Source organism: Mytilus trossulus, chromosome 3, assembly GCF_036588685.1.
Source record: "Mytilus trossulus isolate FHL-02 chromosome 3, PNRI_Mtr1.1.1.hap1, whole genome shotgun sequence".
In the NCBI taxonomy this organism is placed as follows: Eukaryota; Metazoa; Mollusca; class Bivalvia; order Mytilida; family Mytilidae; genus Mytilus; species Mytilus trossulus.
Window position 1 is genome coordinate 54,899,838 of NC_086375.1, and position 144,179 is coordinate 55,044,016.

The 144,179-nt window shown below is 33.0% G+C and overlaps 7 protein-coding genes across 13 annotated transcripts in view; 2 read left to right on the forward strand and 5 right to left on the reverse strand.

The window, feature by feature from the left end:
* Positions 1-2,243: 2,243 nt before the first annotated feature.
* On the reverse strand, positions 2,244-11,109 carry LOC134711868 (uncharacterized). Its single transcript, XM_063572816.1, has 5 exons — positions 10,774-11,109; positions 9,374-9,445; positions 7,337-7,463; positions 2,924-3,074; positions 2,244-2,407 (listed from the first exon to the last, which is right to left on the reverse strand). The coding sequence occupies exons 1-5, from the start codon at positions 11,077-11,079 to the stop codon at positions 2,302-2,304; spliced, it is 762 nt and encodes a 253-aa protein (XP_063428886.1). The 5' UTR covers positions 11,080-11,109; the 3' UTR covers positions 2,244-2,301.
* An 8,486-nt stretch (positions 11,110-19,595) lies between these two features.
* On the reverse strand, positions 19,596-46,404 carry LOC134709556 (uncharacterized). The gene is made up of 8 exons (XM_063569715.1): positions 46,381-46,404; positions 44,189-44,243; positions 43,056-43,391; positions 39,836-40,045; positions 22,966-23,017; positions 22,203-22,299; positions 20,862-20,937; positions 19,596-19,704 (listed from the first exon to the last, which is right to left on the reverse strand). Exons 2-8 carry the CDS (start codon positions 44,226-44,228, stop codon positions 19,685-19,687), a joined length of 831 nt encoding a protein of 276 aa, XP_063425785.1. The 5' UTR covers positions 44,229-44,243; positions 46,381-46,404; the 3' UTR covers positions 19,596-19,684.
* Positions 46,405-49,176: 2,772 nt separating this feature from the next.
* Positions 49,177-52,673, reverse strand: LOC134709557 (uncharacterized). 2 transcript variants are annotated; one of them, XM_063569716.1, is made up of 3 exons: positions 52,542-52,673; positions 51,216-51,451; positions 49,177-49,814 (listed from the first exon to the last, which is right to left on the reverse strand). In XM_063569716.1, the coding sequence occupies exons 2-3, from the start codon at positions 51,433-51,435 to the stop codon at positions 49,336-49,338; spliced, it is 699 nt and encodes a 232-aa protein (XP_063425786.1). In that variant the 5' UTR covers positions 51,436-51,451; positions 52,542-52,673; the 3' UTR covers positions 49,177-49,335. The 2 variants fall into 2 exon arrangements, with proteins under 2 accessions (XP_063425786.1, XP_063425787.1); XM_063569717.1 differs by lacking the exon at positions 52,542-52,673 and adding an exon at positions 51,838-51,987.
* A 2,528-nt stretch (positions 52,674-55,201) lies between these two features.
* Positions 55,202-61,690, forward strand: LOC134709558 (hemagglutinin/amebocyte aggregation factor-like). Of its 2 annotated transcripts, none has more exons than XM_063569718.1 (5): positions 55,202-55,231; positions 55,657-55,888; positions 58,412-58,543; positions 61,051-61,171; positions 61,634-61,690. In XM_063569718.1, exons 2-5 carry the CDS (start codon positions 55,678-55,680, stop codon positions 61,671-61,673), a joined length of 504 nt encoding a protein of 167 aa, XP_063425788.1. In that variant the 5' UTR covers positions 55,202-55,231; positions 55,657-55,677; the 3' UTR covers positions 61,674-61,690. The 2 variants fall into 2 exon arrangements, with proteins under 2 accessions (XP_063425788.1, XP_063425789.1); XM_063569719.1 differs by having other exon boundaries at positions 61,054-61,171.
* A 6,559-nt stretch (positions 61,691-68,249) lies between these two features.
* Positions 68,250-83,684, forward strand: LOC134711866 (hydroxyproline dehydrogenase-like). The gene is made up of 9 exons (XM_063572815.1): positions 68,250-68,514; positions 70,091-70,287; positions 70,785-70,914; positions 73,523-73,612; positions 74,409-74,486; positions 76,569-76,715; positions 77,226-77,503; positions 78,671-78,759; positions 83,506-83,684. The coding sequence occupies exons 1-9, from the start codon at positions 68,263-68,265 to the stop codon at positions 83,682-83,684; spliced, it is 1,440 nt and encodes a 479-aa protein (XP_063428885.1). The 5' UTR covers positions 68,250-68,262.
* Positions 83,685-84,912: 1,228 nt separating this feature from the next.
* Positions 84,913-109,848, reverse strand: LOC134711869 (uncharacterized). Of its 5 annotated transcripts, none has more exons than XM_063572821.1 (2): positions 109,774-109,848; positions 84,913-85,551 (listed from the first exon to the last, which is right to left on the reverse strand). In XM_063572821.1, exon 2 carries the CDS (start codon positions 85,546-85,548, stop codon positions 84,913-84,915), a length of 636 nt encoding a protein of 211 aa, XP_063428891.1. In that variant the 5' UTR covers positions 85,549-85,551; positions 109,774-109,848. The 5 variants fall into 5 exon arrangements, with proteins under 5 accessions (XP_063428891.1, XP_063428888.1, XP_063428892.1 ...); XM_063572818.1 differs by lacking the exon at positions 109,774-109,848 and adding an exon at positions 109,490-109,767; XM_063572822.1 differs by lacking the exon at positions 109,774-109,848 and adding an exon at positions 106,594-106,614.
* Positions 109,849-141,095: 31,247 nt separating this feature from the next.
* Positions 141,096-144,179, reverse strand: part of LOC134711875 (calmodulin-A-like) — a 23,835-nt gene continuing 20,751 nt past the window's right edge. The window contains exon 5 of the mRNA XM_063572831.1: positions 141,096-141,475. Coding sequence (XP_063428901.1) covers positions 141,444-141,475 — 32 coding nt within the window. The 3' untranslated portion in view covers positions 141,096-141,443. The remainder of the gene's footprint in view (positions 141,476-144,179) is intronic.

Genomic DNA, 144,179 nt, shown 5'->3' on the forward strand with positions numbered 1-144,179 from the left:
AAAATATATGTAGTTTTCGATGGCGTAAGATGAACAACTCTCGCTTTCTGATCAAAGTTATTGTATGAAATCAATCAGCATACCCAATACAATCTCAAAATGTCCTTTAAAATAATAACGGTAATCATTCAAATGGACGCAAGCTAAAATAACATGTCATATTTAAAATTTGATTCATTCATGAACTGTGCTGTAAAATGGCCTTGCACATAGCCATACATTTTATTATCCTGGTTATAAGTCGTCAAAATTGAGCTTAAGATTTACTACAAAACTATATTCCAATATTCCTTCCTTTCAATCTTAATATAAAAAAGAAGAGGTGGTATGATTGCCAGTGAGACAACTTTCCACAAAAGACCAAAATGACACAGTCATTAACAATTATAGGTCACTGTACGGCCTTCAACAATGAGCAAAGCCCATACCGCATAGTCAGCTATAAAAGGCCCCGATAAGACAATGTAAAAAAAAACTAAAGAGAAAAACTGGAAAGCATAGTTTAGCTTCTAGTCATTGCAACCTATTTGCTTAAATGTACAAATGGCCCGATAATTGCAGTATTCTTGGTACCCAAAGATTTTTACAATATTTTGTAAATAAGCTCACTTATTATTTGCACCTTAATCATAGGTAGCCTAGATTTCGTTTGTGTTGTATCAACAATAAATTCATCAATATTTTAAACAGGAAGCAGGCCTTTAATCTTATGTTTTGCTAATGGTAAAATTTTCCGTTTCAAATTTGTCATATAACTATAAAATAGTTTTCTTAAAACATGTTACATTGCAAAGAAAAACATTAATGGGATAATCTAATAAATGAAAAAGAGTGTTGACCTTATAGAAATTTTTGCAATGTAACATACAGCCTTAAAATAGCCAAAAATATGTAATGACTAGGTCGACAGTATCAAATTTTAATCATATATGAACAGTCTGAATTATCCAACATGTAAAGTACCAATTCACCCACACAAGAATTCTGAGCTATTAAATTATTAATATTCTCACTATTTTCATCATCATAAAATGTTGCACTTTTTATTTGCATATCATATAGTTGCTTCAAACAAACACAAACAAAACACTTTTCACCTTCATTGTCAATTAAATCAAACACAATATATAGGGTTGTAACCTTGCAAAAAATCTACTATGTTTACAACAATTTCTTCACTCAATAAAAACCTGTTTGTAAACCATTATCTCTTTCTCTCTCTTAAAAAAGAAATAGGCAATTTTGCTAAAATCCGTATTAGTAATAGTGTTCTTAGAATTGAACAAGGGCGTCACACTAAAACCCCTGTAGAAGAAAGAATTTGTCCTTTGTGTCTCTTAGAAGTAGAAGATGAATTTCATTTTACATTAAAATGTACAAAACTAAATATAATTAGAGACCAACTGTTTTCCAGAATTAGTGAAATAGTTCCTTCTTTTTTCAATATGACTAATGAAGCAAGATTTAAATTTTTGTATACGTGTGTTGAGACTGATATAATTAGAATTATTGTTAAATTTATAAGCGGCATGTACATTTATATAAATGCTCTATTAAGCACTAAATAACTTTGTGGTACCACCTCCGCATATAATGTTTATAAATTTGGTATGATATATATATGTTTGTATGTTTGTGTATAACAAATTTGTATTGTCTTGGTATCAATCCTGTGATTTTGGATTTTAAACCAATAAAAATTACTTACTTACTTACTTACTCTTAAAATTATCCTCTAAAAAATTTGAAGGTTTTGTTGTATAATTTGAATATGATGACAAAAACACCTGTTTTTTAGGACATGACAAAAAAAATATTCTTTTCAACAAAATATCATGAAACACTTTGTATAATTTTTCTTGTTTGGTGGTTATATACTTTGCATGTTTATTACTTTTAAACAGCTTAGACACTGCATGTTTTTAATTGTTTTCCTTCTTTAATTTGCATATCTATCATGGTTCTCTCTTTTTTATTTTGCTATCCTCATATAATACCTTTAACCTGAACAAACCTTTTTCCTAGTTCATTAAGTAGAAGATAAGTGGTTGTCTTCCTCATATTGCTTTTTACTTGCTTTATTTAGTCAGTATTTTTTTCCTTCTTAACTGTGATATATGAGGATTTTTTGGTTGCAGCAATCATTAAATTACTGTTACAAATATAAACATCTTTTGTGTAATTGTTTAAATGTATTTTCAGTATTTATTACATGTTGTTGTCAAATGAATATCTAATGCATATCAAATTTTTATATTTTATAAACAAAGATACATTTCATTTAGAAAATAAAATCAAATTTCAGTTTTCTTCTTCTTCTTCTTCTTCTTTTCTAAATATAGAAAAATGGTTCACTCCATTAATAATCCAGTCACTCTCTGAACCCTTTGTACACTCTTTAATAAATCTACAAAGAGAATATAAGACATATAAAAATAAAATTTGGCATGTGTGAAATGTAACATTTATCTATGAAATACAGAAATTATAAAATAGTTTTTTAAATCAAAAATATTCTTCTGGAGTTATTTTTTGATCTTAAAGAAAATTCTGACAGGTTTCATATCATTGCATGAAGGTTTAACAAATTAATTGATGTCAAAACCATTGATTTCAATACTGTATGTAACATTTAGTCCATCTATTTGTAAAATGCTGAAAATTGTAAACAAATAATTTCAAAATTTTCATTCAGATATTATCTCTTAATCATAAAAAAGCTTCTGTCTAAGTTTTACAACCTCAAAAGCAGGCTTAACAAAATTATTGATGTCTACCCAGGGGCATAAAAAATTAACCACAGACTATATCTAACAGCAAGAAAACTCTTTCTATTATTAATCCTTTAATGTGTTTGGCGAAGTGCACAGGCAACAAGTCCAGCTGTTGATACTTTAATATAACATTGAAAAGAACTTTTTACCTGTAATTAGCATTGACAACTTTCTTTGTTATTTCCAAGGCAGCTTTTATGATATCCTCTGCTGTTTTGATTTGATGAGTGGTTTCCTTGAGTGACTTATCATCAGGAGAATTATAATGAAGCACAACAGTAATTTCAACAAATACATTCCCTGTATGGCAAAAAAGAAAATATCTGAATAACAAAAAATAATATCATGCCTTGTACAACAATACATTATAGTACAAAAACAGACACTTCTTCTCTACGTTTTTGTAGTGATTGTTGTATTGTTTGTTTGTACATTTCTCTGTGCTGGAAGTTCTAAGTTTGTTTGTGCTGTATTTCTGTTACATATTGGTGTCATTTTAGTGATATTTTTTAACATTGCCATAAAAGCAGGAGGTTTGGCTAGCTATAAAACCAAGTTTAAACCACCATTTTTATTAAATGTCCTGTATCAAGTCAGAGGGCATTTATTATCAAATCCTTAAGTGTGTTTATATGTATGTTGCCTTCGTTTTTCTTTTTGTTGCTCTTCAGTGTTTCTGTTGTGTTGTTTTGCCTCTTATAGTTGATTTGTTTCCCTTGGTTTTAGTTTGTAATCAGGATTTGTTTTCTCTCAATTTATTTATGACTTTTAAACAGCCCATATGCTACTGTTGAATTTATTTACTCATTATCAACAGATTACATCAATATAAATATAAAGATATGTGGAGTGGAGTATATATGTAAAATAAAAAAAGGCTGACACTGAGTGCAGCTGGATTATGACAGCAGAGGTCCAACCCTGGTCGTATAATCAAAGAGCTTAAAGCTCTGAGGAAAAAAGATGCCACTGTCTCTAATATTGGGATAGTTTTTATGCAAGTCTTGATTTTCACATACCTTAATTAGTTTAACAATGCAACATGTCTCGTAAGCATATAATTGATATTTGTATATGTGTGTGTGTGAAGTGAAGGTGACAACTGGCTGTTTTTTTTTAAGACAAATGAATAGGTCAAGACTGCCTGAATTGTACAAATAAATATCATAGAAAGGCTTGTATATTTCTCACTGGTACATAGTGTGAATCCGGGTCCGTTCGCGCCCATTCATGTTTGCGCCCACTCATGTTCGCCCCCTTTCACTTTCACACCCTACATGTTCTTAATTGGTTTTGTGTTTGATAACTCTGTAAGCAAGTGTTTTCTTATATTAGTATAATTGTTGTCATTGTCTCAAAATAGTGTTGAATAAATCTTAATCATGTTTTGGATAGGGTATTGTTAAAAATAATAATAATCCTTTCTAAATAAAGTGGTATTTTGTCAACGTTTTATTTTGTGTTGAATAACTCTTAATCATGTTTTGGTTAGTGTATTGCTATAACTTTGTTTCATTGACTTGTTTCAAAATGAAGTGAGATTCTGACTATGTTTTTTTCTGTGTGTTGAATAAATTTTATCATGTTTTGGTTATAATAGTGGATTGCTATATTTTGGTTCCTATATTTTATTGCTTCGTTGTTTCAGATCAAAGGGACCAAGCTGTTAAAAACAATTATCTTTTATGTTTTTCCTTTTAAATCTTCAATTTTTTACTCATACCAAGCTAAAAATACATTCAGTATTTACACCAAAGCAATTTAAAACAACAATCATGATTTTCCAATTATTCAACTTGAATTTGAATTAAAATTGGGCGCGAATGAGTAGAGTGCGAACGGACCTTGGGTGCGAACGTGTAGGGTGCGAAAGTGTATTGGGCGCGAACAGACCTGATACCACAGTCTGAACCCCCTTCTCCCACAAAATATTAAGTAAATAATCTTTTTGTTACTGTTATCAAAGGTCTAAATTAAAATGAAACTCAGATAATTTCAAACATTTGTCAAAGAATTCTAGTCAAACCGGCACCTGGTTAAATTGGCACCTGGACAAATCAGCACCTGGTTAAATCGACACCTGATATAGTCAATTCATCACCCATGTTAAATATATATTTTAAACAGCATTTTAAGCAAAATGAGTAAAAATAAGAAAGGGATTGCCAGAATTGTTTTCGGTATTTAAGCAAAAAGAGTTAAATACTAACTTTCACATTTTTGGGTGTTCATGTACATTTTGTATATATTTATTTTTCTCACCTAAATGACTTTTTTGGTGTATTTTTAATGATATATATATATGAGTAGTCCAAATAATTATTACGTCTGGCAAGGCTTTTTAAATTTTATTCTGGAACACCTTCCTATGAGCGCAAGGCTATGTTAATTTTTTTCTGGGACGCCTTCCTACGAACGTTGTAAGAAGGCGTCCCAGAAAAAAAATAAAATATCCTTGCCAGACGTCATAATTATTTGGACTAATACATGAGATATTGGATATTTTTATGCATTATTTTAACCAGTTGTGCATTTAACAGGATTGTTGGTTTAATGCTGTTTAAACTTTACTGAAAAAAACACCTTATATTTGCTAATTATTTGGCATGAAAGTTTGATTTATTGAAAGGGACTCATAGTTTTCCATTTTATTGTAATAATTGTCTAATTGTTAAAACAACAGTTGGGTAAGGGCTTCGTTGTTTACCTTTGAACACAACAACATATTCACTTTGGTTTCCTTGTTTACCTAAATACACAACAACTATTCACTATGTACTTGGTAACAGTTATTAATGAATTGAATAGAAAATATTATAACAAATATTATTGGAGGCCGAATTGACGTCAAATAGGTGCCGATTTGACTAGATGCCAATTTAACCAGGTGCCGACTTGTCTTGTACGTTTCAATTCCTCTGCGATCGTTTGCGGTATTTTCTAGAGAAAACCTATTTTCTTGAGAAAACCTATTTTCTTGAGAAAACCTATTTTCTTGAGAAAACCTATTTTCCATCATCAAAGAGAAGAAGAAACTGCTTGAAAATGATTCTGGAACGCTTCATGATTGTAAAAATAAGTTTAATTCACTCAAATAGCAATTTTGAAACTTGCGATGTTTAAACAGGAAGTTTTAAAAGCACGTGTAAAAGAAGAAATTAACCGGTGAGAGTGGAAATCCGTACATGACAGATATCACTATAGTACGACTTTGAAAGTAAAACAGTTCCATCCTTTTGTAAAACAGTCTTTAATATACCTATCACATTAATGTTTGAAGGGTCTTAAGATTATTCAAACCATATAAGTCGGTATGAAACACCAAAACGGAATGAACAATAACCGATTACGTTTTGTAGTTTAAAAACTCTAAACTGGTTCCCGTCAAACTACAACACTTTGTTCGAGTGTAGTGGAATACAAGCAGAAACCAGTTAGATTGTATAGTAAATATGAAACCGAGTGTAAACAGGTTCCTGGCTGATATCTACACAATGATCATGCATAATGATAACAAACGCAGATTCCAGTTTGTATGGAAAATAGTAAATACAAAACCAAGCGCGGTAGGCAGAGAAATGTAATGGAGTTCAGGTCGGCAGTAATGGAACAATGACTGCGTCATTTTCCAAAAATCAGCAATGTGATGAATGACACACAAATAACCAAATGGTAATCTATAGGTAAAAATTCAGTCTTCAACAATAGACTGGTCCTTACAATATATAAATCTAAACATTCATCTCCAGTTTAAAAAAAAATAGTCTCTAAATAGCCTGTGTCTCTTACCTTGGTCTAAATGTGAATATTAAACAGAGGAAGCAGATGGATTCATGACAAAATTGTGTTTTGATGATGGTGATGTGTTTGTACATCTTACTTTACTGAACAATATTGCTGCTTACAATTATCTCTATCTATAATGAACTTTGCCCAGTAGTTTCAGTGGGAAATGTTAGTAAAAATTTACAAATTTTATGAAAATTGTTAAAAATTTACTTTAAAGGACAATAAGTCAATTTCGATCATGTTGACTTATTTGTGAATCTTACTTTGCTAAACATTTTTGCTGTTTACAGTTTATCTCTATCTATAATAATATTCAAGATAAACAAAAACAGTAAAATTTCCTTAAAATTACCAGTTTAGGGACAGCAACCCACCAATAGCAGGGCAGACAGATCTTGACCTGATAAACAATTTAACCTACTGTCAGAGTTGCTCTAAATGCTTTGGTTTTTGAGTTATTAGCCAAAAACTGCATTTTACCCCTATGTTCTATTTTTAGCCATGGCGGCCATCTTGGTTGGTTGGCCTTGTCACTGGACACATTTTTTAAACTAGATACCCCAATGATGAGTGTGGCCGAGTCAAGTTTAATTTGGTCCAGTAGTTTCAGAGAGGAAGATTTTTGTAAAAGTTAACGACGACAGACGCAAAGTGATGGGAAAAGCTCACTTGGCCCTTTGGGCCAGGTGAGCTGAAAATGAATTTAGTGTTTGGTTTCTCCAACTCCAAGCATTCTATTTTCATGCACAATCAATATTTTTGTTGATAAATACCTGAGTTCCCAAACATCATACCAATTTGATGGACAAACATTTTAATAATATGGTCTTCCATTATTTTCAAGTCTCTGTGTTGCTTCTCACTTAAGCGATTGTAATTTCTCTTTATTTCTTCAATAGACTACAAGTAAAAATTATTAAGTGCACCTCTAAGTTAAATCATAAGCATCATCCATGCAACAACTTTTTTGTATTGCTGTTCTTCACCTTAAAATTAAAGTGAGGGCATTTACTAGGATCTCCCAGCATATTTCTACAGTATAAAAATAAGGAGATGTGGTTTGATTGCAAATGAGACAAATATCCACCAGAGTTCAAATAAGTGGATATAAGCAATTATAAGCCTATTTAATATTAATTTAAAATTAGTATTATTTAACTTCATTAGACTTTTCCTAAGGGGGAGGGGGCGCTGACTGACCTAAGGGGGGGACCCTCTCTGGTCATGCTTCAATGATTCCCTATATAATCAACCAAATTTTTCCCACAAAAGGGATCCGCCTATGTTAGTATGTTTCTTGTGTATAAAATCTACAACAGTATGTTAAACAAGAGGCTCTCAAGAGCAGGAATCGCTCACTTTAAATTTTTTGGTTAAATCTCTAATCAATGATTATTTTGGCTTTTTTATTTATTTAAATGTTCTTTGAAACGTCCTATTTTCTTAAAAAGCAAAAAAAAAAATCATTTTCTCCTATGTTCTATTTTAGCCATAGGAGCTATGTTTCTTGACATACAAGGAAATAAAATATAAAATTTATACTAGATACTCTGAAACTCATTTAGCCTAAGTTTGGCTGAAATTGATACAGCATGCAGTTTCAAAGGAGAAGATTTTTTAAAGTAAGTCAACATGATGAACAAATTGTGAAAAAAGTCTTTAAAGGGCAATATAAACTCCTTAAGGGGTCAATTGACAATTTTGGTCATATTAACTTATTTGTAGATCTTACTTTGCTCATCATTTTTGCTGTTTACAGTTTATCTTTATCTATAATAATATTCAAGATAATGATCAAAAACTGCAAAATTTCCTTAAAATTACCAATTGAGTGGCAGCAACCCGTTGTTTGATTCATCTGAAAATTTCAGGGCTGATAGATCTTGACCTAATGAACATTTATACCTCATGTCAGATTTGCTCTAAATGCTTTTGTTTTTGAGATATATGCCAAAAACTGCATTTTACCCCCATGTTCTATTTTTAGCCATGGTGGCCATGTTTTTTCACAAAATAGAGAATAAAACACAAAACACAAGCTTTATTCTAGATACCCTAAGGATCATTCAGCTAAAGTTTGGTTGTAATTGGTTCAGTAGTTTCAGAGGAGAAGATCTTTGAAAGAGTTTACGACGAAGACGACGACGGAAGCCAAGTGATGGCAAAAGCTCACATTTCCTTTTAGGAAAGGTGAGCTAAAATTGGATAAATTTCTTAATTGGAATATACACTTATAATTTCAATATTTTTACTTTAACAAATGTGGTAAATGTGATAAAATTAAAATGTTTCTGTAGGTGGTGTTCAATGTACACATGAAACATGTTCTTGCAATTTTAAGCAACCAAAATGATTTGCTCAGTTAAAAAATAAGAGGGATTCAGTTGGCCTAATATGTACACGAATTGATGGAAAAAAAATCGATGGAAAGTATAGTTTTTCTGGCTATTTAAAAGAAATAAGCATACACAATGTATATAAGAGGATACATTTTAATGCATTATGAGATAGCCCTCTTTTTAGCTAGGTTTTTCATCCATATTTTGGCTATGATTTAAATAAAAAATTAACTAGAAATTAAATAAGAATTCCATACTTAACTTATTTCAGAAAATTAAGATAAAAAGTTAGTAAGATTTTGTTCTTGATTCAGTATAAATCTCTATCACTTTGCACAGTGCTGTTTACAATATTATAAATGCTTTGTTAGATTTGATTATGACCCTCAAATATCTCCTACATTGGTATCAATGAAATCCCAAAACATGTTATGATAAAGAGCAATTTTTCTACAGAGTTGTTAAACTTACATCAGGATCAACTAACTCTTCTAAATCTTCAAACTGTCCCCTTGAAATCAGACTAGACACATGAGTGATAGCCTAAAATTAAAATAATACACCAGTGTCTTGTAACATGTCTAATGATCGAAAGATGGTATGTTATTATCAAACCTTGGGTAAAACAGTGAGGATGTGATCGGTTTATCCCTGTCACTCTGTGTACAACTATATACATGTATACATTTGTAGCTATGAATCTGTAAGAAGTCAGTAGATTTAATAATGGTATTGTAACATCATGTTTCTATCATTGTTATTACATTTAAATGTTTATCTTAAATATTTTATAAAGAAAACTTGCCTGTAGTGTATGCCCATATATTTTTTAGTAATTGGTTGTTTGCCTGTGACAGAGCTTTCACATGTTTAAATCTTTATTGTTTATTCAATATTACGACGTTTGGATGTATTGAAACTCATCCACGCCTGCTATTTTTTATTATAAATTGTTATTTGGATGGAGAGTTGTCTCATTGGAACTCACACCACATCTTCCTATATCTACCCTCTGTAATATCTTCATGCCCAAAGACTGATCTCACTCTTTCGCACCCTATTTATTGGTTGCGTGTTTAATAATTTTGTAATCAAGAATATTTCTAGAAACATTTTTTTTTTCGTTGTTTCAAAATAAAGTGAGATTCTGACAACAAATTTATATATTAATTTTTGTTTTCATTGTTTCAATATACATAATATAAAGTGTGATCACTCTAAGTTCCAAGCTGTTATTAATAACAATTATCATTTGTGTTTTTCAATAAAAATCTTCATAGATTTACTCATACTGAGCTAAATACATGCAGTATTTACAAATAAGCAAGTTAATTTAACAATTAGAATTTTCTGATAATTCAACCATAGCTGCCAACTGTCACTAATTGCTGGGGGTTTCCCCCATGCATGGAGGCTCCCAAATTGAAATTTTAAAAGACAGTTTTGTCCACAATTTAAACAAAACAATTAATTTTCCATTGAATTTAGGCTTATAAAAGTATGTAGAAGCAAAAAAACGACATTAAAATGTATTTGCAGACCCCCTAGAAGGTTTTTAAGGACTATGACAGCCATCTTGCAAGCAAAACCCCATGGGCATTTTGAAAAATAGGCAGGTACAATGTATGTTCAACTGGAATTTGATTTAATATTGGCTGCAAAGTGACCTCAGGTGTAAACATGTGAATGTGAACATGGTGAAGAGAAAGTGTATTCTGTGTGAACATACCTGATACCTGTAAATATAAACACATTGATATACATACATGATACATGTATGTATATAGATAAGTTTACTTTTACAAATGTACATGTAATTAAATTAGAAAATATTACATAATAATAAATTAAAACAGATTATATAAACTTACTTGTGTTGCTCCTGCCAGGAATTCTGACTGTGAAAACGTTGCATCATAGTAGTTCCTTATTAAAAATTCAAAATATTTATTTTTCAGCCATAATATAAAATTAGGTTGAACTATTTTTGGCAATTTCATTAATTTTAAAGGTCGTTCATTGGACATCAATAGAGATTTGTTTGTAGAAAATGCACGAAATTTCTCTGAAATGTGTGAAGGACATTTTTTAAATGAAGAGCAGATTGGAATTACTGATTTGAAAGACGGCTTTGCCAACAGCAGCCTCAACATGCTCAATGGCAATGTTAGTTTCATTTTGTAACTTCGGCCAAGTTCAAGGAGACATTTTGGAAATAGGAGAGAAACTAGTATACGTATTCTATTTTCTTCTTTTGATTGTTCCCTCCAGTATTTGGAGTACCACTACTTTTGTGTCATAGTACGGTATATCAACTGTGCTGTAAAATTAAAGTAAAAAAAGGTTTACTAACAATGATCAGTGCCAAATTATGAAAACTTAGCATTCTGTCTATAAAACACATTTCCTACTTTTTAAAACACGAAGCATCATAGGGACATCATATAGTCCTCAGCTGAGACTTCTTATAGTAGTCTCAATCCTCAGTCATCCCAAAAAGGAACACATGTATATTGGCTGTTCCAAGCCCCAAAACAGTCACCAAAAAGAATCCAAAATAGCTAAGAAGTACTGAGCTATTCTATAAAATTATCGAAAATACAATTTTTACCCTCCCAGCACAAGAAAAATCAAAGTACTGGGGTAATGAACATCGGATGACCGCAAGTCAGTCTGGTGGTGAATAGTGACGTCAATTGGCTAGGGGTAACATATATCTCTATACCTGAAAGTAAGGTTAATAAGGTATAAAGAGATACACTTTTTTTCTGAGTAAAGTTCCAGTGTAGATGATGAATAAATGACATGGAATTCAACGTATTATACCTTACCTTATATCTGTACCTTTAACCTCCTACATAGGAGAACCACACCAGTGTCTTCATAGGCACCAGTATGTCTAACAGTAATATCCTCCACCTGCGTGCTTTATTTATAGTGCATTAACAGTCCAATACCATTGAATTTTTGTTTTATATACAATTCAGTCTTTACACAGTGTTCATTTTCCGTATCATAGTTGGGTTATTAAACCTTTACGTTTTTCTTGTCCCTTTTCAATCCTTTTGACAGGCAACTATATGTGGTAATGTGTAACAAAAAGAGGAGTCGGCGGCTACAGTATTCCATTTTAGCCATTATTTTTGTGTTTAGTTTCAGATTTTCCCGTAGCATTGTAATGTCCAGAAGAATTTGCATCTTTGTATTTTGCATTAAATTTTGATGTCGTTTGCTCATGAAAGTCTATATTTTGCATTAAATTTTGATGTCGTTTGCTCATGAAAGTCTACATTTAATGAACCCTTCAGAATGGCACTAACTTCATCCAGAATTGAATTCCTGGTATCGGATAATCCTTCACATTCTAGGATGAAATGTTCCCGAGCGTTCCTTGGTGACATATAAGACACATCGGGTCTGTTTCATTTTCATACATTTTGATTCTGTGCGACTGCAGAATGTAATATGTGCCGGTTAGCATTTTTAGCTTTGAAGGAATTATAATGAATGTCTAGTGCAAGTGCTTAGTGGACATTCTTCTTTAATAATTCGTATTTCTAATAGGTTTGATTTGAGGTTTCATATTTCTCACATTTTTGCTATTCATGATTTGGTACTCACTGTTATTCAGTAAACATTTAATTTTCACCCCTTTTTTCTCTAATCTTAAAAAAATAAGTCTATTCTTTAAAAGTGATTTTTTACGCATTACTCTAATTTTCCCCCCAGTTTTCTTTAATCTTTAAAAAAAAAAGAAGTAAAAATATTCTTTTAAATGAATGAGTACCGTGATTTCCAAACAACAGCAAGGCTTTCATTTGTTTCTCAACAATGACGTGTTGATGTGTATTTTTCTTCATGATTAAAGTCCAAGTCCAAAAAAAAAAAGTCCGAGCAAAGGAGGGGCGGGGCCTATGCCCTCTACGCCCCCCTCTGGATCCGCCACTGAATTAAAAGTCCGAGTAGAAGTATCGGAGAAACCAGTTCACACTGACTGAATAATATAGTCTGTTATCACGAAACCAAAATAGGTTTACCAAGTTTGTTTTCACTTCTATCATATTTTTACAATGATAATTTTGATAATTTTCTTTAAATTTTAAGAAGGGAAAATTCTGTTAAAACAGTTAATTTTTAGCGTTTTCTTATATTAATCATTCAATATTCATTATATTTGAAGACCGCGCATTTCTCTAATCTTTATTTGTTTTGCCCGTTATTCTCTAATCTTCATTTTTTAAGGGCATTATTCTCTAATCATTTATATTTAGTTTATTGTGTTATATTTTGTATATTATATAATTGTTACGCCCCGGTGATTTGAAAGCTAACATAGTTTTTACCGTGTTCTCCGTTCCACACTTGATACACGCAGATGTCCGTTGTTGTTTTCTGATTTGTGTTTTACAGAAGATATAGCTTACTTTGACCTTATATTATATACTGACTTCTTTAAATCTATATATCGACGTTATTTCTATGTGTTATTGTTCATTTTGTATTTGGTTATACTTAGTTTCAGTATAGCGCGCCAAATGTAACGTTACGTGTTCTTGTTTATGAAGAACTTGTGTATTACGTCACACATGGTATAAAATAAGGAACGCATGTTCCTACGTTGAGCTTCTCTCCAAAACCTCCATGCAGTCAGCAGTCTCTTAAATGCAGAACACCAAGTAGATTTGCTGCACCAAGTAAAGTTGCTTGGTGAAAGTATATAAATGCAGTGCACCAAGTAATGTAGTGCACCGAGTAGATTTGCTGCACCAAGTAAAGTTGCTTGGTGAAAGTATATAAATACAGTGCACCAAGTAGATTTTCCTGCACCAAGTAATGCAGTGCACCAAGTAGATTTGCTGCACCGAGTACGCTGAGTATTTGAATGCCGTGCACCAAGTAAATCTTTTTGCACCGAGCAATTGTTTTATTAATCTTAGTGCAAGTAATGCACCTTGCCGTATTACTTATTGTATATAATTATTAACGTATTTTGTTTCTTGAACCGCTGTATTTGATGTATTGTTTAAATAGAAATAATACAATTTATGAACTTCCATTATGATTTTTATTATTACTTCCTTCACCGGAGGCCCACATTAAAAGTAACTACGGGTGTATATCCTGACAAGAAAACCCCGGAACGTTACACTGGTGTCAGAAGTGGGATTTTAAATTTTTATTCATAAAATAAATTATCTGGTGAAGTTTGAAAACTAAAGTCTTTTTAAAATGGATGATTCTTTACAATCTGATATAATTCAATTTAATCCAACTGATAGATCATCAATTGCTAGTGATGATACAGTGGAGAATATTACACATGCAGAGAGAACAAGTTCGCAGAGTTCTTTTGAATCTATTCATGCAGAAGATTTATCTTATAGTGTACCAGCTATTTCACCTGCAGTAGGAGACATATTTGAATCACTCACAAATCAAATAAGAGATACATTTCACATGTTGACACAACAAAATGCAGCAAATCTTTCAATGATGGAAGACAGATTTCAAAATGAAATCACGCATTTGAAAATTTATTACGAAGAACAAATATGTAATTTAAGAGCAGAATTTAATAAACAAAAGTCTAAATCTGATCAAATTCAATCTGAAAGATCAGAAATCATTGTTCCAGAAGCTAAAATTATAAAAACACATGCAGTACCTTCAAATTCTGAAACATGCAGTTATCAAAATTACAATAATACTAGGGATATGCAGTCTAATCCAAGTTATTATGCTGACGTTTCACAAAAACACAAAGTAAATATGAAGCCGCAACCCTATGATGGTACTGATGATATTGAAGAATATCTCAGTCAGTTTCAAATTTTAGCTGAAGTTAATGGTTGGGATTATAATACAATGTCACTCTGTCTGGCTAGCAGTTTGAAAGGTGGTGCTAGAGCCATTTTAAATGAATTAGATGAGTTTAAAAGGCGAGATTTTGATAGCCTAGTTGAAGCCCTTCATAATAGATTTGGTTCAGTTCATAGGTCTGAGATATTCCGAGCTCAGTTAAAAACTAGAGTAAGGAAAGATAATGAATCCATATCTGCCCTCAGTCAAGAAATTAAAAGAATGACTCGCTGTGCTTATCCTGGTGCTCCTTCCTCTGTAACAGATATACTTTCTTTGGACCGGTTTATAGATGCATTACATCACCCTGAAATGCGTCTTAAAATAAGAGAAACACGGCCTAAAAATATAAATGATGCTGAAGTTTTAGCAATTAGATATGATACTTTTAACCAAGCTGATAAAATAAGGTATCATAGCTTAAATAATGCTGTCACTGGAATTTCTGTCGAGTCAAAGAATAAATGCTTTCGCTGTGGTGAAAAAGGGCATGTTAGAAAAGATTGTCCTTATAGAGAAAAACTTATCAAGTTATAAATATTGTTTTCGTTTGATTTGTTTGATTTATTATGTTTAAAACTGTTTAAAATGTGTATTCTTGAATGTAATGCAGAAGTATCCTTAAAAGTAGAAAAAAGAGCTTGTTGAATCGTTCAATTTAGTTGCTGGTGTCTTCCTGTCGTTGATATAATGCTGTTGAATTAAAATTAGCGAGAACTAGTAGTGATCCAAACTACTACTACATAAAAATGATAATAACACATGCTGAAATAAAAAAAAATATCTGTGTAATTATACCCGATGCGGAAATAATAGCATAAGTCACACTCCATGAGTAAAAATGAAGCCATGGAACCGGACAAATTGTATGCTATTGTGTCGGATGTAAGTTACATGGACTAAATACAAGTCAATGAATGGTTTGTTAGTAATTCTTGTCGCTGATACATTCATGTTATCATGAATTAGAAGAATGGTTTGCTGTTGTATTTTGTAAGTTATCCTGTGACAGAAAATGTCTGTGGAAAACTTATATATCTTAAGGGTTTTACTTGTACGTCCTGTGATGAATATCTGTGGAGTACCGGTGATTTTGTATGTGTATATTCTGTGATCGAGTATCTGTGAAATACCATATTTTAGGAGCAGTATAGTCCTGTGACTGGTATATTGTCTGTGGAATACTGTTGCTAATGTGTTTTTGAAGTCGGTTCCTGTGACGAAAGAATGTCTGTGGAAACCTTATTTATATATTTTAAGGGTGTTACCCGTACGTCCTGTGAAAAGATTTCTGTGGAGTATTGGGGGATTTTTAGTATGGTCCTGTGACTGGTATATTGTCTGTGGAATACTGTTGTTTATTTGGATATCAAATTGTGATATTAGCGACTGGACATAAGTATATATGTTTGTGTCAACATAACAAGAATTGTATATGAACTGATTTTACCTAGACTTGAAGCGGCGAACTAACCATTCATTGAATACCCCGTAAAGACATTTGTACAGCCTGCTATAACATTTTATCTAACTTTAATATTGATGGAAGAACTGTTTATCTCACCACAATATCGAATTGTAATGATCATACATTTTACAGAAGACGATGTACAGGAAGAAGAAGACGATCTGAAAAGTGGAAATATCTGCATGATTGAATGATGGATTGTTATATTTAATACTAATATGATGTGTTACCTACTAAATATTATTTGTTGTAATCTTACAACAAGAGGCTACTTTTACCAAATGGCTCACAAAGTGAGACATTTCTGTTTTGATTCTATATAACATTATGAAATGACATCTGCATGACATACATACTCTCATATTTGAGGACAAATCCTTTTTTTTATAAGGTAGGGGGTAGTGTTACGCCCCGGTGATTTGAAAGCTAACATAGTTTTTACCGTGTTCTCCGTTCCACACTTGATACACGCAGATGTCCGTTGTTGTTTTCTGATTTGTGTTTTACAGAAGATATAGCTTACTTTGACCTTATATTATATACTGACTTCTTTAAATCTATATATCGACGTTATTTCTATGTGTAATTGTTCATTTTGTATTTGGTTATACTTAGTTTCAGTATAGCGCGCCAAATGTAACGTTACGTGTTCTTGTTTATGAAGAACTTGTGTATTACGTCACACATGGTATAAAATAAGGAACGCATGTTCCTACGTTGAGCTTCTCTCCAAAACCTCCATGCAGTCAGCAGTCTCTTAAATGCAGTACACCAAGTAGATTTGCTGCACCAAGTAAAGTTGCTTGGTGAAAGTATATAAATGCAGTGCACCAAGTAATGTAGTGCACCGAGTAGATTTGCTGCACCAAGTAAAGTTGCTTGGTGAAAGTATATAAATACAGTGCACCAAGTAGATTTTCCTGCACCAAGTAATGCAGTGCACCAAGTAGATTTGCTGCACCGAGTACGCTGAGTATTTGAATGCCGTGCACCAAGTAAATCTTTTTGCACCGAGCAATTGTTTTATTAATCTTAGTGCAAGTAATGCACCTTGCCGTATTACTTATTGTATATAATTATTAACGTATTTTGTTTCTTGAACCGCTGTATTTGATGTATTGTTTAAATAGAAATAATACAATTTATGAACTTCCATTATGATTTTTATTATTACTTCCTTCACCGGAGGCCCACATTAAAAGTAACTACGGGTGTATATCCTGACAAGAAAACCCCGGAACGTTACATAATTATATGACTTATATTGGGTAATTATCATAATACATGGATAGAAACCTATGTTACAGATTATTTATTTGATAAACGGTCAGAATCTTACCATTCAATGAGTATAGTTTTTGTTTTTGTTTACCATCATATTCACTGGCTCTCTAGTCTTTGCTGTATCGTGGCTTCAAGGTTTTTTTTTTATTGGAAGACGATGCCGTGTTGACAGGATAGAACCAGTGACATTAGTCGAACGCACCTGCCACATGTGACTTTTGAACTACACAATAAGACTATAGTTAACGAGTTTAGGTTAAATTTTCAAAGCCTGTTTGTGAGATATTTTTTTCTGGAAAAGTTTGTAATTTATAACATTTTAGAAGCACAGCATCGATAGGTCACCGATAAGGGGAAAAATGGCTTTAAAAACCAAATTTTGGCGGGAAAAAGGGTGAAATGGGTGAAATATCAATTTGGTCCTTTCACAGATACACATAATAGCAATAATATTCTTTTAGTGAAATAACTACAATGATTAAACATTTCTAATCAATCAAAATATTAAAAAAAATAATATCGAATTTACAACAATTACTTTTCGTGTGCATTGTAATAAAATTAACGGTACCAATTTTCTTGCACCAGATGCGGATTTCGACAATAAATGTCTCTTCAGTGATGCTCGTGTCCAAAATATTTGAAATCCAAAAGCTTATATAAAAGATGAAGAGCTTTAATTCAAAAGGTTCAAAAAGTGTAGCCAAATCCGTGAAAGGAATCAGAGCTTTGTATGAGGGAGATACATTCCTTAATTTATGATAATTTCTAATATTTTGTAACAGCAAATTTTAATAACACAAAAAATCCGTATTTTCTGGTGATACCCTAGGGGACTAATAGTCCACCAGTAGAGGCATCGACCCAGTGGTAGTAATGAAATTAACGGTACCAATTTTCTTGCACCAGATGCGGATTTCGACAATAAATGTCTCTTCAGTGATGCTCTTGGCCAAAATATTTGAAATCCAAAAGCTTATATAAAAGATGAAGAGCTATAATTCAAAAGGTCCAAAAAGTGTAACCAAATCCGTGAAAGGAATCAGAGCTTTGTATGAAGGAGATACATTCCTTAATTTATGATAATTTCTAATATTTTATAACAGCAAATTTTAATAACACAAAAAATCCGTATTTTCTGGTGGTACCCTAGGGGACTAATAGTCCACCAGCAGAGGCATCGACCCAGTGGTAGTAATGAAATTAACGGTACCAATTGTCTTGCACCAGATGCGCATTTCGACAATAAATGTCTCTTCAGTGATGCTCGTGGCCAAAATATTCGAAATCCAAAGCTTATATAAAAGATGAAGAGCTATAATCTATAATCCAAAAGGTCAAAAAAGTAGAGCCAAATCCGTGTAAGGAATCAGAGCTTTAAAAGTAATTCATGTGTGAAATTATGCGTAGTCGAATAGTCTCGATCCAGATAGGTTCTTATACCGTAAACACCGGACTCAATATTGTAACATCGCTATATTCTTGTTGGATCGTTTATCAAATTGTTAAACTTTATACCGAGTTGAATCTTCATTTGATACCCAGCAAATAGTCTGGCTATAGGAGTACGTAAAGTTTTTAATTTATTGCATGATGCTTCAGACCTAGACCATCTTCGAACTGATGGTTACAAAATGTTGTATACCACCATTTTTTGTTTAAATCTTACACTAGCAGACACAACTGCAGTATTTTAAAGCTGAATCAAGTTCTTGTGTGTCTGTAAAAGTGTTTCAGGTCATATATAGAAGGTCGCCAAATTCCTGACTGGAAAAAGTTTCTTTGAGTCATTGAGAACCAGCAGGCCTTAATCAGCTTTCTTGGCGAATCGGTTGTTCAGCATCATGGTAAATCAACAGTTACTATGATACATGAGGAAGTCATATTCTAGCTATCACTTCCAAGGACTCTAAATCAGCTCAGAAGGAGTATTCAGATTTTAAAAAAAATAAAAAAATATTTGTACGCCCGATGAAGTAGTACTCGCTTGATTTTACATGCTGTAGACAAGAGTTCGGTGTAAAAGGAATCAAAGGTAGGATAATAATAAAGTCACAAGATACAGATGAGTTAAGTTAATAATTTTTATATAATAAATAAACACATAGTATGTTCAATAAATAACTGAGTTTGTCTACACTCTTCAGAGCTGATATAATCTTCTCTTCTAATCATGTTACTCCACAATACACTGGAAATAATACATTTTCTTTAATGATTAAGCAATATTTTAGAAGTAAAGTATATGAAATGATTTATTAGCGAAAGTATATGTTTGACATTTTTGTTCTCTCTGTTTATGTACCAGCTTAGTGATATTACTTTGCAGATCTATCTTAAAAGAATTAACGACAAAAAAGAAACACTTGCTCATCTCAGACAATTGTGTTTTTGTCCATCTGATGAATTAAGACTTTTTCAATTGATTTTTATAGTTCGTTCTTATGTTGTACTGTTATACCACTTTCCAAGGTTAGGGGATGGTTGGGATCCCGCTAACATGTTTAACCCCGCCACATTATTTATGTATGTGCCTGTCCCAGGTCAGGAGCCTGTGAATTCAGTGGTTGTCGTTTGTTTATGTGTTACATATTTGTTTTTCGTTCATTTTTTTACATAAATAACGCCGTTAGTTTTATCGTTTGAATTGTTTTACATTGTCTTATCGGGTCCTTTTATAGCTGACTTTGCGGTATGGGCTTTGCTCATTGTTGAAGGCCGTACAGTGACCTATAGTTGTTAATGTCTGTGTCATTTTGGTCTTTTGTGGATAGTTGTCTCATTGGTAATCATATCACATTTTCTTTTTTTTTTATATAAATAATGTATAAACTGATTGAATTAATTTTTGTTCTAATCTTTGCTGAAATTAATATTATGAACATTTAAAATAGTTTGAAATTTATAAAAATACGGAGACCTATGACTACCAACAGTTTTATTTCAACTCTCTCCCTAACGTCCAAGCGGATTTAATCATGCTATGCCACAAGGACATACCAAAGTGGCCTACACGGACACATTATTCTGATTCCAAAACAATTAATAATAAAATTTTCTTACTTTTGAATGACACGGGGTAGCAGCAGAAGACATCAATTTTAAAGACTCTGGTTTGATCAAGCATTGAATCAACGAGGATTGAAAATTAGTTTGTTTTGTGTGTATACAACTTCTAGTATTGAACCAGGCTCTTCTATTGACAGGTTAAAGTTGATAATGTCTCTTTTAATCTCTTGCACCCTTCATATTGGTGATTTCTTCGTAAAAATTTCATTGCAGGTCAAATGTACAAAAAAGATATGTTATTTCGTAATAAGTTGTATAAAGTATATATATATATCTTACCATAATTATCCATATAATTGGCCAAAAAGGAATAAAGCAAGTCAAAATAAGGTTCAAACATATTTTGTCTGCAAACCTGAAAATGAAATATTTTAAATCAACTGATATTTCTGACAAATTTCATTCAAATCTTCTGTTAAAGTTACCATATAAGAGGAAGTCCACTTGTTTAAAACTTTAAGTTTTGTCTCACTATTTTCAATTTGTTTTATAGATTGGATCTTCAAAAAACAGTTGTTTCTCTTTTACTTCACGCGGAATACACTATACATTGGTTATCTCATCATACTCATATGTAACAGAAAATGTAAAATTCGGAGGTGCGATGGGGACGCCGAAGTGCGGTGATCACGCTGAATTACGATTTGCCGAAGTGTGATTGACTTTTCGCTAATGTGCTATGGTTTATATGACGCGTGATAGCTAGTATAATACATAAAAAAATATAGAAAATATAGTTAATTGAAGAATAACTTGGGTAATCGAAGAATTCAAATAGAGAAAAAACATGCAACGAGTGACCGAACATCACATTAATGCACGAATGCGCTTAGCGCATGCGTTAATTAGATGTGTTGTTCTGTCACGAGTTGAATATTTTCGATATTTAAATTTTTTAATTATTTATACTTTTTTGTCACATTGGCAAATGGCTTTTTTTAAAGAAATTAAGGTAAAACATGTATGGAACTTAAAAAATTTTTACGCATTCTCAATTTGTTTATCGTTATCGACGTCTTGACAACGCGTTCTTGTGTGAAACAGTAACCACGTTTATCATGTTTATTTCGCATGTGAAATTATCTTTTTTTTTTTTTTTTAACTGGGAAATCAATGTAATTCCTGCAACCAGTGTAATAATGTGGTATATCGCCCTTCACCGTCACCACCAATGCACTACGTTAACTTGTAGGAAACAATAAGAAAGTACCACAATGACACAAGTATGAAACAATGAGATTGAACACCGTGGATTGAACGTGCCAGAATGCCAACATCGCACTTCAGCGTGATAAAAAAACCCACTTCAGCGTCAAACCATCGCACTTAAGTGTGACCATTGCAGTTCGAAGTACCATCCCTGTTCAGAGTCCCACTTATATATAAATTGTATAAATTTCAAGATTTTGATAGTGTTGTAATTTGAATATATTGACGTGATTTATTTTACATCGTGTTTTTACCGAAGAAGGATATCTGTTATCCGAAATATCTAATATTTGTTCATTTTATAGTTATTTTATGGTGATGTTGTACCCTTTTTTACTTGTTATATATATTGATAAAATTACAGTAGTATCCAACTTGGCTGAACTTCAACCCTACATATGTTATAATTACCTTTCCTTTCTTTGTTGGATGATAGTAGTATTTGGTTGTCCCCCTTGTACAACAACTGTCGTCTGTTGTTGCTGCTGCTGAGGAGGCATATACCCACCTACAAAATTTTATTTATTAACGGATATCAACCATATTTTCTCATTCATATGACATATTATAAAAATAAGGAAAAGAAAAAGGTATGATCGCCAATGAGACAACTATCCAAAGTGTATATGAAGTTGATGTAAGTAATTATAGGCAACAGTTCGACCTTCAAAACAACACAAGCATATATGCCTTTTCCGAATTTCGTTGCTATTGTTATTTTTCTTATTCATACCAGCCAGCTACGAAACCGAATGTCCTGGATGTAAAGTTAAAAGCGTTACATAACAAGTTCGACAGTCGCTATTGGAGTAAGTTTATCGTTCCTAAATATATGTTGACTGTTTTGTATAATCCATGGGTCTTTTTTGTTGACAATAATGTTCATAATGACTTATTATTTGTTATCACGGGCAAAACAAACAAGATCGTTTTAATACGAACTTTCAAGAAAACTTTCTTTAAAATTGTAAGGAACATGACTTCTTGTATTTCTAAAATAAATAATACTTAGTAGTAGGTTTTTTTTCATCTACGAAGATCAACCATGACAAATAAAAAGTCACGAAAATCATTGTCCCTAACAATTGAGACCTTTTGTGTCAATGTTCTGTATACAATGTCGAGTGACTAAGACTATTTGGTCAGTCGTGATCGCAGATGCAAACATGCTTACCGTATTGTGGTGGGGGTGGTCCATATTGGGGAGGTGGTCCTTGATCGTATGGCTGAAATGTAAAGAACACTTTATAAACAGTCATCCAAACATTTTTTGGATATACCTTCAACAAGAATGCTAAAACCAGACCATTTGAATGATATGGATGTATACATGTGGAGAAACGTTAGGAGTTATGTGACAAATATAGATTCTACCACTGCATCGAGTGTAATACGATATTTGTCCACTCGAGACAGTTAAATTTTCAAATTTAACTGTCGACAGTGGATATATATCGTATTACACGAGATTTGGTGGTGGAATATGTTTCTCTAATGATTTTCTAACATAATGCAGGCAAACTTATTCTTTCTTTTTCGAATGATCTGCACAAACATGTGTTCTTTCTATTTGACGTCATCAGGCATGGTCGCCTTTTTCATGCCGTCACAATAGGTAATTCAGAGAAAAGCAAGAAAATTCGACGTCATAATCGGATTTTAACCAATGAAGACCTGAGATCAAAAGACCCACACGTTGATTTTTTTTTAATGCAATGGGTGCAGAAAGGTATACATTGACGAAGAACTAGAGAAAAGCGGATTTAACAAAAATACCTAAATTCATCTAAGGCTAACTTTGCCCGAGTGTGTTGAAACCTACGCATCCTTAGAAATTTCATAGTTTTACTACATGAAAAACACTTGTGATTTTCACCCTTCCGCTTTAGCTTTAGGTGGAATTCTTATATACATGTAGTTGTTAGTCTTGTATTATTTTTATATTAGTTTCTTGTGTACAATTTGGAAATTAGTATGGCGTTCATTATCACTGAACTAGTATATATTTGTTTAGGGGCCAGCTGAAGGACGCCTCCGGGTGCGGGAATTTCTCGCTACATTGAAGACCTGTTGGTGACCTTCTGCTGTTGTTTTTTATTTGGTCGGGTTGTTGTCTCTTTGACACATTCCCCATTTCCATTCTCAATTTTATGTACTAATAAAGATTATGATGTAAACCGTATATATTTTTCGTTGTACTACAGTATTTCTTTAGTTGTCTTTTAAATATTTTGCTATGATATTGGATGATCATTTCTTATTTTTTGTTTCTTTGATTCGTATTTCAAATTGATACTATAAACTGATTCCCCTCTTTTGATTAAAATCTATTTAATACGATCTTTTATTATATTATTCAATCCTGCAAAATAGAAATTTCAAGAGAGTAACAAGAAATATTCTCCGATGATTGATTTTTTTAAAAAGATTTTACATGTATTGTTTATATTTGAAACTGGTTGTTACCCACTGTAGATCCAGTATATTTAGCCCAACATTTATGTAATATGAGCTCTAATTTTTCTTACATATCGTATAATATTTAGTCATTTTTGTAATTTATCACGGTACTAATTTTACTGCACTACAAGCGCATTTCGACTGCCAATGTCTCTTTAGTGATAATCAAAGTCAAACCAATTGAAAACCTCAAACATAATTATAGTGTTGCCATGCAAGGATTATATAACCAAAAATACTGGCGACTGATTTTGAATGTTTCATTAGTTTCAAATTTATTCTTTCAGAAGATTTTGATAAAAAAATCATGCCACGCTTCAAAAGCTTCATGACTGTTGGACGTATATACTTAATTTTTATAAATGTGATCACTAACTAACAACATGTTTTACATTTATTATTCACAATAAAGAAATTTGAAATCTTACAATGTTATTGGTCAAAAGCACTTATAACTATATTCTTAATTGTTGATTTTAAAACGTATCTTTTGACTATTTGCCAATAGTTTTGAATGCATAGAAAGTCGTACTCTGTAGAGCGATCGACCGAAATAAAATATTGAAATTAATGACTTGTTTGTAATAAAAATCCTACATTGTTCGGATTTCAAATACCATTTAATTATTAGATATATTTAACTAGTGAAAAATCAAAACGGAAAACTCGGAAATTATTGCATCTTATCAACTGATATGGATGAAGTATTTTTGATTAATTTGCATATTACATATTCAGATACATTTTGAAATTATAGAAGGCAGTATGATATTGAAGGGATGAACATGCGATTAAAAGTTCTATATTTGAAATTAAATGAATTGAAAAAGATAAGTTCAATATGTTCTGACATCGACACGACACGCTAAAAAGTATAATTTATTCAAATAGCATAATATCGTTATGAGCTGCTTTGCTTTCCATTATGTTTAAAAAGTAAAGAAAGTCTTTATGAATTTTCGTCTTTAGAGTAAGACAGACACATGTATACTAATTTATTATAGGACACAGATTTTAAATTAAAAAGATGAAGCTGAAACTCAATTCTTGAGAGTAAAGCAAGATGATTATAAATGTCAACCGATTCTGAAGAAGTGCTATATATATACCACAGGCATTTGTGTCTGAAATTTGTTTTACCTATTATTATATACATTTATATTATACAAGGTACATATCTCACATATTTAAAAATTGCCATTCGGTCGCAACTTGACGCTATCTTTTGATTCACACATAAATTCGTTATGTAGTAAATCTGCATTAAATTAAAGGTGTTAAACACGTTAAACAAAAAAAAACCCACCTCCAGAAGGACTTTTTATATGCTTATAAAATATTTGTATTTTAGATAAGAACATAACACGTCATTAAATTTAAGTACATCGAAACATTGAAGTATTATATTAATACTTCCATGTAATATAATACTTCCATGATTGAAACATCATTAAACAATTCTTTAACCTCAATTAATTGTCTTAAAAAATAAACAATTATAGCTGACTATACGGTATCGGTTTTGCTCACTGTTGAAGGCCGTATGGTGACATGAAATTGTTGACTTATACGTCATTTGGTCTCCGAAAGGGAGTTGTCAGATTTGCAATCATATTTCGTTCATCTTCCTCTTTTAAATCAACTTTAAAAATTAATAAAATATATACGTAATACGATTTTATGTAAAGGCCAACAGCATGGCCATGAAAGACGACTGGGTAAAATAATGTATTCAACTAAACTTAATTAACACAAGGAACCTATAAAGAACGATGAACATTGTAATTCATAGAAACAACTCGATTATGGTCTTTTTTAAATGAAAATGATGCATTAAAAACATTTCAAATACAAATTATACTGTATTGACCATTCTTTTTTACAAAAAAAGAGTAAAAAAAATTCATGACAACTTACGGCAGCCATGATGCTCTTCTCAAATATTATTTTTCAAAAGCGATCCTTAATGACAAAAAGTTCAAATGAATTTAATTGTTTGAAATAATCATTGTGAAAAATTAGTGGGTTTGACCAAAATAGTTAACGCTCCACTCAAGATAATGTTCAAAAATATTTAAATCTATACCGATTATCTTATTTCATGACAAAGAGTTAATAGATATGTTAATTTTCAGAAAATGCTATGATATACAGACGAAACTAAACCGGTCCAAACTAACTGCCTTAAAGTTTATACCTACTACAATTACACATTAGTAAAGGTATAATTAAAACTTTTATTGACTTGTTTTGAAAAGGGGTGTCAATTTAACCTGTTACGGCAGACTAAACTGTAACGATATCGAAAATTTTTATAACAGTAAACAATTATAGCTCTATTATGCTGTTTATTTTATCATTCATATTTAATTTTTAATGTAGATAAAAAAAACCATGCATGTTGATTTAGTTGCATGTATGATTATTGTCTCTCATATATCTGTACAAGTTGGCTTACGTATATAAAACTGTATCTTTATTGATTGTATTGACTCATTTTGTACATTTGGCATATAGTAAGATGTAAATGAAATACTGGAATGAATTGAATTGAGTTAAGGACATGAATAAAGCATAATTAGTACAAAGTGGATAATTAGTTCAAAGGTTTTAAAGAAACGTTAAGCATAATTATAATATACATGTACTTACAAACACAAAATTTCAAGGATGGTCTTCAACTATTAGAATCGTTCCTTTAAATTTTCCATGAATGTGCATTTTGTTATGTGATGTATGCTTTACTTTTAATTCATGTTTGCATTTCAACAAGATCCGTTGCGCATACGATTAATGTTATCAACTCAGAAAAAAAGTTTCGTGAAACACTTGGAAGACCTAGCAACGTAACGTTGTTTGTAAGGATATTTATGTAGTTTAGGTATACAGTAAAGGAAGATCCAGTTCTTTATAATTGGCTGAAATTCAAAAGAAACATAGAAGAGACCAATGATTATCCAGGATTTCCTCCTTGATAAATGTCCGAAGAAAATATGTTGACTTTTCATGTGAATTGTCGATACCTAAATCATTTATCAAGCAGTTAGTGTAATGTGATTTACACACACACGATGTTGTTTGAGGCTTTATCTGAGGTAACAACATGTTTGTCATCGCCGTAGGACAGATGCTTTGCAAGATACGGGTCTTTTATGCAAATATCCATTCAGTTTTACATTTTTGATTTGTATGAACGACCAGGCAGCCTAAATCCAATTGGAAAGAATATTAACGTCTTCTTTCTCACGTTTAATACATTGTCTGGTACATTCCAGGACTTAATCAAGGCTTACGATATTTCGGGTCTCTGAATAACACATTTTGCCGCCAGGGAAGTGTTTGTTTCCAATTTTTGGAGAAAAAAAATAATTTGTTTGTGAAATGAGAAAAAAAAATATGTTTGTTTCACCCTCTGCTGCCACTATATGTAATGATAGATTGTTTTTCACAGAAGGCGAAAAAAATAGTTTGTCCGAAAAAAAATTCCATAGCTCCCCCCCCCCCCCCCCCCCAGAAAATCGATTGGTTGCTGCCTTAATATATTATGTTTTTTTCGAAGATGTAAAATTGAATGTGTCTCCTTTAAAGAACAACTCATGTGTTGTCATTACTAGATTTTTACCGTTAATGCGCTTCTTTTTTCTTTTGGTTCATTTGTTATGGTCGAAAGTGCATGCATTTTCGTTACAAGTTATTTTTCATTTACAGGTATTGAGTGTATATTGTATTTCATATACACTGTCTATTTGAATCGTGTGTGTTTCCATTGTTTGCTTATTAATATGAATTGAAGTATTCATATTAGATATTTAGTTGCCAACAAAAATGTGCAAATTGGCATATATCATTGTGCCTTTCCCATGAACTTGCATACATAATGTAAGCAATAAATGCCAAAGAAAAATATTATCATTGATAAAGTCCACTGTTGAAATAAAAAGGACATTTCCAGCGTTTCAAGTTTTATAGATCATGCACGAGATGCATTTAGAAGACCATCCTGTGAACGATTTCTTGAAACAAAAATTAAAAAAGAGATAGTTTTTAAAACTATCTTTTTTTATATATCAATTCATATAATTAGGTATTTTAAAACCATTGTTTCATGTTTCATCTTTAGCTATAAACTGTTCAATATCGATATTGTTTTCTTTCAATATTAAATCTTAAATTAAAAGAGTGGAAGTTTTGATAAAATTAAACCGAAATGATATTTTCAAGTAAGTTTAAAATTAGCCGAGAGATGCATGATATGATATTTATTCAAATCTGTCGTATGTATAATCAGTCTGTATAAAAGAGGGACGAAAGATACCAAAGAGACAGTCAAACTCATAAATCTAAAACAAACTGACAACGCCATGGCTTAAAATTAAAAAAATCAAACAGAAAAACAATAGTACACATGACACAACATAGAAAACTAAAGAATAAACAACACGAACCCCACCAAGAACTAGGGGTGATCTCAGGTGCTCCGGAAGGGTAAGCAGATCCTGCTCCACATGTGGCACCCGTCGTGTTGCTTATGTGATTACAAATCCGGTAAATAGTCAACTTTGGTAGGTCACATTCATGAAAGGGATTGGGATTGTAGTAACAACGTGAGGAACATATCCGATATCATCTGTGAAACGGTTTATCTATAGTCTCAAATTGTAATTTTCTGTAGTCTCTTATCTTTCTAAAATCTCATTAGGTGTAAATATTCCCTGTAGTTTATTGATGTGGTTGTTTGTTATTTGTGTCTGAGTGGTATGCAAAGACTTTTAATTTATAAATGTGTCAGTGAACAAAACATTGTAGGTCACCAATGGCAGGCTTACTAAATATTTTGAGTTATTTTTATTAACCTATTCTTAAGAGCAAAGGTTTCATAATGTAAGCCTTCCATTGATGAAATGAAAAGAATCGTGATCACATTAACCTATTTAGGTAAATTATTTTTTTCGTGTATCGATGAGAAGTCCTGATTATTTCCTGTGTGTATTGATGAGACGACCTAAATGTCCAATATTTACTTCTAGTAACTCTCCTGTTTGAGCAAATCTCAATTAAAGTCAAGACAGCAACCCACATATTTAAGCATTGTAAAACTCCAAACCAAATTTAACATAAGTGATATCTGTGTGTTAACCAAAACATAATACTTGCTAATCACACTGGCTAAAGTAGGAAGATATGTTGAAATAAACAAAATATTATAAACAATAAAATCTGTTTTGGCCCTTGAGAAACACTCAGCATATAAAATAATGCCTGAGCAGGTCAGCTTGCAACCTTCAGTGTAAGGAAGAACCTGCCTGCCCGACAATGCGCCAGTCAGGAAGTGGAGTGCCTCCACATAGAGGATGATAATAATTATCTCATCTACAGCCGAGTTGTGCAGGGTCTGCCACAGGAAATAGCCCATGTGGTGATATTACAAGTAGTAAGTAGCAGGGTCTATCAAACTGATGCTGGAATAAAAAAAATAGAAATGACCAGTGATAAAATTCCATCAAGGTCCCAAAACACGGATGGAACAGCTGAGTGCCCCCAAGGATTTAGGAGAGTGGACTTATTCACCTTCAATAAAGTCATGAGAAAAAAATTATAATAAAATACACATATTGACATATAAAATCATAATAATAAAAATACATCGGGCAATTATATCATAATGCTTAGTGTTAAGAATTACCTAACAAATATTGTGCCTACTTAATTGAAGAAGATGACATTCTTATATACCTGCAGTAACTATCAGAGGATCAGCGTCCTAGTACTTTGACCAAATGGTCTTCAATATGTGCTTTACCTGCAGTAGTTGCAACTCCAATGCGTAGGCTATAACTATTACAGTGATCGGGATTGAAGCCACATAAACTAAGTGCATGTTTAATGCAATTAATGAAATAATTTCTTTCTAAGGCTAAAGAATTTTCGAGATAAAAAATGGACCAGAAGGTAGATTAGGGATTAGATTTTTTCGAGATCGAAATTATTTGATCAAGATATTATAAGGACAAATCTGATTTTGTATTTTATGAAGTTGAATATCTATAACCTTCCTGAAGAGATTTGTTTTAGCCATTGTCCTTTCGTCATTTTCTGATGGTGAATCAATAGTTAAAAAATCATCTAGCAAATGCAATATGTTTGAAATTTTGTAGTTATGTTTTGCAATGTGACAAACAGCTTGTTACACATGATCAAACATTTTTGGACTGGACCGACAACCAAAAGTTAACCTAACAAAGAAATAATACATCTTGCGCAGTTTTTATACAGAAAAGTGGTCATTGACTAGGAGAAATAGGACAAATTTTAAACGCGTCGGATATATCGTATTTACAAAGCTATGAATTTCTTCCTAGACCCCAAATGATATCTATGGCATCATCAATAAGACATTGAACAATAATTTTTATCAATTAAATCATTCATGCCTTTATGTTCATCATCATTGTGAGTAGTGGAGTGACAAATCAGGAAAAGTCGCTTAGTTAAGGAGTTTAATGCACCGAAATACCTCACGGCTGAAAATGCACATGAAGATAGAGTTAACATTATACTTTCATTTTAGCCCTGTCGTAGAGTTTTCCCGCGGTGCAGTTTTTTGAAAAATTGCGATAAAGTGTGACTTTCCGATTTTTTTCTTTTTCATTTTCAAAAACGGGAACGTTTATAACTAATTCCCGAATGAAGATATCATCACAAAAGTTGTTATCAGATGAAAGAGTAATGTATCAGCTTTAATTTGATATCAAAATTTCTTATCATATGAACATATAAATTATGTGAATTGGATGATTTTCAAATGTTTATGTCATTTTTTTCAATGTTACCGTCTGACAAAGTATATAACATTTCTAATATATATCATCAGTGGTACGTTTTGACAAAAAACAATATAATAATCAATATGCAAGAAGTTTTAATGCATACAATTTCGAAAAAGCATGCAAATTAAGTTGTTCGGGCCGTTTTATAATTCTTATCATTTAGCAGTTTTCCTATTTGATTTTCACCTCATTAAGTCTTGTTGCTTTCCCTTTTCCTATTTCCCCTCACTTATGATTTGCTGTTTTTCCTCAGAAAATAAAACTGTGTATTTTCTTTAATTTCATCTATAGTAAGACATATTTATATCATTGTCAATGTATAGTTTTTGACTGAGTATACAGATTTTATGTGTTAGTGTTTTTTAGTTGTTTTATTTCTTGTTGATTTTGTTGAATAAACTAATTTTAAACCACATTGGTACACCCCCGAAATAACCCGGAAAATAATGGACACGAGTCCTGTTAAGTTTGCTCACTCAGTTCCAAAACGGAGTAGGCTTAAGAGTTATTGGGAATTATGCGTTATTTGCCAAATATCTAGTTATGAAAATTTGTCAAATGCAACAGAAAAAGGGAAGACTACTCTTTTAGACGCAATAGATGTCAGACAGGGTATTGTTTATCGCCGCCTTTATAATGAATTTGAGTCAACGAAAGTGATTCCATTAGAACAAATAAAATATCATAGGTCGTGTTATAAAGCATATACAAGTAAAAAAAACTTGGAAACATTTCAAATAGGGAAAGAAGTATGCTCAACATCGAGTGCAAACCATTCTGTGTTTGAACCAACTTGTGTTAAAACACGCTCAACGGTATTACAATCAGACTGGTGTAAATGTTTGTTCTGTAAACAAAAGTCCTATAAGCGAGATAAGCAATTACGGCGAGTCGAGTCTGTTGAACGTGCTGATAATATATTAAATGCAGCAAAAGACAAGTTGGACTATCAAATGGTAAGTTTACTCTCTATGGAGAACTTCAAGGACAAGGCACTGTATCATTCAACATGCATTGCTAACTATATGCTAAACTGGAAAAGGGAACCTTCTGATGATGTTCCAAATGAGTCGGAGCATGATATTGCTTTCAAGAACCTGACGGAAGTTCTACACGATGATCTGTTTTTTAATAAGAAAGCATTTTCGTTGTCGAATTTGTTAGACACATATTGTTCCTTTCTTCCACAAGAAATTAGAAGTAGATATACAACTGATAAACTGCAACACAAACTGAAAAATCACTACGGTGATCGCATTGTTGTTCAGTCTCAAAGAGGACAGGGTAAATCAAATATGATTTTCAGTAGCTCTATCAGTGTTTCTGAGGCTATTCGCGCTGCCAGTAGTTTAAAAGCGGAATTAAAATTTTCTGAGATGAAAACCAGTTTTGTTAATGATTCCATACGTCAAGAAGATCAGACCCTACATGATGCGGCAAAAATTTTGAGAAGCAGTTTACAATCCTTCAAAATTTCGGCTGAATTTTATCCATCTCCTTCTGAAGTTTCTATCCCTACGGCTTTACAATTCATACCTACCTCTTTGATAAACTTTCTTGCCAGATTAATAGATGATAACTATTTTCATATGGAGAATGATTTCAATTCACTCTCAGGTGATACGGTACGGAAATGTATTGCTTTAGCCGAGTGTGTGATATCTCTGCATAAAAAACAGTTCACTCCTTTTAGTTTATCATTGGCTCTTCAGTTGCATCATGAATATGGTTCTAAAAATCTTATTGAAACTTTACATTCACATGGCTTTTGTGCGTCTTACACTGAGGTTAGACAATTTCTGACTAGTTCAGCAAACCATGAAATTATAAGTTCCCAAAATGAAACATACATCCCCAATGGCATATGTCCTAAAATTTCAGGTGGAGACTTCATTCAAGAAGGGTCTGACAACGTTGATATCAATGCAGAAACTATTGATGGTAAAAACACATTCCATTCTATGGCTCGTGCAGTTTTTCAGGTTGTGAATCATCCGACTTTTCAGACAGACTTAGCTAACGTGAAAATAAAACGCGGCCAAGACAGATCCCTCGCTCTGGATGAAAACACTTCTAGTCTCATGTCATGTTTGCCTTTCTGTAAGCCTAAAGAAAGATTCGGCCCACCTAGATGTACCGAGCCATACGGCAGAATCGAATCATGTGCAACCAATAAATCTGACGTGTCTGATATGGCTTGGGTATTGCTCCGATCACTTACACGCGACATTGCTGAACTACCTTCGTTTCAAAATGATAAAAAACAAATAATACCTTTTTGGACAGGCTTCCACAAAAGACTTTCCGACCGAAAAAACATTCATGTCGTCGTTGCATATCCTCCAATCATAGACGCAAAACCTGCTGACATGGCGACAGTGTATACAACAATGGTGAAATGCCTAGAAATGTCAAAGGCTGCAGGTCAGAATAACCCAGTACAGACCTTCGACCAACAGCTTTATGCCATAGCTCAACAAGTAAAGTGGTCTATGCCTCAGATTTTTCACCCACACGTTGTTAGATTAGGTGGGTTTCACATGGTTTCGTGTTACCTTTCAGCAATAGGCAAAATATGGGCATCAGCTGGGCTTCGGGATTTATTGGTCGATTCGGGTGCATATGCAGGATGTACTGTAGATCAGATTCTCCAAGGCAAGCAGTTTAATCGCGGTGTTAGAGCTTACACATTAGCATATGAAACTGTGATGGCACTATGGTTCAAGAAATTTTTTCAATGGTGTTCAAACCAACGAAAAATTGCTAACATAGACGAAAAGTTCTGGCAAACACTGCTTTCTTGTCATGATGCATTCAGTGACCTTAATACAAAGGTATTAGATCTCTCTGAATTTTTAATTCTTTTCCGGGAACAGTTATCCCCGTTGATTTCGGAGTTCAGAGAGTTTTCTTATAGAGCATCTCCAACTTTTAAATTTTGGGAAATGTTTTTACGAGCCGTTGAAGTTATGCTTATGAATGTCAAAGCAGAACGTGATGGAGATTGGACTTTACACCTCCAATCCGTGTCTTCTATGTTGCCATATTTCTTTATTGCAAACAAGACAAATTATGCTAGGTGGACACCAGCTTATTTAATTGACATGCTGAATCTCCCAGAAGAAACTTATTCAGCTTTCATGTCCGGAAAGTTTGCAGTCAGACAAAAGCCTGGTGTTTTCAATGGCATATGGAGTGATATGGCAACAGAGAAGACTATAATCAAAGATTCGAAGGGAAACGGCGGTATAGTCGGATTAACTACGCAAAAATCTGCTCTTCTTCGTTGGACTTTTACTAGGCACATTCTTGCAAGGTACGCTTCTGAAATGAGGAAAAGGTCTGGAATTGCTATTGACTCTGACGAAAATCACGAAGAGGGTAGACCGACAGCGATGAAACGCGATGAACAGCAAGTGAAGGATCTTATTGAGCATGTTCAAAATAATATGACAGATCCATTCGACATTGAAGAATGTCCCAAATCGCTAATAAACATTGCAACAGGTTTGCATGCCAGTAGAGAAGTTGAAGATTCGCTGCTGAATTCTGTAGATCGAGGACAAAAATCGATGAAATCTTTTGTAGATGGTTGTTTCAGAGACAACGAAACTCGCGACTTTTTTTCCCCAATTTCTAAATCTGCACTCAAAACCTTTGACGACATGACAAAGCCATGCAATCTTAAATGTCGATCTGGCGATATTGTAAAAACTCATATTAATCCCGAGCTTGTCTTTCGAAGAGCTTTAGCCCTTGCAAATGTCCGAGACGAAGTTACCGTTGAAAAGGTTTTGGCTTACCCCATCGGTAGAATACCAACATCCATTTTCCATGACGATGGGTTGATGAGGAAGTCATGCAAAGCAGATTTCATTCATCTATTGGAAAAAGAGGTGTGCACCTCTTTCACACTTTCGTATGATAAGAATCGATTAATATCTTAAAAACTTTAATATCAAGTTTTGAAAATTTCGGGTGTGTCGTAGACGTGTTTGATCGGTATGACGTAGAACATTCTACAAAATCAGCAGAAAGAATGAGGCGGTCTATTTCAAATGGTGGTAAGATTTTTCAGGTCATTGAAGGCAGGTCAATTCCAGATTGGAAGAAATTTCTATGTGCATCGGAAAATAAACAAGCATTATTAAGATTTTTGGGTGACTATGCGCTCGCACACTTCAATGAATTCGATTTGAATGAGCATGACGAACTATTCTTAGCTGGATGTTTTCAAAACCCAGAGACTGTTAAACAAATTTGTGCCGGAACTGTTACTGATTGTATTCAGTTGTTCAGTACACAGGAAGAGGCAGATACAAGAATCATTCTACAGTCTCTGTTTGCTAATGAACAGCTAATAAAAAGTAATTCCAGAGGTCACATTGTAATAAAATCATCGGACACTGATGTTTTACTTCTGTGTATAAGGTATTTTCCCAAAATGACAAACATTGATGAATTGTGGTTCCAGACAGGATGCGTTTCTTCAACCAAAGACGCCCGACGGTTTATACCTGTACACGAAATATACAATGCCATTGGACCAGTGGTTTCCAGTACTTTACCAGCTGTTCACGCTCTAACGGGATGCGACACGACGTCTTCTTTCTTTGGAATAGGCAAAAAGACAGTATACAAGACATTAAAACAACACCCATTAAGATATCAAAGTTTGATCAATCTAGCTAGTTCTGATATCGAAACATCTGTAACGGTGGGAAGACAATTTATCGCTGATCTATATGACCCCAAAGGCAAGGCTCAATCTGTACATGGTGATCTAAATAAACTGCGAGTGAAGTCAGCGCTATCTAAGGATGCTTCCTTAGTGAGACTTCCTCCTTCAGAAGCATCTTTCAGACAACACATATTTAGAGTATCCCTACAAGTGTACGTCTGGATGAATGCCCATATCGCAAAACCACCACCTAGATCACCTCTTGAATATGGATGGACAATGGGGAATAGCTCAATAGTTCCACTATATTTTGAGGGGCCAATGTCTTCTGACTTTTTACAAGACCTTGTTTGCACATGCAAAGGCAAATCTATTTGTGGTAAATCATGTGTATGTTATGAACAACACTTGTCATGCACAAGCATTTGTGGTTGTCAGGGCAGTGATGATTGTAGAAACCAGCTTACTCATCAGACTGTTTTAGAAGATTGCAACGACGCGGATGATGATTAGTATGAACCTCGATGCCCAATAGTTCATGTGTTAGATGCTAGAAGCCTTTTCGCTGTTGAAAATTTTTTAGAAAAATAAAATAAAAAAAAATTTAAAAAAAAAAAAAAAAAAAAAAATATTAAAAAAAACCTGCCAGTGGTCTCCGACCTTGACGTGGTTGGTAGGCTTGTAAACCAACAGGAGACTTTATCGAATATTTTATAAGTATAACATGTACTTTTTTGTGTTAGTCTTTCGTAACCACTTCAAATCATCGGACGTGCATAATAATGTCAAGTGTAATTGAAATATACAAAAATATCTTCATTTGTATCAAAATTTCTGTAAATCGTGTTTGTGTGATATATATAGTGCTTTAAAACGGTAAAAGTCAAAAGTCTACTCTTGATTTTTTGTTGTTTGCGTTGGTTTATAAAAAAGGGGGATGCACAGCGTCATGCATTTTCAAAATGATATTACTCTTGCACTGGTCGACCTATTGTCATCAATAAAACTTCATATACTATCGTGTTTATGCTGACATTAATGCATCAAGACTATTTTGATAATTTCAACATTATTTTTATTTAAAAAGGGAATAATGAATTTGATCATTTTTTCATTGAATCATGGACCGGGTCTAAACTTTCCAGTTCTAACTTCTCCTTTATTCTTTATATTATCTTAACAAAACTTTCCCAAAAATATCTTTATATATTGTAATACATTATTAAAAAGCTGAATATTGAATATAAATATTTTTTATCGATAATTTTTGTAAATAAAGATAATCTTTATCATTTTCTTCCATGTTGGCTGCGGGGGTGAACATCACTAATCTATGTCAATCTGGCATAAATATTAGAAGCTGCATTTGTACAGCACCCCTAGAGCTTGCTTCCATTGAAATTTTTTCTCAGTTATCATGAGCGAATACCGAGAAATTGGCCAAAATGTCCAAAAATGTCGATTTTTAAAAATCCCCCCCCTTTACCTTTAATCGCAATTATCAAAAATCTGCACCATTTTGGCATTCTACGACATACCTTAATAGAAGGGTATTATATTTATCTTCAAAATAAGACCAAAATTAGCCGTGAGGTATTTCGGTGCATTAAATTTTTAAATTTACCTTAATTGTCACCGTACTAGAGGGGAAGACTAATCTAAAATTAATCGTTTTTTTTTTTGGAGTATTTTCCTTCCGCTACACCAATTTGACTTACCCTGTAATTCTGAAAAGGGGGATGTTAAAGGGCCCATACAGGTATCCTTTTTCTACCTCGATTGGTATTAAATAATTTGTAGCTTTGTGTTTAAAACCTGCTGCAAATTATTTCTGCATGCCTTTGTAGGTAATTTTGTTTCGAATGTCATTGTATCAAAACCATACCGTAGACCATTGTGTCCGGATAACTAATCAATTCAAATTTAAGCTTATTTATATTAACCGGGGAAGTAGCGTTCTTTGGAAAGTCCTTTAAAACTAGTCATTTATTAACTGGTTTCACATTTCTGTTGGAGGTACTTGGAAAATGGGATGTAGGAATTTTATTCTGTTCTCCTTTTTTGTTGAAGGAAGCAGGGGATGCAACTCTGCAATTTTGTTGGGAATGGGTATACGAGTTGCACTTAGAACAACCATGCTTAAAGGGGCATCTAGATCTAAAACACCACCTGACACCATTAAAATGGTTGCATATTTCTTCTCCCTTGGAATATGAACGCTTTTTTGCCAACTCTCTCCATATTGTCAGAAATAGGACATGAATCAATGGAAGCTTCAAACTTCCTTAAGTTTTTGTTAATATTGAGGCTGGTATGTGCCCGATGTTTGTAGTGAACAGAGAGCTGTTGTATGATCTGACATATTACAGATTTTACAGATGTTTATACTTGCCCCAGCTGTTGTCAACGTATATTTGTTCCACCTAACAGAAGTTCCAATGGAAATTTTGTTATAAACAATGTCATAATACCTGTTCCTGTTGGAACAAATATTCTATATCATTTATTCCGTTAGTAGATATAGGAAGATGTGGTGTGAGTGCCAATGAGACAACTCTCCATCCAAATAACAATTTAAAAATTAAACCATTATAGGTTAAAGTACGGCCTTCAACACGGAGCCTTGGCTCACACCGAACAACAAGCTATAAAGGGCCCCAAAATTACTAGTGTAAAACCATTCAAACGGGAAAACCAACGGTCTAATCTATATAAACAAAACGAGAAACGAGAAACACGTATATATTACATAAACAAACGACAACTACTGTACATCAGATTGGACATCTACTGTAATATTTATTCCAGTGGAAATAATATTCCAGAATATTGTTTCCATTTGGAACTTATATTATGAAGGAACTTCTATTCCGTGACACTGTAACCAAATTTAATATATCGTGATCCCTCTTGCTTCACTCAACTTTAACAATTTTTTCTCTCAAGGTTGCAGCTTTTGCAGAGAACATTTTATGGCAATCATAAAATGTATCTCCAAAAAAGTTGCAGATATCAATGATGTTAACTTGATAGGCGTCCAATTCGACAAGCCTATCTTGAAAGGCGGTTGTCATGACTCTTTTATATTTTCCAAAAGCCCTAATGAATTCCTGCTAAGACAACTTTCTATTCATGGATTGGGTCTATCTGAAACATTTAATTCTATACCATTTACCAAAATATTATTTGTTTTGGGACATTCATATTTTTGGTATTAACAGAGTTGCCAAGTAAATATCATTACCCTCAATGATCTGTTTTTGAAGCATAGGAGAAATGATATCCCCATTAGAAAAAGAAATTGAACGCACTTCTTGGGATCCATGTCGAAAAAATGAGGCTCGCGAATCAAATTGCTGTACGCTGGACGATGGATACACTGTATCATGTTGTGATCCTGTTTGAAACATGGAACTAATATTCCGAACCTGATCCATAGGATTAGTTGTAGAACTTTGTGCTTTATACCACTGCTGGAGGTTGAAACCACTGCTGTCAGTATTAGTCCCTTTGTTTAAATTCTGGTTACGCTGATATGAACTTTGTTGAAAACCACTAAAACAATGTGCCAACATGCTGGGCATTGTATTCATACTGTTTAAGTATGTTAAATGTATCAATGATGTCAGCATTTTTCACCAGATATTATTTACACTCTTGTTTTTTGAACAAAACTCATATTACATATCAGTAAAATATTTAAAATAATATGTATAAATATAACACCATTTTGTCAACAAATATAAACAAATAAGTATTTTGAAAAAGTTTGAAAATTAAAATGCAACTGCTTTCTTTGTTTGTATAATGTAAATTAAGGATTCTATTATACTCTCGAGTGTATATTGATGGCTGAAATTAATTAATAATAATTATGATATAACAATCAAATATGTTTAAATATAACATTATTTTGGCACCAAATATAGATTTAGAATAAGTTTTAAAGTTTAAAAATCTAAATGCAACTGCCTTCTTTGTTAGTCCAGTATCAATTGAGGATTCTATTTATTTTCTCGGATGTATATTGATGGTTCCGTGATTTACAATCGAACTGTTATTCATAATCAAATCACCTTTAAGATTATGTTGCACTGTTCGATTATCCCCAAAGGAAAAGGTAGCAGCATTGTAACACGTTTGCTGCGGAACACCTTGAAATCCGTTTTGAGAGTTGGTCTGCTGTTGAATGACAGGAACCATTGGTTGATTAGGTGCCATCATTTGAAACTGTCCGGCTGTTGCATATGGTCCCCATTGTACTGGATAAGCCATGACTGGTGCATCTTTTACAAGTGAAATCAATTATAACAAATTTTGAATTAAAATGTAACCCATTATTTTCAGCAATTTTATTCATGTAATTCCATTTTTTTTATTGTAATGGCCTCTCAACATAAAAAAATGAAAACAAAAATGGAATGTTTTTTACTTTTGTCATAATCGCCAGACCTCTCTGTCACAGATAAAGATAGTTTTCGGGTTCACAAGTAATTGATATAGAATAATAATTGTTGCAGTATTTCTATTTGCATTGAATCAAAAATATGATCATGTGTAAATTTAGAAAATGTAAATTAAAAAACTGCCACGCGCTGATTGTGTATCATCTAGTACGGAAGCGTATTAGGGACATAGTTAAACATAAAATTGCAGTGAATTTTTGTTCAAAGTCGAAATTTTGACATTTCAAATCTTTAAAATTGCAACTTTAACTCGAAAATTTAACTTTTCTTATCTTGAAAATTTGACTTTCTAAAATCTTGAATTTTCAAATTAAAATTTTGACTTGATGAAATTTCGACTTTAAACTAAAAATTTTGACCTTTTTAAAACGAAAAAAATCGACTTTTCCTCAGTATTTGCACGTTTGCAATTGTCACATTCAAAAGCGCTTCGGACGCAATAAATTATAAAACGTGTTGTTTTCTATTTTTTACATCACTGGGTCGATACCTCTGCTGGTGGACTATCAGTCCCCGAGTGTATCATCTGCTCAGTATTCAGTGCTTCGGTACTGACATGATTTTACAAACTTTACGTTAATTGTCTGTTTATAATTTTTGAAATTATTATGAAACTAAGGTTTCAACTCTCTCAGGCAAAGTTGGCTTTAGACGAATTTGGCTATTAATTTTAGGTATTTTTAACATATAGCTCTTCAACGATTTTCGGTACTTATACATCTTCGGATTTCAAATGTTTGGCTTTGAGCGTTTCTGATGAAGGTAAATCCAGAAAAGCGCTTCGGACGCAATAAATTATAAAACGTGTTGTTTTCCATTTTTCACAGTCATTTATATCAACAAGCAGAGAACCATATAAATCATAAACTTGATAAGCATATTTTGATAAACTAAACTATTTAAAAACATTTTTTTTTAGAAAGTAAATCTTGTTTTTGCGGAAGAATACATAGAATATGCTTCACTTTCAAATATATATCTAAATTCTGGACTTCTGATATCAAGGTATTAAGACAATCCCATTATACCGACACACCCTTATTACGCCATACTTTTAGTCAATACATTGTAGTATATATAAAAACAAGGGTCAATAATTGAGTCATAAGAATGATAACTTGTAAGAGTTTTATCACTGTTCAAGAAAAAGAGCCAACATTTCAAAATGTTTTAAACTAGAAAACTAAGCCGCTAATTAGTCGTCCTGAATATGCATGGCATTTTGACCACTTGATTTATCATTGTTTAAACAGGGCAATATCAGCAACTGGCTTTTGGGAAACCAAACAGGCCTTAAAACCAACTATAAAAAATTCAATGCTAAAATGTCCGATGACAGTGTCGTCGAATTGAAAGTAAAACGTAAAACAAGGAAAAACTTTTTTTCTGTCAACTTGCATGTTTTTTTCCCAATAAAACTCTCTAATATTAGGTGCAAATTAATATCTTAATTTAAGAAAAATATAAATGGCCAAAATGTGTGGAAGACACTTTCATTATTTGTGTCGATGTGTACTCCTTCTAAATTTGTAATAACTGTGTTTGAACACTGAAATCAAAGTTTTAAAATACTTCGAAAAAGTCAAAATTTCGAGATTTTAAAAGTCAAAATTTAAACTTTAAAATAAAATTTTCTGGATTTCAAAAGATAACATTTTGAGTTCAAAATCGAAATTTCGAGTTTGAAAAAATAAAAAATTTGAGCTTGAAAAAAGCTTTAAATAAACAGCTGCGCCATGAGCGTATGATACGCCCGACGTCTTATGTGGAAGTTTTATGCAATAATCATAAATAGTTTCTGAGAAAGTTTAAAGCAATAACCATATATAGTTTTTGAGACACGACGGGAAACCCCCCACCCTGTCTTTTTTTTTTTTTACAAAAAACTAAATATCTTTAAAATAAAATTTTGAATCAAAACCAAAAAGGAAACAGATCTTTAGATAAATATAACAAAGAAGTGTGTAAAGTTTTAAACAATAATCATAAATTATTTTTGAGATATGGCGCGACATGTAAAAAAATCCTCCCCTGTTTAACAAATATTCAATAACTCAAAAATAAAATTTTGAATCATCACCAAAAAGTATGCAGATCTTTAGATCAATATAACAAACAAGTGTGTAAAGTTGTAAGCAACAATCATAAATTGTTATAGATATATGGCACAACATGTAAAAAAAAAACACCCTTTTTTACAAAATACTCAATCACTCAAAAATGAAATTTTGAATCATCACCAAAAAGTATACAGATCTTAAGATTAATATAACAAAGGCATATGTAAAGTTTGTAGCAATAATCATAAATCGATTTTGAGATATGGCGCGACATGTAAAAAAAACCTCCCCCTTTTTTACAAAATACTCAATAACTCAAAAATGAAATTTTGAATCATCACCAAAAAGTATACAGATATTAAGATTAATATAACTAAGAAGTGTTTAAAGTTTTAAGCCATAATCAAGAATCGTTTTTGAGATACAGTGCCACATGTGAAAAAAAACACCCCCCTGTTTTAGTAACAAAGTGCCGTAAATCAAAAAGTTTAAATCTAATTTTCACCAAAAAGTATACAGATCATTTGACCATCATAAGAAACAACGATATTAAGTTTCATGAAATTTGGATAGGTCGTTCTCAAGTTACGGTGCGACATGTTTACGCTAGACAGACGGACAGACGGACAGACAGACGGACAGACAGACGGACAGACGGACGGACGGACACCGGACATGTGTATACCATAATACCTCCCGTCAAAATTTTGACGGGCGTATAAAAAGAAATTTTGAGTAAAAAAATAAGGTATTTCTAAATATGGACTTACACATTTGAGGCTGACAGAATGGGTTAAAATGATAACTCCACCATGCCGTATTCATGTTGTTATATGCTATTTGTTGACAGTTGTTTACTGCTATTTGTTGACAGTTGTTTACTGCTATTGGTTGGTAACTGTTTACTGCTATTTGTTGGCATTGTGTAGACATCGGAGGAGGACTTTGGATCTGTGTAAAGTTATTGTTTTGTACAACTTGAGTAGCTTTTGGTTGACTTTGCGAATAACTATAACGTTGTGTTGTTGGTGGTGTAGGCGAATTTGCCGAATCACTAGTAAAGTTTATACTATCTGCTGGAGATGTCATTTCATTTCTGTCCATATCTAAAATACAGACAATGATCAGTGTGCACAGTAGTATACAATATGATCAAGATGTAGAAAATCAAACTGAACTACAATGTATCTGTATCTACATACCATAATGATTAGATTTCACATTAACTTTAAAAACGTAAAAACTAAATAGCGAAAACCATTCAAAGAAACTTTGATTCTAAAAATCATATCATTCTGTAATTTCCAATTATGGTAAATATAATAAGATAAACATGTCTGCAATAACTCAAAAAAACGTAGCAATGCATGTATTTTATAGATAACAAATTCGTTTCCATTCAGCTAGCAATTCTGATTCAATTAGTATCGCATAATATATCAAAATATAACTACTGAATTAATTTAATTTTTGTTAAAAACGTTTACCCACCATACCCACGAACGGATGAAACAGCACAATAACACAAAACAAATAAAAAAATCTGAAAATCTCAATTTATTGCAAAATTTAAATAAAAATTGAAATCTTTCAGGTAATTTTGGAAACTGTTTTTTTTTCACTTGATTAACAGATCCTGTGATCATTCCTTTGCGCTATTATGATACCTGCAAACAGTTCCTCTTAAGTATAGCATACAATTAACGTAAACTTCAACAGTGCTATATCTAGCAACGATTAAATTTATCTAGTTATTTCATAGTTGCCTTATATTTTTTGTAATTTCATTTACAGGTACTTATCAAAGAGACGTCTGGTGCGCGTCAATGAGATAAAAAGCCAAGAAGAACATTAAAACAAAAAGAATAGAAGATAAACATATTGTGCAATGGTTCGTAATTACCTCCGTCGAAATCATCAGAATCAAAGTCAAAATAAGACATGTTGGCAACTTTAATCTGAAAAAAAGCAATATGTATTGACGCAAACAAACATATAGATAATAACACATAATTTAAAACATATAATTAATATATAAAAAGCGATAAGGATTCATATCTGAGTAAATGTACGAAATACGTTCATTTAAGAGTCAAAAGGAAAACGGCAACATTACACCGGTTTGACCACTCAAGGTCACATCCGATGTTATTATTATGTATATAAGACTAAATTTTCAATCCGTATATATCCACAATCAAATGGATTAAGTGTGCAGATGTCATTTACAGTCAGAGAAGACATGACTTTAAATATGCAATGCCAAAATATAGATATCAACAGATCGTAGTAGTGTAAAAGTACATACTGAAAGTAACTATGTGTATAACAATAATGTGTAGTATTTGTGTTAAAATACTCATTCCTAAACCAATATTTATAACATGAGATTGGTAGAATCTGCTTTTTCTAACTGTGCTATGTTATAGTAATTGACCAAGCAAGTCAGTATATATCATTAAATCTGAACGGCTCACGTGCCCTGACGACGAAGGAATTGATTAAATCTCATACCACATGTCACCATCAATTTTGGAAACATGTGGACGATTTTTCGCAATGAACGGCTCCTATGAAAGTTACTCATACGGCAGAGGAAGGGGGAAATTCGCTTTTATGTAGTTGAAGATTGGTAAGTATTGAATTGATATTATTTTGTTAGCGAAATATCATAAAGAAAGCAAAAAGATGTACACATGGTCGTCAACAAATACGCTTTGATGCGACAGTCATACAAGCGAGAGGTTTAGCTAGCTATTAAACCATCTTTTAATCCACAATTTTTTACAAATTCCTGTACACAGTCAGGTTTACGACAGTTGCTATCCATTCGCTTGATGTGATTAAGCTTTTTGACATTTGATTAGGTAAAAATACTGAACTTAGAGGAAAATCTAATCGGAAAGTCCACAATCACATGGCAAAATCAAATAACAAAACACATCAAAAACGAATGGACAAGAACTGTCATATTCCTGACTCGGTACATGCATTTTCAAATGTAGAAAATGGTGGATTAAACCGGGTGTTATAGCGCTGACCCTCTCACTTTGGGTCTGTCCGTTTTGAATTTTTATCTGAGTTTAGTATTTTTGTAAATAAAAGTCATTGAGTCGTGTTTGTCTGTAAAGGTTCAACGCAATCAATAAATATTCAGCTTAAAGGTTCGTCATGGCTGGAATTCTCAGAAGTATTGCTTGTGATTTTTTCTGGTTAGGCATGATTTGCAGTATTCAGTAACACAATTTCGAAGTCTTTGCCAATAGACATATTGCATTGATTTCCACTGTTTACCCTGAAAAAAAAAATCATCTATATAGTATACATTTTATGCACCACCACTCGGTATACCACTCTCTATTCTCCATCTTATGGTATCAGAGGCCTCCATTTTCTCATTTAAATGCAATCTTGATGGTTGTATGATTCTTGTCTGCTTCTTTCTGTGGTTTAGCATTTTTGGCGAAAATAAAAAAAACATCTCATCACAAAAACTATAATAAAGAGCCTCAACATGTTCAATTATTGTTGTCTTTAGATTTGATTTGATTTTATATAAAGTAAAAGGATATCGTAAAGAATCATGCTGAGATAGATATACTGTGGATTCATTTATTTTCGTGGGTACCAATTTTCGAGGATTGTGGAAAACCTAAATATTCGTGGATATTTGATTTCGTGGTTTTGCCGAAGTCTGCATACAAGCCATAAGAAAATTTGTCATTCGTTGAACATTTACTTTCAAGGTTCAACTGTTCCCACAAAATCTACGAAAATTGGTATCCAACGAATAATAATTAATCCACAGTAAAGTGATAATTCTCCCTTCCTTTTCCAACACCTTTAAAACTAGTAGATCGTAGTTGTAAAGTACGATTTCATTTGAACTGTGAAATATTTCAAAGGGGGTATAAGTACTTATTATTTGTCTGCTTATCCAGCAAAGGTAAAAACACAGTAAGAATGAAAAGAACATAAAAACAGTCTATCAGTACTAAGAATTGACAAACAACATGTCTTTATCGACTTACTTTTAATATCCGATTCACTTGAATCATTTAGCATTTATACAATACAAAATATAACTATGCTTACCTGATTTAAAAGTAAAAATGGCAAATTGTGTATAAAATATTGGAAAATATCCAAACAAAATTGTTAACTTTAAGTCTTTAAATATTCATAATTAAAGATTAAAAACAACCACACCTTTTAAAATGTATCATAAGCATTTAAAAAGCTGACATGAAATTACACAAAAATTTTCTATTCCGTTTGTGGGAATTTTCTTTTTTTATTTCTTTCCACGAATTGTTTTTCCTTTCTGATAAATCACACGCCATAGTTTGCCTTGTAACAAAGAGAAGAATATCGAAGTAATTCCTGAATTCCTAAGTCAAATTTAAAGTTTATTTCACTTATTAACATTTTCTTTATCTGCCAGGCATTTTAGACCTTTACTTATCGAAATGAAATGATAGCGCAGTGCAAGTGAATGATTGACACTCTTAGTCTTGTTTTTCTAAAAGATTGAATTTGAGTAAGCATTCATATTTCCCCGCGTTTGTTGCAAAAGAAATGTCGAAATTTTCTTCCGCATTCGCTGAAACAAATTTTCGGTATTATTGATTTGTTATTGATAGACTTACTTCAGTATGTATTTCTCATGACAAAACATTATCATATCATTTATCTATGACTGGGTCTTGTTCTTAAAAAATATTTGACTAATATATAACTTATTAATGAAATTAATATATAACAAGCGATAAGGGGTTATTTTGAACTGGATAATATCCGCCTAATTATACGAAATACGTTCGGTTGTCAGTCAAAAACGCAAGTCACATGGGATGTTTACACTTGCATAAAAAAAAATTGTCCCAGTTTTTTGTGGGGACGTGTTGCTTAGTCTCTAGTTTTTTATGTTGTGTCTTGTATACTATTATTTGTCAATTTGTCTTTCTCTTTCTGCGTTGTCAGTTTATTTTTGGTCTAACAGTTTGACTGTCCCTCTGATATCTTTTAACTCTCTTTTGTCGTATGCAGGCGAATCTTCAAGATAATTTACATAATTTAAAATCCTGCAGGAGTCATACATCCAATGGTTTCAGCCATATGATATTCTTCTAAACCTATATAGCTTATCGTCGGCTGTGACCAACTTCATTTATGTATCATTGTTCTTATAAGTGACACAGCAAGTGGGGATCGTGTTTCTTATTATTTAGTTTTCTATGTTGTGTCATGTGTACTATTGTTTGTTTGTCTATTTCATTTTTTAGCCATATCATTGTCAGTTTATTTTCGATTTATGAGTTTTACTGTTGCTCTGGTATCTTTCGTTCCTTTTTTTTTTTTTTTTAATTAGTCCAAAGTCTTCATCGGTAGTTACTAACCTCTAAAGGGGTAATTTCATGACTTTGGTCATTTGGAATTTTGTAGATACTATGTGTTACCTAAATCACATAAAACTTTTGTTTATATTTGTTGGATATATAAAGAGATGACCAGAACTCATGTTTTGTCAGTTTTCATGCCAAAGTTCTAAATGTGTGACATGATAAAATTAAATCAGAAATCAACAGTTTTCTATTTTGTTTAAAAGCAGCACCAGTAATCCACTTCATTTAGAAAAAAAACATATTTATAACATTTGTTCATAACACCAATACTGTATGCTAGTGTTAGAGGTATGAACGGCATTATTCACTCTGTTTAAAAAAAAACGTTTCTCGTTTTGTTTATATAGATTAGACCGTTGGTTTTCTCGTTTGAATGGTTTTACACTAGTAATTTTGGGGCCCTTTATAGCTTGTTGTTCGGTGTGAGCCAAGGCTCCGTGTTGAAGGCCGTACTTTAACCTATAATGGTTTAATTTTTAAATTGTTATTTGGATGGAGAGTTGTCTCATTGGCACTCACACCACATCTTCCTATATCTATATATAAAGTTTATTGTACATCTCGGACTTAATATTTTGACATTACAGTATTATGTAGACTTAAAACAAGACGTTTTGTTTTCGATTTCAACGTTGAACAAGTGTTATTTCAAGTTGAAATGGCTTGTTCAAAACTATGGAAACCATGCCCCTTTCCGCAAGTTCGGTAAATACAACTAAATTTTGGCAATTAGCAAAGACTATAACTCTAACATTACTTTTATAAAATAGCTACTATACTTTGCTATAAAATTCATTTGACATTGATACTGTACACGAAAATCTAGAAAATTCATTTAAGCTAGCTACTCAATTTTCCAGTGTTCACAATTTACGTCTTCTATGGACGGACACCGACGTTGTGTATGTGGTCACATATCGATGTGTAGACACAATAGAATAAGAATAAGACTGTTGTACTTTGAGTGGCCATTCTTATGTCAATTTGATTCGTTTTCATAAAACGCTGTTCATTATTCACAAACAAATGTAATACATAGTCTTCAATATAACTCCATTTTTGTCAATCTTGTTTTCTCGCTTTGTCGTAAACCATAACATTGAAATCTCATCCCTGGAATCCAAACTGGTTAACCTACTGGTCTTAACACATTATAGTAGTCTGCATTTTTTATGTTGCGATTTTTGTATAACATGTATGCTAAGTAAATTGAATAAGTTCTGAATTTCCTTCAACTCTTAAAATCAAAGGAATAATTTCTTCAACCCGTTTTCGTATGAAACTGAATGTGACGAAATACCTTCAGTGGTATTACACCTGCAAGTTTTCAGATTTTCTGATTGTAAGTAGAGTGCGGAACATTTGTATCTGTGTCAATTTTCTCCCACTGTACAATTTTATAAATCCTTTAGAGCTTTGATGAGGTTCTCAATTTCTTTATTGTTTGAAATTCACGTAATCTAAGAAATTTAGATAAATACCAGTCAAATATTTTAATGGAAAATCAGCAAATTAAGAGCAATAGAAAATATAAAACCAATGTCAATCAAATTATTATACACATAATAATATTGCATACATACATTTTAACAAACTAATCAGGTAAAAAAGATATAAAAAATCAATGCTCTTTTCTCAATTTTGTTTAGAAATGTACAACATTTATCATCTGGTCATATCCATCCTGACTTATAACTATGTGTCCACCAGGAGAACTTACTATAATGTTTTGTCCACAGTTCCCATCATGTGTAAAAGTTGTAGCGGTCGTCATCATTGGCTGATAAAACTGGTGGGTGTTATTGAATTGATAACTCCACTGATCTGAAGACTGCCAATCACTTGGTGTAATATGTTGATTATACATAGGAATTTGTGAAAAACCTTGATACTGTGTATTATAATTGTATGGCATATTGGGATACGGCTGCATGTAATAATTGTTGCCAGTGGGTTGTGGTGTATTGTATTGTTCACGGTGAGCTGAAACAGGTACATGATTGTTATTAACATGATTTTGTGCTTGCCTATATGGCCGTGCTGTAGTGGGTCTAGACGGTTCTACAAAATCGCTGCTGAAGTTTATACTTCCTACAGGAGATGTCACTTCTCTCTTATCAATGTCTACAATAGAAATCAAACATAAAACAAATAAAACTTAAATGCAATGATACGATACGATTATTTCACAATAATAACTTACTAAATGAAAACATATTAGTTGGCAGGTGCTTGTTTTATTCTTGAACTTTTATATAAAAGTATAGATGAGGTGTCACTCGTTTAAACAAACACTGATATTAACATTACATTCCTGGATACACACAATAACTGACAGAGGAAGTTCAAAAAGCAGACATACATTATAACTTGGGTTAAATCATGAATCATTCATGTTGTGACAAATTTATGGCATTGTAAAATCTTAATGTTTTAATATTTGGAGAATATATTGTTTTTTTTTATTGCATCTGTTTAATTATACATCAATCTTTAAGAGTCGAGAAATTAACGATATTTCGATATCATAAAAAAAAACGTGTTTAATACCATATAGATAGATGCCTTTTAAATATTATGTTTATCGGGATGCTGTCGCATTGAAATATACACCTCATTCTATTGTATTCAACAATATACAATTATGGCCCATTGAATATCCATAACTGTCAACTCGAGAAGTTTATTTCAATGAGGACACAGCCCGAAGTGAAATAACTTTTAAGGGTTGACAATTTTGGATATTCATCGATTCTAAGGGCCCACAAATGTTTTATTGTACCGAACTAACAGTGGAAGGGTCATTTGAACACTTACTATATACTTAACATTACAAACAGTAAGATCACGTTTGAAAATACATTTGCTTGTGTTCTAGAATTTCTCGAATGTACAACAAAGGTAGAATCTTTTTGTAAAATATTGATGGACCTGAAAAGGACCGTTTGTAAGAGGTATATGTCATTGACTGCTGGCACTCCCATCATGTCCATAGCCTGATTCCCTCATATCTCGATGGGCTGTCAGTTTAACGTGAACGCTGCCATTTTGTTTATTTACGTATGTGTCGTCATTTTCATTGGAGGTAACTCGAGTGCAAATCTAGACTCAAAGAAGGTTAGTCGACGCTGGTGTAAATTTTAAGGGTTATTCGTCCTCCCTTGCACTTAAATGAAAATTAACCTAACTCTTCCATGTCACGTGATAAGTTGTTATCCAATGAATTGGTTGTAATATATGTAAGGTATAATAATAGTAAATATACACTTAATTTGGATTATATCAAGCCTTTAAGGTCGCACACTACACTTTAAATAGATTGTGTGTTGCGCAATCTTGATTTGTCTGCTTTTACTTTTTGAACTTCATTTAGTTAATCTCTTTGTTATTTCCTTTTTTTACTCTGATATTTTATGACCCTTTTCTATTCGGATTGCTTATAATTACTCAAAATTGCCAAATATACCAAAATTGCATTTCTAAACGTGGCTACAGGCAAGACAACAAAAACAAGATGTAGCTCACCTGCGAGTTTAGATGAATCCAGAGGTAAACCGAAAACACCTAGAATTCCTAGTTTGTGGATAGAACGATCATTTGGGCAAGTTAAAGAAGCATTACGTGACACCATTTTTTCTAAACATTGAGAACAGTATGTATGACAGCATGGCAATTTCCTTGGTTCGTGGTTGTCTCTATCAAAATCCTCAAAACAAACGTCACACGTGTGTTCGCTTGCAGACATGTTGGCTGACTTTAACCTAAAAAGAATTAGAGATATATAATGAAAAAAAGGCAAGCCTTACAAATTGACTCAAAAAAGCTGAAGTTCTGATTGTCATCTTACAGTGATATATATAAGAACAAGGTGAAAGCAGTATCAATTGTTAATGATTCTTTAGTCATTTTTCATTCAAACATATGAAAGTTTGGGTCCCATTACACTACTAAGTTCAGAAACCATTAGTCTATGTTTTGCCTGCGCTTTCATGATTACTATCCGTCCTATCTTTACAATGGTACATGTTATAATGTATAATGATTTCAAAATGTGTACCGAAAATGTATTTGATTGTGCGATTTATGAGCTTGACTATTCCTCTGGTGTCTTTCGTCCCTCTTTTATGCGAATAGAACATAAAGATACCCTGCAATACCGAGATGAAAGATATTATAGAGGTAATCAAACACATAAGTCGAAGACAAACTGATAATACCACGCAAAACAACGTGACAAAGCCACGGCAAGTTACAAAAAACGACCAAAAGACAAACAAACAGCAGTATACAAAATACAGAAAACTTTAGACTAAGACATGTTAAAAATTCTATGTACAATTATCTACGCATATCGTTATTTACCAATATACCTTTTGGTTCAAACATTCTATAACAAATGATAGTTGCCAATTTATTTTTGAAAATATGCCATATTTATTGTTATTCATAAATAGGACGAATGTTTTAATTGTTGTGCTAAAAATAAATGTACAAAGATCATGCACACAATCAATATATTGATTTAACATAAACCTTTGTACTTCCTTCTTAGGTACAAATACACTTACAGTAATGTTGCATGAAAAATGAAATATAAGAACTTTTACAATAACAACAAAACGCATTCATTTACGTTTAACCTGTCATTTGTTTCAATTTTTTTTCTTTCATGAAAGATGACAAAACAATTGTCATGATTGTGTATAAAACGAAACTGAAATTTGACAATACAAACATTCGATAATACATAGATCATGTTTGTGGACTTGTCTTTCAGTTTTATATTTTATTGAAATTATGTACTTAACCAAGTGTGTAAAAACATCTATTTCTCATTTTGTGAATGCTTACCTGATTTTGGTGTGAACATCGCCATTTTTAGAAAGATCAAGGTTTAAACATTTGGAAAATATCCAAACACAGACGTATTTGTATTTTATGTCTTTTAAACATAGATATAAAGATACTACTCGTCAATTTAAAATGTATAGAACTCCGAAGACGACGTAGTTACACGAAGGGTATCCGATTTTCGATCGAAAAGGCACTTTTATTGTAAGTTCAGAGAATAATGCTATTCTTACCTAAATTTGATTCACAAGTCAACGTTAACTGATATTTGGGAATCGCATGCATAACAAAATGGAACGTGACCGTGTGAGTCAACATGAAAATAATGTCCAAAAATACACCGAACCAGACGTTTGTACGTAATTGGATTCAGTGAATTTAATAGTTTGTCTGATATAGTATCAAGTACACTATTCTATAAATCCAAATTGGTTTAAATATATTTTGTAAAAGAACCAAGTTATTCCATCTACTAAAACCAGTAATAGCCTGAAATGAACAGTTGTGTACCCAACTGTACTGGTAGTTGCTGTTTCTAGTTTTTAGTTTTATGACTGAACTAAATAACACATTTCATAAAAAAAAGACTAGGGTATTAAAGATATCAGTATTTATAGTTCTCAACTTGTCCTCACATATTGGCATTCAGACTTTAAATTTCTAAAACCCATGGCAAAACTACAAAATGGTTGAAATAGTCTCATTTTGAGATCTTGCTTACGACCAAATATTAACACAAAAGACATGTTAATTATAAAATATATTTACAAGCATGACAATGTGTAAAAAATCTCACTCTGGGTTTACTGTTACCGTCATTTGCATTTTTTCCGCGAAACGTCGTGGTCAATCCGATGACGTCATCGTGTTTTTTTAACGGACAAGCATCAAGAAGTTGTTGACAAAATTTAGTTCAGTAAGTATCAGTTTTTGGTTATCTATTTGTCAAAAATCACTTATTTTTTTACCCCCGCATCGCATGTTCAGACGGGGGAATCCTTTGTAGCATTTGTAGCTTACAATTATCAGCATGTCAGATTTCCTCCAAATGCTTTGGTTTTTGAGTTATAAGCCAAAAACTGCGTTTTACCCCTATGTTCTATTTTTAGCCATGGCGGCCATCTTGGTTGGTTTGGCGGGTAACGCCACACATTTTATAAACTAGATACCCCAATGATGATTGTGGCCAAGTTTTATTTATTTTGGCCCAGTAGTTTCAGTAGACTTAACTCAAATTCATTTTAATAATATGTGTAAAATGTTAACTTACAAAAGATGTTTATAAAGTTATGATGACAGTACATTCAACAAAAGGTCAAATGATGGGTCTTAATATACCTCCTCTTTTAAAATTCCTGGAAGAGTTCTATACATAAAAGCAAGAGAGTAGTATTCCATAAATCGAGTAAGCGTAAACAAATCCGGGTCACTTACAAAAACCGATGGAAACACATCTTTTTTGAGAGGAAAACAACAGAACAACAGAAACACCGCACTGCTACACAAACAAACGCCAAAATACATAGACACGGACTATTTGATAACAACTGTAATTTAATTGACTAGGTACAGAACATATTAAGCATAATACATAATAAAAGCAACTGCTCGACATATGCATTTTAATCACTTTCATCATCAAGTATATATTGAAAGTTTTGAAAGTTATATTTATGTAAGCACCCAAAACACATAGACCAAAGGAGACTAATCGAACCCGTCTACCTAGTTTTAGTAAACTTGCATTGAAAGTAAAATGCCTGGCGCACAGTAATTTACATTACATTACACCCTTTTAGGTAAATTATATACAGATACAGTTAAGTCGGCTTCATATCTTGACTTACATCTAGAAATTGACAATGAGGGTCGGTTGAAGACAAAACTTTACGACAAAAGAGATGATTTCAGTTTTCTAATTATGGACTTTCTATTTCTTAGTAGCAACATTCCAGCAGCACCTGCATACGGGGAATATATCTCCCAATTGATACGATATTCCCGTGCTTGCATTTCCTATCATGATTTTCTTGATAGAGGGTTACTGATCACAAGGAAGCTATTAAACCAAGAGTTCCAAATGGTGAGGTTGAAATCATCCCTTGAAATTTTACGGACGCCATCACGAGTTGGTTGACCGTTATGGAATAACCGTTTCACAAATGATATCGGATATGTTCCTTACGTCGTAACTACAATCCCCTTCCCTTTCATGAATTTGACCTACCTAATTAGACTATTTACAGGATTTGTAATCACATAAGCAACACGGTGGGTGCCGCATGTAGAGCAGGATCTGCTTACCCTTCCGGAGCACCTGAGATCACCCCTAGTTTTTGGTGGGGTTCGTGTTGTTTTTTTTTTATTTTTCTATGTTGTGTCATGTGTACTATTGTTTTTCTGTTTGTCTTTTATTTATTTTTAGCCATGGCGTTTTCAGTTTGTTTTAGATTTATGAGTTTGACTGTCCCTTTGGTATCTTTCGTCCCTCTTTTATATCTCTTTCGAATGATTTTTTTTACCGATAAATATTTTATAATGCTTAAATTATTTTTAAACGATATAATTTGATTTAAAAGTCAATCATCACCAAAGATAAGATATATCAAGCATTGACAAGCTTATCGCTTTCTTGTACATGTATTCCATATTTATCGTATCTTCATTCTTGTATGTGGTCTAGGTCAGAGGTAAGTTAATATGTCTTTGGTTTAAAGACCAATTATGATAACGAATGTTAGAATGTTTCTTGAATTCGTTGTTTATATAATAAAATAGTTGTTGCAACACCTAAATAAAATATATTTCGTTCTGGTTGAGTTATGAATATTTCTTCTATAATTGTTTTTTCGTAAACTGTTGCATTCATTTTGACAATTAGCACTGTGTTGAATTCCAAATTAACTGGTCACTTGCTTTGGCATGGGATTAAATGTATTCAATTAATTTCTATCCCCGTACTAACATTCGAAAAAGGTAGGTTCTAAATTCCAACATTCAATACATAAAATATTAACCTTGAAACATGCAATCGCTTTGACAAATTCCCTATTTCCATTCTCAATTTTGGTATAACCTGTCGATAATTTATGAAGAATACTGTATCATGTTGTAGGTATAAACGTCGGCCATTACAATGTCAACGACCTTTGTCTATTTTCTGACCTTAATAATTGGTATTGTTCATGGATGGATGAATGCTATGGACAAAGAGCTGAATTTCAAATGTCCTGCTGGTTCTGCTGTTTATGAAATTAACAGTAAACATGACAACTTTTTCGAGGATAGGGTATTTGAGATACTCTGTCGACCAACTGGAAAGTCGTCTACCGGATGTCAATGGACTGGTGAGTTTATTGATTTGATGCCTTGTACATAATCAAACGTTTCTTCTTAAAAAGATCATCTGTTTATTTCTTCAATGCATCGTGTATGATTTTTTACGGTTTCTATTAGCCCTAACTTTCCCTTGTGCATTTGAAAACGAATAAAGGCAACAATAGTATACCGATGTTTATGACTGTGATAATGCTTCAAATGCCAAACGACAATTCAAATACACACTGTCGATTAAAAAAAAAAAAAAAAAAAAACTGTTCACGCAAGTAACAGAAACGGACAAATAGAAGTTCACAAAAATTATTGTGCTGGTATTTATAAGGTAATATTGCATTGATAAAACGAAAACACATTTTCAGATTGTAAACAAAGACTGAAAATAAAAACTAGAGGCTCCAAAGAGCCTGTGTCGCTCACCTTGGTCTATGTGAATATTAAACAAAGGACGCATTTGAATTCATGACAAGATTGTGTTTTGGTGATGGTGATGTGTTTGAACATCTTACTTTACTGAACATTCTTGCTGCTAACAATCATTCTATCTATATTGAACTTGGCCTAAGAGTTTCAGTCGAAAATGATAGTTAAAATTTACAAATTTAATGAAAATTGTTAAAAATTTACTATAAAGGGCAATGACTCCTTATGGGGTCAATTGACCATTTAGGTCATGTTGACTTATTTTAAGGTCTTAATTTGCTGTACATTGTTGCTCTTTACAGTTTATCTCTATCTATAATAATATTCAAGATAATAACAAAAAAGGCAAAATTTCCTTAAAATGACTAATTCAGGGGCAGCAATCTAACAGCACTTTGTCCGATCCATCTGAAAATTTCATGGCAGATAGATCTTGACCTGATAAAAAATGTAAGTCCCTGTTAGATTTGCTCTAAATGAATTGTTTTTGAGTTATAAGCCAAAAACTGCATTTTACCCTTATGTTCTATTTTTAGCCATGGCGGCCATCTAGGTTGGTTGGCCGGGTCACGCCAAACAGTTTTTAAACTAGATACCCCAATGATGATTGAGGCCAAGTTTGTTTAAATTTGGCCTGATAGTTTCAGAAAAGAAGATTTTTGTAAAAGATTACCAAGATTTACGAAAAATGGTTAAAAATTGACTATAAAGAGCAATAACTCCTAAAGGGGTCAACTGACCATTTTGGTTATGTTGACTTATTTGTAGATCTTACTTTGCTGAACATTATTGCTGTTTACAGTTGTTTATCTCTATCTATAATAATATTCAAGATAATAACAAAAAACAGCAAAATTTCCCTAAAATTACAAATTCAGGGGCAGCAACCCAACAACGGGTTGTCCTATTCATCTGAAAATTTCAGGGCAGTTAGATCTTGACCTGGTAACATTTTTACCCCATATCAGATTTGCTTTAAATTGTTTGGTTTTTGAGTTATAAGCCAAAAACTGCATTTACCCCTATGTTCTATTTTTAGCCGTGGCGGCCATCTTGGTTGGTTGGCGGGGTCACGCCACACATTTTTCAAACTAGATACCCCAATGATGATTATGGCCAAGTTTGGATTAATTTGGCCCAGCAGTTTCAGAGGAGAAGATTTTTGTAAAAGTTAACGACGACGGACGACGGACGCAGTACGACGGACGACGCCGGACGCCGGACGCCAAGTGATGAGAAAAGCTCACTTGGCCCTTTGGGCCAGGTGAGCTAAAAATGTTATTGTTTTCCTTATAATCACTTTTTTGAACCTGTATAAAACTGTGTATCTAATGTTGGCTCATTTTTATCAAACGTCAAAAATACTTATTTTGAATGATTATCAATGAAATGGGAATCTTTAGATAAATAGCTGCACTACTAGTTTGAGGAAAGTGTTTGTTAGAGAAAAAAATGTCGGCAATAGTAAAAATCCATAATGAAAACAAAATTGCAGATTATCTAATAAACCAGACTGCCAATGTAATTTTGTCAAACCTTTTATATTAAACGATGTTATTTAATCAATTGTATTGCTTAATACTATTACTGATAATTAGATAAATAACAAAACATCTGAATTAAATGTGTGTTAGAACGTTATAAACAGATTCAATGTCGCTGTAATGTGCGTTGGCAAAAGGATTCAGACATATTCAGTTAAAACACTAAAAAACATGAGTACAATTGGCAGATTTTTTCTAGCCTATTAAAAGAGTCATCGACATGCACTGACTACTAGAAGCATTGCTTTAAGTTTATTCATGTAACAGTACATTCTCAACCCTTGGGTTTATTTACATCTGGATGTGGCACGATTCAACTTTCGGTTGATGCAGTTTTTTTGACAATATTATCTAAGTAAATGCAGTTAGTGAAATGTAAAACTTATTTTTGTAACTAGCAATTGACATTTGACTATGTTACCACAGACACAAATCGATTCCAGTTTTTGAGATGTCCTTTCTTTATGTAGAAGATATGCTACTGTATTGCCATACATACTGTTTCTATTTGATAAAGTTCAAATGTATAGATATATATATATACATCATAATTTTATCATTTTGCAGATTATGTCAACTCCTTTGAGCAATCGTTTGAATACCAGTGCCCAAACCAATCGGTTCTGTCTGGAATGGAAAGTGTTCATAACAATACAGCAGAAGACCGAAGATGGAAATTTTACTGTTGTTCTTTCCAAGGTATTTCAATGTGTGACCAAATATGTTTTTCAATGTTTTTAAGTTATAAATAAAAAAAATCTAATAGATTGTTTAATAAGGCCCGAGAACACAGTTATTTCGTAGTGCATTTATTTTAGACAATAAATTCAAATTGAAACAATCGCACTAGCTCTTTCTCCAAAACAAAATTAATAGGGTAGTGTACTTCCAGTGAGACAAATAATATCAAAATTATAGAAACTTCTACCAGCTCTAACTCAAAATATTGACAATTCTGTGTTAAGGGGGTGTAAAATTCAGTTTGACAGCTGCAGACGTAATAAAATTTGACCTTTTTGAACTGGACCAAATCACTACTTAACATAAAGATCCAGCACCCAAATTATTTTGACATGTAATTACATCCCCCTACCTAATATTTCATGCATTTAATATGAAGAAATAAATTGGGAAAGTGTATCAAATAAAACATGCAAGTTATACACTGTTTACACTAGACGAAACTTAAACGAAAACCAAAGGACGATAACTGTGTCCTTGGACCATAAATTATTGGGCAGAATCTGCTTACCTTTCTTGAGCACATGAGATCACCCCAAGTTTTTGGTGGGGTTGGTGTTACTAAGTCTTTAGTTTTCTATGTTGTGTCTTGTGTACTATTATTTGTCTGTTCATCATTTTTCATTTTTAGCCATAGTGTTGTCAGTTTATTTTCGATCTATGAGTTTGACTGTCCAGTTGGTATATTTCGCCCCTCTTTAATTAATAAAGGCAGCAGTAGTATACCGCTGTTCTAAAGTCATAAATCGATTGAGAGAAAACAAATCCGGTTAAGAAACTAATATCGAGGAAAACAATAAACCAACAGAAACACTGAGGTGCAACAAAAAAAAAAGACACTGTAACACACACAGATACGAATTATAAGATAACAACTGACATTTATCCTGACTTGATACAGGACATTTAAAAATTGGTTTGAACCTAGTTTTGTAGTTAGCCAAACCTCGCGGTTTTATGGCAATGTTGAATATAATAATACAATGACAACATTACATGAATGGACTACAATACAAATAAATGCAATAGCATACAGGAAAGAGAAATACTCAAATAAACAATACAATAGTATATTTTGACATGATTATTGTTATCAAAGGTACCATGCTTCTAATTAAATACGCCAGACGCGCGTTTCGTCTACATAAGACTCATCAGTGACGCTTAGATAAAAAATAGTTAGAAAGCAAAACAAGTGCAAAGTTGAGGAGCATTGCAATTTATAATCCTAAATTCCAAAAAGTTGTGCCAAATACGGTTATTTATGCCTGGAACAATAACATCCTTATCATTTAGAATTATTCATACTTTTGCAAACAATGTTTGAAAGGTGTGATCTAATAAAATTTGTTTGATTTTATGTTTCCGTGACCAAAACATAATAGCCCGAATAATGCAACAGAACGTAAGCACGAGGCAGTCTATTAGATAAAGGCAACACCGCTGTTCAAAATGCATAAATCGATAGAGAAAATACAAATCCGCTTTATAAACTAAAACTGAGGGAAACGGATCAAATATAAGAGAATTACGACACAACAGAGACACAACACCTTAATGTAACACACAGAGAAACGAACTATAATGCAACAATGGCCGTTCTCCTGACTTGGTACAGGGCATTTAATGAAAAAATGGTGGGTCGAACCTGGTTTTGTGGCATGCCAAACCTCCCGTTTTAAAAGCAGTGTTAATTATAACATTAAAATTACAACATTACACGACAGGGTTATAATAAATAAATAGATAAATGGGAGAAAATATAGGACACAGAAACAAACGAATAATAGCCATCCAAAGGTAACAGGTTAAAAAATATTTTTATACACCAGACGCGCGCTACGTCCACACAAAACAATGCTTAGATGTGAAAAGCTTGAAAGCCCCAACAACTACCAAGTTAAAGATCGCCGACGACCAAACGTTCCAAAAAATTGTGAGGCAAGGACTGGGACAAAACATCAGTATTATCAAGAATAATACTTAGTTTTGCAAACAATAAATGTTTAAAATGACTATATAATAGATATACATGATTAAACTAAAATCGTGACTAGCTATAGAATAAAAAACGAATAAATTACAAAATCACAACCCTGTTAGCCAAACTCAATGCAACGCCCAAAGTGACGTTACATATGAATTTCTTAAACGTGTTCCGAAAATTAAAAGAATTAGAATGAAATTCAAGATTAGATTTGTATGAATCATCTAACTTATATTAATAACAGTGAAAATTAAACTACTAATTAATATTTAATTGAAGTAGTGATTAGATAATTAATTGTATTAGCTAGCTTTGTGGTTGTTTCTTCTGACCAAATTGAACTAAATATATAGTGTAGATTTCGTTAAATTTCTTGAAATTTACCACAAAGATTAATAGCTTTCTTGTACGATTTCTTGGTTCAATATCTTTCTTGTACCATTCCTCACATACATGTAATTAATATCTGATTTTACAGCAGGTACATTTAGTGAATGTCAAAAGTTACCAAAAACACATTTAGATTATGCGTGGTCATTGTATGCACCAGACAACTTTGTATTCAGGGGAGTATCTAGTAGCCATGACAATAACTACCAGTAAGTCGAAAAGCTTATATCTTTTTAAAAAAATAACAAAAACATATGGGTTAGTGAAACGAATTATCAAACAGTTAAGAAATTAAAAAGTTGCTAGTCACAAAAGAACATTCAAACTTAAAGCAATATTTGTTTTTTGGCTCACATATTACTTGATTTCCGCGTACACATAACTGCTGTCATAAAGACATTGTAAACTACATTTTTCGAAATATTAAATTGATCTTTGGGTACCAAATACATGACGATAATTTAGTCATACAAAATACTTTATGTGCAACTGATGTCGTCTTTAAAGATTGTTCGATTGCTGTTTGCTAAGCATCCTTATCGTCGTCAAAATGGATAAATATCCAAAGCAAACATCGAGCTTGGAAAATATAGGATGGGATGTAATATTTTATTTTACAGAATATTTCCGCAGTATTTTTACTATAATATAAAATATTATTTCTTTTTCAGGGACCGAGATTACACATTCGAAATATGTCGCTTGGGGTAAACAGACAGAACATTAATACAATTGTTTACATTAAAGAATAACGAATTTGTTTGAAACTTTTTTTTTTCAAATCGACAACAAAATTTTAAAACGCATGGTCGTTTAACAAGGAACTATAATATATTTTTTTCTTTGAATAATGTCATATGCGTATTTAAAACGAGAATTCTTTCATAAACGAGTCAAAAGTATCATAATGACCGTAAGGCCTTCCACTTTGTAATGAGAAGGCATATTTTAATCATGAGATTTTTTTTGTCGTTCTCTTTTGCTTTTCGAGAAAAATATAGAATAACATTCACTGAACATTATATTGTTACTACAATTTTTTTGTTACGCAACTTTTCTGAGACTGTTTACTTAAACCCTTAACGGCATAGTACGTCCGTTGTAATAACATATGTATCGTCAAGTTGATTTGGAATAATAGTGTAAAGGTTCTGGGACTTTCAGATTGTTTTATTAAATTATGTGTTGCACGTAAATCCTATGAGAAGTAAAATCACAAACATACTGAACTCGGGGGGAAATCCAATCGGAAAGGTCATAACCACATGGCAAAATCAAATGACAAAACCCAGCAAAAACGAATTGACAAGAACTGTCATATTCCTGAATTGGTAAAGGCATTTTAAAATGTAGAAAATGGTGGATTAATCCTGGTTTTATAGCGCTAGACCTCTCCCTTTGATGACAGTCTAATCAAATTCCGTTATATTTACAATGATGTGTGAACTAAACAGAAATAATTACAAAAATACGGGTACAGTAGTCATCATCGTGTAACAATTTTAAAAGGAACAATTTAACAGAACTAAAAAAAAATCTATTTACAAACACATTCATTGATTGGCGTGTTTGACGTCAGAAAATTTTAAACGTCACATATATTTGTCGTTCAATGTATATACAAAGAATTTTAAAATTTCACATGGACAATGTTAGCATACAGGGTTTATTTGAAGATCTAAAGCATTCATACTTAATAGGATTATATTGCATAACCTGTTTGTTTCTTATTAAATGAGATTTTCATTTAAAAATTCTTGCAAGAGTTATGACACTTTGCATGTGATGATAATGTAATCGGTATAGAAGATGGGGGAAAGATAGAAGAGGAAAATTCAAACTCATACAGGTAGGTAGAAAATGAACTGTTGTATTTAAACTCATAAAAGATAATGTCACTATGGTATGCCTAACTTGTGTTTTGTCTGCATTAAAACTCTAAGGTCTTATAAAATGGGATGGTATTTTATAAGCCTGCGTAAAGGTGAACAATGAACAAACATATTTATACTCATGTCAAACGAATGTGCACACACAAAAAGCAAAACGATACTTGAATAACATCTTAGACATATCATTTTACATTACAAATGTAATAATGTGGTCATTTTTTAGTTTATTTTTTTTAAATTTCCTGTTTACAAAACATTGAATTCTTCGAAAAACTAATGATTTTCTCATCTCAGACATAGAGAACCTTAGCGGTAATTGGCACATTTTTTTGGAATTTTGGATCCTCAATGCTATTCAACTTTGTACTTGTTTGGTTTTATAAATATTTCGATATGAGCGTCACTGATGAGTCTAATATAGACGAGACGCGCGTCTGGCGTACTAAATTATAATCCTGGCACCTTTGATAACTATAAAGATATAGGTTAAGTGTATTTTAGTGCATTTTTTCATTACCTTTTTGTCTAGCCTGACTAGAAGCGAGACTCAGACTTGATGTTAACGGCGTTGGCATTAACAAATGTTAGATTTGTGAACTCCTTCGAAAACCAGTAAACAAATTTATATATAAAGCTTCAATAATTGAAAGCAAACCCATTGTCTTTAAATTTATTTATTGCAATTTAATCTACCAGCAAGAAACAAACAAACAATTTTGAGTTTTGCTTTATTTTTCTCACAGGCGATTAGGCATGGACCCTTTGATAATTTTCTCCATACGTTAAATGTTTTCACTTAAAACATTTCTTAAACATTGGAGGTAAACACAATACCTTTTAAGCGTTCTTGTAATTACAAGAATATTGAAATTGTGCTAGATGATTTTTTTTCATTCTCTATAAATTTACCATGAACGTTTGCCATCATTGAAAAAAGACACGTGTTGATAAAAGGTGGTTGGTGTAAATTATAATTCAGGTTTAATAAAATGAAAAAAAATATGATATTTTTGATATTCAACAAATTTTGTATTCGATGACCATGTTCAGCATGTTCAGTGTTTATTCTAATTTAAACTATATTATAGCTTTAGGAAAACATCATACTGATTGTAAAACTACGTAAGAGTGATACCCTCATTACAAATGTTATCATTGTCATATTTCAAAATACCCCAGGTATACAAAGATGTTTATTTACTTATATCAGGTTCAGTTTTAAAAGTTGTATTCATACAATTTCTACACTTTAATGTGATACATCAGTGTAGCCTGGAGTTATTTTAGTTTTGAAATAAGACATAGTATCTGTATATTAGAAACATTTGACACCTTTTGTTTCATATCATGGTATCTTCGGTTACATTTTTTCTATTCAACTTCTCCATAAATCTAAAATGGCATTGAGCGTCGGTAATTGTACAGTGTCTTTAAGATGTGGATATATTATAAAAAATTGAAATCCAACCTTGTGTATAAAAATAATTATAAAGGATATTTGATGATAGTGTTCCTTAAAAGTACATGGACTAGAGTGATTAAGTGAATAGATTAGGCCGATTCATCTGTAAATTTTACACACATATTCTTAATGAAAACATGCATCCTGCAATGTTTTCTGCCTTAAATTTGTACTAGACTGAACATTCAGTTGGATTTTCCACAAGCAATTAAGAAATGCTTCTAAAACTGGTCCAAATTACGGTTACACACAATTTTCCATTGACATTCTGGCAAATGCAGATACCAAGGTCAAACATGTTGAAACTAACCTCATGACATGAAACATTTTCCCGGCCGCAGTCGATTGAAAATTCACTGTTGTTTTGGATTTCAAAATGTATATAGAAAACAAGATGATGTGGTATGATTGCAAATAATTGCATATCTCCACAAAAGACCAAACTGTTAAAGAAAAATAACAACTATAGGTCACTGTACGGTCTGCAACAATCAGCAAATCCCATATTGCATAGACAGCTATAAAAGGTCCCGAAATGACAATGCAAAACAATTCAAACTAGACAACTAACGGCCTAATCTATGTACAAACTAGAGGCTCTAAAGAGCCTGTGTCGCTCACCTTGGTCTATGTGAATATTAAACAAAGGACGCAGATGGATTCATGACAGAATTGTGTTTTGGTGATGGTGATGTGTTTATACATCTTACTTTACTGAACATTCTTGCTGCTTACAATTATCTCTATCTATAATGAACTTGGCCCAGTAGTTTCAGAGGAGAAGATTTTTGTAAAAGATTACTAAGATTAAAAAATGGTTAAAAATTGACTATAAAGGACAATAACTCCTAAAGGGGTCAACTGACCATTTTGGTCATGTTGACTTATTTGTAGATCTAACTTTGCCGACATTTATTGCTTTTTACAGTTTATCTCTATCTATAATACTATTCAAGATAATAACCAAAAACAGCAAAATTTCCTTAAAATTACCAATTCAGGGGCAGCCTCCCAACAACGGGTTGTCCGATTCATCTGATAATTTCAGGGCAGATAGATCTTGACCTGATAAACAATTTTACTTCATGTCAGATTTACTTTAAATGCTTTGGTTTTTGAGTTATAAGCCAAAAACTAATTTTACCCTGATGTTCTATTTTTAGCCGTGGCGGCCATCTTGGTTGGTTGGCCGGGTCACTCGACACATTTTTTGAACTAGATACCCCAATGATGATTGTGGCTAAGTTTGGTTTAATTTGGCCAAGTAGTTTCAGAGGAGAAGATTTTTGTAAAAGATTACTTAGATTTACGAAAAATGGTTAAAAATTGACTATAAAGGGCAATAATTCCTAAAGGGGTCAACTGACCATTTCAGTTATTGTAACTTATTTGTAAATCTTATATTGCTGAACATTATTGATGTTTACAGTTTATCTCTATCTATAATAATATCCAAGATAATAACCAAAACAGCAAAAATTCCGTAAAAATACCAACTCAGGGGCAGCAACCCAACAACGGGTTGTATGATTCATCTGATAATTTCAGGGCAGATAGATCTTGACCTGATAAACAATTTAACTCCCGTAAGATTTATTTTAAATGCTTTGGTTTTTGAGTTATGAGCCAAAAACTGCATTTTACTCCTATGTTCTATTTTTAGCCATGGCGGCCATCTTGGTTGGTTGGCCGCGTCAGCGGACATATTTTAAAACTAAATACACCAATGATGATTGTGGCCAAGTTTGGTAAAATTTGGCCCAGTAGTTTCAGAGGAGAAGATGTTTGAAAAAGTTAACGACGACAGACGCAGGACGACGACAGACGCAGGACGACGGACGACGGACGTCAAGTGATGAGAAAAGTTCACTTGGCCGTTTGGGCCAGGTGAGCTAAAAATGAACGAAAAACCAATATGTACCACAGAAACAAACGACAACCACTGGATTACAGGCTCCTGACATGGGTCAAGCACACACATACAGAATGTGGCGTGGTTAAACATGCTAGCGGGATCCCAACCCTCCCCTTAACCTGGGACAGTAGTATAATAGTACAACATAAGAACGAACTATAAAAATCAGTTGAACATGTCAACGTTCTCCCTTTTATCTCCACTTGCTTTCCTTGAGTTATAGCCATCAAAATGTACTTTTGTGACATTTAAAACATATAGAATATAAAATTGATACTATAAGTCGGAACAGTATTAGTTAAGGAACAAAATAAGCTAAAAAAAAGATAATAGGTCATGGAGCTCCTTTTCGCTATTAAAAATTTGGTGGGAAAAGACTGTTTCGGACTTTTACCTTACATAAGCATTATTATCCCTTGTATCGTATTGGAAAAAACTAAATACTCCAAACATTTTACACATATTCCAAAATCTCACCTTAGTACAAAGTCATCCTTCATAACACAATTACTACCATAAATGATAGACATGCAGAACTATTGAATTGTGAGAGTGGGTTAAAAACCACCGGCTATACAACCTGAAAAGGGTCGTGCTGTATTTTATTTTGTTAACACAGGTTGAACTATGCATTGCATTGTGTTTAAATTAAATGATTTGTTTGGTTTCAGAAAAGAATTATGCAGTCTCCTTGTTACAATGACATTCCTTTACCAAGGCTTTTTTTCAACCGTTCTGTTTCCAATGTATCAATAAATTATTTTATTGTAATCTATTACTGTGTTTAACGTTAATAATCTGAAATATTTGTATTTTGACATTGACCTATTGGCATTCATATTTGTATGTGAGGTATAGCAACATACATTAACATGAAGATGGATATTTCGATATTGTCTTTATATAAATATGACGTGGACTTACGTTGAAGTTACAAAATTAAATAATGTCATAAGTCAACACAATTTATTTTACAAGCTACTCATTTCTTTTAATTATAATAAATTTATACATATTCTAACAAATTCCCCAGTGATTGTGTATAATTGAATATCTAATTTCATAAGTTCATAAACCACTTCATGGAAAACAACAAAAAATGAGCAATACAATCTCCATCAAAAACTCGATTCTAACTCAAGTACTTCAGAAGTGAAAGCAGTAACTGTTCCACCCATCGTCCTTGATCCTCAAATCCAATATAAGTCTAAATTAGTGATATCTCGAGGTAGGGGACAAGGTTGTGGTTATAACAATTGCAATATATCCGTTGCCATCTTAGACACAGATATTCCATGACGATTAACGATCTCGTGATGGCGTCAACCAAATAGAAACCTCGTCTCTATCAAGGAAAAATGATGGGACACGAAAGCTTTAGAATATCCAGATAGTACTTCCCAGTTATATGCTACTGATATATTGCTATGTATCCTCGCACAATGTCTGTAGCAAGTCAGGAACATATATAAGTTGTCTAGCAATTGTTATGTTAATTAGTTTTGTCGGTTTTTATGGACTTCTCCTTTTTGTATATGCTTTGAAGTTCAGTATTTTGTATATTTTTTGGCTGTATAAAAACGGAAAGTTTAAAAGTGTATGTGAATGTATCCCTTTTATTCTAAAATGACCCTAAATGTCAATTGTTTTTTTAAGTTAATATATGTGGCAGACTTTTTTTTTAATTAATGTATTCTTTACTATCATTTTGATGGGATAGATGAGTTCAACATAGTCACCAAATATTGGATGTTTTAGTGATAGGATAAGATTACACAATATCTAGTCTTACAAATGTTAGTTTTACTTATATAGATGAAATACGATCCAAACGTTTATACATGTATTGACCCTGAAGATGATTCTCTGGTATTGAATGACAGCTACCTGTATACCTAGTAGATTCTTGTTTACTTACATGTACCTGTCAATTTGGTTTATCAACTTCCGACTGTAACAATTCTTCTGGTCAGCATGCGAGGACTTTCACTGATTACACTGTCATAAGGGATAACTAATTCATCAACATCGATGAAACCGCATTTAAGTGCAGCGTTGCAATGGTTGCTGAAAGGCAATATGCATCCGACTTTCCAACAGCGCTTTCAGCATACAGTGGTAGGCAAAATTCCAAAAACAGGTTCAACAGAAGTTGCAAGGTCTGAAATTCAGTTTGATGACTACAAAACAGTGTTCGAATTCAAAGAAACACCAGAAATTTTGCGAGCATTGTTCGTTTTGAAACTTTGTTCTTTTGATGGATTAGTAAATAATGGTGAACAGGTAAGATGTTTGCATTATAATGTTGTCTGAAGCATAAAAGTGTGAACGGACAGCAACAGTTAATATAACCGTTATTCTATCATTATTATGGATGACATAAACGAGACAAAACACAGGTACAAAGAAAACTTTCTAAGTGACCAGGTTGACTAACAAAAACATATATGCCACCAAAAACCATTACATTGAAAGCAAAAACAATATAATAATGGGATAACGGCTAACAAACAAATCAATTGAAAACAACAATGTATCAATACACAAGCGCGTACTTTATATCTTGACTTACTTGACTTAATCCTTTTCGCTCCTTGTGGAACATAGGACTGCTACAGTCGCTTTTCATCGTACTCTATTTTGGGCTATCCTTTTTGCTTCGGTCCAGGTATATCCAATTTCCTTTATATCCCATTGAATCTAACTCTCTTATATCAGTGGTTGTATTTTGGAGATGATAACATTTTGACGTCATACAAATACAGCATGATTGGGGTTTTTTCAGGATTCATTTTTATTGAATATTTTCTATGTATCTTTTTTTATTCCATTGTGCAAGTGCTTAGTCCTAAACAAAATATCCTACAAAATGTTCTTGCAGTTTTCAAGAACAGCCGTATTGGTTTGTAGAGTAATCAAAGGTACCAGGATGATAATTTAGCACGCCAGACGCGCGTTTCGTCTACATAAGTCTCATCAGTGACACTCATATCGAAATATTTATAAATCCAAACAAGTAAATTTGAAGAGATTATCCAAAATTCCTAAAAAGTTGTGCCAAATACGGCTAATGAAATATATGCCTGGAATAAGAAAATCCTTAGTTTTTCGAAAAATTCAAAGTTTATAAAAATGACCACATTAATGATATTCATATCAACACCGAAATGTTGACTTCTGGGCAGACGATGTTATATCTTAACTTTCTCTGTCATTTGAAGAATGTTGGAATTGTTGGTAGAGCTTTGATAGAACCAGATTTAGCAGTTGACATTTTGTCTCTTATGGGCATGAATCAACCCACTATATTTTCCCCTAACATGTCCTGTACCAAGTCGAGACACGACAGTTGCTTTCAAATAATTCGTTTGTTGTGTTGCTTTTGTGTTTGTTTTTGTTGTCCTTCAGTGTTTCTGTTGTTCAGTTGTTTCCTCTTGTAGTTGATGTGTTTCCAACGGTTTTGGTTTGTAACCCTGAATTGTTTCTACAAATTGATTTATGACTTTGGAACAATGGTAAACTACTATTGCGTTTATTTTGAACCTGCCACATGGTGTAGCAACCCATCTTTAGTTGAATAATACAGATTGACATACAATGTATATTTATTTCACTTTGGTTATTGTCTGATTGACGTAAATATCTCCTTTAGTGCGTATACGAATAGCACAGGAATATAGAACCTGACAACTTGTTGTGTCTACCTATCGTTTTTGCAGAAATGTTTTGTATCAAGTATCTTTTAGAAAGATTAATAAGAAGGGTTAAGCTTGTCATAAAATTAAACCCGGTATTCCTTAAAACTAAACAATAGTTGGTACAATTCCTATATATTATTTTGGTTTCATTATACTGACAGTTGATGAAATTGTCTAAGCGATTACTTGGAAATAGACTTTATACTGCGCTACAAAATAAAACCGTATATGGTCAGTTTATTGGAGGAAATAGTTTGGAAGAGCTAATGGTCAAAGTGAAGATATTACGAATGGGAGGAATTGGCCCACTCTTGGCAGTACCAATGGAGGATGACGTCGGAGAGAAATATGATATAGAGTACGTCAAATAAATGTATTAACCTTATATGAATAAAAATTGATTGTTTAATTTAAAAAATGTTTATAAAACAAACCTGAATACTTAAAATAAATCACATTGTTATAACTGATTTAACTTAAATAAATTCAAATGTCAAAAAGTACACATTTAATATACTCTGTCTATGAAATTTGCAGACAAAAGTAATACGTACAAGTAATTGAATTAATAGACATGTACCACAGTAACAAAGTTCTCTTAAAAGACATACACAGGTTTTAATTTTTTTCGGTAAACTATTATGCTATGTTCTCGATAGTGTGAAATATGCTATAGTATTTTAAAATTATTAAAATGTATGTAATTGTTTAAATAACATGCACTCATTCGTTGTTGTCCATTCGTTTGATCTATTTTTTCATTTGATTTTGCCATTTGATTAGGAAATTTCCGTTTGAATTTACCTCGGAGTTCTGTATTTTTGTGATTTTACTTTTTTCTTCGTATTTTCTTAGACAAATGGAACTTCAATTTGATCAGAACATGATTAAAACTATGGAATGTCTCGACATTGTTTCTAACCTGAATGACAAAATTCCCATGATGCAAGTGAAACTTACAGCTTTAATACCTGGTGACATCTGCGTGAGTGTACTTTAATGTGATAACTTATATTACACCACTCAGAGATAGGTTTCTCTCATCAATGAATCTGATACTTTTCTAATAATACATTATGAATGTTTTATACTTTTATTCCGCGTCAATGAATAACACGATTAAAATACAGTTCATCATTTTACGAAATGTACAATGTATACACCCATCTATATACCTATTGAGTTGTGTTTAATTTACAGATAAATCATAATTAAGGTCTTTCCCCTACGTGAGGAAAGACCTTATTGTTTTTCTAATGTTTTTTTTTCTTTTTCTTTTTTTTCTTCCAACATTTGTTTGACAAGGCCTCCTCCCCTTTCTGTTGAAGTTATCAAGACCAAATATGGACCATCGATAGACCTCATCATGAACTTTTACAAGATGAACTTTTGTAGGATTTCATCATCCCCTTTAGAAGTTATCTCCCTTTTATTGATTTTTTTCAACATGGCCCCCCTTAAATGTTTTAAAAGATATCATGACCTTATTTGGACAATAGCTAGATCTTATCATGATGTGTTACCATATGAGGCTGCTAAGGATTTCATCATCCCTTATGAGAGTTATGTCCCCTTGAAGCAATTTCTTTCTTTTACATTTTTCTCAAAAAGTATTCAAGACAGAATCGATTTGTAAACGGTAACATGTACAAGAACAGATGGCAATGTTATTGAACATATACAATCATTTTGTTATTAACCCTTATAAGGAGTTATTCCCCTTGAAAAATTGTGAACAATTTTAGAATTTTTTTATTTTCAGAACCGGAAGTCGTAGAGACTTGGGACCTTCACCAATAATCTGTAATTCATGTGACCTTGAATATGCACCCAAGGTCAAAGGTCACTGAGTGCAAAAAAAAATTACGCTGCAATTTCAAGCTTACATATTAGGAAAACGATAAGACTTTGCTGCATACATACAGCGTATAAAATGTTCCTCTCGACGAGCTCTACATTTTATATTATAAACCGAAAAATGTCCGACTGTCTGTTCAAAAGTTACAACGGGATGATTCTTAAAAATCTAGTATTTTGTGTATATCTTTTTTAAGGTAACAGATATCAACCTACTATATACTGCAAAGATGATCAGTAATTCAAGACCTTCAATTTGAGGTCAATGTTACGTCATGATGCAATTTCACCTTGACCTTCACATTATACTATGACCTTGACATTGTGATCTCTGAAAGGTCAAGTGGTCCTGAGTTGAATGGTGATAGTCCCATGTCTCTATGACTTCCGGTTCTCAAGTTTGGTATTGCATCATATATTTGATGATTAATTGTGACCTTGGTGAACTTTGAAATTGTCCCAATTCTTTTTCTATAATGTTGTCCTTCAACTGTAGATCATTTATCATTTAACAGATTTGAGATATCTATTGTCGTTATAGAGATACTGCAGTTTAAAGTTTTGCGAGCGGAGGCATGTATTTCTGAATCAACAAGAGCTTACCACTTAAAATGTTTAAGAAATTGAAGAGGTTGACATAGTTATATGTTTGACCAAATACCAAAAACATTCCATGGAAAAATACACCAAAAAATCATTTTGAAATTTTCAAGTTTTGCATTGACTTTGTAAGTTTCATAACTTCTATTTATATAGTTGATATTGCATCATTATTTGTACTTTGTCAAATGGGGTCATCTGATATATCAAATTGAAGGTCTAAATAAACTCTACCTAAAAATGAAAATTTTGAACCCCCTTTTCATCCCAGTGGGCAGGGTGGGTTCATTTAGTGCAAACATTCAAATTTCTCAGATGGTAAGGTTGTCGCATATCAAATGAAAGAACATAAAGCGTACATTTCAAATTTCAAATTGACGTCTCCCAAAAATGGGTTGGATGGGGTCATTGAGTGCAAAATATAAATTTTCTTTAAAGATAGGGTTGTTGTATATCAAATGAAAGGTCATGATGTGTACATTTAAAATATCAAATTCCCGACCTCAAAAAATTAGTTGGATAGGGTTATTAAGTGCAAAAATCAAACTTTCTAGAAAATGGCGTTGTCGCATATCAAATGAAAGCTCATCTACTCTGTATTACATATATCATACTTCCGATCTCAAAACTGTAGGCGGATGAGGTCATTAAGTGTTAAAAGCGAAAAGTTTGAAAAGGTATGCTTGTCGTATATCAAACGAAAGGTCGTACAAAGTACATAACGAAAACATCACTTTTACAGGAAAGACCTTTCAATTGTTTTACAAACAATTGAGATACTAGTTGGTACATTTTTTTGTCGTTATGGGGTTTGTGTTGTGTATTCTTCAGTTTTCTATGCTGTGTCATGTGTACTATTGTTTGTCTGGTTGTCCTTTTCATTTTTAGCCATGACGTTGTCAGTTTAATTTCGATTTATGAGTTTGACTGTCTCTCTGATATCTTTCGTCCCTCTTTCAATGGTTATGGTTAATGAAGGCCGAACATTTTTGTCTGTAATTCGCTTTTTAATGATAATCATAGTTGCTTATAATATGAAATATGCATTTTCAGACTGTCCTGGTAATGTAATTTGCAATGGATTTTTTAATGTAGAAAATTAAAGCACTCTCTAATGAAATTCATTTTCCTTGCAGACAAAATTATCAACCAGCTGTCCAAATCCTAGCGAAGCAAGCAAAACAGTCATTGAAGACATTGCAACATTTTTCCGAACAGATAAAATGGTAAAATATCTTTTGTTTACGATTCAATCGATATTATTTTTCCATAAAATGGTTGGTAAAAAATCAGCGTACATTTATCAAACATTACTGAGCATTCCAAAAAAGTATAAGTTAGATATGTTCAGTAATTCTGGTTGGAAATGTTTTTTTTTTATTCATTCCTTTAGAAAAATGGTTAAATGTAAATATTTATTCAAGTCTCAAAAAAGAGAAAATAAAATAAAATACTAAAAATAGATGCTTACTTATTATTGCATTCAGTAATTCTAAAGATGAAGGACAACTTTTTAATTTTCAAGTTTTCAAATTAGATTTGCCCCACGAGTTTTTAAATATATTTTCTGAGGCTATCAGTTAAATTGTAAGTTATTGACCTTTTTCTATTGTTTTCGAAACTAAATATGTGTTTGACCTTGCTAGGGTTTGCCATATATTTTTTGTATAATATTATAATGTGTTGTATTTCTTGAATTTTTTAAATGTCCAATTCAGTTGACATAGTCCGGAAGACAATCATATATTTACAATTAAAGATACTGTTACTATTTTACAGTTAGTGCAATAAGTTTCAAATCGTTAAATTTTATTTTTAACACTTCAGTCGAACGTAGCACCCTTGTTTAATGTATATGTCTTGTTTATGATTATTTGTTTGTACACAAATTACTTTGTGTTGATTCACAAATCTTGTGTATCGTTCTGCGTGATTCCATTTTATATTTACTTTTTATATAAGCAGTTGTCACCAATGTTTGTTCCATCCGTTGATATTATGTATATATGTATATGTTTGTAGCCATATATTCCTAATTTAACAAGTACAGAGAACATGCAGCTGGAAGCCGGTTTGAATAGGCTCAAAATGGTCTTTCAGGTATTTATCTTCGTTAATAATTATGCATTATTTAATTTGCATGATGATGACATAACAGGTTGGTGCATCTGCTCATAATATCATAACCAATCATCTATTTTGCATGCATGTATACCATGTAAGTCTATCTCACACCTTTCCATGTAGCACCGTCCTTTTGTGGTTTTTGCAGTTCAGCTAAACATCCAATCATTGCCAATTTATTTTAAGAACATTATTCATGTCGGGTGTACCTGAGCAGGAGGGAATATATATACTTATGTAGTGTGTAGTTTCCCGATATGCAAATATCTTTAAAGAGAGGCGAAAGATATTAAAGATACATTCAAACTCAAAAGTTGAAAATAAACTGAGAACTCCATGGCTAAAAAACAAACAAATAGACAAACAACAGTACAGAAAGCACATCATAGAAAACATTAATTGATTTGGAAAAGAAAACTAAAGGAAACAAACAATTACTGAGGATATCACAAAATTTCAAAAAGGGAGTGAGACGAATTGCTTCCAAAAAAGGCACACCCTTTCCAGTGAAGTCCTTATATAAAGAGAACATTCACATGTTGAGTTGAGTTATGTTAACGGCATACGAGTGTATATAGGGTACGTTACATAAATGTCATGGGAGGTTGGTGAATTTTTATTCTGAAGTTTAAATAATCATGTTAGTCATAAATGCTCGTTCGAAGTCGCCAATTTGCACCAAACTCGAAGAAAATGACATTATATGAATCATAACTGATTGTATCTTCAGTAATCTTAACCTCAAACTCATCTAGATGGGCAATCTTTCATTGCAATGTAGGTTATTAAGTAACAGGACTAACCTTTTTTTACTTACAGCTGCAAAAACAAAAATATGGATATGCTGAATAAAAGTTTATATAAATCATATAAAGGTATAGGTAGTATCACTTATTATTTTGAAATTGTTTTTTGTATCACCTGCCTTTATCAAAACTTTTAGTTTTACATGGCATGACGAACGCTGTTGTTTTTCTTCCGATCTCAATGAGTAATGATTTTGAGTATGTTTTTGGTGACTTTAAAAGACAAATGGATTTTTTTTTGAATTTATTTATATAATAATTTTTCATGTTTTGTTGTATTATTCACTGAATTGAAGTTATTCATTGTTTGATTATCGAAAAGACTATAAAAATAAGTTGGTATGATCACCGATCTAATAACTATTTCGTGTCTATACAATAGCATGTTACATTTCATTTCATATAAAACGGAAAAGATATAATTAAACCCCTTTCTAGACCTTTGCTTGAGAAAGTGGAAAGTGTAATAAATTTATTACATAATATTTTTTAAATTCATGTAGCATTTTCCTGGATAAGTATTAATAATTCTAATGATGGCTGAGTACTTGCAATTTGGCTTTAAACGTATTTTTGTATTTAATTTTTGATTCGATATTCTGTGACTTGTATTTTATGAAAAACTGAAAAAAAATCCTGACTGGTTAACATTTAGATATTAGCAAAACTGTTGACATAGAATTGTCATTTTGTGGTTGCAAGCAAGAGGCCTAACCAAAATGGTTTTAATCAAAGATGTTAATATAGTTATGGGTTACATCTTCGCTCATTACTAATTTCACCTTTAACTACTGTGAACCAACTTATTTTCGCGAGCGATTCATTTTCGCGACTTTCGCGAGTAGAAAAATAACGCGAATATAAATCATCGCGAATATGAACAACTTGGTTCTTTCCTTATTTAACTTCATCAAGGAAATCAGAAAATCGCGAAATTTAATAGCCGCGAAGTGGTTAAACGCGAAACAAAATATCCGCGAAAAAAAGTTGGTTTACAGTATCTTGATGATGATATTTTAGGTAGATATTTTCAACATGCATATGACATCTAACAAAACACCCTAATCATCCTATTTGTATAATATATTTCATTTTATATCACACTGAAATCAACAACAAAATTAAATACTGCATAATTGTATATGTTTGAAATGCAGGGGTTAAATAATAATTTTTATCTTCTCCTTTGTTGTAAATTGTATTATATTGAATGTAGAATGATTGTTTTACTTTTCAAATCTTTGTCTCGAAGAAAGGCAAAGAGAAGGACATATGGTTGATGGTAGATGCTGAGTATACATATATGAATCCAGCATTAAATCTGATTACATTGGCAATGATGTTGAATTATAATCATGACAAACCACTAGTCGCTTATACATATCAGAACTATCTTAAGGTATGTTGTCTACCGGTTGCATTATGCATGTTTAGGCTTTGCAATAATGAACACCTGTGGTGGTTTTGATTAATTGTGTGTATCAATTTAATTTTGCCAACTATTTAATCCTATTTATAAATCTCTTCTAGTAGTATTCAACTCTTTCCTTACATCTATAGTGTACCATTTTGCCTATTCCGATTTTAGTGGTTAGAAAGATCATTTGTTTTTCATCAAAAGTCATTTTTCATTTTCATGGCAATCTTTGCTAAACAAAGAAATTTAAAGGTCTTGAAGTGAATGAAAACTAAAGCTATTAAATGTATTCAACTAGATGATAGAACTGCCAAAAGTTAAACAGATCGACTAATTAGCAAAGAACCTGTGGAAAAGTTTCATTTGGTTCGCAATTATAGTTTTTGATACACACAACCCTCTGTCAAATCTGTTACAGTGATATAACAGTACAACATAAGGACGGACTAAACTTTAGTATTATATTCTCAATTCATTCTTTTTACTTTTAAGGGAACGGAAGAACTATTGAAACGAGATATAGAATATATTAAATCGCATGGTGTTGCTTTTTCTGCAAAACTTGTGAGAGGAGCTTATATGGACAAAGAAAGAATGCTCTCAAAAAAGCACGAATATCCCTGTCCAATAAATAACTGCTATGAAGACACTTCGGATACTTACCACAAGTCTCTAGAAATTCTATTTGACGAGACAAAGAGGAACAAAACCAAATTTAAAACAGTAGTTGCCTCACATAATGAGAGTACTGTACTCCATGCAGCAGATAGGTAATTATTTCTACAATTTTTCAACTAACTTCATAATCTATGATCCTGATATATTGATGAGATTATAACAACGTTCTCGTCCTCTTTTCCTTTATAAACAACCCACTAAATTTCATACATTTTTTTATGTAAAAAGTGGGATTTGAAATATCAATAGAAATTGTATATTACAATTATCCTTTTTTGTTTTGAATAAGAAAAGTAACATAATACATCAGTTGTTATCCATTTGTTTGATGTGTTAGAGCTTTGATTTTGCAAAATGATTAGAGACTTTCCATTTTTGAATTTTCCTGGGAGTTCAGTATTTTTGTGATTTTACTATTTTTTTTTATAATAATGTACATGTAGGTTGTTCGCTTTTAGAATTCCACGAATTTCATCGTCACGTGTCTGAATATCTGACTTGGAATTAAAAGTTTAAATACGTATTTCGGGTACTACGAGTGGAGTAGCAATTGTTTACTGATCTTGAACAACGGAGTTAGTCCCGGTTTATTTTAGGGTTCATGTTGCTCCGTCTTTAGTTTTATATGTAATATTCTTTTACTCTTGTTCGTATTTTCGTCGTCGTCGTGATGCAATCTTGTTACTGTCTTCCTTTTAAAAAATACAATACACAGTGTAGTATACTCGGTCATGTTCAGTTATACGTTGTTTTGTAATCAGATATAATTGAAAACTATCACTTAGTTATATTATTAGACAAAAGGCTGGTTTCATATGAATATGGTGAGATAATTTTAATGCTGAAGTAAAAATTAGCCGTAACAAACGCCATCGAGATGAATTTTGATAAAATGTTAAAATGCACAAACATTTAAATAAGGAAAGTGCTTTATTATTTGCGGTGTCTGATTCGTTTCATGATGTTAATATGTAATATACTTCATTACCAGGTGGGTTTGGAAAACAACACTATAACTGCATCTTTGGCTCTATTTCTCATATTTTGTTAGATACAGTCACCATTGAAATAACAATGGTGTCATGAATTAAGGTTATTATTCGTTCTTCAATTACATTACCTTATATGAATATGTCTATCATATGTTCTGTTATTGACTACATAACAAAAGATCGATAGAAATTATAAGAAGCTCAGAAAGTTCATATCCATGAAGAATCAGAAAAGATTGTAACTGGACTTACTGATAATTATTTCAGGATGAAAGAATTTGACATAGATAAACAAGATGGATCAGTTGTATTTGGACAGGTTGATGGAATGGGTGATCAAGTTTCCTATGCTCTAGGTATTTCATTCATGTTTTACTCTATAGTTAATTCTAAATCCGAAAATTTAATTTATATAACTTCAAACAATTTGAATTTGTTTTCCTATACTCACGTTCATTTAGAACACTCAAAATCAAACATTTGTATACCTGAATGAAGATCAGTAACATTTAATAATAATGATAAGAAAGAAGATGTGGTATGATTGTCAATGAGGCAACTCTTTAAAACAGACCAAACGACACAGAAATTAACAACTATTGAGTCACCATAAGGCATTCAACAATGAGCAAATTCATACCGCATGGTCAGGTATAAAAGGCTCTAAAATGACAAATGGAAAACAATTCAAACGGGTAAACTAACAGCCTACTGTATATACAACAAAATGAACGAAAACTAATATGCAGCACATCAACAAACGACAACCAATGAATTACAGGCTCCTGACTTGGGACAGTCACATACATAAAGAAAGACAGCGGGATCACAACCCTTTCCTTACCTGGGACAGGGGTGTAACAGTACAACATAAGAACGAACTAAAACAAATCAGTTGAAAACAGTTTACCTCATCAGATGGATACAAATTGAAATACATCTAACAAAAACATAGAGTGGACGTGGCCGGGGACATATATATCCCAACAACAAAAAAACACTTAAAGTAACATTTAATAGTTATAAAGTTAAAAATGTTTACAAGCAGTTAAATATTTTTTTTCGGATCACTACGAAGAAAAAGGAGAAGACATTCAGAAATAAAGTTTTCTGAGAGATTTCAGTGATTGCTAGAATGTTGAAAAGTGCATTATCGCTTATTTTGTGATATATGTTTTATTGGATCACGGTGGGTATGGTTGTCCTGCGAGAGAACGTTCTGTGCTGGTGATTTGGTCCTGATTCTGTGCTGGTGGGTTTGTTTACATTGTATCAGAACGGCAAGAAAACGACCGTTTTGTTGCTTAATTTTTCTCTGATGCGTCATAAATACCATGCAAAGTATGTTACAACAATATTATATTGCGAAAGTCGTGCAAGTTCGTTAAACGGAATTGTCCTGACACTGTGCTGGTGATAAGAAAAACGGTTCTGGTTCTGTGTCTTTATATTTTAGTTAAAAGTGGCATATATTCAAGATCATTGACGCTGTACTGTTATTGACTTATTAGCTGTTGTCTGCTTTCTTGAAATTGACATTTTTGTGAATCTGTTTACTGTTATTATTTATTTTTTTAAATTAACTGTAATCTTATAAGTTATAGAGAGGTTACAGTGAAACCTTGAAATATTTTTCCGTAAGATTTAAAAGTTGTATTTTAAAAGAAAATGTATCTTATAGCTTTTAAGAATCACTTGCTGTAAGATGTTTTCAACATATTTGTTTTGTCTGAACGGTTATCAGGTATTTTTGTTTGAATGTTCGACAGAACACAAAAAAAATCACTATTTTATGAAAGGGTAGGCTAGAATATGTCAGAGAATGAAGACCAGATAACCTAAGGAACACTAACAAAACTAAGATTTCTTAGCTTTTTCATTTCAAAATAGATATTTTTTATAAAGAATTACGGGGGAGGAAGTGAACAATGTGTCCTACTTTTCTATATTTAAATATTTTTCATGAATAAAAATCAAATGTGCTTTGATTATAATTGAAAATGAGTAAACGGAAAACATACCCAACTAAAATACACTTTTATTTTAATATTTGTAATATCACTAAGCTTTTAAGGTTTGTGTGTCAAACACACCATCTCTGTAGTAATGACTCCTTACTACACTTTAAGTTATTTCACTTCATTAATTTTTTTGTCTGCATTTTTTTATATTGTGAATTCTTAGAATTATTATATTAAAATGTAGCTTTATCACTGAACTAGTATATATTTATTTAGGGGCCAGCTGAAGGACGCCTCCGGGTTCGGGAATTTCTCGCTACATTGAAGACCTGTTGGTGACCTTCTGCTGTTGTTGTTGTTGTCTCTTTGACACATTCCCAATTTCCATTCTCAATTTTATTAATTTATATTTTAAAAAACTGTATCTCAAGCCAGATATATCAAACATTTTTGTTTCCACCTATCCGTTTTCAGGACTTTAACAATCAACATAAACACGCCTGGAAAGTAAAATGCGTACTCGGTCGTCTGTAATCGACCATTTTAGACACCCCAGGCTCCTAAAAAAACAAGCCGGGATGTGGGTTCAGAGATGCATATTGAGTACTTAGGCAGCAACCATTTGATTTTCTGGGGGGGCTATGGTTTTTTTTGGAAAAAAAAGTTTGTTTCCAGTTTTTGGAGAAAAAAATAATTTGTTTTGAATTCTGAGCCTGTCAATTACGAAATGTGCAAACTGCAATAGTATCAAAACAGCACAGACAATGAATAATAGAGATATGATTGTGTACATATATCAAGGGGAAACTTCTTGCAAAGCATTATTATTTATAGTTCATTATTGTATTTAGTAGAAAAAGAGAATTTAGTGAAAATAAAATCACTTTTTTTGTAGAAAATTCACAGACCTTTGTACAGAGATTTTTATTATGTTTAGCATGGGATCAACACAAGAGTTCATTACCGAGTAAAAAAAATCAAAATGTCTATCTACCTTGCACATTTCAGAAAATTCAGATCAGATAACGAAACTGGGTCCAGCAACATTTATAAGCAATTTAAGATTTTGACCCTCACAGTTTCCATTCACCACAAATATTCTCGTTACAACGAATCATTTTAAATACAAAAATACCAGTTGCAGCCTTTTGTTTATCTACTAATATATGTATACGGATAAAGTTATGAAAGGCAGCAGGGTCACCAGGGCGAGGAGTCCATGTCATCTGAAATAAATGCTAAGCATAGATCTAGAAAGCGACAGATAATCATGACATTAAAAAAAACTCTCTTCTTTTCGACTTTTTTTTTTAACAAATTGACACATCAAATGAATTATATAGTATTGTGGAATTTTTAACTTATTTTAGATACTATATATTGTTATCTGATATTGGACGAAAGATGTTGCCCTTTTAAGTAATTATGTAATACAAGTTAAGATCATTTGAAAACACATATCAAACAGCCAAATGGATGCACAAGAGATAAAATAGGAGTCATAGATCCTATTGACAACAATTATCTGCCCAATTTTATTGATTTTGTTACATTTGTTTCAAATATGACCAACTTCTTATCCAAAATCACCAGCACCGTATCAGGACCCACCAGCACAGTATCAGGACATGAATAAATTGAGAAAATGCTAAATTTTAATAAATTGCAATGTTTTTTCACAAAAAATTTCTGTCGTGTGGATTGCGGTATAGAAAGCGGACTCTATGAACATTTTTGTTTTATTTTTTCAGTTCGAGATTTTCTGAAAAGGAGCATTTTTGTGTTACGCTTACTGAAACAGTTAAGAGGGTCAACTTTTTATTGGTTTACATATGAACCCATAAGAAACGAAATTGAAAAATCTCAACTGGTTTTTTTTCCATTTTTTATGAGTAAAAACATCAAAAATCATCATTTTCGTCTTTGTTTACATTTTTCATTGATCACCAGCACCCGTCAGGACCGAATCACCAGCACAGAACGTTCTCTCGCAGGACAACCATACCGACCGTGTGGATGCTACTTCATGAATATATACACTTTACGGTTTGTTCCCCGATCGCAGTGAATATCATCATATTTTTCTGCATTGCAAACTCTTTATTACGATACTATATGAAGTTCCTGCTATCAAAAAGGGTGAAATAATACTGTTCATAGGAATATCTATTACCTGCCCATAAACTTTAATTATTTCTAAACGTACATAAATGTATTTAGCGAGAATGTTTACAGCTGTAATACTCTTATCACACTTTCAGTAAATATATAAAATTATGCATTTTATATACTTGTAATGATAAATTTAAATTACCAATTAGTATGTTCGTGTATTAAGCATGAAATACGAAATTTCGTTATCGAAGAGTTCAGCATTTTACAGTTTACGTGTTCCTTTAAATGTGATTATTAGTATGTGTGTACAATGTACATTATTCATGAGAGTATTGAGAAAAGGCACTTGATATTTATAGAGTGGAGGTTTATTCAATGTAATGTAATTCAAGTTTTTAAATATTGTTATATACTAGCAAGTACGATATTAAGTAGTTGTAATCATTTGTCTAATCCAACAACAAATGTTAAATCATTTAAAAGATATAAATATTAATACTACATTTGGATTTTAATGTGCGTATTGTTATGCGTTTACTTTTCTACATTGGCTAGATGTATATGGGGAGGGTTGAGATCTCATAACATGTTAAACCCCGACGCATTTTTGCGCCTGTCCCAAGTCAGGAGCCTCTGATCTTTGTTAGTCTTGTATTAGTTTTACTTTTTGTTTCTTGTGTATAATTTGGAGTTTAATATGGCGTTCATTATCACTGAACTAGTATATATTTGAAAAGAGGCGAGCTGAAGGACGCCTCCGGGTGCGGAAATTTCTTGCTGCTTAGTGACCTTTTGCTGTTTTCTGTTCTATGGTCGGGTTGTTGTCTCTTTGACACATTCCCCATTTCCATCTCAGTTTTCTACAAAACATTACATATATTAGGTGTTTTATACTTAGAAAGGGTTATTATATTTATTGTTTATCCTTTAAAAAGGATGAAGAAACCTACAACTCTAGATAAGAATGTAACAGTATGGCGAATAGTTATGTCATAGTCCTATGTGATATATTGTGTTTATTTACAGGACGAGCTGGGTACTTGGTATACAAATCAGTACCTTATGGAAGCATTGAAGACACTCTACCATATCTACTCAGACGGTTGCTAGAGAATAGATCGGTACTGAACGGTGTCCGGAGAGAACGGGAACTATTAAGATCTGCACTCAAGCACAGGCTTAAACAAAAATGCTTTCCTGGCTGACGATAGATACTGCCTTAATCAATGGACACAGATAATCCTTGGAAACGGTTTACTCACATTATAACCAAGTAACATGTTGATCGTTTCTATCCCTTATCTCATTATGGTTATTAATGTATTATTGGAGTTCTCTAATATATGCTTCCAAAAATGCCACGAATTCCTTTCAAGTGACAACTACAAAACGGATGTTGTGTAAATTTTATTTCATTCGTGACAGAGATGAAAGACGAATTATTAGAATTGTACTTTTTTAAATTAAAAGTTTGGGTGATAAAATCTTTATGTAACCACAAATAAATTGAGAGTTGTAAATATATCCCGAAGTACTTGGGAAAATTAATGCATTCTGGCGAAAACTCATCTCATTTTATACCCATAAAATAGAAACACCTTGTGGTAGCTATGATTTAGTGTAATGTAAGTCAGTGTTGTTGATTATCACTATTACAAACTCCTCATTCGGATCAACGTTTTCAATGGAACCAATTCTGGTGATGAACATTACCAATGTAAATTGAATTGAGATCAAAACTTAAAAAGAAGTCGCTCTACAGATTAAATAGAATGATATACGATTTCTGCTCTGATATAAATGTGTAATATAAAAAAGTAAGTGAATGTATCCGTCGGGCAAATAATATTCTACAACGTATTACATTTGTATATTTAGCAGTATTAAAAATTGATAAAAATAACAAGAAAGTCAGGTCTACATGTACACTTCAAGTAGGCAATTAAGACGAATATTATGTGCTCTTGCAATGTACTTATTATTCGCGAAACAATATTCGTCAGTAGAAGTGCTATAATAGCTTGAGATATATGCATATAAGGCAATATATATTTATCTTAATGTAAACCAAATATTTCACTATCAGAAAATGGAAGAAGACGTGTCGTCATGTATTTCTACAGAGTTATTCATGTCATCATCACAATTTTTATAAGCAACTATATTTTGATTTAAGCAGTACTAATTAATCACATGCTTTGTAGGGCAATCTGTTATCAAATTAACAAATTAAAGATACTGATGCAACTACTTGTAAATTCAAAGCACCATCCCTATATCATTGTTGATATGTATTGTTTAGTCACAATTATGTTTCCGTGTTACAATTTATTCTTTTTACTGCTTGTGCTTTCACAAATCATCATGAACACGAAATGTTATACATGTAGCACTCTTATTGTATATACAATTAAAAAAAACTGAGATAGTTTATCACTTTGATTTTTCCGTTGCCACAATCTCTTTCCTTGAACTTAAGTTTGTTATGTATTCCATATCTGGTAAAGGCATTCTAAACAACGGCGCTACAATTTCTGGTGTTATGTCTTTTAAACACACCTTACTAACAGAAAGTTCTTGTCTACGCTTAGAAGGCGGACTTTGCACTCTTAACATGCCTTTCAAATCAATTTTGTTGCGTTCGGCAATAGCTTCAATAGCTTCCAAGTCTGTATGAGCTTGTTCTAACTCTACCGGAATTACGGTAGGATCAGTTCGTCTAAACCCACTCGTTAAATCAACATGCAATAAACTAGGTTTAATGATGGGAGGAAGTTTCCTTGGAATCGAATGGGGAACAAGTTGTAATCGTCTGTCTTGAATAGGTCGAGACGGAAACGGTTTTGGTCGGAATGTTATTACTGTTTGTTTCATTTTGTTCATTGTAGGATGGCGTCGATCTGAACGACGACCTTTCAAGTGTCGCTCTCGTTCCACAGAAACCATAAGAACATGTTCATCTTTGTTCTGAATGCTCTGCCTCAAGTTTTGTACTTTTGATAAGTATTCTTGTTGTTTTCTACTAACTTCTTGATACTGTTCTAACCACTCCGGCTTTTTGGTCCTCATTTTCTGAAATTAAATAAAATAAAATTAATTTCCAAAATAAATAAAATGATTTTCCTCGGAAACTAAAAACTGATTTTGTATTCATTTCACAAAATATATATAAAAAAAAGGGAGACGTTTCAAAGACTGATCAAAACGAAAATACTTTTCCACTGGACTTACCCTTGTATGAGATATGGTGTACACCTGTTTTTGTAGTGCTATTTGTGCAACAACAAATCCTTTATTGACTATAAATGAGAATTATTTACCTTCTTTAAACGAGTCTAATTTTACATTATTATATACGCCGTATTTATGAATTTAAATGATAGGTATTGATGTTTTTCTACAATTTCAGAGTGGTAAATAATTACTGAGTTCATTTATAATTTCTATGTTAGGCTGTCATTTTTCTTTTGTTAATAAGCAGTAAACAGATAAATAATTTAAGAAAATTGTATTTTAATTGTCAAACAAGCAAAATACCAAATTGCGTTTATACACATAATTTTAGGCGATCCCCTATGACGAACTACCACTTGCTAATTGATGCGATAGGTTTTGTAAAAGTTTTCAACTTCTGTATTGTAATTATGTTATGTACATTACATTCAATATACAACTAAATCCAGTTGAGATTTATTGGCATTCTCTTATGTGTTACTTTCGCTAAATGTTTCAGATATCTAATACATTCAATGTTCTATATGCCATTGCCATTGTTGTATTAGGTGAAAGTCTGGATGGATTGACCCCGTTGACTAAAGTACATTATAATAAATCAAGTTTCTATACGTAGAATGCATACCAAATTTCAATAAATTGAATGATAAATTGTTTAAGTCAGGATACAGTCGAAGGTCATACGAACCTATTATATACCTATATTTACCTTGTATTCTTGAAGCGGAGTTTACTTATAATTTTTCATGATGACCGAAATTAATGTTTTGTATCGTTTTATAGTGTCCCCTTAATAGATTCTCTGTGATAAATCCTTTCTTTTTTAGTATATATATATTTTTTTAAAGTTTCATTGATTTTAAAGTAAACAACCAAATTTTGGATCAGAACTGTACCTAATTCGTCAATAGATTTTTGAAAATTATTTTATCGTTTTTCTTCAAACGATGCTTTGTTTCCTTTTTATTAACTTTCCCTCCACTCCACTGATGTGAAACGTCTGTCCTCACATTTGCTCCATCAATATAGATTGCTTTCTATAAACATACGAAGTCTTGATATTGTAATATTATTTTTCAGTTTTTATTTACACTTTAAAAATTTACAAGATTAAATGAAATTATGACACGAGTATTTATAAACTAGGCCAAACCTTGGATTTTAGTTAGCATAAATAATATAGGGTTTGTAATTTCAATTTCTTTATTATAAAGTCTATTATGATACTTATAAAGTATTCAGTGGGGTATCTAATATCGAAATAATTTAAATGTTAAAAACCGGTTATAAATGAACTTATTGCTTGCAGCGAGATTTAAAATAATACTGCATTATCATTTACAGTGAATGATTTGTATACATATTGTTTAGGTACAGTTCTGATCCAAAATTTGGTTGTTTACTTTAAAATCAATGAAACTTTAAAAAAATATATATATACTAAAAAAGAAAGGATTTATCACAGAGACGCTTGAACTTTCGACGAGTGTTTACACGAAGGTTATATTTATTTGTTTTAATAAAACTCTTTTACATTTCTGGTTTTCATATTAATCATTCTTTGTATTAGAATAAAACTTATAACAAAAATTGTGCAGGTAGTGATGTCCCAATTTATCTAGTTTACAAGTCTTTATTCCTTTTTTTCAATAATTAAAATGTTGTTTTACATATTAAAAGATTACTTATACAAAGGTCTCCTGAATTATTCAATTATTTTTCTTTTTAACGTTAAATGAAGTACTTTATAATGTCAGTGAAGTACACTTGTTTTAAAGTGCTGTGTCAATATTGGTTACATCGAAGGTTAAGCTTATATATAAGCTGAAAATTAAGTGCTTTCATAAAATATCTTTAAAAATGTGTATACTATGTCTGAAAACTTGGGAATAACACAAAGTTGTCGGTGTTTTTAACTTGGAATCCTGGCCTAACCTCCTCTTTGCTTCAGTAAGTCAAGCTTTAATACCAGGATCCCAGGTTGAATTACTAGCATTAAAGAAATAACTGACGTATCGGCAAACCTTTGTGCGGAAAGTTCATCAAATTACACTTGTAAATAATATTTGGTGATTGATATACAAACTTATTGATTGATATTATTAATGAAGACTGTACGATGACCTATACTTGCTTATTTATCCACTTATTTGAACTCTGGTGGATATTTGTCTAATTGGCAATCTCAATACGTCTCCTTATTTGTATATTGAAGTTGTGTTTTCGAAAGGTTAACGATCGACAACAACCTTTGTTGATTGTTATGGAATACTGATCTGTGACAAAGATTACCACTTTCTAAGCCGCAATTCTGTCCTCCTGCTTTCGCTGTTTTTGACTTAGCCGATTGCGAATTGTCAACGGGTTTATTGAACAACGTTCCCCAATAAAACATGAACTAGTGACTCTTGAGGCACCTGAGTTTATCTGATTTTTTTTATATTTGGTGGGATTCGTGTTATTCGATCCTTGTTTCATTATTTTGTATTTTGTAGATGGTTGTTTCTTTGTTCTATTGTACAATCTATGTTAGTCATGATGTCAGGCTCCGGACACACCATATGTAAGGGGGATAGGAGGGGTCATGATCCCCAAATCCCGGGCTTACAAACACGAAATCCCGAAGTCCCGAATTTTAATAACTTCAATCCCGACATCCCGAAATTCGAAAAAAAGAATTCCCGGATCCCGAAAGGGTCAATCCCGAAATCCCGAGCTTAAAAACACTCGATCCCGGAATCCCGATAAAGGATCTATCCCCCTCATATGGAAAACGTATTGTGTTTTAATTTACGGTGCTTAATTTTCCTCGGAGTTCAGTATTTTTGCGATTTTACTTTCCACTGGTTATCCCCCCCCCCCCCCTTTTGATATTGTGAGAAGAAACATCTTTTTAGATGTTGTGCATTTTTCTAATTGACCAGGTAAAATGATCAAATCAGAGATGTATTTATATGGACTATTAGCTATCTAAGGAAAACTAGTATATGACAGGGACTAAACAAATGCAATCCTGATGATTTGGATCGTTTAAAAAATATTTATTCAATGTAAGGGATAATAGTAAGCTATCAGTTAATTTACAAGAACACTACTCATTTTATGACTTCTTTTGTTAATGTTAGAAAACAAATAAGGAAGATACGCAACGGGCATTCTTCGTGTACTGTAGTCTCCATGGAGGGCGATTGGAATATCTCCCCCCCCCCCCCCCCCACACACACACTTTTTATTCTCACTTGGCCGGTAGGATTACTTAAGTGCTTTCATTCACCATTATGTTTTATGGTCAAATTAACATTTATCAATGTCTTTCTACTGTGTTTTATTCCATTTATTCTAATTGTAACAAAGGTATGCATTATATTTGTCGATTAATTTAAACAGAGCGTGAGCGAGCGTTATCGGATACATAAAAAAATATCAATTGATTGATGAAAATAACTCTTTAAAAAAATCCGTAAGGCCGAAAATCGCTCGTGGATTTAACTTCATTAGGAACGCTCAAATCTATACATTAAAAACAGGTGTTGAACTATCATTTATCAATGATATACTTGCAAGTTTATTAAAAATATATCGATATTAATTTATTTCATATTATAGAATTATTGTATTTAAGATTGAAATAAAATTGACATTTGAAAATACATTAACAAATCTTTCATGTTCAATGAGTCATTCTTATCAAAATATGCTTTTTTAATGATAAAATCGTTTCTAAAATAACTTGAGACAGACATAGCACATTCAATTCAAAATAAGGACTATGGTTCTTTCTTCTGGCCAGACATTTTGACAGTCGAATTGAAATACAGTTTTAAGACTTTAATGCACACTGGATTTGTTGTCGGCATTTGAAGAAAAGATTATTGGTAAATGAAGTCTTGAAAAGATATCATTTATCTTTATATTTTGATATTCATATTGTACAAAAACTCAATTAATTTGAAAATAATAGCATTTCTTATCTGTAACTACTACATTAATTGAGACCAAATATACCATGAGGCAGCTCGTTTGAAAGTGTATACGCCATTGTGCCTTATCAATTATATATAAAAAAAAAAAAGGAGATGCTGTATTCATAAATAAGAAGATGTGGTATGAGTGTCAATAAGACAACTCATGTTACAATGTATCAACAGTGTGCATTTATAAGTCAAAGTATAATGTCTTCAACATAGAGCTCTAAATCATGCTGAACAGCAAGCTATAAAAGGCCCAAAATGACAAATCAATTAGATAACAGCCCATAAAAAGTAAATAAAATATTGACCAGTACAAAATATAAGATCGAAATAAGTCAGTATACCTTGAACCTCTCGGCGTTTCTTGTTTGTTTAACTTGCATAATTTACAAAACAAGAAACCAACACCAAACGTCATCTACATGTAGAAGGAAACACACAGTCTCAAACAATAAACAAGCGTTTACAAAAGATGTTAGGCTCTAAATTGTTCATAGTTTGGACAAGTTGTAAATACATTTAACAGAAAACTGTATATCTAAATGTGAGCATTATATAACTGTTGATGTAGATATTAGTAAAAGGATTCAGTAACAGTCGGCTTCCTGGATTGGTTTATTCGTTCGTGACGGACTCAATAGGAGCGACATGAGGATCTTGTAGTATTTTTGGACACATTTGACAACTTTTATACAAAAAGAAGATGTGGTGTGATTGCTAATAAGACAACTCTTCACAAGAGAACAAATGACACGGACATTAACAATTACTCTGCCCTTGAGGAACAGCACTGTATGTTTCTTCAAGTCACGTAAAGTGAATATATATGTGTTCTGTATAACCCTTATTAGTAAGCCTATTTCTGTAAACAAGTGAATTAGTTTAAGCACTAAACAGTATTAAATATGGCTGAATATTTGGAAGGTTTTTTAAAACCCAGTATTCTTTTCATATTTCATAAACATCTTAATATTATTGATTTGCTACTACTCCAATTAATGTAACAGAAGAATGATATGAATTTTATAGTCAGTTTTGCAACAACAACGTGTTAAATGAGAGATAAACATTATAGGATCGACTATAGCTATCTTTAAAATGTTTCTGTGTCCAAAATAGTTAATCAGCATGAATACCTCCCATACAGGAAGTAATCGTTTTGGGGTTTATTTTGTTTTAACCACAAAAACAAATAGGAAACGCCGAGAGGGTAAAGATAAATTGACACAATGATTAAACAAAGAAGACAAAACCTAAATGGAACAAACAATTAAAACCAAATATATACATATTATGTTTATATAAGCACCAGGGTCAACATATTTAAGTTGTTAACTTTTTTCTGACTTATGTCTTAGAAAAACTTTACAAACATTTGAAAATTGGAAAATATATTTGAAATATTGACACAAAAAAAACATGATAACATTGAAACTAATATTCTAACCTCTTTCCGAGGAATATCCTTTGCTTTTGACATCTTTCGACAGTGAAAATTTCATATATATATATATTAATCTGGCCTTTCGAATTTAAGTTTTAGGTCAAACCATGACGAATACAAGGATTATATACCAGGCAGAAGCTAGCGAACAATAGCTAGCGAACAATAAGCCAGCGAACAATAAGGCGATATATCGAGAAACCAAAAAACAGAATAAGACAACAACGGCCGTTAAATAAAATAATATTCAAAAAGGCAGAAAATCAGTTAAAATATAGCAATTTTAACTCAATTTTGAAATGGTTTTTATCCAATCTATTGATTTAACAAGTCGCATAACTTTTTAGGCTAATATTCAGTACCACAATAACTCTGCATCTATCAGCGGATTATTTGTAGGTGTAGGGCCACCTATGCACCCTCTTCAATTTAGAACGTATGTAAAAGTAGTCCTACCCTGTAAAATATAGCACCTTTTATGTCATTGTTTAATCTAGAGCTCAAAATTTGAAAAAAATGTCAAAAAATTAGGGGGGTCGGCCTTTTCTAGGACTTCTAGAGAAAAATAATGAGGGGTGTCACGGGGTATGACTATATAGGTCTTGTAGAGGAGAAACAGGCGCTTCTTTTGCGCTAGGTATCAAAGGGGGCTATGTTCAAATATCTGAAACTAGAGCTCAAAATTTGAAAAAAATGTCAAAAAAATGGGGGTAGGGTCGGCCTATTCCAGGAGTTCTAGAGAAAAATAATGAGGGGTGTCACGGGGAATGACTATATAGGTCTTGTAGAGGAGAAACAGGCGCTTGTTTTGCGCTAGGTATCGAAGGGCGCTATGTTCAAAAATCTGAAACTAGAGCTCAAAATTTGAAAAAATGTCAAAAAATTAGGGGGGTCGGCCTTTTCTAGGACTTCTAGAGAAAAATAATGAGGGGTGTCACGGGGTATGACTATATAGGTCTTGTAGAGGAGAAACAGGCGCTTCTTTTGCGCTAGGTATCGAAGGGCGCTATGTTCAAAAATCTGAAACTAGAGCTCAAAATTTGAAAAAAATGTCAAAAAATTAGGGGGGTCGGCCTTTTCTAGGACTTCTAGAGAAAAATAATGAGGGGTGTCACGGGGTATGACTATATAGGTCTTGTAGAGGAGAAACAGGCGCTTCTTTTGCGCTAGGTATCAAAGGGGGCTATGTTCAAATATCTGAAACTAGAGCTCAAAATTTGAAAAAAATGTCAAAAAAATGGGGGTAGGGTCGGCCTATTCCAGGAGTTCTAGAGAAAAATAATGAGGGGTGTCACGGGGAATGACTATATAGGTCTTGTAGAGGAGAAACAGGCGCTTGTTTTGCGCTAGGTATCGAAGGGCGCTATGTTCAAAAATCTGAAACTAGAGCTCAAAATTTGAAAAAAATGTCAAAAAATTAGGGGGGTCGGCCTATTCCAGGGCTTCTAGAGAAAAATAATGAGGGGTGTCACGGAGAATGACTATATAGGTCTTGTAGAGGAGAAACAGGCGCTTCTTTTGCGCTAGGTATCGAAGGGCGCTATGTTCAAAAATCTGAAACTAGAGCTCAAAATTTGAAAAAATGTCTAAAAATTAGGGGGGTCGGCTATTCTAGGACTTCTAGAGAAAAATAATGAGGGGTGTCACGGGGTATGACTATATAGGTCTTGTAGAGGAGAGACAGGCGCTTCTTTTCCGCTAGGTATCGAAGGGCGCTATGTTCAAAAATCTGAAACTAGAGCTCAAAATTCGAAAAAAATGTCAAAAATGGGGGTAGGGTCGGCCTATTCCAGGAGTTCTAGAGAAAAATAATGAGGGGTGTCACGGGGAATGACTATATAGGTCTTGTAGAGGAGAAACAGGCGCTTCTTTTGCGCTAGGTATCGAAGGGGGCTATGTTCAAAAATCTGAAACTAGAGCTCAAAATTTGAAAAAAATGTCAAAAAATTAGGGGGGTCGGCCTTTTCTAGGACTTCTAGAGAAAAATAATGAGGGGTGTCACGGGTATGACTATATAGGTCTTGTAGAGGAGAGACAGGCGCTTCTTTTGCGCTATGTATCAAAGGGGGCTATGTTCAAATATCTGAAACTAGAGCTCAAAATTTGAAAGAAATGTCAAAAAAATGGGGGTAGGGTCGGCCTATTCCAGGAGTTCTAGAGAAAAATAATGAGGGGTGTCACGGGGAATGACTATATAGGTCTTGTAGAGGGGAAACAGGCGCTTCTTTTGCGCTAGGTATCGAAGGGCGCTATGTTCAAAAATCTGAAACTAGAGCTCAAAATTTGAAAAAAATGTCAAAAAATTAGGGGGGTCGGCCTATTCCAGGGCTTCTAGAGAAAAATAATGAGGGGTGTCACGGGGAATGACTATATAGTTCTTGTAGAGGGGAAATAGGCGCTTGTTTTGCGCTAGGTATCGAAGGGCGCTATGTTCAAAAATCTGAAACTAGAGCTCAAAATTTGAAAAAATGTCTAAAAATTAGGGGGGTCGGCTATTCTAGGACTTCTAGAGAAAAATAATGAGGGGTGTCACGGGGTATGACTATATAGGTCTTGTAGAGGAGAGACAGGCGCTTCTTTTCCGCTAGGTATCGAAGGGCGCTATGTTCAAAAATCTGAAACTAGAGCTCAAAATTCGATAAAAATGTCAAAAATGGGGGTAGGGTCGGCCTATTCCAGGAGTTCTAGAGAAAAATAATGAGGGGTGTCACGGGGAATGACTATATAGGTCTTGTAGAGGAGAAACAGGCGCTTCTTTTGCGCTATGTATCAAAGGGGGCTATGTTCAAAAATCTGAAACTAGAGCTCAAAATTTGAAAAAAATGTCAAAAAAATGGGGGTAGGGTCGGCCTATTCCAGGAGTTCTAGAGAAAAATAATGAGGGGTGTCACGGGGAATGACTATATAGGTCTTGTAGAGGGGAAACAGACGCTTCTTTTGCGCTATGTATCAAAGGGTGCTATGTTCAAAAATCTGAAACTAGAGCTCAAAATTTGAAAAAAATGTCAAAAAATTAGGGGGGTCGGCCTTTTCTAGGGATTTCTAGAGAAAAATGATGAGGGGTGTCACGGGGTATGACTATATAGGTCTTGTAGAGGAGAAACAGGCGCTTCTTTTGCGCTATGTATCAAAGGGGGCTATGTTAAAAAATCTGAAACTAGAGCTCAAAATTTGAAAAAAATGTCAAAAAAATGGGGGTAGGGTCGGCCTATTCCAGGAGTTCTAGAGAAAAAAAATGAGGGGTGTCACGGGGAATGACTATATAGGTCTTGTAGAGGAGAAACAGGCGCTTGTTTCGCGCTAGGTATCGAAGGGCGCTATGTTCAAAAATCTGAAACTAGAGCTCAAAATTTGAAAAAATGTCAAAAAATTAGGGGGGTCGGCCTTTTCTAGGACTTCTAGAGAAAAATAATGAGGGGTGTCACGGGGTATGACTATATAGGTCTTGTAGAGGAGAAACAGGCGCTTCTTTTGCGCTATGTATCAAAGGGGGCTATGTTCAAAAATCTGAAACTAGAGCTCAAAATTTGAAAAAAATGTCAAAAAAATGGGGGTAGGGTCGGCCTATTCCAGGAGTTCTAGAGAAAAATAATGAGGGGTGTCACGGGAAATGACTATATAGGTCTTGTAGAGGAGAAACAGGCGCTTCTTTTGCGCTAGGTATCAAAGGGCGCTATGTTCAAAAATCTGAAACTAGAGCTCAAAATTTGAAAAAAATGTCAAAAAATTAGGGGGGTCGGCCTATTCCAGGGCTTCTAGAGAAAAATAATGAGGGGTGTCACGGAGAATGACTATATAGGTCTTGTAGAGGAGAAACAGGCGCTTCTTTTGCGCTAGGTATCGAAGGGAGCTATGTTCAAAAATCTGAAACTAGAGCTAAAAATTTGCAAAAAATGTCAAAAAATTAGGGGGGTCGGCCTTTTCTAGGACTTCTAGAGAAAAATAATGAGGGGTGTCACGGGGTATGACTATATAGGTCTTGTAGAGGAGAAACAAGCGCTTCTTTTGCGCTATGTATCAAAAGGGGCTATGTTCAAAAATCTGAAACTTGAAAAAAATGTCAAAAAAATGGGGGTAGGGTCGGCCTATTCCAGGAGTTCTAGAGAAAAATGATGAGGGGTGTCACGGTTAATGACTATATAGGTCTTGTAGAGGAGAAACAGGCGCTTCTTTTGCGCTAGGTATCAAAGGGCGCTATGTTCAAAAATCTGAAACTAGAGCTCAAAATTTGAAAAAAATGTCAAAAAATTAGGGGGGTCGGCCTATTCCATGGCTTCTAGAGAAGAAGAATGAGGGGTGTCACGGCGTATGACTATATAAGTCTTGTAGAATAGAGATAGGCGCTTCTTTTGCGCTAGGTATCGAAGGGCACTATGTTCAAAAATCTGAAACTAGACCTCAAAATTTGAAAAAAATATAAAAAAAATTAGGGGGGTCAGCCAGCAGCGGCATAACACAAAAAAAACTCATCATAAATTTTAGACGCGCGTTTCATCTACAAATACTCATTAGTGACGCTCGAATCAAAATAATGATTGAAAGGCCAAAATAAAGGACGAAGTTGAAGAACATTGAGAACATAACAGTCCTAGCAGTTTTGCCAAATACAGGTAAGGTAGTCTATTCATGGTGTAGAAAAACATACGTTTTTTTTCAAAAATTCAAAGCGGTGTTAATTTATAAGAATATATCAATGATAAGCCAAGTCAACACAAGTGCTGACTACTGGGCTGGTGATACCTTCGGGGAAATAAATCTCTACCAGCAGTGGCATCGACTCAGTGGTTGCATTTAAAGTTTTAACTCATCATAGATACCAGTATTTAAATTTTATATTTACGCCAGACGCGCATTTCGTCTACAATATATCAGTGAATGTCCTGTGAAGGGAAAACAGGCGCATCGTTTGCGTGAGAATTCAAAAGATGCTATGTTCAATTTTGTCGAAAGGAACTAAAAAAAATTAATAAAAAAACTCAACTATCAGACAAGAACGCGAAAACCAAAAAAAACCAACATATCATAGTCAGCACAGACTAATTTTCAATTTCTTGTCATATAAAGTCATTATTTCCCCATCCGAATAACATGATAACAGAGTTTGTAAAATCTGTTATGTAAATACTGATAAAAAGAATGTTGATTACTGGCTGATTTTCTTTTTCAAGGGTATGTCGAAAAGAAAACGACGAAGATAAAAGATATTTAGTGCGAATGCCAGCTGGTATATAACCAAATTGGAATTGACATTAAAAACAGCACTCTTTATTTTTTTCTGATATAATTTGTCAAAATAGAACTAGTTAAACACTATTTAAATATCACCTGAGTTTGATCAATATAAACTATCGACTCGATAAGTTCTTATTTGCACATGCAGCTCCTGTACCCGTACACAGCAAAACATGTGTTTCATCCTCATTGTTGTCAACACTTTAAAGAACCAAGTTTATAAAGTTATGTGATTGACACCTTGAAAAAGGTCCTCCACAACTCATAACAGCTGCAAGATGGCAGATTATCAGCATGAGAGAGGCAGGAATGTCGCTGTGACAATTGCACGTATTGTCGGTCATCATTTTTCCACTATAAGTCGTTTAGAGAATAATGGTTGCCAATGTTATCATAAACTATGTTTCAATAATATCATACACATATTTTATTATATTTCATCCAAAAAAAGAGGCTGAATTTTCAATTTTTAAAAATCAAGGTGTTGCAATACTTTTTTCCATGTGTATATATAATCCAGCCGTGCGTAAGATGAGTCCATTAGGGTTGTTAACTAAGCGTCTTTTTGAAATAAGTCACTCGCCTATTGCAAATAAGCAGTCGATGCTCAACATAAGAATACAACGACTCGCAACTATGTGAGTTAAAGAACATGGTTTGTTAACTATGCACTATATAACCGACTTCATCTAGTCAGCCGTTTAACAAACCTCATCTTCACAAAAGTACAAATCGGTCTAGGTATCTCTATAGAAAAGTTTGTTAAACGGATAAAATGTTTCGACGTTAATTCGAGAAACGATGCTTGATCGTTGTTCGTTTGAGTGAAACTTGGATTACAGTTCTGTTTCAACAGAATAAAGAATTCACGTTTATTCTTCGCATCATTTATGTTTTACTTGCCAATATGACTAAGTGCCGCCCAAGACCAAGACGTTGTGATGATCCAGGTTGCTTTTCATACCATATTCAAGTCAAGCATTTTCATAAAACTATGGACGGAAAAGATTACCGAATTCAACAACAAAGAGATCAAAGTACTATGTATAAAACACTGCTTTGATGTCTACTCTATCGATACCGTAAGATTTGAGGAAACTCGAGTTTTTCTCGACCACTGAGATCATACCATGATGGGGAAGATGAACAAATACATTAAAGCCAAATATATTCGCACTTGCGTGATTGGTACTTTAGATGATCTCATTAACCAACAAAAACACCACCAAACAGAGATCGACTTAGGACATGTGGCCGCAACTTACAAGAAATATGAAAGATAATAAGGTGAAGTGTAACTTGTATGCAGACATACTAACTATACAGCAGGGTCAGTTCCGCGTGATTACCAATTCCAGAATTTTAACAATGAGGAAAAACGGAGTTCCCGAACTTCTGAATACCGCGTATCGCATCTATAATCGTATACTTGGGGTGATGTAAATGATCTCTTGGAGGAATGGAAAGGTATTCTCAGTCATTTATTTCTTGGTTCAAACAATAAGACATGGAGTCACAACCTCTATTTTCAAACACAAAGGTTCGTGGTTCCATCTCCGTTTCTTGGAGACAATTTCAGGGACCAAATGTTCGGCTCTTCCTTCACACCATTTGCGAGTATTATCTTCTGGAACAACGATAGTCTGTCGGAAGGATACGCGACTGCTCACGTGTTAAAAGAGAGCCATACCACTTGCACGTAAAAGACAACTTGTTAGCTTCCCAAAAAGAGCAGGCTAATGGCGCTACAAGGCAGCACTCGCACAATTAAAGTAGAAAGGAGTATGATTAATTTAACTCATAATAACTTGTTTCCAAAATAACTTTGCTTAAACTAACATCTCTAGAAGGTCTATATTCTTGATGATTCTCCAAGACTGGAAAGGTTATGAGAATGTAAAGGTTACTACTTGTAACCAATGATTCAGCGGTTTTCTCTGATAAATCAGAGTAACTACTATGAATATATGCTGCATTCTATTAAACAAGAGATGTCGACGTGCATCAATTTAATTGACGTGCCGGTGCTATTGATAGCAGGTGATTTGCGGGTACACATTATCTGTATGTGAAATTATGATATGTATTGGTGTATTAGAGGCAGTAACATGGCTACCTTAAAAAACGATAGTATTGACGGGTAAGTTATAAATAGATGATTGCGAGGATTGAATACAAAAAAATCTAATTTGACGGATTTCTTAATCTTAACGAACATTTACTGATTTGTTTGCTAAATCTCTTCCACCACCTTTTTATACGAGCAATCTTCTGCAATTTTATCATGATGACCTATATAAATATCATTTTTTTGTGAGTATGAATCTCAAATTTCTCAATTTTTATATCGATACTATCCAGTGATGTATCCAAAATTCTTCTTAAGTCTTGTAAGTGCTCGTACATTTCCGGAACAAATGGCTTTAAGCTTTGTATTACTTTTCCTTTCTTAAAATAGAAATAAAGGACTTCTTAACTATGTGAGAGATGTATTTATCATAGAAAGATGTCAAAGTGACGTGACATTACATTGAGTGCGGCACATAACAGTAAACGCCATGTGTGTGGTATTTACGAGAGGTATGAGTATGATGCAACGTATTACCCTCAGTTTTTAAGGTTTCGATATCTACTCTAGTTTGTCTCAACACATCTCACTCCATGAATCTATTCAATTTCTCTTTCTTATTCTTCTTATTTTGCCTACCAAACATTCATCACCTGGATCTCAGCTGCAGTTTTTTTTTCCGTGAAGTTAACAAATCAATGGTTCTGCATGTTTGAATTTGTGGTCATACTTGTCCACCTTGTTCATTATTTTTTCTCACATTCTTTTATTGCTGCATCATATTTTATTTGCATCCATTTTATATCCGTTTCATACGTGCTTTTTAATGAACCAACATTTCATTACAGCATCCGAAATGGCCCTCAGAGCTTTCAGGATGGTGATATTGTGGTCATTCATGTTCCAGTATCTGAAGAAACTACACTTGATCGTCCCTTTTTATCAATGACCCTTTCTGTTGTTATTTTCCCTGAAAAGTGTTATTCAAGTTGGATGACCGTTTCCGATGGATTTGGGCTCGTTTTGGTGAGTCGTCCAAGTTCGTCCCAAAGATGTCCCATTGGCGATAATTTGAAGACAATACTGGCCACGGCAACAGTCGAATGCGATTATTCTCCAAAACTCATTAAAATGTGTTTACAACGGGCGTTTTCTGTTAAAAATGTAGTTTAACGGTGCCATCGGAGAGACGGGAGAACTAGTGGAGCCAGAATTTCGTTCCTATACCTTTTTGCATTTAGGTTTCCTTCACTAATTGTCAGATCGGGGCGTTCCTGGTAGGTTATCCATCCCATACCATTAATTCGCCACCCTAAAGCCAATTTGTTTCCTGTACGCACGCATCATAAAGCATGCCTTGCACCTGCGGCAGACCATGTCTCTGCCATCGATAAATGTCAAGTTGAATTTGGATTCAGCGGTAAAAAGGATTAGTCTCCATGTTAGTCTATGTCATCGAATCCGTACCCTCTCCATTTAACTCGCGACATCCTTCGATTCTGCGTAAGGATAGGTCACTTCAACGAACGACGAGCTCTACATCCTTGATATGGTTCAAATCCGGGCTATGATTGGACCAAGGAAGATAAACAGACTAAATTTGAACAATGGATCTTCCTCCACGATGCTTATTTCCAATTTTGGCGAGCTCTGCACTACATTGGATACGGATAACTGTGTGTCTCTTCGTAAGCAAACGTCCCTGAAATGGTCTTATCGCACAATAACCAGAAGGGATGATTCAATCTCGAACAATTATTGTTAAAAGGCTCCTGTATGCCCACCTCTCTTTTTTGGGATTGTATTGTATGCAATGGGTTTCTTTCTGACTAAGCTTCATCATGCTTGATTATCCCTAGCAGGTGGCATAGGGGTCTTTTTGATTTCGGATAGTCTTTTATATCGTTTATTGCCTGATTTTTATTCTCTAAACGACTAATAGTGGAAAAGTGATGACCGACAATACCTACAGTTGTCACAGCGACATTCCTGCCTCTCTCATGCTGATAATCTGCCATCTTGCTGCGGTTAAGAGTTGTGGAGGACCTATTTCAAGGTGTCAATCACATAACTTTATAAACTTGGTTATTTGAAGTGTAGAAAACAATGAGGATAAAAACACATGTTTTGCTGTGTACGGGTACAGTAGCTGCATGTGCAGATAAGAACTTATCGAGTCGATAATTATTGATCAAACTCAGGTGATATTTAAATAGTGTTAAACTAGTTCTATTTTAACAAATTATATCAGAAAAAAATAAAGAGTGTTTTTTTAATTTCAATTCCAATTTGGTTATATACCAGCTGGCATTCGCACTAAAGTTCTTTCATCTTCGTCGTTTTCTTTTCGACATACCCTTGAAAAAGAAAACCAGCCAGTAATCAGCAATTTTTTATCAGTATTTACATAACACATTTTACAAAACACTTTTTTTCCATGTGTATACATCTAATTTTATCAGACAACACCCGCACGTGGACGAGGGTACTTATACCGTCTTTAAGATTGTAGCGCTTGTATTGTCATTGATAAAGTTAACTGGTCTGTATGTAGTTTTACTATCATACTTTTTTTAACAATGCAGTACTCTTTGCTGATTTAGGTTATCTGGTACAAAACCTATGATATGAAAAAACTGTTGAAAGAATAAAAAGTAGACTGTCTATTAAGTCTGTAAGTGTATATAGAACTTTAGGTTAGATACCAGCTGGCATTCTCACTCAAGTTCTTATATCTTCGTCGTTTTCTTTTGACATACCCTTGAAAAAGAAAATCAGCCAGTAATCAGCATTCTTTTTTTCAGTATTAACATAACACATTTTACAAACTCTTTTATCATGTTATTCGGGTGGGGAAATTTTGACTTTATATGACAAGATTTGAAAATTAGTTTTTACTGACTCTGATATGTCTGACAGTTGAGTTTTTCATTAAATTGTTTTAGTTCCTTTCGAAAAAATTGAACATAGCACCCTTTGAAGTCTTGCACAAACGATGCGCCTGTTTTCCCTTCACAGGACATTCACTGATATATTGTAGACGAAACGCGCGTCTGGCGTAAATATAAAATTAAAATACTGGTATATAGGATGAGTTAAAACTTAAAATGCAACCACTGAGTCGATGCCACTGCTGGTAGAGATTTATTTCCCCGAGGGTATCACCATCCCAGTAGTTGGCACTTGTGTTGACTTGGCTTATCATTAATATAATCTTATAAATTAACACCGCTTTGCATTTTTGAAAAAACTAAGGTTTTTCTACGCCAGGAATAAACTAACTTACCTGTATTTGGCAAAACTGCTAGGAATGTTTGGTTCTCAATGATCTTCAACTTCGTCCTTTATTTTTGCCTTTCAACCATTATTTTGATTCGAGCGTCTCTAATGGGTCTTTTGTAGACGAAACGCGCCTCTGGTATTTCTGATGAGTTTTTTTTTGTTATGCCGCTGCTGGCTGACCCCCCTATTTTTTTGACATTTTTTTCAAATTTTGAGGTATAGTTTCAGATTTTTGAACATAGTGCCCTTCGATATCTAGCGGAAAAGAAGCGCCTGTCTCTCCTCTACTAGACCTGAATAGTCATACCCCGTGACACCCCTCATTATTTTTCTCTAGAAGTCCTAGAAAAGGCCAACCCGCCTAATTTTTTGACATGTTTTTCAAATTTTGAGCTCTAGTTTCAGATTTTTGAACATAGCGCCCTTCGATACCTAGCGCAAAACAAGCGCCTGTTTCTCCTCTACAAGACCTATATAGTCATTCCCCGTGACACCCCTCATTATTTTTCTCTAGAAGCCCTGGAATAGGCTGACCCCCCTAATTTTTTGACATTTTTTTCAAATTATGAGCTCTAGTTTCAGATTTTTGAACATAGCGCCCTTAGATACCTAGCGCAAAAGAAGCGCCTGTTTCTCCTCTACAAGACCTATATAGTCATACCCCGTGACACCCCTCATTAATTTTCTCTAGAAGTCCTAGAAAAGGCTTACCCCCCTATTTTTTTGACATTTTTTTCAAATTTTGAGCTCTAGTTTCAGATTTTTGAACATAGCGCCCATCGAACATAGCGCAAAACAAGCGCCTGTTTCTCCTCTACAAGACCTATATAGTCATACCCCGTGACACCCCTCATTGTTTTTCTCTAGAAGTCCTAGAAAAGGCCGACCCCCCTAATTTTTTGACATTTTTTCAAATTTTGAGCTCTAGTTTCAGATTTTTGAACATAGCGCCCATCGATACCTAGCGCAAAACAAGCGCCTGTTTCTACTCTACAAGACCTATATAGTCATTCCCCGTGACACCCCTCATTATTTTTCAATAGGTCCCTGGAATAGGCCGACCCCCCTAATTTTTTGACATTTTTTTCAAATTTTGAGCTCTAGTTTCAGATTTTTGAACATAGCGCCCTTTGATACCTAGCGCAAAAGAAGCGCCTGTTTCCCCTCTACAAGACCTATATAGTCATTCCCCGTGACACCCCTCATTATTTTTCTCTAGAACTCCTGGAATAGGCCGACCCTACCCCCATTTTTTTGACATTTTTTTCAAATTTTGAGCTCTAGTTTCAGATTTTTGAACATAGCCCCCTTTGATACATAGCGCAAAAGAAGAGCCTGTTTCTCCTCTACAAGACCTTTATAGTCATACCCCGTGACACCCCTCATTATTTTTCTCTAGAAGTCCTAGAAAAGGCCGACCCCCCTAATTTTTTGACATTTTTTTCAAATTTTGAGCTCTAGTTTCAGATTTTTGAACATAGCGCCCTTTGATACCTAGCGCAAAAGAAGCGCCTGTTTCCCCTCTACAAGACCTATATAGTCATTCCCCGTGACACCCCTCATTATTTTTCTCTAGAACTCCTGGAATAGGCCGACCCTACCCCCATTTTTTTGACATTTTTTTCAAATTTTGAGCTCTAGTTTCAGATTTTTGAACATAGCCCCCTTTGATACATAGCGCAAAAGAAGTGCCTGTTTCTCCTCTACAAGACCTATATAGTCATACCCCGTGACACCCCTCATTATTTTTCTCTAGAAGTCCTAGAAAAGGCCGACCCCCCTAATTTTTTGACATTTTTTTCAAATTTTGAGCTCTAGTTTCAGATTTTTGAACATAGCGCCCTTCGATACCTAGCGCAAAACAAGCGCCTGTTTCTCCTCTACAAGACCTATATAGTCATTCCCCGTGACACCCCTCATTATTTTTCTCTAGAACTCCTGGAATAGGCCGACCCTACCCCCATTTTTTTGACATTTTTTTCAAATTTTGAGCTCTAGTTTCAGATTTTTGAACATAGCGCCCTTTGATACCTAGCGCAAAAGAAGTGCCTGTTTCTCATCTACAAGACCTATATAGTCATACCCCGTGACACCCCTCATTATTTTTCTCTAGAAGTCCTAGAAAAGGCCGACCCCCCTAATTTTTTGACATTTTTTCAAATTTTGAGCTCTAGTTTCAGTTTTTTGAACATAGCGCCCATCGATACCTAGCGCAAAACAAGCGCCTGTTTCTACTCTACAAGACCTATATAGTCATTCCCCGTGACACCCCTCATTATTTTTCTCTAGAAGCCCTGGAATAGGCCGACCCCTCTAATTTTTTGACATTTTTTTCAAATTTTGAGCTCTAATTTCAGATTTTTGAACATAGCGCCCTTTGATACCTAGCGCAAAAGAAGCGCCTGTTTCTCCTCTACAAGACCTATATAGTCATTCCCCGTGACACCCCTCATTATTTTTCTCTAGAACTCCTGGAATAGGCCGACCCTACCCCCATTTTTTTGACATTTTTTTCAAATTTTGAGCTCTAGTTTCAGATTTTTGAACATAGCCCCCTTTGATACATAGCGCAAAAGAAGCGCCTGTTTCTCCTCTACAAGACCTATATAGTCATACCCCGTGACACCCCTCATTATTTTTCTCTAGAAGTCCTAGAAAAGGCCGAACCCCCTAATTTTTTGACATTTTTTTTCAAATTTTGAGCTCTAGTTTCAGATTTTTGAACATAGCGCCCTTTGATACCTAGCGCAAAAGAAGCGCCTGTTTCCCCTCTACAAGACCTCTATAGTCATACCCCGTGACACCCCTCATTATTTTTCACTAGAACTCCTGGAATAGGCCGACCCTACCCCTATTTTTATGACATTTTTTTCAAATTTTGAGCTCTAGTTTCAGATTTTTGAACATAGCCCCCTTTGATACATAGCGCAAAAGAAGCGCCTGTTTCTCCTGTACAAGACCTATATAGTCATACCCCGTGACACCCCTCATTATTTTTCTCTAGAACTCCTGGAATAGGCCGACCCTACCCCCATTTTTTTGACATTTTTTTCAAATTTTGAGCTCTAGTTTCAGATTTTTGAACATAGCCCCCTTTGATACATAGCGCAAAAGAAGCGCCTGTTTCTCCTCTACAAGACCTATATAGTCATACCCCGTGACACCCCTCATTATTTTTCTCTAGAAGTCCTAGAAAAGGCCGACCCCCCTAATTTTTTGACATTTTTTTCAAATTTTGAGCTCTAGTTTCAGATTTTTGAACATAGCGCCCTTCGATGCCTAGCGCAAAACAAGCGCCTGTTTCTCCTCTACAAGACCTATATAGTCATTCCCCGTGACACCCCTCATTATTTTTCTCTAGAAGCCCTGGAATAGGCCGACCCCCCTAATTTTTTGACATTTTTTTCAAATTTTGAGCTCTAGTTTCTGATTTTTGAACATAGCGCCCTTTGATACCTAGCGCAAAAGAAGCGCCTGTTTCCCCTCTACAAGACCTATATAGTCATTCCCCGTGACACCCCTCATTATTTTTTCTCTAGAACTCCTGGAATAGGCCGACCCTACCCCTATTTTTATGACATTTTTTTCAAATTTTGAGCTCTAGTTTCAGATTTTTGAACATAGCCCCCTTTGATACCTAGCGCAAAAGAAGTGCCTGTATCTCCTCTACAAGACCTATATAGTCATACCCCGTGACACCCCTCATTATTTTTCTCTAGAAGTCCTAGAAAAGGCCGACCCCCCTAATTTTTTGACATTTTTTCAAATTTTGAGCTCTAGTTTCAGATTTTTGAACATAGCGCCCATCGATACCTAGCGCAAAACAAGCGCCTGTTTCTACTCTACAAGACCTATATAGTCATTCCCCGTGACACCCCTCATTATTTTTCTATAGGTCCCTGGAATAGGCCGACCCCCCTAATTTTTTGACATTTTTTTCAAATTTTGAGCTCTAGTTTCAGATTTTTGAACATAGCGCCCTTTGATACCTAGCGCAAAAGAAGCGCCTGTTTCTCCTCTACAAGACCTATATAGTCATTCCCCGTGACACCCCTCATTATTTTTCTCTAGAACTCCTGGAATAGGCCGACCCTACCCCCATTTTTTTGACATTTTTTTCAAATTTTGAGCTCTAGTTTCAGATTTTTGAACATAGCGCCCTTCGATACCTAGCGCAAAACAAGCGCCTGTTTCTCCTCTACAAGACCTATATAGTCATTCCCCGTGACACCCCTCATTATTTTTCTCTAGAAGCCCTGGAATAGGCCTACCCCCCTAATTTTTTGACATTTTTTTCAAATTTTGAGCTCTAGATTAAACAATGACATAAAAGGTGCTATATTTTACAGGGTAGGACTACTTTTACATACGTTCTAAATTAGAGAGGGTGCATAGGTGGCCCTACACCTACAAATAATCCGCTGATAGATGCAGAGTTATTGTGGTACTGAATATTAGCCTAAAAAGTTATGCGACTTGTTAAATCAATAGATTGGATAAAAACCATTTCAAAATTGAGTTAAAATTGCTATATTTTAACTGATTTTCTGCCTTTTTGAATATTATTTTATTTAACGGCCGTTGTTGTCTTATTCTGTTTTTTGGTTTCTCGATATATCGCCTTATTGTTCGCTGGCTTATTGTTCGCTAGCTATTGTTCGCTAGCTTCTGCCTGGTGGATTATATGAAAAGATTAGCACAGGCAATAATTGGTTGAATTTATAATTAATATCATTCTTTAGCCTCATTGAAATAATCTCTTTAATTTATCCTTCTTTTGTCTAGACTGTAGATATGAACTCAATATAATCTCAATTTCATTTATATCTACTTTCATAATAAACAAAACATGACATTCAATTCTGTATAATAATTATACATACATTTTTCTTGATAGGATATGTGGCATTTCAAAACTTGCAATTATAATGCATAATTTTCCGTATAGAACACGAAAACAATCTTTCAAGACGTCTTTGTAATACGTCCACTTCTCAAATTATATTTATGAACAAATTTCAGAATGATATTATTCTATAAATTTTTAATCATAATGATAAAATATCCATATCCTTATAAATAAATTGATTTATGTTCTCTTAAACGCTCAGTAGCACAGAGTGTATAAAAAAGAAGATGTAGTATGATTGCCAATGAGACAACTATCCACAAAAAAACCAAAATGACACAAACATTAACAACTATAGGTCACTGTACGGCCTTCAACAATGAGCAAAGCACATACCGCATAGTCAGCTATAAAAGGCCCCGATAAGACAATGTTAACAATTCAAACGAGAAATCTAACTGCCTTATTTATGTAAAAAAAAATGAACGAAAAACAAATATGTAACACATACACAAACGACAACCACTGAATTACAGGCTCCTGACTTGGGACAGGCACATACATAAATAATGTGGCGGGGTACCAACCCTCCCCCCTAACCTGGGACAGTGGTATAACAGTACAACATAAGAACGAACTATAAACATCAGTTGAAAAAGGCTTAACTCATTAGATGGACAAAAATACAAGTGGATGTGGCCGGGTACTTATACATCCCGACACAAAAAGACACAATGAACAGATCTGAGAGTACTTGCAGTTATCCGACAGCTAGTTCAAAGCCACTAACAACTAATAAAAAAAATCATGCATCTAAGGCTTACTCTGGATGGCCACAATGCAGTGGTACATGATTATTCTCTGTTTTAGTAGATCGACACGACAGTTAAACGGTCAGAGTAGCACAGAGTGTAGGCTTACTCTGGATGGCCACAATGCAGTGGTACATGATTATTCTCTGTTTTAGTAGATCGACACGACAATTAAGGATTTTAAAAAAAACTGATTGAGTGTTGCCCTGCCTTTGTTCTATCTTCTTGAACTGTAACGCCTGCTTGGTCAAGAAGCAGCAACGGTAAATTCCTATTTTTGTCATTTTGTCAGTGTCGATGGTCGTTTTGGGGAACGTTACGACCGATGCGGCAAATTCAAGAATACTTGAACATTGCATTAAAAGTAAGTAGTTTCTTCTATGGAAAGGATGGATATTGTATATGCTCGTCGGTAGATTTCCGTTGTAAAAATAAGTTTTATAAAGAAAGTAATTCTTTGTTTTATGAACTATTCTTATCAATGTCCTGATTATTATTTGGAGTTAGCAGTTCTTCAATTTTTACCTTGCTTTGCGTACCGACTATTAGGTACGGTTTGTGTGTCTACAGGTACATGTATGTAAGAACTTGTGTCTAACGTTGGATTGATACAAATAAAACATTAACTTGTAAATTTCTGGTTCAATTATATTAGAATTGTTTTAAAATTTAGGATTTTAACAGAAAAGCTTAGATTCTAATAAGTCCCATTTTGTTTTATTATTTTTTCAATAATTTTTCAAATTGGGTGAATTAACAGTAACCGTCATCAATTACTGCACTATCATACCACCACAAAACTAGCTTAATATACTGTTCTGGACTAGCTTATATTTTGTAATGGTCAACATTTTCTTTACTTTTGGAAGGAAGAACTAATTAATAAAAAAAAACCACAGAAGGTTACTTTCTAGATCGTATATTCCCATGCATCATGTGAGGCATTGCCATTACTTAAAGCCATTAAATATCTTCTAAGATACAATTTCTACATTTAAACAAAATCTTTTACTAATGATACTTGGAAGATCTTTATTTAATTAACAGTTTTTGTACAAACCCATGTAAGAAATGGCCACCACATAGGAACACAAATAGAACTATACAAATATTAATACATGAATGCATGTTTCAGAAATCATCTCTCATATACAAAATCTCATCATGCAGAACTGAATCTTAGATTTTCCTCCCCTTGCTGTTCTAAAATCAAAGATGCAAATGTTTGTACTGAATTCCTCCTTTAACGCTATATGTATAAGAGAGTTTACAATAAAGAATTTGAACTTTGGAACATAATTTGTCTTATTCATTTAGTATTCAAATAAATACAATTAATGTCTCCTTCAAGACAGTCTTGCATATAAACTAAATGTTAAATGAACAATACTGCTAATGGTTAGTATACGGTTCAGGTTGGCTGTCATTATGTAAAACAGTTTAATATAGAACAATATGGCAAAAATATAACTCTTGTCAGAAAGTTAACACTGTCAAACATCTAAACATACTACCCACACTGATGTGTGTCCACACTTGTATTACATGTATCAAAAATATCGATATTCGGTGGTGCAAATTCTTGGTCTCCCACATACGTTATGAAATTAACTTGTCGTTCGTATGCAGATCACCAACAGTTTGGCAGGTTAATAAAAACCAAATGTTAGGACCTTTAAAAGTTTGAATTAATGCCTAACTAATTTGATTGTTACCGATCATATAATTAAATTGAACATTTTACATTTGTACAGTAAATTAACAAAAATAATCTTTCATCTTGAAGTACGCACAAAACATAAAAAAGTCTTCACCAAACTGGGAAACAAAATAACAGACACACAAACAAAGACAAAACAAAAAAAAATTATAATCCAAGCCTAAAGACGTGGTACAGGCAATGCTAGAGGTTTAACCAATGTTACGTCCACACAAAATCTCCCTCTTTTCCTATCTGTTAGTGTTTAGACTCTTTACCTCCTGGCGAATGTTTTCTAGCATGTCTCATTAAAGAATTTAAACTTACAACCACTCCTCTGATGAAATTGTCATCAAAAGTTTGAATTATTTTGGTTATAATATCCCTTAATTTCATTATATATAATATTTTACACTTACCAATGGTTCAATGACATATCCTATGTATGCATGTTATATATATATATATAATAGCTCAATATAAGAATTTTCATAGGTAAAAATTCATGACTTCACTACCGTTACTTCAATTTATCTGAGTTATGCCAATGTTTGTATAAGTTGTTAGCTCATAATCAATTTAAAATTGATAGAATATAAATTAAGAATTCTTTTAAATCCTCTGTAATCTTTCACACTACCAACGTTAGATTAAGCTCTATATAAATAACATTGAATTATACAGTTGTTAAAATATACCGTACTTAATGCGACAAGTCTTTTTTCTTCAAAATATAACTCTATTTACTCGTAATGCTTATTATATTGACTAAACTGAAATGCAGAGAATGTTAAATAAATCTTGTACAAAACATCTACGTATTTATTCAAATTTGCGTGTTCTTGTAAAATCATTGATGGACCTGAACTATTATAACAAAATGATCATAACATGAAAACATGTTTTCTTTCTGATGAAAAAAAAAGTTATTTGAATAGGTAAATAAAGTGTGAACGAACTCCTGGAGTTTATTATCCTTAATAGGGTTTTGATAATATGTTTTATACACATGACGATTAAAGTATGACACTGGCGATAATCTACTGACGGTTCTGTATGTACTAATAGAAATAACAATAAGGTATTGATATAAAAGACCAAACTATAAATGTATATAATTGATTAACGTTTATTTGTAAAACGCATTATTCTAACAGGCTTTCTATTTTGTAGAAAACTATTAACCTACATCGCTCAACTGATTTTATGTTCCAATTGCACTTAACCCGTGTAGTCCATCAGCTAGTTCTTAAAAGCACTCTAGTTAAGGAGTTTGTGTTACACCCCAGGGTACCGCGATTTTTTTTGATAGAATTCAACTTCATTATCTTATTGATAAAATACAAGGTGTTAGACTAAAAAAAAAGTGTCCAAAAGAGGTTTAAAAACGTCCCTTTCAAATGTCCCCTTATTTAGCAATCACGACTAAGTAATTTTTAATTATTTTTTTTTATATAAAGCGTCTAAAAAAAAATAAAAGATAGGTGTAAACAACTTAAACAGATACAAAACTATCATATTTAATGTTACTCTGAAGATTTTTTGTTTTAAAAAAAAGTTTTTTTTACGTTATAAACAATCCGATTTTTGGGTTAAAATTAAGGCATATTTTTTCCTTTCATAAAGAAATTCGTTATACATTTACCCGTTTTAGTTAATTAAACTTTAGAATAAATCATTATACAATATTTCAATCATTTGCAGTATTTATATATCGTCTAAAATATGAAATATTTGATAAAATATATGTACATGCAAATACTCGTTAAATTACGGAAATCATCAAATTACCGTCTTTGATTCAGTATACAACATGTACAATGCATTCACACATAAGCATTATCAATTTGCAACTGAAAACACACATTTAAATGTCGATTTATGATGTTTTGGTGAGACAAATTTTTTTATAAAGTAAATGTGTAACAAAATATTACTAAAAAAGTACAAATTAAGGTGTGTTTATTTTGCGTTCAGAAAAGATGCACTCTATCGAACTTAATAAAAGTGTGCTTGATTACATTTTGTGTTTTAGCTATGTAGTGATTGACTTATAATAAGATTATTAAGTCCTTCAATCGACAAACATCGCTTTGAATGAACATCAAATAGTCAGTAATGAGGATTGGCCATACTTTTTACTTTCTTAGGTTTCTAAGAGATACAAAAAAAAAATGGCTTTGTTGTTTTCAGTTTAAATAAAGATTCTGTTAAGCGTTGATTGTTAAATATATGTATGAAATTGTTATCAAAGGTACCAAAATTATAATTTAGTATGCCAGATGCGCGTTTTGTCTACAGAAGACTCATCAGTGACGCTCATATCAAAATATGTGTAAAGCGAAACAAGTACAAAGTTGAGGAGCATTGAGAATCCAAAATTCCCAAAAGTTGTGCCAAATACGGCTAAGGCAGTCTATGTCTGGGATAAGAACATCCTTAGTTTTTCGAAGAAATCAAAGTTTTATAAACAGGAAATTTATATAAATGACCACATTATTGATATTCATGTCAACACAGATTTTTGACTACTGGGCTGGTGATTCCCTCGGGGACGAAACGTCTACCAGCAGTGGAAAGAGCTTCAATATCCTTAAAATTCGAGATTTGGTAGGAATGGGTAACCCTGACACATCCGCCAAAAATAACTTTAAAAAACTCGAATGAAACATCTGAGCAGTTAAATGGCTTGTTCTCAGCGGGTTCTGTTGCTTCTTCGGAATTAATGTACAACCTTCTAAACGCGTATAAAAAGGGAAAGTTTGCTTCAAAAATTTTCATTAATGAACGGCTTATACAAAGGTCAACCGATATCTTCAAAACAATTAAAAGATTATCATTGCTTACATTTTAAAAAAAGGAAATAAAAGACAAGCAGGTAATGTTTTGTGTCTTTTTGGTCTTTTTGGTCTTTTGTGGATAGTTGTCTCATTGGCAATCATACCACATCTTCTTTTTTATATAATGGCTGATAAGAATAACAAAACATTGAGAGCAGATGAAAAAAAAATGTCGCCTGCTTGTCATAGCCCAGATAAGATAGTTGGTTGCGCAAAAGGCTCTCTAGTTTGAATTAGGTCCTCTTCCAATGTATCTTGCAAATTTTGATGGCACACATGTAATGAAAATTAAAATCTGTCCTGGATGGTCTTTTAGAAAATGGTCATTCCTTAGGAAAGCATGTGGATATTTGATGACATGGCAGTTATTCAACCCATTACTAGGATACCAAGCACTTTTTTTTATTTGACAATTGTTATTTTAAAAACCATCCTTTTAGTTTCGAAAAGAGGTCCCACATTGATTTTGTCACTGATTAGTATCCCACAATATCCATAGAAAATTAAAACAGCAGGTCCTTGGGAGGGCAAATCATTACGATAAGTTCTGGACCATCACAATCGTGTTCTTGGGAATGGAAGAAATGTTTGTTAGTTGGGGAAAACAAAGTTGCTCTTGTTGAATTCTTTGGTTCGGAAAAGAGTAAATAATCCAATAGATTTACACTTGAATGTATTGATTTATTTATATCACATGGAAGTATGTGCCACAAAATAAATGTTGGAAATGAAATAGCGTAGAATGGTTTTATCTTATAATCAAACAGGAAGAAGCCGATTACAAAATGTTTCTTAATGCAAAAATATGCAGCTGACAAAAGTTACGACTCCATTGTTATAAAACCTTCTGACATTAATGTGGAAGTATTGGCTAACTATTTTCACAGTTGCATATCAATTCTAACATTGTTAAATTTGTGAGAATGTTTGTAGAAAACTGCCAGGGTTTGACGGCAGTACAGGTTGTGATTCAGTAAGTGTTTTGTCTGGTAAAGGAAAAAAACCAAAGTATTCGGCTTTTTGACACGTAATGTGTTTTCGGAAGGTCTATTCCATCATGGTGAAACCTTTGAAGAGTTTGACGAAGAGTTAGCAAAACACTCATGAGGTTTTCGTGTTATATATATGGCTACGAAATTGAAAATATCGATGAATAAAGATCAGAACGTTTTGAAATGCAACCAAAAAAAGATTTATTTTCATCTACTGCCCCCAACAAAAGATGCAATGTTAAAGCACATTAAACCATCCAACTTTCAGACGAAGATTTGGAAATCTGCTCTCAAACACAACACTGGTCTGTTGCTAAACAACTATAGTTCAATTGTTTAGAAAAATTCTATCACTATCAATTGTCTAGACCAACAACCAGCGTTAGATGCTTTAATAATTCTGAAGTGCTGTTCATTTAAAGCTGGTTGTGCCAACAACAGATGTTCATGTATTCAACAAGGTTTATCCTGAACAGATACCTGTATGTAAATGCTCGAAAGCTTGTAGATATAAGGATTATCAAAACGTTGATATTGCTAACGATGACGACGAATATGATGGAAATGATGATAATGATAATTCGGTAGATGCAGGTGACCAAACTGATGATGATTCTATGGATTGACCTTCTGCGTGACCTTAAAATGTAGTGATCTTGTTGTTAAAAAAAATTAAAAAGATAGATATCAAGAAACCCTGACAGTTTTGTGTGTTTTAATATGTAAGTTATTTCATGAATGTGGTGTATAAATTTGTGACAGAATCGTGCATTTCTAGTTGCCTATGTTTGTGTCTGTCGTTGATTCTATGTTTTTGTTTCTTACCTTTAAATGGTTTTTTTCAACAGCCTTTACATTGTAGTTACATTATGCTCCATGTTTCAATATAAAAAATATACCATTTTATCAAGAAAATTAGTACTTTTGCTTCTTTTCATTCAAAATCATGAATTTTGGAAATTACCCTCCCCCTTTTTTCTTGGTCCTCTACGATTTAAAAATTAATTGAAAATTAGCCTGCGTTTTAATAAGATATGATTTGTTCCATTTAATAAAAAGAATAGTACTGAATTATTGGTTATTTTTACATTTTTCTGTAAATATAAGCAAAACAAAATTTTTGATATACCCTTAAATAAGTCCTCTTTTAACCCCTTTTGGACACTTTTTCAAAAGTCTAACACCTCTTAAAATATCCTTCATATATTACTCTTTAAATTTATACCAAAAAATTGCGGTACCCTGGGGTGTAACACAGAATTGAAATTTTGCCCTACCAGCTGATGGACTAGTGTATAGGTGCATGGATTCGCCGTTGTTATTTTCCAATATGTAACTTAATCCAATACAAAGTTAAAACCGCTGCAGTAGCTGGAAGTAAACATTCATATATCCGACTATATATATATACTTAATTATTTGTTTCATCAAAACTCACCAAAAAGACAAAACAAAATGTAAAAATCTAAGAATCCTCGCAATTACTGAAAGCTAGCTCAGAGAAAATTTCAACTTTTAATACTGTTAAGGACAAAATTTTAATCGGTACACATCTGATTGAATTCAAATATGAATTTGGAAAGGATGTTTTTGCGAAACATCTTGTGTTTGAACCATTTATTGTTTTGAACAGTAAAATATAATGGACTAAATATAAGTGAAAAGATTAGCTGTCATAGATCAAATACCTGTACGGGTTCTAACCAATATCACCATAAATATTACGATTTAAATGGCAATCTCAATTGCATTACTATTTCTATAGGTACAGACATACTCCGAGAGAAAAACCCAGCTGTATCTATGGAAGAAGTTAGAAAATATTTTTAATTAATTAGTTGTAAAGACATCCTTGATTAAATTCTTTGCCAGTTACGTTTAGTCGAAGATTGTGTTCATTGAAATCGTTGACGTCACTATGGACACAGCGATATATGTCTCTGGTTCCACAGTTAGCTTATAAGATTTTACTTGGCTTACTGTCATGTTCTTGACTTGTGCGTTAACGCCACTATTCAAACTGATATATTTCACTGCTTTTTCAAGTGTCGCAGATTCGCAGGTCAAGACTCCAACATAGCGATATCGTCTATAGAAATCTATATAATAAAATTGAGAATGGAAATGGGGAATGTGTCAAAGAGACAACAACCCGACCAAATAAAAAAACAACAGCAGAAGGTCACCAACAGATCTTCAAAGTAGCGAGAAATTCCCGCACCCGGAGGCGTCCTTCAGCTGGCCCCTTATCAAATATATACTAGTTCATTGATAATGAACGCCATACTAATTTCCAAATTGTACACAAGAAACTAAAATTAAAATAATACAAGACTAACAAAGGCCAGAGGCTCCTGGCTTGGGACAGGCGCAAACATGCGGCGGGGTTAAACATGTTTGTGAGATCTCAACATGCGTCTTACTACTGTGAAGATAGGTTTGATAAAATAGACATCTGAGACTAACACAAGTGGGTATTTGTCATGCTCTGCAAACAGTTTTAGGAATGCTGTTTTTTATCAGTATCTTTCGGTGATGATGGTGTTATATTTTCATTGATTTGTATTTGCGGTTGTCCCTTATGATCGCTTTGCTTTGTTTTCGTCTCTCAACGCTGCGTTGTAATACGTTAAACTGTGGACACTACGTAAAACCCAAGACATATATTTGAAATGAGCGTGAAATAACACTTGTAATTATCTGCACAAAACGATTTATAAATATATATGAATTTAGATCTTTTAAGTGCAGAATTGTACATAATACCTCATTAAAATAAAACAAATAAATATTTCAACTTTCATAAATGAGATGAGTAACGAAGTCCAATGGGTCTAAATGCACGGACGTACACGATTATAAATAGAAACAAAGAAAGGGAATGCAAATCCCTCACACAATACTTATTGCGAATCCTTGCTTTATTTATATATTTCAATAAGTTGGAAAAAGAGAAATAACTCCGGTTATCCAGCTAACCACGATAAGGGTTTGTATCGACGAGAGTTACATATAAAATTTAAATAACCTCTGCCCATGAACTAAATTTTATACTTTAGAATCTCAATTGACAATATTTACCAACCATTTTCTTGAGATATTTAGAAAAGGCATTAAAAAATTAGACTCCTTGAAAACCATTGCTTGTATCCATGCTAATGTGACTTTTATAACTTATAAAGTGAAGGTACGGGGTGAAACGATGGATGCATAAATCTAGCTGATGATCGAGAGACATATAGCCTTAGACAGTAACAAATAGTCTTAGTGACTTTAAGTCTTAGCAAGAGCTTACTTATTTCAAAATATAGTCAATACGTTTTACATAAAGTTTCTCATCAGCAAGATATTCATCAATTAACATAAAACATTATTAAAAGATTTGTCACAATCGAGCTTCTGAATAGGCACACGAATATGTGACAAGTTAGTTTACAAACTTACTAAAAGGTATACTAGTATAAAGAACAAATAATAAAAGAAGACATGATTAATTACTATACTATATATAAAAATATTAATTTTCGCGAACCATTTAGGTCACGGAAATTCCAAAATATGGCATCAGTAAGGAGAGTTGTGCAAATAATGTGAATACACAGAACCCCCATCCAAATTATCTTTAGCTAAAAGCATTCATCATTTTCTATTTTATATGTACTAACAACATTCCATTTTTCTATAGTTTCGATTAAAATATTCCAAAATCTGAGTCAAAAAAGGTTTAATGCCCAAAATAAACATTGTCTGATTGGTTGAAGTACTGTGGCGTCAATGATAAGCATAGCAAGCCTCGATGTAAGCACACGCTTCACATGAATAAGGAGAGTTTTACAAATAATGTGAATACACAGATCCTCCATCCTATTTATATTTTGCTGAAAATGTTGCAATGTTCCTCATTTCTGTTTTGATTCAGATAAGGGACAACCGCAAAAAGAACTGCAGATGCTGCTATCTATATCTTGCTCGGAGCTGAATCCATTGAGCAACTTGTACATAAAGCCGTCATTTCCTTATTTCTTAGAATATCGAAAGATCCCAACTCAATCGAGTGTAAAATTGGAATTAGACAGCTAGCTACAAAAGATGATAAATCAAATAGTTGGTACATAAATGTGGACAAAACTCTCAAATCTTATGATCTTCCATCCGCACATGAGATTATACTAAATCCAGAGAAAAATTGGAAAAGATTGACTCATGATGTCATAGACCAAACCTGGAAAAATAGATGGACCGAAACTGCTAGAAGTAAATCAACGCTCAAATATATGGAAGTTAACAATTGGAACTTTAAAAAACCAAACTTCTGTTGGAGCAGTGTCAGAGATCATAAAAGAGATGTTAGCAAAGGGATAATAAAATCCAGGATACTTACAGGAACTTACAAAACCCAAAGTATTACCAACCGTTTTGACGTTACAAAATCTGCAGAATGCAAATTATGCATGGTAGGACCTGAAGATTATAAACATTTTCTAATCAAGTGTGAAAGTCTGAGTTCTGTGAGAAAAATTCATCACAATAGACTGAAATGCCTACTAGAGGATAATCAAATACCCTATTGCAGTATAATTGATTCTGATGAGGATCTTCTCGAATTCTTGATTGACGTTTCTAGGAACGAACTTATAACTGTGTCTCAGCAGAGAGATTTAGAACGAATCTGCAAAGACTGGATCTATGCATTGCATGCTAAAAGAACCCAACTTTTGGAAAGCAAATGAACAATCAGTTGAGTTCTGGGTTTAACTTGCAAGTGGCTGTCAGTCGTGGGAATGTAACATATAAGAAGTAGTAAACTACTATCTCTATATACTTAATTAAATTCTAGGTGATATAGCTGAGTACTACATAGTTAAACCATAACTAGAGAATATGAATGTTAATTACCCCTGTAAATAATCTTATAGATCCAAATTGTATTGACAAATTTTACTGCTTTACATAAAACTAATTTTACAAGTTTCTTTTTATTCGTATCCTTTACCATTTTAGATTTTAAATACATATATATAAAATTCAACCCATTACTAGTACGGATTAGTAGTTCCTTTCAATTTCCTTTGTTAAGGGGAAGTTAAACAACTGATAAGATATTATTTTTATCCATTTTAAAATTTTAAGATGTATAGTGTACATACAAGTTCCTGTTTTTAACTAATTTTTAGTTATATCCTATTCTAACTCTGTTACTATTATTTTAAATTTTAACTAGTAGATAAGATTTTAAATAACGCAATTTTAAAAATAAACAAAATTTTTAAATGCGGTGACCCTGCAGATAGGGTGGACTTCCTGAAGAAGAAGAAGAAGATTCTGCTCACAACATTCAATTTTTTCTTTAATTCCGATTTAAATCATCTTCGCTAGCCAAGGGTTACGATCCACTCCCGCTCTCTTCACCCTTGGCAGATTGAGCTAACATTTGTGATATCAATGTTGCGCCATCTATCGGAAGATTAAAGTCAAGCCCATTCCGAATACATTATTCTTGACCAATGGTAGCACTTGCACTCTTCAATTTGGAGGTAAAAACACGGTAGCGTCTAGATTCTACCCACTTGGTAAAGCCGGAGACGAAAATATACGTCAACATTCATGCATGCATTTGTGCATGAAACATACACAGGAACTTCTAATAGTTGATTAAAAACATTCAAGTTGTCACTAAATATAGTCGTATGTTTAGTGATGTAAAGACTTGTTGCACAATAAACACGTGGCAATTGTTTACAAACACTTTCTACATTTACACGTGATCATGTTATAGGCGCTTTTTGATTGGATGCAGCGAGTTTCTACTGCAACCAATAAAAATCCTTACCTTGTGTCTCCGAAATATTATCTCAATCCGCCAAGGGTGAAGAGAGCGGGAGTGGATCGTAACCCTTGGCTAGCGAAGATGGATTTAAATATGTGGAACCCGCAATAAAAATAGATGGCACCAATCAAGGATGTGTATAGTGTGAAGGTCTCACTATACAAACGCAACGCAAAAAATTCCGTTGACCCTGATTTCAACGGGTCGATAATAAACCGATTCACAAATAAAGATCTCCTTGCGCTCAAATGTAATTCTTAGTGAAGTATACGGGTAATTTCGTTTACGAAAATTTCTACACTTTATCATTAATATTTTACCAGGCTTTCGCAAATTCACGTTTTTTTATACTGAACTTTAGTCAAATTCAATTTTATACATATTTTTTTAAGTAATGCAATAGGAGTAAGAATATTATTTCGCGCCACTTTAACCAGCATCATCACCGTGTGAATAATATGTTTACCGTTATCTTTGTGAAGTTTCAGTTATATAGATTTTTAATTAGAGAAATTTTGGTAAGTATTATTTATTTATGTTAATATTCTACTGATGTGCTTCTCTAGACCTCTTTGACGGTCCGTTTAATCCCATTTATCTCAATATTATCTCCGATGACAGAAATGTCAACCAGACCTGTATTCAAAAGTGAAAATGGCATCTATTTGATGAACTAATTTATTCTCAAACTGAACATGCATTATTTCTGTATAATTTAATAACCAATCACATTCACGTTGCATGTTTGCATGAAAATGGTCATGAATTAGTGAATTGTAAGGGCGATGCAACTTGAGGTCAGTGCACAATCACGCGACATTATTATTTGTAAACAAATTAACAATAACATGCTCCCCGCGTAACACGTGTCTGATTTATCCTTTCAAAGTGTTATGAATCTTTCAATTGCTATTTTATGATATATTTCTAGGTTTGCATATCAGTAGTCAAAGTGAATTAGACATAGTTCTGAGTTGTGTTTTTTTTAGGCACTGGCTACGGTTACATGGAAATGTAACAATAATAAAAATATGATTGTTACATAGGAGACTAAATGCCGGAATGCAAAGTCGGGTAAGGAACCGATTAGTTACGAATGTAACAATAATTACTGAGGCTACGGTTACATGGCGTTATTGTTACATGAAAAACAGCAATATTCGATGGGTCTATTAAAATGTACTAGATAATAAAAATTAAAGACATTCATTTTATATTTACAATACATACAATTATTAAATATAAATTCTTTAATTATTTATTTGCAATGACATTTTCTACATATCCAGTAAGTGGTTTTTGGAGCATTTCTGAGTCCGACACATTTTTGGTGAAATCACTCCAAGCAGCCATCACACACCAGTGATGCCGCACTGTGAACGTCCGTATCACATACTGTACAGTTCCATTCTGCGATATCCCTTTTTGATGATAATGCAACCTTTAATGTTTGCCATGCTTCCGGTGAGAAATACTTTTTCACTCGAGCAATGTTTATGTTCTCATCTAATATTTTGGTTGGACGCATGTGATGTAGTTTTATGTCATCTTTCAGTATGGTCACATTGCCGTCCGTTATTTTTTTTAGAACTGCGTTTATATAGCTAAATGAAATTTGTGTCTTGATATTGTTTCAGTTTTGTTTCAAACGAATCCCAAGTTTAAATTTTTTCACCCACAACAAAATTGGTCACAAGAATCTCTTCATCCATTGTGCATTGTATAATGACAGTAATACGAGTAGGTGTGCAGTTAAACTTAAAGTGAACACTTTTCTCAGCCCGAGTTCTCAACAACAAACCATTGGTCTATATTTTCGCCTTTGGCACTAATTATCTTAAGTAGTATCTTTAAAACACCAAAACCATTTATACGTTAGAAAAAACAATTTAAACACCATTTGTTAACGATAATATTTATTATTTATCATTGTTACAAGTATTGTTTCGTACATATGCAAGATTAAGGCAACAAAACTATACAAGATTTAAGTTTAATGATTGCTGTTTTTCATGTAACAATAACGCCATGTAACCATAGCCTCAGTAATTATTGTTACATTCGTAATTAATCGGTTCCTTATCCGCCTTTGCATTCCGGCATTTAGTCTCCTATGTAACAATAATATTTTTATTATTGTTTCATTTCCATTTAACCGTAGCCAGTGCCTTTTTTTTTTATAGAATTAGAAGGTAAAACTACATAAGGGGGTCTCATTGGGGGGGGGGGGGGGGGGGGGGGATCCCACTTACTGTTTTGTCAGATTCCCTTATCCCGCTTACACTATGTACATAAGCAATTCTCATTTTTTTCTCATATCCCAGGTCACGCAAAACCTCATTTCCTGTTTTCAAGACACAATAATTTGACTTTCACGTTTTACGCTTACGAAAAATCGTCAATTAACTTCAACCAAAAAGATGACTCAACTTCCCTCTATATTTAAAACCTGCATACTAATTTAAACAGCATTTTCTCCCCTTGAACACTATTTGGCCCCTTCCTCGTCATTTCCCTTTAAATTTGCTCAAAAGTCATACTTTTAGTCCACTTACAGTAATGGCTGATATGTGATTTTACCATCTTAACTGCAATTTTCATATTGAACACATTTGACCATTCAATATGAGTTCCCATGTATTTTTGTCATTCAGGAAGGAGGTTTTAGGTCATGTTTTCCTAAACACCTTATTACTATTTGTCTGTCTGGATTGTTAAAACCACAAAATTAAATATCGATGAACATGCAAGTTTTCAACAATCCCAGAAAATAAACAAAGATGTGTGTGAGAGGGTGAAAATTACCCGTCTGATGTTCTGATATTTTTAGCACCCCAAGTGAGAATCTAACTCAGGACCTTCAGCACTGCAGCCATCGGTCTAAACCACAAGATCACAAACTCACATTTGATGAACTAATTTCTTCTAAAACTGTACATGTACGTGCATTAATTCTGTATTATTTGATAACGAATCACATTCACGTTGCATGTTTGCATGATAATGGGTTCTGTATGAGTGAACTGTAGATTAAATGTACATGCATTTAAAATATTTAAGATATATTGTTTCAATTTCAAATTTTGATGGGACATATTATGGTATATACATGTCCGGTGTCCGTCCGTCCGGCGTAAACATATCGCACCGTAACTTGAGAACGAAATATCCAAATTTCATGAAACTTAATATAGTTGTTTCTTATGATGATCAAATGATCTGTATACTTTTTGGTGAAAATTAGATTTAAACTTTTTGATTTACGGCACATTGTAACTAAAACAGGGGTGTGTTTTTTTCACATGTCGCACTGTATCTCTAAAACGATTCCTGATTATGGCTTACAGAGTTCGCGAAAACTTTTTTTGATCCGTCAGTCATAGGACTGACAAAGCAAGATTATATGCCGGTCCTACAAATTTTTTGCTGGTCCTACAAAATCTGTCAATTTTATCCTGAAATAAAATCAATAACTTATTTCAACGGAAATTAACTTTATTTATTATATAAGGTTCCACCGCCGATCGTTTGCCAGGAACAGCTCCTTGAACAAATTTGATAGGCCACATGTGGCTCGCCGCCTTGGTCAGTTGGTTTGTTTATAATAAAAATCGGAAACCAGTACCGGAAATTACCGGCAGGTACATCTAATGACCAATGAAAAAACGGTCCATCTGATAACCGATGTAAAAAACGTGCCGACATAGGCACTGCAACGGCCGTTTTTGCATCGGTCATCGGGACCGTCACAAGTGGACAACATACTGGTCCGAGCCTCATTTTGGCGGTCAGGACCGACAGGACCGACGGTTTTCGCGAACTCTGGGCTTAAAACTTTAAACACTTCTTAGTTAATCTTAATATCTGTATACTTTTTGGTGATGGATTCAAAATTTCATTTTTGAGTTATTGAGTATTTTGTAAAAAAGGGGGAGTTTTTTTTACATGTCGCGCCATATCTCAAAATCGATTTATGATTATTGCTACAAACTTTACACACTTCTTTGTTATAATAATCTTAAGATCTGTATACTTTTTGATGATGGTTCAAAATTTCATTTTTGAGAAATTGAGTATTTTGTAAAAAAGGGGGAGGGTTTTTTTACATGTTGTGCCCTATCTCTATAACAATTTATGATTATTGCTTAAAACTTTACACACTTCTTTGTATTATTGATCTAAAGATCTGTATAACTTTAAGTGATGATTCAAAATTTTATTTTTGAGTTATTGAGTATTTTGTTAAACAGGGGAGTTTTTTTTTACATGTCGTGCCGTATCTCAAAAATAATTTATGATTATGGCTTAAAACTTTACACACTTCTTTGTTATATTAATCTAAAGATCTGTATACTTTTTGGTTTTGATTCAAAATTTTATTTTAGTGATATTTAGTTTTTTGTAAAAAAAAAAAACAGGGTGGGGGGTTTCCCGCTGTGTCTCAAAAACTATTTATGATTATTGCATATAACTTCCACATAAGACGTCGGGCGTATCATGCGCTCATGGCGCAGCTGTTTATTTAGTTCTAGGTCCACATACAATGTATAAACTACGATTTTAGAAAACTGGGATTTCAATGCTAAGTCTATTAGAGGGATATTTGATTTTCATTGGTTGTAAATATGGAATCTTATTCAGTGGCAATGGTAAATACTAAAATAGACACTGACAAGTCTTTATAGATAACATTTTATATAGTTTTGAATTTTACTTCGTCAGTTGACTAAAATTAAGTGGAGGTGTGTTCTAATTTCCAACAGAGGAGCACTCAGCAGTCAACCTATATCAATATGTGCTTGAATGGTTTTACACTAGTAATTTTGGGGCACTTTATAGCTTGTTGTTCGGTGTGAGCCAAGGCTCCGTGTTGAAGGCCGTACTTTAACCTATAATGGTTTAATTTTTAAATTGTTATTTGGATGGAGAGTTGTCTCATTGGCACTCACACCACATCTTCCTATATCTATGAAGCAAATTGATAGTTGCTAGATAATGAATGATTATATCCACAATAAAGTTTTAACCTGTGCATATATACTTAAAATACAATAAAAAAAAGTCATGTCTTTTTCAGGACTTCTGAATCCAACCATGTAGTATGGAATGTTATTGAAATATGGTTTTGGTGGATGGATGGTCATGAAGGATCTGTAGTACAAAGTATATCACTGGATTTAGCTCTTTGTCTAAGTGTATTAGTAAAGTACTTTGCTTTGAGCTCAGTTCATTGTTATGCAATTCATTCTTTGTGAAATAAAGATTTGACAGACAACTCTAATGGACAAGGATTTGTCAAAGTAGTATCACCTCTATGTACAATGTAAGTATTCAGGAGATAAAATTCAAGCATTCTATTTTGATTTGAACCAAACATTTTATAAAAAAAAAGTGGGAACAAATTTACCGGACAATGCTACTCCCACTACTAGCAATATGATGCTAGGTTGTTTTAATACATCTGTACTGCCTGCTGATGACTCGGCCCTGAGTGTAAATGGTCCTTCAATTAGGAGGAAAAAAATTATAAGGCCTATCTAGTCTAATCGATTTCTAAAACTATATTTCATTGCACATGTTCAACATTTTTATACAACCACAAAAAATTTGGGGTCGTAAATTGGTATCCTGTCCGAAAGATGGATAATTACTCTAGGATTAGTAAATGGAAATCAATAAAATTATAACACAACGTTTATAACCGCAAAAGGAAGCTTGGGATTGATTTTGGGGGTTATGGTCCCTAAGGTTTAGGAATAAGGGGTACATAGGTGCCCAAAACAAGCCATAATCTAGTGTCGGTATGAAAAGTTGTGTATAAGTATTTCAATTGTTCTGAAATTGTACCACAATGTTTAATACCATAAGTCAGAGCTCCAGATAAGCTGCGTATTTGCGTGATCACGCAATACAAATAATAGAAAACCCAATGCAATTGTCCATTGAAGGGTTCAACAACCCAATTAATTCAACGGAAAACCCAATAATATGCCAAAACCATGAGTTCTCAACGCTTTTATTGGCTACCATTTGCGTTATTTACCCTTATCTGCTTACAGTCGTCGTGTAAACTATTTTTATATTTATAATTGGAAATTTCCTGTCGTTCTAAAAATAGATCCCTGCATCAAGTAACTGAAATGGGTCCCTGTTTGAGTTTTCCGTTGCTCAATAGGTACACGTGTTTTTGAAAACATTTCGATCTTCTCGGCGTTCATCCAATTAGCGTGTGTCATATTATTTTCGCATTGCTCAGGATTTATCATAACATACATTGAAATAAAACGAAAGTGAATGTCCGGAAAAAATATTGAATAGAAGCATGTTTTCGGCTTCTTTTCCATGGAACGCACGGGCGTGTGTGCGTACCATAACGAGAACATCGCTAATAAACACAGAGTTTCATCAAAAACGAAATCAGTTGGAAAAAGTGAAAGGCCAAATCAATTACGAAATGATAAAGCATCAGAAACCAAAAGTTCTAAATACAAGTCAACTAAACCCAGATTTATGTAAATTGAATAAAACAAAATCATGCAAGTGTAAGAGTTTATATACTATTTTTTATTCATTTTACGGTTAGAATTGATGAATATACAAACCATGCACACAGGCACTGGTCTCAGAATTTATTATATAAACTTTAAGGTATAAGACGAGTGCCTGTGAATACACATATCTGTTTTTGTGAGAAAATACAAAACTGGCAAAAGGTTTGAAACGGGACACAATTTAAACTTACAATTGCTCCTCAGTGAATAAACCAAATAAAACAGCTAGCAAATAACCCTCACCATAACTCTAAACCAAATAAAACAGTTAAAAAAAGAAAGAAACATATAGATGGGGAAAAAAGGGGTTGATATTGCCTAAATATTTCAATATTGTGTCGATGAAAAAACCAAATACATTAAGGAGCTCGGTGGTGAAAAACCCAATTTGATATTAACCTGACGGGTGAATTGAAATTGATAATGCAATTACAAAACTTTATCACCCAATTATATAAGAAAATGGTGGGTAAAAACCCCAATTTGTGAATTCTTATCTGGAGCTCTGATAAGTAGAAGGTTGGGATATAGTGTGTGGGTTATGGGACAAACAGTCTTATAATTAAGGGTCAAAAACAAACATTTTTGTAGATTCAAGACCCTTAATTAAAGTTGTCGTTTTGTCCAGAATGGTTGTTGAATTACCTTACACCAATGCTTTATGAAATCTTCTTTGAAAATTGGAGTGATCTTTCTTTGTTCAGTTATTAAACATAAATCAATGCAATATACAATATACAATGCAATATTCACTTTATTACCAACTGATAAATTAAAGCAGTCATTAATAACCATTCAGTGATTACAAGCACTTTCTAGGGGTATGCCCTTTCACAAATTGAAAAATTGTACAATTTTTTAGTTTCTGATCTCTTAACAGAGGGTTCGACCTCTGCAGTCCTATAAAGCTGGGCTCTGCAGAGCATCTGGTCCATTCATTTGTTTATATTTCAATTTGTGTGAATTAACATTGTTACAGTTAATGCTAATTACTACACTTTCATACCACAAAAAAAATTGCATTGGTACATGTATCACTCGTATGTGTATCCATATAACAAACAAAAATGAAAAGGAATAATTTTGCATTACCTTTTTAGATATGTAGACATATTAAGACTATTTAGTAGATGTTGATAATGTTGGCTTGAAATGCTTGAAATTCTATCAGATTGCTTTTGGAGCAGTTATGAGTTTTTGAAGCATGCTTACAAAGGTTTTTTTGGTGAAATCATTTTCATATTGGTCAAAATAATTTTCTTTGCTTCGACCATTTTTGGAGGAGATATAAATCAGCACATACGTTTATTTCCTAGATCGTCTATCCCCAAGTATCATGTCAGGCATTGTCATTATTAAAAACCAATAAATGTATTCTAATCAGAGGAACAATTTGACATTTTAACACTAAATTTTAACTAATGATACTGACGATCCACCACAAAGTAATATAAATAGAACCATACCAAATACCAATATTAAGCAAATACATATAGAAAAGAGGTGGTACATGTATGATTGCCAACGAGACAATTCTCCACTAGACACCAAATCGACACAGAAATTAACAACTACAGGTCACTTTACAGCCATAAACAATGAGCAAAGCCAATACCGCATAATCAGCTATAAAATGCCCTGAAATGACAATGTAAAACAATTGAAGCGAGAAAACTAATGGCCTTATTTTTATTGAAAAAAAAAAAACTAATATGTAACACACAAACAAACGACAACCACTGAATTACAGGTTCCTTATATCATGTTCTTAAAGCTAGATATCATCTCCCATTAAGAAAAAAACACGTGTAAAAAGAACCTATTATGTGTTGCTCTCCTAGCTACAAACATGTAGAAAATATTCTATCATAATCATTTGGTAACTAATGTAATTATTGTCTCCTCCGTGCCCGTCTGGAACATAAAAAAATACAAGAATGTGTCCAAAGTACACGGATGCCCCACTCAATCATTATCCATGGACCATGAAATAGGGTAAAAATCTAATTGGCATTAAAGTAAGGAGGATTATACTTTAGGGAACATGTGTACTAAATTTCAAGATGATATGACTTCAATTTCATCAAAAACTACCTTGACCAAAAACTTTAACCTGAAACTCCCACTTTCATTTTCTATGTTCAATGAACAGTGAAATTGGGGTCAAAAGTCAAATTTGGCTTTAAAATTAAAAAGATCATATCATAATGAACATGTGTATTAAGTTTCAAGTTAAATGGACTTCACCTTCATCAAAAACTACCTTGACCAAAAACTTTAACCTAAAGTAGGACAAACGTACGAACGAACCCACAGAACAGAAAACATAATGCCCCTCTTCTATCGTAGTTGGGGGGGGGGGGGGGTAAAAAATTTAATAAATAACACTCATAATGCTCAGATTGTTTGTCATCGTGCAACATAGTTAATGACACCATATAGGAAAAACATAGAACTTAGAACTCATTTTGTCATAAGACACTGTCAAACATCCATACATACTATCCACACTCATCTGTGTCCACACTTGTTAAATATAACAAAAAATAGAAAAAACACTTATATGGTTGTAGTTTGTTAGTGTGGTTCACAAGTATATCTCGTTGTATATATAGATAAGACTGTTGGTTTGGTTTTCCTGTTTTGAAATGTTTTACACGGTTTTTATTTAATTTTTGAGCAAAAAGATCCCAAAATATGTGCATTTCTGTAAAATTATATAAAATTTGGTGATTAATCTTTATATAATTATTTGTCACTGAAATCTCAGTGGTTTGATTAATGCTTAGACTTAAATGAGTTGCAACATAACTTTAGAGCATTCAACAGTCTCCGGGACAACGGTTTGCAATTCTATTTGATTTTACAGAAATGCACATATATTTTGAATTTATTTTCATTGAATTATATCAAAACAGTGAAAATAATTTTGTTTTCAGTTTAAAGTCACAAAAAGGATCGTAACACCACGATCAATACGTATGTCAGAGATGGGCGTCCGTTTTGGCTATGCAGGAAGTATAAATACGCAGTCGACGTCACGTCCGGTCAGAAAGACGGTTAAATCTGAGGCATCATGTAAAGACAGTCAAATGTTCTGTGCACAGTGACGAATTCTCACAAAAAGATCTATGATAGGAAGGTAGGAGACAACTCACCACAAGAGACCTATTGACACATAACATAGTTCTTGTCTTTTAACGTGGGCAACCACTTTGCAGAACTCACTATTAAGCTAATACTGTAATTTTTCAGTATCTTTATATGCAGGAAGTATATTCCATTAAATTTAATTTTACGCACGCAAAAGACGTGCTCTACCGCCAAATAAAAACGAAAGAGATGCGAACAACCCTTAAAACTGGCTGAATGGACTACAACAATGTTAGGCAGACTAGCAGATGGAATTCCATCGCCAAAAATGTCAACTCAAGAGTAACAACAAAACTGGCAAATTACAATATCAACGACCATAAAATTTATCTTAGAAGAGGCTGACTTGGCAAATTATCTTAGCGTCTCCATACACAAAAATGACTTGGCAAACATTGACAACCTCGCAAAGAAAGCAAAGTTCACCCGAGCTTTTATTAAAAGAAACACCAAAAACTGCCCAAGTAAAACAAAAACCTTATGTTAGTTAGCATACGGTTGTAAGACCACTCATGTAATACTTTAGGACCATCTTGGATCCAACTATTATGAACAACATATGTGAGCCAAAATTTGTTCCTGTGAAAAAAGTTCCAGTGGAACTAATTTCACAGGAAATATGTTCTGGGATAACTTTTTTCACAGACAATTTCTATATAATAATTTGTTCCATCTATATGATAAAAGTTCCACACTTTACCTGGTTGAATAAGTTCTGGGTTGGTGAAATTTGTTCCCTACCTAGTGAAATAAGTTCCATGTTTGTGAGATTTGTTCCTTACCTGGTGAAATAAGTTCTGGATTTGTGAGATTTGTTCCTCACCTGGTGAAATAAGTTCCTTGTCTATGAAATATGTTCCACTGGTTAAACAAGTTATTATATGTATACTGAGCACTTGTCATCAGTGAGTTTAAAGTCATTACGAAAAACGTTTATTATATTGATGTTAAAAAGGTAATAAATAAAAAGTTTAAACATCCAATTTGGATCATGTGGAGTAATGCAAAAGTTTAATAACATACTCAATTAATAATATTAAAATTGACACTTATGAACCAGGAAAGAGTAGAATAAGAAATAATAATAAAAGTCATTCCGATAAAAAAGTATTATAATAGTTTTAAATGAATTTGTACTTTTTTTAAAAGGACAAAGTGACTGATCAATTATATTAAAATACATAAAGATACAAAAGACACAATCTTTTAAAACTGTGCAATGACCATAGCTAAGTACATGTATGATTAGAACATCCATGACAGATCAACAGGAAATAAGGAGGTGGAATACCACATAATTGATAAAACATAGATACTAATTATGAATCATTATCATCACTTTTATTTTTTTATCTTCATCCTATACAGTCATGCCTTCAATTGCAAATGTACTCCATGCAAGCACAGTACATATTTCTGTGAAATAGGTTTGAGCAGAACATTTTCATTGATTTCTATAAAATACTTTCGTTCAAAACTAATAACACACAAACTTATTTCACTCTTTTTTTAATTTCAATATTGGAACAAAACTCATGGTGCTGTGAAGTTTGTTCCGGAACTTATTTCACACTAAGTAAAAAATTAGTTCCGGAACAAATTTTATAGTGCTGGAACATATTTTCTGTGACATAAGTTCTGGTGGAACATATTTCCTATGAAATTTGTTCCGGCGGAACAAATGTCATGCCGGAACAAATTTTTTGTTACACATACACAAGTTAGAAGCTATACAACGCTGATGTACTAGTTTTGTAATAAATGATTATAGAGGAACTATTAGCGCAACATAAATGCTACAGACACTTCACTAGGGGACACTTCAGGAAAGGAGAGTGCAAATTTTTTGTCCAGTCATCATGTTTAGCAGAGTAGTACACAAACTGATTGCAATACCATCTACAAATGTACAGCCAGTAACATCAACAGTAGAAGGACACAAAGAACGATCCTTAAGTCTTATTCCTTTTTGCCAGGACTCGTTTTCCCAGACACCGTCCAAAGCTTGATTGGACTGCCACAACAACCCTTGAATCATTTTAAAGGGGGTATGTAAGTGATCCAGCTTGATAGATATTCAATCTTGTACTAACGGTATTTTAAAGAAACACCGCTTCACGGTTAATAATTCGCACATACACGCACATTTATTGTTCTCACATCGAATATGTACATGAAACGGAACGACAATTCTCCCGTGAGAGGCAAGTACTATAACGGAAGAGAAGAAGAAAAGGTATATGCAATTCACAAAAACCTGTTCAAATAGTAGTTTTTAAGAATCAGCAACTTTTCCATTTCAAAAAGTAATAGAAAATATTTTGACAACTTTATTTGATTGTCCATTGAAAATACTGTCAATTCAACCTTAATAGTAGGTTGGTTAAACTCCAACTATGAAAGTTGAAGTAAACAATGAATATGTCTTGAGGTCAAGTTACAGTAAATGGGCTATGTCTTAGATTTCAGTAAAATTTGGCATACAACTCTGGCTCGATGAACTTCAACTGAAAATCGAAATAATAATGCATTTATCTCAATTATCCTTTGAAATATAATTTACTGATTGAATTCTTACAAAATGGGTGAACATTTGTATAGAAAGCACATAAAATCGGCGAAAACCCTTCTAAAATTTGTCTTAAAATCGTCAAATCTCTAATTCTACTCCATAGATTTTTCTTAAAAAACTATATGTTGTTGATACATAAATTTGAGTTATAATGATGCAAAATAAAGATAGGGTCACCGACTTCGTTTTAACGGTATACATCATTCAAAGTTGTGTTCTTTGTGAAAAAATCCAACAAAACGTCGAAATAATCGTAACGTTATCGCGTTGCAGGCCGTAAAACGTTAGTTTTTGACGTTTTTCACTACCAACAAGGTAACAAATTGATTATTAGACAAAAAACGAAGTCGGTGACCCTATGATTATTTTATATCATAAAAACAGAAATTTATGCGTCAACAATATATAGTTTTTTAAGAAATATCTATGGAGTAGAATAAGAGATTTGGCGATTTTAAGACAAATTTTAGAAGGTTTTTCGCCGATTTTATGTGCTTTCTATGCAAATATTCACCCATATTAAAAGAGATCAATTTGCAATTTTTCAGATAATAAAAGAGATAAATGTATTATTTTTTTCGATTTTCAGTTGTAGATCAACAAGCTAAGGTTGTATGCAATTTTTTAGCAAAATCTGCGACATAGCCCATTTACTGTTCCTTGACCTTAACTATATACGTAACGCAAGGTACCTTGTACTCTTAATCACCAAATATATTCCTCAAGTTTCTTTCAAAAACGCCTAAATGCATCGTTATTACTGATAAAATAACACTGTAAAGTAGCGTTTTTACATGCCTTATAATTTATCTTACATAAAACAACCACACATCACGTTTTAAACTAATAATAACAGAATTTTTCAATTGAAAAATAATTGTTTGTGTTTCAACTCTCTGGTATCAATGACAAATGTTGGGACTCTATGATTTAATAGTAACACACTCGTGAACAAATGTAATTACTCTGGACACATTACGAATAAACTTATAAAATCCGGCTTGAAATTTCAAATTGATCTACTGAATGTTTATTAAATCAAAAATCTGGATTAATGAACCAATTGCTGAGAGTGTTACATAAGTTTGATGGAAGGCCATTGCACCTTAATGTGTTGTATTCCCTCTTCATGCAATGATATTTTCCAAAATGTTAGCTAACAGAATCAAATAACTTGTTAGTCCTCGTACTTAATGTCTCATGAGACAACGAGGAATCAACAGCTTCTCAAATTCTGCAAAACAATACAAATATCTTGCAAGTTATACATTAAATTTTAGACAAGTTTAATTGCATTTGTATTACGAGTAATGATATTTGCCATCTTGTCTATCATAGGCAAATATTATTGGAATCTTAATTCATCATAATAGACATATTAATGTTCTTGCAGGATAAAATAAAACCCATTTAAATTGTAACAGTAACGACAGTTCTCTACCATGTCTACGGGCTATACGGATTTTGCCTTTTATAAAAAAAAAATGGCCACCACGAAAGAGCGAATACTACTGTAATCTAGGTACTTGGTTTCCAGATTCGTAGATACAATGCTTTGGTTTGTAAAGGCATCACATGTATCATAAACTGGCCTTTTAGTTAGAATATTTCATGAGAACTCTAAACTCGGTTCCCTTAACTTTATTATATAACTAACCGACGACACATGTGGAACAGGATCTGCGTTAACCCTTCCGGAGCACCTGCAATCACCCCTAGTTTTTCATGGGGTTCGTGTTGCTTATTCTTTAGTTTTCTATGTTGTGTCATGTGTACTATTATTTGTCTGTTTGTCTTTTTTCATTTTTGGTCATGGCGTTGTAAGTTTATTTTCGATTTATGAGTTTGACTGTCCCTCTGGTATCTTTCGTCCCTCTTTTATACTATATGTATTGCCTGGTCAGTTTTGTGTTGTTTCCAAATGTAAAGTTACTCATCAGTTTTTATTGGAAGTTGACTGAGTTTTTGTACTTAGGATTGGATTTTCTTTTTTTCAAGAGACAGTTTGTTTTCGGTGATTCTGTGGAAATGAGCTATAGAAATTTTCTATAAAAGATATATAGATTCTTACACTGCAACAAGTGTATTACGATATTTCTCCACTCGAGACAGTTAAATTTTATTATTTAAAGCGCGAGGCTTGCCGAGCCCTTTAAATAATACAATTTAACTGTCGAGAGTGGAGAAATGTTGTAATACACGAGTTATAGTGTCGGAATCTGTTTCTCTAATGCTTTTTATCGTTCTTTTTCAAAGATTTTCAGAAAATTGTGCTCTTTATATGCGACGTCATCAGGCAAGGTCGCCTTTATTCATGACGTCACAATAGGAAAATTGAGAAGAAAACATAACATTTTGACGTCATAATCAAATTTCGACTAATCATTTGCCGAGAACAGATTTTTCACTAGTGAGGAGAACTATTTTTCTCACACCGGTCAGGAAATGTGAAAATAGCACAAAAATTAGAGAAAGAAAATTATCAACTTTTAGAACGGGCTGCACTCTTTATTTGAATTAGCCTAGAACTTGAAAAATGAACGTATTATTTCAATTATAACTATCAACAATAAAAAAAAATACGGTTTTGTAATTGCAATAAATATATTGATCTTCAGCGTCTATAGAAAAAAAAAACTCAATAATTTTATTACAGTAGAAACACCGATTGAAAAGGTCGTCATTTTACGGGCTGTGCATCAATTGCAGATTTCGGGGCTTAAATTTGTGATTTTGTTGAAATAACCCATATTTAAATTTAATTTGCTTTGTCATTTTGATGTGCTGTAAAATTACATAATCAATCATTTAATGGGATTGAAAAGATCAATTAAAAATGGAATCGGAGATTATACTGGTGGCAGATGATATTTCAATTAAAAATGAAAATGATATATTTTACATTTTTTTTATATTTTTTTTGGTTTCTTATTGATTGTTACATAACAGAGTACACTTGCACTTTCCTTTTATAAATCATGTCGTTACGTAGGAGAAAAGATATGTTATTCAATAGAAAAAATAACAAAAATAACAAAAATACCGAACCCCAAGGAAAATTCAAAATGAAAATCCTTAATCAAATGGCAAAATCAAAATCAAAGGAATGAATAACAACTGTCATATTCCTGAGGGTACCACCAGACGATATTCAACACTTCGGTGTTGACATGAATATCAATAATATGGTATTTTTTTTATAAATTTCCTGTTTACAAAACTTTGAACATTTAGATGTATTTGGCACATTATTTTTGGAATTTTAGATCCTCAATGCTCTTTAACTTTGTACATGTTTGACTTTATAAATATTTTGATATGAGCGTCACTGATGAGTCTTGTGTAGAAGAAACGCGCGTCTGGCGTACTAAATTATAATCCTGGTACCTTTTATAACTATTTCTCTAATTTTTGTGCTATTTTTTACATTTCCTGACCGGTGTGAGAAAAATAGTTCTCCTCACTAGTGAAAAATCTGTTCTCGGCAAATGATTAGTCGAAATTTGATTATGACGTCAAAATGTTATGTTTTCTTCTCAATTTTCCTATTGTGACGTCATGAAAAAAGGCGACCTTGCCTGATGACGTCGCATATAAAGAGCACAATTTTCTGAAAATCTTTGAAAAAGAACGATAAAAAGCATTAGAGAAACAGATTCCGACACTATAACTCGTGTATTACAATATTTCTCCACTCTCGACAGTTAAATTTTATTATTTAAAAGGGCTCGGCAAGCCTCGCGCTTTAAATAATAAAATTAAACTGTCTCGAGTGGAGAAATATCGTAATACACTTGTTGCAGTGTAAGAATCTATATTTACACCACTGGGTCGATGCCATTGCTGGTGGACGTTTCGTCCCCGAGGGTATCACCAGCCCAGTAGTCAACACTTCAATGTTGACATGAATATCAATAATGTGGTCATTTTTATAGATTTCCTGTTTTCAAAACATTGAATTTTTCGAAAAACTAAGGATGTTCTTATCCCAGAAATAGATTACCTTAGATGTATTTGGCACAACTTTTTGGAATTTTGGATCCTCAATGTTCTCAACTTTGTACTTGTTTGGATTAATAAATATTTTGATATGAACGTCACTGATGAGTCTTGTGTAGACGAAACGCGCGTCTGGCGTACTAAATTATTATCCTGGTACTTTTGATAACTATAGGTCTCATGAAGAAAATGGTGGCTTAAACCTTATTTTGTAACCACATGTAGCTTTTGTTTAACCTCTCAGCCGTATGATAGTCAACCAACGCCAACCTTTTTTTTCATGAATACACTTCCTACACTCAGGCAATTTGAACGTAATTATACAATATTTAGAAAGTATATGAAATTTTGTTTGAATGTTGTACTTGTTGACTGCATTTTTTTTAGAATAAAAAGAAGTTCCATAGACACAATCAATGAAAAGTTAGAAGAGAATAGCAAAATATGCATTTTTCACTTTAAATTGTTATGTGTTTTCGAGATATGTCCGCAGAATTTTAATTACAACATTAAATTTCATTTATGTAAATGTTACCGCTCAAACGATATGAACATAATCTGACATTAAAGGATTTATTTGGTAAATAGAAACAAATTCGTCTCAATATATACAAGTGAAATCATACTTTTTCATAAACCATTAATATCTTAGATAGCAAAACATATAATTCGGTAAGCCTATTATACTCCTAAATCGTAAAAATAGATATAATATCTTGTTCAGAACAACATAATGGAATTTGATGCAACTGTCGTACAAGTGAGAAGTTAAGCACTATAAACCAGGTTTAGTTCACCATTTCTACATTTTAGAATGCTTGGTCCGAATCAGGAATGTGACAGTTGGTGTCCATTCGTTTGATGTGTTTTATTATTTGATTTCTTATTTGATTATGGACTTTCCGTTTTGAATATTCCTCGGAATTCAGTTATTTGTGTTATTCTACTTTATGCATTGTTTTGTATTATTTGTTACTATGTTATGCTCTTACACCAATGTCTCAGGTTGACAGAAGAAGGGAGGTGGCAGCACCGACACAGTTTTACCCTGTCACACTTATGCATCTGCCTGTCTAGCTTGTTAATCAAAGGTAGTCGTTTGTTGCTATAAATCATCTGTTGTTGTTTTGATTAGATATAGGAAGATGTGGTGTGAGTGCCAATGAGACAACTCTCCATCCAAATAACAATTTAAAAATTAAACCATTATAGGTTAAAGTACGGCCTTCAACACGGAGCCTTGGCGCACACCGAACAACAAGCTATAAAGGGCCCCAAAATTACTAGTGTAAAACCATTCAAACGGGAAAACCAACGATTAGTTTGTTCTTGTGGTGTACTGTTGAACTACTTCCAAGGAGGTAAGGGTAGGTTTGCGACTTCAAATATGTTTACCCTAGCAACATTATATATGTACCAATCCCTGACCACGTAACTCAGTGGATGTCGTTTGTTGTTATATATCATAATACATATTATTTTATTTAGTGCATCTTTTGTGCATGAATAGTACTGTTAGTTTTTTCATATAAATTGTTTAACAATATCATGACTTAAATTATTGCAACTTGCAATGCTGTATGATTTTTCTTATTATTATACCTTACATATATTTTAAACAATTCTATTGGATAACAACTTATCACGTGACATAGAATAATTCGGTTAATTTTCAGTTAATTGCAAGGGAGGACGAATAACCCTTAAAATTTTACACCAGCTGTGAATAGCCCCTTACAATTAACACCCAGCGGTGAATAATCCTATTATTCAACGGCGAATAACCTTTTCAGCCTCTTGGTTTCTGCACTAGTTATTTCCAGTTAGAATGACGTCATCAACGTTTGTAAACAAAATGGCAAGCCAGCGTTTTGGGAACTCTACGGAGGACGATATTCAAAGACTTCTTTGTGACCAGGACGCTAAAAACACAAAAAAGCAACCAAAGCAGCGTTAACATGTTTAATGCAGTTTATGTTATCGACATAAAGGGATAACTTGGTACTTGAAACACCAGAACAGCTGAACGAGTGTTTGATTAAATTTTATGCAGACGCAAGAAAAAAAGATTGTTCACATTACAAACTATCGGCTCTGAAAGGATTAAGATTTGGACTAGCCAGATATTTCCTCAAGGAAATGGATGTTGACATTATAAAAGACGTTAGATTTAAAAGGGCAAATGATATATTTAAGGCCGTTTCAGTGCAACTAAAACGGGAAGGACTTTGGAGCATTGACCACTCCTCATCATTGGATCAACAAGACTTACAAAAGTTATATGGAAGTGTTGCCATGAAAGTTGATACCCCTGCAGGACTCCTACACAAAGTATGGTTTGATATTATGTTTCACTTATGTCGACGAGGACGAGAGAACCTACGACAAATGAATAAAAGCACCTTTGCAATACAAATAGATGCCAGCGGACGGGAGTATGTTTTCCAGGCCCGTGATGAACTTGACAAGAACCATAGGGAGAATTCAGATATCTGCATTACTGAAGGTCGCATGTACGCAGTACCAGGTAAGGAATAACTATATATATATATACAGAGACAAAAGTTCGGAAAGTTTCAAACAAATTAAAAAAAAATTGCATCTTCAAAATGACACACACAAAAAAAAGGAAAATTTAATGCGAGTATGAGCAAACACTGCCCTTCATGTCCTTGTCAAATAGTCTATTAAAACTGAAATAGCTTTAATTCGTTTGTTGTATCATTTTTCAGTTGTTGAAAAATCAGAGGAAATGTTTGTTAAACTTGCATGAAAAGACATTGATCACGATAAAAAATAGTGAATACCAAATCGGCACATGAAAAACAAACGCTTAAATCATCACTTGATTAATATGAACATGCCCAAATTTATAACATTAAATGTATTTATAATTATATAAACATGAGAAACTGACAGATGTGTCATGTTATTATTCATTTTGGTCACCCTCTATGTCCTGTGGCAACATTCAGAAAATACTTGTCCAAGCTAAATCCAAAAAGAGATGATTTGTGGCAGTGCCCACTGAATTCTTATGACGACTCCAGTGAAATCTGGTATATGAACCAGGTGTTAGGAAAAAACACATTGTCTAACCTAATGAAAGTAATATCCAGACAAGCTGGTCTGTCTGAAGAGTTTACTAACCACTCCATAAGAGCAACTAGCATTACTATCTTAGATGTTAACAAGTTGTCTGATCGAGATGTAATGAGTGTTTCCGGGCACAGATCTGAAACTTCCATAATAAATTACACAGGAAAGGTAACAACCAAAAGAAAATTCGAAATGAGCCGTGCACTATGCGCATCTGTCATAAATTCAGAAGAGATGGTTGAAGTTGTTACCCTCTCACAAGAACAAATTGAAGTTGAAGGAGAAATAAATCTCTCCCAAGAACAAATTGACAAGCTTATGGAATCCATGATTGACCAAAATTTAGAACAAACTACTGTCAATGTTTCAGTAAATGTTAACGCAGATCATGAAGCACAACCTGTAATGTCAAACTTGTGCAAACAACCAGCAAATAACTTAATGGATAATGTACTCAAACCTCTAGAGAACACACCGTTTACACCAATGATCAGCAATTGCAATGTAACATTCAATGTAAATTTAATTTCTAAGTGAAAAAGATCATGGTTACTTCAGTTTTGGACTGTCTGTTCGTATTTGTGTTTAATGTTCAGTTCCAGATATTTCAATAAATACTGATTAAATAAAATACTCTCTTTAACTTGAAGTTTGTCAAATATACGACAATTTGAAAAAAATTGAAGAAATATTCAAACACTGTTTATTCGGTATAATAAATCAATCGTGGCCCTTATTGCGGTGAATATCCAAAATTGTCAACCCTTAAAAGGCTATTTCCCTTCGCCCTCAGGGAAAGAATATTTTAAGGGTTGACAATTTTAGATATTCACCTTTCCTAAGGGCCATAATTGTATATTGTTGAAGAGGAAAACACCGTGCTGCCCAATTTATTAGGTCTAATGTGATAAGCTGTTTCATTTGAAGTCTTACCTCATCTTCTCCCTCTTTCATATGTGTGCTTATTTTAAAATCTCTAGAATGGTTATAATTATGATAAAAACTACTGTATATATGATACCTTCATTATGTCTGTGTACTTCAAACATCCTGCAACATACTCATTGTACGGAGCTGAGGTATGTATGCCTGTGGGACAATTTTCCACAAGAGACTTGAGAGCGTGAATGTAAGCGCATATATGACTATGTCAGTTGATATCCATTCGTTTGATGTGTTTGAGCTTTTGATTTTGCTATTTGATTAGGGACTTGATCATGTTTTTCTCTGGCTATTTATGACGTCTTTACTCTAAATCCATGGATGTTGGATGTGTACGGATTGATAGTTAAGTCTTAGATGCATGATTTTTTATTAGTTGTTAGTGGCTTTGAACCAACTTTTAGATAACAGCGAGTACTCTCAGATCTGTTCATTGTGTCTTTTTGTGTCGGGATGTATAAGTACCCGGCCACGTCCACTTGTATTTTTGTCTATCTGATGAGTTAAGGCTTTTTCAACTGTTTTTTATAGTTCGTTCTTATATTGTACTGTAACACCACTATCCAAGGTTAGAAGTAGGGTTGGGATCCCGCTGACATGTTTAATCCCGCCACATTCCGTATGTATGTGCCTGTCTCAAGTAAGAAGCATGTAATGCCGTGGTTGTCGTTTGTTTATGTGTTACATATTTGTTTTTCGTTTATTTTTTTAACATAAATTAGGCCGTTAGTTTTCTCGTTTGAATTGTTTTACATTGTCATTTCGGGGCCTTTTATAGCTGACTATGCCGTACGGTGACATATAGTGTAATGTGGAGAGTTGTCTCATTGACAATCATACCACATCTTTTTGATATATGCATATAAGGTAAAAATGTCAAAAATATGGGTACAATAGTCAACATAGTGTTGTAATCTTAATCACTATTGAAAACATGCATATTTTGTGGAGAAAGGGGTTACGTTATCTTTTTGCCAAAAACTGTTAAAATGAAATAGACGGATTTATTGTATAGCAATATAATATTCCCCACAGAAAGTAACCAAAAGTTAGCGTGCAATAAATTCTAATATTGCACTAGTGCAATAAATCTTCAAAATTCATGAAGTCATCAACGACACAATCTTAGTTTAAACAATTTTTTACTTTCAAATATTATATTGCTATACAATAAAAGGGTTATTGCATGAATATTGGGGAATATTGTCCCTCGTAGAACATATATTGCACTCGCAAGCTCGTGCAATATAAAGTTCTACTCGGGACAATATTCCCCAATATTCATGCTATAACCCTATAGTATTGTGTTTTTGTTGATAATAATAGCATCAACATTAACACCTGATGCAATAAAGTCCCCTGTCTTGATGAATAATGAATTACTCATAACAATTATTGCTTAAATATTGATAACAGACCATTTTATTACCACTAATTACAGTTGTTCGTGTCTTCGTTTCCGTATTATTATTGTCATCAATTAAAAATACACAGTTAATTTGTCCATATACAATGCAAATTCATAGTTCAGGTTATGTCCTGCCAATCTCATATGGTGTGCTATAAGAAAAGCTAATCAGTGACGGTTACATACTTTAGATTCAAGGATGATGTCACTTTTAAATACCAGTTTAAATTAAGATTTATTCGGGTTTTCTTAATTGCATTTTCCACATTTTGCTGTCTCATTAACGCGTCGGAGCAAACCCTCGCCCGAACCCTTATTAATCCGCTACTGACGAAAAAAACAAAACAAAAACTGAATTTGAAAACAATGTATGTGATGTATATGTCATAAAACTCTAAACAAAGTATCGACCACCTAAAAAATGGCCTAATACCGTGTGGTGTTCATATAACCGTTGGATTACTAAATCGTTCGATCATGGTTGTCATTATATAGTAATATGAAACAACACCTGTACACATCTTCAAATAATTTTTATGTGTCAATGACTTTATTTACATATATTTGCGTGATTTGAAGAAAAGTTTTTAAAAGTATCTTCCTTACATTGTCGGTGATTTCGCAACTTTTCTGAAGAAAACTAATTTGGCCTGATCATCAAATTGCATGTTCGTAAATTGGCGTTTTAATTTGGAAATCTTTATTCGATAACAACATTTCTGTTACTGACTATGGACAGCAATATTGCAGACGAGTTAGTTATTTGTAATTGATATGTTAAGTCAATAACATAAGTTCTTTCTCTTTGTTTATTACTTTCTATTTAACCCAAATAACATATTGACACATTTTGTACAAATACGTAGATCACAACACTAAATATGACATTATTTACAAGATAAATGATAAGTCCCTTCGCATATGGTTATTCGTTGCATGGATCAGAATAAAGTCATCCAACATTTCAGGACAATTGTAGTGGTTATTCTCTTATCTAGCAGGTTTCATCATTCTAATAAACTCTGAAAAAAATAATAGCGAATTTATTTGTCCTTACTTATATCAAAATACATTACAATTCAATGATATATTTTTTAAATATTGTAAAAAGTAAAATCACAAAAATACTGAACTCTGATGATAATTCAAAACGGAAAGTCCTTAAATCAGATGACCATATCAAAAGCTAGAATACATCAAACGAATGGATAAATTACGACGGTCATATTCCTGACTTGGTACAGACATTTTCTTATGCAGAAAATGATGGATTTATTTGAGTGTATTGTTTGATTAAATATATTTATACATTTTCAATGAAATGCAATTGTTAAAGTTAGCTACTTCAAAGATATGTTTTGAGAAGCTATATAAGTAACTGTTACATGTTATTAATTCATATCTTATCTATGCATTTGTTAAGAAAAACGGCACACGTAATGTACATTAATTCGAGTTTATTTTTTTCTTTTAAGCGGAATATGTCAAAAGTGTAAAACATGTTTCATTCGTATTACGATTGCTTTATATTCATCCCTTGTAGGTTCGATATTTTCGTTAGGTATAACTAATGGGATTTGATCGTACCCTTGATATTTTTCGTCTTGAATAAATAATGTATAACTTTTGTTAACACTAGTAGAATAATGTATTTTCCTTATAATGTTTCTTAATTAATTATGTATACGCAAAACTCATTCGGTTTCACAGTTAAAAATGACATAAAATAGTGAATATCCCTAAAGTTCTGAAAAAATAATGAAAATTGGTGTCTTTTGTAAAATGCGTTTAACATGATACAAAATGTAGAAGTAGACAATTTTATAGATTAAAGAGTTCAAAGATATCACTATAAGTCTTATTTTAATTTCTAAAATTTCCAATCAACCCATGTCAATTTCATTTTTATGTTAAATGTAAAGATAAATTTGTTATATAAATTGTAAACATGCTTTATTTGAAACTATTCAGAAGCTAGAATAAATGAAATAAAACATTGCAAGGAAAAAATGCAACATAGAATAAAGCAACGACCATAAAATGAAGGCACTCAAGAATGCTTCACAATTATTTCCAGATAAAAGTTAAAAAGAATAACATGTAAATATGTTTGTCGGCCAAATAAGCTGTGTTTCTCGTTTCTCGTTTTTTTTTTTATATAGATTAGACCGTTGATTTTTCCGTTTAAATGGTTTTAATAATTGTTAATGTTTGTGTCATTTTGGTCTTTTGTGGATAGTGGATAGTTGTCTAATTGGCAATCATACCACATCTTCTTTTTTATATTACACTAGTAATTTTGGGGCCCTTTATAGCTTGTTAGTGTAGAAGGCCGTAAATTGACCTATAATGGTTTACTTTTTTAAAATTGTTATTTGGATGGAGAGTTGTCTCATTGGCACTCACACCACATCTTCCTATATCTATGTATCAAATTATTTTTAATCATGTTTTAATATATCTCTGTGGAATTTTTTAAGTAGAAAAACATAAATTGCAGATTCTGTGCCATCATTTTGACCTAATTGTCAGATAATCAATCCCTAACAGTATATCGAACTTTCTACATACAGAATGATTCTTGGTTGGTCATTTAGATTACAAAACATGACATAGAAGTTTGCTTGATTAATTCGAACACTTCATCTTATGAAAAATCAACGCACTGTATCATTTGATTATGAGTGATGGATCACCCGTCAAACATCAATACAAATATTTTAACCTATGAACCTTTATATATCACCAAAGATTAATTAAACAATTGATTTTTTAAGACTAGTACGCTTTACGTGCCATATACTCTATAGTGTGTCCCATTCAGACATATTTTCACACGGTAAAAATCAACTTGAAAGTATTTTACGAAAAGCCATAGACATGGCTATCATTAATTGATCAATCAGTTACAAAATAAATCTTGAAAGAAAGAACATTTTCAAATGGCATATTAATCACCTTCTATACAATGTACTGTTGTATTTATTGTTGCATAGAAATAAATATATTGATTCCAAATTTTGCATGTGTGAATGTTTTTTTCATTATTGCATATTATCTGGTGCCTGGACATTTCTACAACAAAATATTTATTTTGTATAAACATGACATCTTTTCTGTTTTCTATATCATCATTTCATCATAATTGCGCTTTTCGTAGATATGTTCACTAGTTTCTAATAATAAAATTACATATAAATACAATTCAAAGTCGATAAACATTTTAACGCAAATACATGTACAACGTCAAGTTATCAAGATTATCTGTGGTTCCTTTGTCTGTATCCTGCACAGTCGAACCTTTATTATCGTATCACAGCTTTGAGACGTGAGTAGAACAAGGAAATCACAATGTTGGGTCGACTTTATCAAGCTGAATTTTTACAAGCGAAAAACTGTCTAAGGGAGGATCAATTTGGATCACGCATCGTAGTAAATATAATGGATTTTGATGCGACTGTCATACAAGTGAGAGGTTTAGTGTTATAAACATAGGTTCAATCCACCATTTTTTACATTTGAAAATGCTGTACCAAATCAGAAATATGATAGTTTTCCATTCGTTTGATGTGTTTTATCATTTGATTTTATCATTTGATTTTGCCATTTGATTAGAGACTTTCCTTTGGATTTTTCCTCTGAGTTCAGTATTTTGTGATTTACTTTTTATTAAGTAATAGCATGGTCAACATATACAGTAAGATTTCCGTAACTCGCGAAAATTAT

Coding starts and splice junctions, on each gene's coding strand:
- LOC134709556 (XM_063569715.1), bottom strand. CDS start 44,228: ATGTCTTATTTTGACTTTGATTCTGATGATTTCGACGGAG. Junction 20,938..22,202: donor ATCCAACAAAGAAAGGAAAG/GTAATTATAACA, acceptor TTTCATTTTCAG/GTTTGCAGACAAAATATGTT. Junction 19,705..20,861: donor CAATTATATGGATAATTATG/GTAAGATATATA, acceptor TATTATTTCCAG/TGTATTGTGGAGTAACATGA.
- LOC134709558 (XM_063569718.1), top strand. CDS start 55,678: ATGTCAACGACCTTTGTCTATTTTCTGACCTTAATAATTGGTATTGTT. Junction 55,889..58,411: donor TACCGGATGTCAATGGACTG/GTGAGTTTATTG, acceptor ATCATTTTGCAG/ATTATGTCAACTCCTTTGAG. Junction 61,172..61,633: donor AGCCATGACAATAACTACCA/GTAAGTCGAAAA, acceptor TTTCTTTTTCAG/GGACCGAGATTACACATTCG.
- LOC134709557 (XM_063569716.1), bottom strand. CDS start 51,435: ATGTCTGCAAGCGAACACACGTGTGACGTTTGTTTTGAGGATTTTGAT. Junction 49,815..51,215: donor GGATTCATCTAAACTCGCAG/GTGAGCTACATC, acceptor TTTCTATTGTAG/ACATTGATAAGAGAGAAGTG.
- LOC134711866 (XM_063572815.1), top strand. CDS start 68,263: ATGAAACCGCATTTAAGTGCAGCGTTGCAATGGTTGCTGAAAGGCAAT. Junction 68,515..70,090: donor TAGTAAATAATGGTGAACAG/GTAAGATGTTTG, acceptor TTATACTGACAG/TTGATGAAATTGTCTAAGCG. Junction 70,915..73,522: donor TAATACCTGGTGACATCTGC/GTGAGTGTACTT, acceptor TTTTCCTTGCAG/ACAAAATTATCAACCAGCTG.
- LOC134711869 (XM_063572817.1), bottom strand. CDS start 91,164: ATGTCAAAAGCAAAGGATATTCCTCGGAAAGAG. Junction 85,552..91,131: donor AGGATATTCCTCGGAAAGAG/GTTAGAATATTA, acceptor ATTTAATTTCAG/AAAATGAGGACCAAAAAGCC.
- LOC134711868 (XM_063572816.1), bottom strand. CDS start 11,079: ATGAAACTAACATTGCCATTGAGCATGTTGAGGCTGCTGTTGGCAAAG. Junction 7,464..9,373: donor AAGAGTTAGTTGATCCTGAT/GTAAGTTTAACA, acceptor TTTTACTTGTAG/TCTATTGAAGAAATAAAGAG. Junction 3,075..7,336: donor TATGATGTTTGGGAACTCAG/GTATTTATCAAC, acceptor TTTGCCATACAG/GGAATGTATTTGTTGAAATT.